The sequence below is a fragment of the Haemaphysalis longicornis genome, unplaced genomic scaffold (genome assembly GCF_048455015.1).
Source record: "Haemaphysalis longicornis isolate Haplotype H1 unplaced genomic scaffold, Haemaphysalis longicornis Haplotype H1 scaffold_8, whole genome shotgun sequence".
NCBI lineage: Eukaryota > Metazoa > Arthropoda > Arachnida > Ixodida > Ixodidae > Haemaphysalis > Haemaphysalis longicornis.
Window position 1 is genome coordinate 148,960,630 of NW_027526445.1, and position 144,179 is coordinate 149,104,808.

Sequence of the window (144,179 nt, forward strand, 5' to 3'; positions counted from 1 at the left end):
CAGCAGAATGGACGGGGCACTTATGCATTTAGCTCGTTCACTTATTATCACCGCTGCCTCAATAATCTCTCGGGTAAGTGCATGGCCATGACGGCTGACAAGACACTCATCAAACAGTGGCGTGCAACCTGCCTTTTCACACGAACGACAATGCCGGCTAGGATTACCCTCCAAACTGCGCCTTATAATCGTGCTCCCGCAACCTGTCATTCAGACAGCGGCCCGTCTGCCCTACGTAATTCTTACCGCACGATGTATGGTTCAGTGGGTTTTGATCTGTTTTGTGCACGTTGCTTGGTTGCAGCTTTATGTGTTTATATATATATATAGAATGTATATTTAGAATGTAGAATGTATATTTATGTGTGCGTTTCCTTTCATTAAATTTCCGTTGGAAGTCAGCGCTTGTTTGTCGTCTTCGTCTCGTCCTTGGTCTTTTTTCGCGCTGTGTTGCTAATGGATTACCAACTAGCCGGAACCCTCACGCTTTTAGGTTATCATTTAGGTTATGATTTAGACGATTTTAAGCGCCTTGAAAAAGGCCTGACTTTTATTCATGAGTTGCCGCATGAGAATGCCATCCAGTTCTTAGACCTGAATATTAAGGTGTTGCAGGGGCATGTGTGTTGGTCCTTTTGACCTCGGTCTCGAAAAGAACTGCTACCGTATGACTCGGCACACTCTAAGTTAGGTAAGCGGGCCATTGCCAGTCTCTGCCTAGAATCTGCCTTGAGGAAATCGTGCGCACACATGATGCAGTCAAGTTTTGAACATGATGATGATGACGGTTTAGGTTTAATGGCACAAGGCCGACATGGGCAAAGAGCGCCAAAAACAAAGTTTATTTGATGAGGAGGGCAACCGAATAAAATCAGTTAATGACTATGAGCAAGGGTGAAGAACGTGAGTGGTTAAAAGATAAATAAGGTGGCTGGTGTATAGGACCAGGGGTAAAACTATGGGTGGTATGACATGAGTTGTAAGAAATGAATTTCTGATAGGAACTTAAAGGTGCGCAGAACAGAAAACATGGCATCGTCTCCTAAGAAGTATGACGGGTGTGGTGGAATATGTCGTGTGTGTAGTTGTGGGAAGTGTGCGTCGAGTAATCTCGAGTGCCTTACATTGTATGAGGATGTGGATCACGATAGGGCCTCTCCGCACCTGCTGCACAGAGGTCATGGAGATCCAGTGAGCAGGTGCGAGTGCGTTGCATGTGTGTGCCCTATCCGTAATCTAGCCAAGGCGACTTCAGTGTATCTGTTACGTGTGTCGGGGGTGTATGGTCCTAAGTGTGGTTTTATTACGTGTAACTTGTTGTCTGTTTGTTCGCTCCAGTGTGTTTGCCATGTTTTGCAAAGTTGTCTGATGTGTGGTTTCACGTCGGTGTAGATTAATGTGGTTATGTTAACTGTATTCAAGAGTGTAGCAGCAGCAGCCATTCGATCCGCTGCTTCATTCCCGGCTATACCACAGTGGCCAGGGACCCAGCAAAGGACGAGTTCAAATTTGTGGACATACACAGACATAATACCTTTGATGATAAGATTTACAACGTGATTTTTTGAATACTTTGTTGACGATAATTCCCGCACAACACTGAGGGAATCTGTATAGATAATGAATTGTGGGATGTGGCTTTGCGTATGTGATTAGCAACGAGAAGTACACCATAAGCCTCTGCCGTAAACATACTTGTATTACTGTTAATAGTTCTCGTGACACTAAGGCCGGGCCCATGCGCCGCTCAGGACACCGAGGTGTAGGTTTTAGAAGCATCCGTATAAAATTCAGAACACTGGTACTTATGCTGCAAATACAAAAAGTGCTGCAGAATTGCACATGTGGGAGCTCGGTTTTTATCTACATGTGTGAAAGATGTGTCGCATAATACAGGGCGGAGATGCCATGGTGCTATAAAATCCGTTAGAGAAGATTAGATTGTATCTACAAAGGAGACAGCAAGCTCTGACGCTTCCTTTCCAACTCTGTAAGAGAAGGGCACAGAGAACGATGGTCGATTTAGAAGGAGTTCAGCCATGGAGGTATCATGAAAAACTAATTTAAAAGGATGGTGAGGCATGGATGAAATTTTAAAAGCATAGAGGAGGTCTGTGTATGCTCGCTGACGTTGTAGGTTCCATTTGTTGCACTCTACATACAGGCTTTCGACTGGACTAGTCCGAAAGGCGCCACAGGACAAGCGGAGCCCTAGATGAAGCACAGGGTCCAGCATTCTGAGGGATGTTTTAGTGGCTTACCCATAGACAACGCTACCATAGTCCAATCGTGAACCTATCAAGCTAGTAAAAACACGTAAAAGAAGTTGTTTGCCCGCACCAAAAGAGATGTGCTAGAGAACTTTCAGGATATTCATTGTTTTTAAGCATTTATGTTTTAGTTGTTTTATGTGTGGGATGAATGGGAGCTTTTCGTCAAACATTATACCTAAAAACTTTTGTTCCTTTTTGACAGGAATCGAAACACCATTGAGTTGAATGTCAGGATCCGGCCGGATGCCAAGCCTGTTGGAAAACAAAGCACAAGTGCACTTCCCTGGAATAAATTTAAAACCGTTGCTATCTGCCCAGCCAGCTACATTGTTAACACCAAGCTGGACTTGGCGCTCGCAGACAGACAGGACAAGACTTAAAGGATAATTGTACGTCGTCTACATAAATTGAGCAGAAAATCGACGGTGGCCATGTCTTCCTAAGGGAATTCATTTTCACAATAAAAAGGGTGGAACTTAAAACTCCACCTTGTGGCACGCCATTTTCCTGCACATAAACCCTAGAAAGTGCAGTTCCAACTCGCACACGAAACGTTCTTTCAGACAGGTAACTGGAAAGAGTGTTCATGTTACCCGACATGCCAAAGGACTTTAAATCGCTGAGGATGCAGTACCGCCAGGCAGTATCGTACGACATTTCAAGATGAAAGAATACTGTCATACAGTACAGCTTGTGCAGGAAAGCATCTTTGATATATGACTCTAACGCAACGAGTTGATCGTTGGAAGATCGCCCCGCCCTAAAACCTGCCTGGCAGCTCTCGAGAAGACCGTTGTACTCTAAGAAGTACACGAATCTCTTGTTTATCATCTTCTCGAAGAGCTTACACAGGCAGCTTGTCAGGACAATGGGACGATAACCGGCGGGAGAGGAAGGGTCCTTCCCTTCCTTTAGGACAGCCACTACTATGGCCTCTCTCCAAGAGCGTGGAATGTGCCCCGAAAGCCATATTTTATTGTATAGGTGTAAGAGTGTTTTAAGAGTGTCTGGGTGTAGGTGTTGTATCATGAAGTATGTAATCTTATCTGCGCCTGGAGATGAAGGTTTGCACGTGCTCAGGGCAGCCCTCAACTCATAGAGAGTGAATTCAGAGTTGTAAGAAGTTTTTGATCTGTCTTTGTCATGTGAGGGCTTTTTTTCTGCAGGTGTTTTGTGTTTCATGAAAGTGTTCGTGTAGTGTGCTGAACTGGACACGTGTTCGAAGTGTTGTACAGGTTTGTTAGCCTGGTCTTCAAGTGTGTCCCCTGTTGTGCTAACCAGGGGAAGGCTGTGTCTGTTGTCCTTTGCGCTTGCGTATACGTGTCCAGACTTTGTGTGTGTCCTTGTATGAATTAATGGATGTCAAGAAGGTGTGCCAACTCTCTCGTTTTGCCTCACGGCGCACACGTTTTCCGAACGCCTTGACCCGTTTGAACAAAATAAGGTTACCCGACGTGGGGTACCGACGAAGGATACCCCACGCATTGTTCTGGGCTTCTAGCGCCCGCCTACAGTCCTCATTCCACCACGGCCTCCTCTGGTTGCACCGGGCACCAGAGGCGCGCGGAATGGACTTTTCGGCGGCGTCGAGGATGTGCGCCGTGAGGAGTTAGGTAGCTCCTTCAACGTGTAGATGTGCTATGTACTTGTGGTGTAGTTTCGATGTCTCTGTAAATCTGTTCCAGTTAGCTCGTGCTTCGTTGAACCGATTATGGGAAAATGAACTGCTTGGGCCTTTACCTAATAGGTTAGTGAAGTGGTGAAGTGGTCACTGCCATATGGCTCCGGGCCCACACCCCACTAAAGACATGGAAAGAGAATTGCCGAACCAATAGCCAAGTCAAGATTTGAGTATGTATTGTGTCCTATGTTATGGTATGTAGGCTGTTTCTTGCTGGAAAGGCATGCTCCAGAGGATGTTAAAAACTTCTCTATCAGGCGACCTCGGGCATCCGTGCGAGAAGAGCCCCAAAGAGAATTGTGTGCATTGAAGTCGCCTGTTAGGATGTATGGTTCAGGGATCTGGTCGACCAGCGCCTCAAAGTCAGAGCTCAGAAGTGCAAGATCAGGAGAGCTGTAGATGGAGCATACCATTATCAACCTATTAAATATTATTGTACGGCCGTCTAGAGCCTCAAGGACGGTGTTCAAGGTGACAGGGTGGCATGCTGAGGATTTGCGGGCGATTATGGCGACACCGCCAGAAGAGTGTGTACAGCCAACCTTTCTGTATACCAGGTAACTATTCAAGAAATTTGTGTGCTTGGAATTCAGATGTGCTTCCTGGATACACATTAAACTTGGCTTATTGGCATGCAGAATCTCATGCACGTCGTCAAGATTATTCAGAAGGCCTCTACAGTTCCATTGAACTATGTTTCCTCTTCCCATTATGATGTGTTAGAGCTACTGGAGTGGGACTATTTACGTAAGGTCTTCCGGGGCTTGCACTCTTGGGAGGGGCTTTTTTACCTTGTCTGGAGGTTTAGATGGAGGGACCCGCTCCTTCCGCTGCAAAGCAGACAGGGAAGGTCCCACATCCACCTCATCATCACATTTGGAAGGGGTACCCGGCGTACCGGACCCCCCGAACTTGGCACCCTTTGCGGTGCCCTTCCTTTTGGCCGTGACCGCCGAGGGCGTCAGGAGCGCCCCGGATGGCACAGGCGGTGCGTCGGAGGTGGGAATTGCTGCGGTTTCCTCCGTCTCCATCTCTTCCGGGCCCTCGCGTGTGCTTCGGGCCGGTGGAGAGGAGGAAACGGTGGGTGCAGCAGCATCCCCACCGGACGTGGATGCCACCACAGCCGCTGCTGGCTCAGCGAGCCGTGCGGAGGCGGGTTGGGATGCAAGAGGCAACCCGGGGGGGGGGGGGGGGGGCGTAGGCGGGACCAAGTCCGACTCTCGGTACTGGGTCCCCACCGAAACAAGACGCCTCTCCGCCCCCCGGCGAGCTGCGTCGGCGTAACTACCCAGGGGAAAGGAAGCGCACCTCTTTCGCGCCTCTGGGAAGGTGATGTTTTCAGTGACTTTTATGTTGATTATTTTCTTTTCTAATTGAAACTTTTCACATTTTCTGGAGTAGGCCGCATGTGGACCCTGGCAGTTTACGCGAAGAAATTGTTGAACGTTACAGTTGTCGGTCGTGTGGTCGTGCTGGGCGCATTTTGCGCAGGTAAGTCGGCCGCGACAGGAGTTTGTGCCGTGCCCGAACCGTTGGCACTTGAAACAGCGCCGCGGGTTCATGATGTATGGCCGGACTGAACATCGGATGTAACCTGCGTTGATGAATTCTGGAAGGGTGGACTTTTCAAAGGTTAGGATGATGTGCTTTGTCGGCATTTGTTTATCATCTCTGCGGATGGTTATGCGCCTGACCGCTGTTACGCCCTGACTACGAAGACTACGAAGGCCCTCAAGCAGGTCAGCTTCAGATTCATTTAGTCGGTCATACTCGGAAATCACGCCCTGTGAGCTGTTTAGGCTGCGGTGGGGTGTGACTCGGATGGGCAGATCGGCGATGCTGGTATGAGCAAGAAGTTTATTGGCCTGATCCTGGCTACTGACCTCGACAAGAATTTCACCGGTTCGGTGTTTTCTGGCCTCATACGACCCTCCAACAATAGCGTCAAGAAACTTTGAAATGAGAAATACTGACTGTGAAGCAAGAGGTTTTGATTGGTCTACAGATTTCATCACGATGAAGCGAGGATAGTTGTTCGGTTTCGGAGGACTCAAATCAGGAAGTGGTGGAAAGGAAACTTCAGTGCGGCCCCTTTTCGGGAGCCGATCACGTTTGGGTTGGGGTTTTGAAAATACCATATAGCATAGTATAGAAGCAGGGGACGGGGGTACTTCCTTCGCTCGGGTTATCCTGATACCGAGAGAGGTCCCGGAGCTCCCTGCCTGGTAAACAGACAGGGAGCCCATCCGCCGGAGCCTGACCTGGGCTCCGACGGCCACCGTTTGAGGTTTCTACCCTTCACCTTAAAGCACATTGCCACGGTTGGATCGAGCTTATGTATGGGGGCTCGGGGTCCGCTGTGTCGCCAACACCGTCACCAAGGTTGCTCAAGGTGCCCCGTGCGGGGACGTTTTGAACATCAGGTGAAGCGACTTTTGTCGGCTGGCTTCCCTCTGTCGGTCGTGAATGCGGTGGCCGAAACCATCCTTCAAAAGGTGAAGGGTTAGTAAGCCAAGGACGAAAGCGCAGCTAAGAAATGACAAGCGGCCTGAAGTGGTTCCGTACCTACACAAGGTGCGGTGCATAAAGTGAGAAAGGTTGCGACGAGGTACGGCGTCCCTGTCGTTTTTTTCTGCTCCGAGTAAGCTCGGCCAACTTTGCTCTCGCATTGCTACTACTAGCAAAAAGAGAGCATGCGAAAAACGACATGACCAGCCGTTTGTAGGGGTGGTTTACGAAATCCACCTCGCCTGTGGAAAGGCCTACATCGGCCAAACTGGGACATGTTTGAACCGCCTGAGGGATCATGCGCAAAATTTCAAATCTAATAATGGCGCACATTTAACAGCGCATTGTGATTACTGCACCAAGTGTGAGCCACGATTTTCTGAGACAAAGATACTGGGAAAGAGCAGATATCAGAAGGCCCGAGAATTGCTCGAGGCGCATCGTATTAGATCGAAGGGAAGTGACTGCGTCGGTGACACTTCGATGGTATTGTACAAAGCCGAGGGGCGGTTTTTAGATAAATTCTTGCGTTGACGCTGTGGGCATCTCTATTGCGCATGTAGGGATGTGTGTATATATGTACGTTACGGTCGTTGCTATTAAACTGTTGGAAGTGTAGCGCCTGTCTGTGTCTGTTTTCTTGTGTGTTGTGTATTTGCGCCAGTATGTTTGTATATTTTGGTAAGCGGAACTGGGCCATCGCGGTTTGTTTTATACCACGATTTATTGTTAGGCCAGCCTGAACACCCCTTACCATTACGTAGCTTTTGTACGAATTTTCAGATTATAATTGGGAAAAATCAGTGCACTTCTTTAGCAACAACAGCAAAGATACACGCCTGTAGACGTACTTCAATACATCTGCGTAAGTAACAAACACAATGGTGCGTGACCACGTTTTTGTGCCATACTCCCACAGAAGGTCCACAGATATCTTAGGCACGACGCGATGCTGCAGAAGAGCGGGATGGCGGGCATTTATGTTCATAAAATCAAGGATGCAAGGTCATTTGTTTTTCTAACACCAAAGTGTTTTATGCCTGGATCCACTAACACTTCACTGACGTCATATCCGTCACGGAAATGACATCACCAGAAAAAGTTCACTTGACACGGCGCCGCCAGGATTCGAGCCGAGATCTCCGTCACCGCAACGGGAGATGCCAGAAGCTTTACCCACTGCGTTATGAGCTGAATCGCAGACAGCCGTATGAACGCACTAGTACCCTTCCTGTAACCTGCTACATATAGATGGTGCTGCCGTCTAAGAGAGGTGAAGCAAAGTAGTGCATCACGATGCTAGTGAGCGCCGGCAGTTGGCGCAAGCTGAGCTGATCGCAACACAACCGTCTGCGATACACCAAACGGAGAAGGAACGCCGTGGTCGCACATTTGCCAAAGCGACGCGCCAGCAGGTAGTCGCTCGCCAAGCACACCCACAAGACAGCAAATCCTGCTCTTTCGCTACAGCGGACCGTGAGTCCGCCAAACGATTCGCTGGCAACGCGTTCGGTTTCGTTCGCATGCTTTGCGAGTGCGTGTTGGTTTAACTCGGGTTTACCCAGTGCTCCGGCGCATTCAGCCAAGTGTCTAATGTTGGTGCGTCTGACGGAGTCATACCGACGAACTATAAATAGCGACGTGCAAGTCAATGCAGAATAAACATTCAACTGATCCTGTGAAGGCACATTTCACTTTCGTGTTTTACCGATTCCTATGAAAGCGGGATCAAGCAGACTTTTTGTTTCTTTACACGGCCACGGAAAGGGTGGCGTCCGTTCGTACAACGCATTCACTGTCTCAAGAAATTCACAAGGTGTACCCGCTCTTCAACCCCCCCCCCTCCTCCCACACCAAAAAATATTAACATGTAGGCAAATAACTGGCAGTAATATAGTTGCACCTACAGAAACGCCGATGGTTGCTGTCGACGAACGGGTACCGATACTTCACTACTACGCTGTGCAACCTTTATTTGAAATATGTGTCTTACCTTCGCCATTTTCCCATAATCCAAACAATGGCCTCAAGCCTCTTCTGTAATTCAATTGGTAAATTTTGTGAGGGCACCTGTTTCCTTCCTGCATGGCGAGGTAGGAAAACGTTTCCGCGAAATGACGACACACCCTTTAGTTAGCGTCTAGATGAACTGCTCAGAGGTGACTCGTGGCTGGACTGGAACTTTTCAGAGGGGGGGGGAGAAGGGGGGCGGAGGAGGGGGCTTAGCTACCAGTTACATGTACTGTCTGGCGGGAGTAGGGAAATGCTCTGTTGGGAAAGTAGTAAGTCCTGGTAGCAAATACGCAAGGCTTAGAAAAGATACCGACACATTAGGATAGGCTGTATTGGCTGTAATGTAAGTAAATAAAAAGGTATACAACTAAATGCTTGAACTACATCTCCCCTAACGTTAAATGGGCTGCGAATTAGGTGTTAGCCCGTCAGGTACCTTGTGCATGCTAACAAACGCACAGACCATGTTAACTACGAAAAGATTGGCAATACAGAAATCTTCAAGAGTAACACTGCACCAAAATACCTTGCAAACCGGCGTGGCGCCATTTCAGTAGCTGGCGTGAAGAACACCGCATCGTTTTCTCAGTTTTCGGGAATATGGTATTAGCCCATCAGGTGGGTTCTGCATGTAACAAATGAACGGATGGTGTTAACTACGATAAGGTTGGAAATACAGAAATCTTCAAGAGCAACACGGCACAAAAATGCCTTGCAAAACTGCGTGACGCAATTTCAGTTGTTGGCGTGGAGAACCCCACATGGCGTTCCCAATCTTCGCGTGGCCCGTTCTCTCCTGCGGCCCGTTACGCGTTAACTAAGGCTCCCGACTCCGATTAAATAGTCCACTGACAGTCACAAGGGTTAACACCCACAATACAGCCAAAAATAGAATTCCACCAGTTCACTTCAGTGTTTCTTTACGGGGCACGGCTTTGCAGTTTAGGGGATTTTCCCACGGGTATGCGGCAAATATATGCGGGCGTAGGTTCGGGGCACTAATACCACGTTTTCGGACGTTGGTATTTCAAGTTGTGCGGATATCAACAAACCATTATTAGCCCCCCCCCTTTCCCCTGGGGCTATCTTACCAGCCATAAAAGTTGTGTAGAAGAGTCCCCTGTTATATACATCCCCACAAAAGACGGTAGAGATTTAACAAAATCATGGTCACGTGAGGGTCGCAACAATTCCATAGGCACCTGAGAGTGAAGGTTTTGTCGCAACACATGCGGGACCATAGCGTCATTCCTGCTCTTTTATTGAAATATGCCGCTCTGTAGGGACAGTGCTTGGTCACGTTCTCTTCGCTAGCATGAGGAGGGGTGCTGGGTAGCAGGCGGTATTTAGTTCCAAGTTGCGTACAAGCGCGGCACTTCCGGTGCGATGCTAAACGCTAATTAAACGTGTTGATGTGCCACGCCCCACCACCATACCCACCTAAAATATACCAAACTATTATTATACATGAAAATATTGCACAGAATGGAGCTACGATACTTTTTAAGAAAAAACGTTCACGCGTCTTGGAAAACATAGTGGCATTTGTGTAGCTCGAACCTAAGACGTTCATTCCAAAAACGACTGCACCCCAAGTTACAGAGGCTGAACAGTGCAGTGCAGTGAGCAGTTGCATAAAATAACAGGAGGAGCGTGGCAACCTGATCGGTATGTGGTGCTGTGTGCGAACAGGAAATGCTGGGCTTGTACCCATAATGAAACGGAATCACGCAGGTAGCTGAAGCGAGCACTTGAAGGTCGCAAAAGCCGTGGTGGTAAGCATGCCCCTCGCCGAGGTCATTCCTTCTAACTTCTTGAGGAGATAAATTAAAAAGCGGATACCGCGTCTTCCACTGTTCGCTAGCCTTAGGAAAGCTGGGGCTGATCATGACGGATTGAGAAGTGCAGTTCAATTTCTTTGCTTTCCGACGAAGTCGAGGAGACGAAATAACGAGGAGTAACCACTTTTGTTGACCTCATTTTGCTGTGGCTCTCTCTCATTTATTAGATACAAGGCAGATCTTACGAGCTCTCCCTTGTGCCACGTTTGCCAAAAAAGTGCCATAAGTGAGAGATTTCTTCCACGGATGGTCCCGGATTGCCATTAGGTTTGCCATAGACTATTTCTATCCCTTTATCTTTCGGGGACACAAAGTTGGGTCATTGCCAAAAAGCATGGGCCATTGTATGCCACACTCAGGGATATTTTGTGCCGCAAGGTTCACTTATTCATTTTGAGTTTGATCTCAGTCGTGCTACAGCTAATCTAGTTTCTTTAAATATTTTCCCTTCTATTTCCGCTCTCCTGTTTTGGCGCTCTGTAATTATACTCAGGAATTGCATTAAGCTATCTTTGGCAAGTTCCCCTTGGCAGGCAAGGGACATTTTCTGTGCACCCTGTAAACATAATCATCAGCAGCAGCAGAACCATCATCCCCACTATCACCACTACCACTACCCCCCGATAACCATACCACCGCGGCGAGATACCGTTCTGTTGTGGATGCAAGACTAACATTCACTTTGCGCCCGCAGCGCCACCTACTGCTTGTTTACAAACTCGGCTTCTACACTTTCACGTCACTTCTCAAAGGTACCTGCTAATCTGATTAGGGGTAGAATTGTGGATTTTGAAACAAATACCCCTGGTTCGAGCTCCCAGCAATGCCAATTATTTTGGCACGACCCGTCATTTTTTGTTGTTAAATGTTCTTTCTCTTAGCTGCCTTTTGCCCTAGTATTTTTGTAAACAAAGGTTATTCTATGTTTAAGGTCGGTGCAGAGGTGACGCGCGGCATGTCAACGCGTTTAATTAGCGCTTTGCGTTGCACCGAAAGTGCGGGGCTTGTACAAACCCTCGAAAGGAATATCGCACTACCTTCACCTTTACCATAATAATAACCATCATCATTTACAGGAAAGCGAAAGATTCCTAATATCAAAGACGCAGCTATTGAGCGGTGCGTGGAAGGTAATGCTTCCCAGCGTGGACTCAAAAGTTCAGCAGGAGCTGATCGCAAGGGCAATCCAACGGACTTCCAGGATAAGGGAATCGACCAGCAGTTTTAGATTCATATAAAGAAAGAGTACTTCTTCATCATCATCCTTGTAAAAGACCCACAAAAGCAACACATGCGGACTCAACTCAAGCTGGGGCGGAAATGTGCATTTTCACAACAGACAGGCAGTTGGGATCGTTTTTTATCTGAAACAATACTGTTACATTAGGGCGCCATCGTATATGACTGAAGAAATATCAGGGTGGAATTCAAGCCAGTAATGTGAGGCAGGCACCTTATATGCTTAGAAATGCCTGTGAGGCAAACAACTTGAACTCTCAAAAACGCCAATGCGTGAAACTGTGCACAGTACAACTGCACACTTTTCATTCTACACTGCAGGGTCCATGGCAGAAAATTGCCTGATTCACCGCTGAATTCCACTCTAGGAAGTTGGGCGAGTTGGTGATGCATCTTGAGAAGCAGCGGGAAAAAGACGTCGACGTAAAAAAAAAAACAAAAAAAAAACACGCCGCCCTGTTTTTGTCACGCAAAGCAGCAGAGGCCATTTGAAGCCATGGACCAAGGATACCACGCCTCCAGACCCCATCGGGAACAGTATCATGTGGCACAGGACCCCGATGGAGTGCCGCCCAACAACTAAAATAATATAAATAAACGTTTTTCATCCTCATTTTTTGTACGTAGTTGTCTTTTCCGCTCTTCTTGTCAGGCTGTATAAATGCTAAACACAATCATAACATAGGGACCCTAGTGCAAGTGTTGCCAGACAAGCAAATTCATTACAGCACAGGGGTTTGGAATGCCGACTGGGGATAAATAAAATTCCCGGACACGCCAGGCGAAGGGTTCGCCACACGACGAACATCCGATAAGGTCAGGTCACACTCTTGGACGCACCGCTGAGTAATCGCAACGGATGGCCAGTTCGACCGAAGAAGAATTATAATAGTCAACCCAGAGGCAACACAACGACTTCACGGAATCGGAAGCAACCATGGTACGAAAACCACCACGCCCACAATTCCACACAAGCGAACTACCCGTTAAAAGTGCAGTCATCGTTAATTTACTGCACGTAAAAGCAGCAATCGCGTCTACATAACGTTTTCACGGTATAGTGTAGATCGAGAACAGGAAGGAAAATTAAGTGTTATGTGGTCACCGTTGCGCCGAAGCGTTGTTAATCCTGAACCGATTTATGGCGACGTATAAACAACCACCACCCCATTCGTTTTGCTGAGGTGCAGCCCCGCGCTACACCTCAGCAAACTCGTGGCAGTTGTGTGTGCCTGGTGCCACGGGCGAAGCTGTCGATCTGCTTTAATTTTCACCTTGACCTTGCTTTCTCTATAAGAAGCGAGTGAACTGTACGATGGCTTGTCTGTGCAAACGTGTTCCGGTACCCATCGACAATGGTGAGATCAGCGGCGCGTACAAGAGTTGGTCCGCCTACAAGAAGTAGTGTGCTTTTTGTTTTACTGACCTTCAGGCGTGAACATTACGCAGAGCCGGCGCTATGTTAACGGCCGAGGCGCCCGTGGTGATATATTTTCCCTTCCGCTGGTGTTTACTTTGTTCACAGCCAACGACTGTGTTCGGAGTTGGCGCTCTTGGGAGTGAGTTAGTTGGCGATGGTGTTGGGGAAGCAGGCGGCCATACATGTTTGGCAAGCTGTGGTATTGGGAAATCGCACCCCCCTCCCCCGCAGCTACACACGTGCTAGAGTCGTGTTTTCACTGCAGCCGCCGGAGCGCATGTGTTAACCTTAACAAGCTGAGCATTTTATTAAAGGCCATATACGCCTGACACCTAGTCAGCCACCCACACTTCGGTATTTCGGAGAAATTCTATCATACGGGAGAATGAAAGGCTCGCGGCCGCATCCGAATACTGAGGCAAAAGGCTCACGCTTACTGATGACGCACGATGTGATTTGATCAGGCATAAAACCGCACAAACGAGTGGGAAGCGATGTTAGGTCCGGGAAAGAGTTCATTGAACGACAGTTGGGCTAGCGGGATCTTGTACATTGTTAAGTGACGCTTAAGACGAGGACAAACGATGAGGAGTCACACGACGGTGCTACACGACACGTCAGCGCCATAGTGTGGGTTCTCATCTTCCGTCCTCGTGTTCAAGCTATATTTAGCGATGCCGGGAAACAGTTGTCTTTTATACTTACTTACTTAAACTTTAAGTGAAAACACCGGTGGCTCCATCACGGCCTTCCCAACGAATGTCTCATGGCTTGGTCATTAAACAGGCCAGGGCAAAAGTACTCGATGTGTTGTCGCCACTTGAAAAAAGAGCTGGTGATGCCACCGTAACTGTCCTCATTCTAGGCGGCTGCAAGTTGACAAAAAGCTGAGGCTACGTTTCAGCTTTCCACATATCAGCGGTTCAGTGATCAGCTCCCCCATATTTCATGAACAGTAGCCATTAGAAATGACGTAAGTGAACAGTCACACATCAGCGGGCTTATTTCCCGCAATAAAGAATCTATGCGGGTGCGTATGATTGCTAACGGTAATAAAAATTCAAGCGTGAATACAGATGAAAATGTTTCGTTGAGTATTTGGGAACAATCTGTTTGAGTTACTGCTTTTCTGTTTTATTAAGTAAGGGCGATGTCAGGCGTATGCTTATGGTTGATGACAGAACAAACGCGCCAAGGGTTAGTACCATCGATTACGGGTCGCATTTGTGAAAATGTCAGCGCGGGGCTGTGAGTAAACCTTCGCAATATTTGTCGCATGCTTTGTACATGTTCCAGGATTCAGGGGATTGGTTTTGTTAGAGTCTTTGAATAATCATTTTTTTGTTATTTCGGCGATGTTGTTCATTCAAAAACCAAAAACTCATGTTATCGAATTTTCTGGTGAGGACTGGTTTGTATTGATCGATTACATTGATGAGTGCGTTTTTAAGTAATGGCAAGTTCTCGACAACTGTTCGCAACAAGTTACCTTTTCGAAATTGCATTGTAAGAAGCACTACTTCTTTGTTATTGTGATTAAATTCAGCCTTGTATATAACATTATTCTGTTTCCTCATAATTTTCCTTTCTGTAGGTGAGGAAAAGAAGTGACGGGTTAAAACGTCATGATTGGATAGGCCAATAATATAAGGTATTGTACGGCCTATATCTGTCTTGTTAATTACGATCAACTCATGAATATTAGGACAATTCCGTCTCGTTTGAAACTAGTTGGGTTAGACAGAAATCAGCGCAACATTGAAGAAACGCACGAGACTTAGCCTGTGCGCACAAGTTTATATGTCGACCACCCCCTGACTGGAAAATTATACTGAACAAGAATGATTGCATTACAATGCAGAAATAGATGTGTAGTTTCTATAGGAACCGGGCGGCCGATGTAGGGCACCACTGTCGCTTCAGCGAACAGCACCGCCGACGGCGAAGCGCTCCTGAGTGGAATGGCGGTGGTGGTCAGCTCAGCGTACTTGTGCATGCTTTCTGTCGTTCTGCTGTGGCGTGGCTTGCAAAGCGCAGATAATCACAAGGATTGTTCTGAGATCGGTAAATCTCAAAAGTAGAGGCGACTTTAACGAGGCCTGCCATGTGTGTGATTTACGCCCATAGTCAGCAATGACAAATAGCAGACGACGCTCAATGCGCCAAGCCTGACTTCCAGCTTGGCGCATTCGTTCCGTCGTGTTCCTTCGAAGTCCGTTCCTTCGTGCACACTTTTCATCCATGACTGCAGTGTGGCGTATCGAGGAATAAATTGCAGCTAAATTATCCTACAAAGCCGGTGCGTGCAGCCAGCCGATGCAGGAATGCTGCGCCGCTGGCTTTAGGCAGTTGATGACGAAACGTCGTCGTACAGAAGCGAAAGACAAATTTGGGGGGTACCTTCTAAGATTTACCCCAAAACATACAGTGTCATAAACGACGCTTTTTAACTTCATTAACCACGGTAGAAACGTGTTTAATTTCACAGAAATACGTTTACTACAGTCATCGGGAATTGTTTACATAAAGATAAGACCGTTATCAACTCTCCTGGAAAATTATTGCCTTAAAAAACTTGAAAGGGTGTCTGGCAAGTTGTTTATTGGTTTTTTCAAAAGACATTTCATATTTAGGTGAAGGATGAGAGACCGGTGCAAAAACCTGCCGTCAGTTTCACAACTGAATGCTGCGGTTGTGTTCTACAAGATGCCACCTACGCTTGAAAATTCATGCTCTCCTCCGTCTAGCGACGATCATTGTTTATCGCAGAGCTTTCTTCTGTGGCTTTCCTTCGTTGCCTTGTGGAGTTGAAAATTGCCTGGTTGAGCTTTGAATTTGACCAGCACGCAGGTTAGTCTTTTGGTTGTTACTCTTTCCTGTTCTACTTCGCATGAAGAAAGCTTCGCGTTCAAACATTGTCGTCGTTAGACGGAGGTCTGTATGACTTTGCTGTTAAACTGTGCACTTCCATGCGCCCACTCCAAATCCTATCTGCTTCCGGCGTGCCGGAAATGCATCCGTGCTGGAGGACCCGGGCTGATGCAACCCGAATATACGCAACTAGTGGCGCGTTTTTGGTTTCTTCAGAAGGCATTACGTGATTTTGAGGCACTCGGCAAAGATACCTAAGCATTAAAAACACAGGCTGACGGCATACCACCACATTTTTTTTATTATCGGGGCCAGCCTTATTCCACGCAGGTGGTAAAATGTGAAGGGGAGAGGGGATGGTTTCTAGCCTTGGCTGTTGGGTGGCTGAACAATTTTGTGTCTTGTTATAATTACCAGTACAACGTGAGAGTTCCGCTTCGGCTCTAAGGGTCCCACTCTGCCCCTCAGGGCCGTAGCCTGTATCTTTTTTTTCGGGGCTTGAACTACTGAGTTTTACCGAAAGGATCAGTAAGTCTCACGTACGCGCTGCCTGGAAAAAAAATTCGGAGGGAGTTTGAGGCACCAGATTCCCCTCTGGCTACGTCCCTGCTGTCACTTACGAAAACTGAAGGCACAATGATCCCCTTTACAGAAAGAAAGTGTAGACTTCTGCGACGTTTCCACGGCCACACGATAATCGGTTTCGTACGTAAGTACATTTCTCTTCAAAGCACACGTATCGAGTTATCCCACCTTTAAGGCTGGCGTAAAAACCGTTATGATTTAAACCAGTGAAGGTAATTTAAAGTGGTAGAAATGAATACTAAAAGTTTTATTCCTACTCACATCATGCGGAGCCAGGCGCAAAGCGCTGCACTAAGCACCTATGTCAATGTAGCCCATTCCGAACCTTAGAAGCCTCCAATAAGTTCCCGTAGCCGTTAGTGCATTTGAGAAGAAATTAATACTTATAAGAGCAGGTTTATTCTGAACTCAGTGTCACAAACTGAAGGCCAGGCCCTCCATTTTCTATATTCGGGCGGCCGACATGACGGCCTCCCGGACGGAGTCGGCCATTTTGCGCCTGGCTGAGGAATTTGGGGTCCCCCTTCGGCTTTGTGCTAACGTTCTTTGTTTCGCCCGGCCAGCTCTGAGGACTATGCGAGCTGCCGCATTCCAGCGTGCAGATGCGGAGGGTGACGTCACGATCGCTAGCTCGGACGCGCGCGTACGATCGTGGCGAGTTGCCGAGAGCCCCGAGAGGGGGGACGGAGGAACAATGGGTAGGACTTCGGGGTGGGTCTACGGGACGGCCGGCGGAGGTTTTTTAAGCGGACGCAAGCGGTCGCTTGGGGCAGTCGGCTGGAGATTTGTGAACGTGCTACGCGGGGAAGGTTCCGGGGGTGACGCGCTTTAGCGGAAGTACATCGGTAGGCTCGCGACGGAACGGTCCCCGCCTCGGCTCAGAGCTCGAGTTCGCCCGTCGCCACGAGTCCAATGGCCGACCAGCTTCTGCACCCCGGAGCCCCGAAACACGTAAGCGGCTGCCCGGCGAGGTCGGCTCCACCTCGTCGTGACTTTCCGTCGGTGAATCGGCGTGTTCTCCTTGCCTCGTAGAAACTTTCTTTTACAACGCCCCTCCTGCCGTATTTTGTTTGTTGCCTCGGATTAAGATATCCGCATCCTTCCGCGTTTTTTTTTTCTAGCGTCACTTGTAGCGAACAAGCTGAGAGTTGACTTTTTGGTGTCTTGTTTGTAGTAGTGTTGTTGGTGAGGGTAATGATTTGAGGACATTTCGAGTTTCGTGTACAGTTTGCAGGGCTGTTAGATGTTTCTTATAGTGAGTGTTGTTGTCGGGGGTTAACGATGTTTGTCCCATAGAGTGTTATGCGGGTTGCGAACTTGTTAGTATTTTTTTTTTGTAGTTGCGTTACTGATGTGTAGCAAGTGTTGCCTCTAGAGTGTTTCGCGTGTCGCGTACCGCTGTCTGAGTTATGTTTTCGAGGTCGAAGGTTAAGGCGTAGGCCATGGTGGATCGAGTGCATCCGTAGTGGACAGCTTGTGTATTTGGTTGTCCTTTGTTGTGTTACTATCTAGTTAGCGCGCGCGCGTGCGCTTAGTGTACGGTCGATTAGTGCCTGCGCGCACAAGGCCGATGGCAGTGTGAAGGCTTCTTTTTTTTGTGTCGGCGTTGCCCTGTAATGTTTTGTTCGTTTAGCAAACTATATAGTAAAAACGCAGTCGAGCATCTCCGTTGTGATTTCATTCACCCCAGCAATCTCGGAACACGTGAAAACGCACGGGCCGGCCACCCTGCTAAAATATAAATAACTGTTGTCTCGCGCCCTTCTTCTTTGGTTTTTGCTAGCGGACGCAATTACGCGGGGGAGGGGTTTGTGACACTCAGATCGGGTGGAGCAAAGCGTAGACCATTGCAAAAAGCGCTCATGCCATTGTAGCCCATACAGCCTGACAAGATTGCGTAGCCGCTCTTGCATCTAAGAACCCTGCACATCTGTCCAGACTTCGTTTCACCGCCAATATCCGCTCCAAACCTCACCAAAAACTTCAAAGCACCGAAGGAAACACCGCAAAAACAACAGAATGCGGCGGAATTCAATGCACCGGCTCATTCCACTAAAGAGGGAAGCTCCGAGTAGTGGCGCCCCCCGTCCAGCTTCCCGGTCCCTATATAAATGCGGCGGAGTTCTTCTGTGAATCCTTGAGTCCTAGCGGATGGTAGATGAAAGACATCAACCATTGCGCTACTTGATGTAAACTTATAATAAGATACTACTCATTTTATTAAAGTGTTAATAATCACTGCTAATGCAAGATACTGCCTGTTTATGAATTTATTAAAGCCAATATTTTTTTGCTTCATTGGTGGTGACCATTAACTGCATAACGCACTGCAAGAAATCCAACTTTCTGTGAGGATGATGATCGCGTATGAAGGGAAAGGGGGTTGAACCTCCTTTGCCGTATACGAAGGGGCGTACATGTTGATGATGATAGATGAAGTGAGAGGGTTGAACCTCCTTTCTCGTTAGACAAAGGGGCCTTGATGGTGATGATACGCGTGGATGAATTCAACCACAATCATGAACGTTCAACCATTTTTCTCTTCAGTGAAGGCTGATTGAACTATTTTTGTCGTGCGACGAAGGGGCGTTGATGATGATGATCATAGGTGAAGTGACCTTTCACTTCTTCTTTCAAGTGATCTTGCACTTCATCCTTCAAGTGATCTTTCAAATTGGGATTAGCCCAATTTTACTAGGTAGATTCAGTTTTAAAACTCTCCCCGTGCACCATGCATCGCCAGCGTCTTGGTTTTTCGGCCTGCTGCCAGAGGGCGGGACCGCCGCATTTTGCTTCACGCCGCCGCCGCTTCTGGCGTGAAAGGACACCTCTCCCAAAGTCTCTTTGGCTTTCACTTTACGTACCGCGCGGTAATAAAGGTTTTTATAAAGATTTCTCGGAGCCCGTCAGGTTCCCCGAATCCAGTCTATTTCTAACTGATACTAGTCCGTAGTAGTGGCTGAGGACCGCTTAATGAGGGCCGTAAAAGTCGTTATTTACAGCTCATCGCTCTTGACAGGTCCCCAGAAGCGTGTTAGTTTGTGCGTGCTACATTTTTTTATTATTATAGCTTCTAATGCGTACTTCGAGATCCTCCTTTGAATACCTAATTTCATCAGACCTATTTAAAAGCAGGGGACTTGGGTATTCTATATACTGTCCTCCACATTTTGTTCTTGTCTTTGGGAGCTTAAAATGCATCGTGCTGGCGAAACATATATGAAGATGTTTCAGCTGCGGCTTCAGTGATATATAGTTTATTTTTGTATATACATTGGTTTTCTTTTATCAAGGAGAATTTTGCATAAAGGAGGCTTGTTGCTGGACGACCCGTATGGTGCCCAATATCCGCAACAGCCTGTTTTGAAATTTTATCAATCTTCCAGAATTTTTATTGGTTGTTACGTGCCATACCAAAATGCAGTAGCCTAATCTTGAATGAAAAGTGAGTAATACAATGAAAGTTATAGCCATAATGAAATTAGCGAACCTAGCCTATGCAGGTAGCCAGCTGACAAAAATGGACCGCCGTGTTTTCTAGGTCTTCCTAAATAGGCCACGCGTTAACCCCAGTATTAAACAGGTCGGCATTGCCTGCCTCAGGCTCGCATACACAGACCTATAACAATGGCCTCATGCTCAGGCATCACGCATACCACACTACAGCGCACAGCCTCCCGACCAAGCAGAAATGTTGGTACCGGTGTTTGAATGTTCCGGCTACCGGGCCGGTTGCCATTGCGGCGCCACACAGCCTTGTTCTGGGGTCAAAACCACAGGGTTATGTTCTGTTTTGAGCTACTGTTAATAAGCTCCACTTGGCAGCTTTCATGGCGTAGTGGTAGAGTCTTAGGTTTTGGCGCTAACACCTTTGGTTCGAGTAAGAGCAGTTATTTGCAAGTGAACGTTTTCTTGTAACCTATTCTCTTAAAGGGCCTAGATAGGGTGGCGAACGCTATGAGGCTTGGATCTTTCGCCCTTTCCTCGCACCTCAAAGAGCTGTGGAGGTACTAACTCGAGCAAAACAACCTAGTACCACTTGTCAGGGCGCTTGCGCTCTGAGGTACACGCCGCCATTGGCTCCTATCAGGGGTTCGTCCTGCTTTTTATTTTTAGCAGCCGGCGCTCATGCATGCTCCGCCTACTACTGGCCGCACTAGCTATGGCACCTCAGTTTTCGCAAAGAAGTCTGCGTATCACTGCCGATATTGGGTCACCGCTTTATGAAACCGTGCCGACTACGATCACCAGCACCCTTTCACCGCACTATCATCCCCTTTAACGAATTTTTAACCTGATTTTCAGCAATGGCACGGATCAGGCTGCTGGCCAGATTCGGGCTACATGAAGCGATCACGCCTGCATGAAGCGAACACGCCTACATGAAGCGAACCCGGCGGAATGAGTTCTACCTGACGTCTGAGGGTCCCCAGGACCAAACCTTACCCACCCATAGCGTTTGCGAGACTTCCTGTTCCTGTTGTAATAAGTTTATCTGCTGCTTTTTATTCTGTTTTTGTTGTGGTGCCGCGCGATTTACCTCGTACTGGGAGAGTGTCTTCGCGGGTTCCCATGAGCCTTTCCCGTGTGTAAATTGGTCGGAGGGACTTAGTGCGCTGCTGGAGGGCGGGGGGGGGGGGGGGGCGACTACACGAATCGCGTCACTTCGTGCTGTTCCGTGTAGTTAACATTTTACCTAAGCGGTATTTTATGCGTGGCACTATCGGCAGCTGCAGTAGTAAGGAATTAGCACGCAAGGGCAGAACGTTAGAACTAGGCTGTGTTGGCGCTGACGCATTTAGGTGAACGGGCAAATCCGAGGAGCGAGTTGGGCTTAACAAGGGTTGAGTGCGAAGGCGGAAGCCGTGAGTAGGCGGTCCTGTGAATGCCATCCTCCTAAGGATATAGCTTTAGGGGTTTTCTTTCATTCCATAGTCGGTTTATTGGAGGCTTAGCAATAGAAGATCTTCGGCGCTCCACACGCGCACTTATTCCACAGTATGGATCAAACCTCCCTGGCGGGCTCACCCGCCGTGAGGAGGTGGCATTACGGAGGATTCTCGTCGGGGCTGCTCTTACACCAGCTGTCACCCGCACTTGGGCCCCGATCGACGGGCTCCGTTTGGCCGGACATGTCCATCTTGCACCACGTCGGCATCGACCGCAGACATTCACCATCTTCTGTGGACTTGCGGTGGCCTCCAACGTTCCCGACAGCAAGTACTACATAGTGTGGGACTCAACCCAGGCCGGCCTCCCGACTACAGACGCTGGCTCTTTGGGCCGTATCACCGGAGCCTTTTATACTTTCTTAGTTAAAACTCCATGTTTACGTACATTTAAACACACTGGCCACCACCGTTTTATGCTGCAGAGCAAACTTTTGCAATAATAAAAAAAATAAAATACATTGACAAATCCAACAAGGCAGAGAAATCATCGGGTATTAGCAGCGATGTCCCTACCTTATAGATCAGAGGTGTTGTAATGCCGGCGATTTAGTCAGATTTCTCGTGCAGCTTTTCAGGTTGTGAGCACTGGGCTCAGGATGTTTGGACCGGCTCACCAACAATATAACATGTTAGTTCTCCTTTCGTGGGTGCAGCAAGAGATATCAATCATGTGAAGGATTGTGCATGTGCGTAGAGGAGACAACGTAGCAAAGTGGGTTCAATATCAATTCAGCTATTCTAACCCAAAAATGAAAGACAACAAAGGCCTATCAACTGCGCTTGAGGCACAACTTGTTTAGCCTTACCTTTTAGCAGTACTGTGGCGGCGGTGGGGCTAGTAAAACATTTGTTACAATAACAGGAGGTTCGCTTTTGAAAACGCGAGAAGCCCTCAGTCCACGGCCCCTGCACCGGCTGCTGTCTTGCGTGTCCGGTGTTACTTTTTGTTCATCGGATGAACAGAAATTGCCCCGAATAAAGAATATACCGAGGCAGGGGCCGACAGAAAGAAAGACAAGGACGACGAGCAACTTCCGGACGCCATGTTTGGAGTATAAGCAATTCACTGTGATGTAAACAGAGATTTTCTTTCCTTTACGGCGGCTTCGGACTCCTTTCTTCCACATCTTATGGTGCCGAGATGTTAAATTTTGTTTGTCGGATGAACACAAATTGTTCAGAGGAAGAGGGTGACGGACCAAGCGGGGTGTTCACAGAAGAAAAGGAAGATGAATGCTCAGCCGCCATGATCATGTTAAACAGGAATTCAGTCTGATGTAAATACAGTTATTCTTTCTTTACGGCGACTTCGGACTCCTTTCGTCATCACCCCGTTACACCAACTATCGCTGTTCCTCAGGGTCCGCGCTGCACAGCCCGCCCTGCCACTGATAGGGAAGGGGGGGGGGGGGGGTTGCGAGCGATGGGGGCTGCTGGCGTGTTCTGGCAAGCCGATGTGGTATGATAGAGTGCTGGATGTTCACTGCAGTGTGGGCATGTTGGTGGAGATATTGTGGTGTGCATAACATGCAGCAAGCTAAGTATGTGTTAGGTTCTAGTTCCCACCAGACTTCTCTCGGGTAAGCTTCTGGTGCGGTGGTGGGTAAGCACATCCGGCATGGCGGTGGTGTTGCAAAAGGGCACGGTACTACTGCTGGATAGGCTCTGGGTCACGGAGCGACTGGAGCGGGGCCCGGAGGGTGCATTCTCGGGCTGCACCGTGTGCTCGCTCGTTTCCGTCGACCACTGCGTGACCTGGCGTCCATATTAGTACAGCAGAGTTTAGGGATCATGTAGTGGAAGAATACTTACAAAGCATTGGTATTCAGGTGAAACTTGGTTTTTAGAACTCGAAGAAAACGCAAACCATTCAAATTTCCAGGCTTCCGCAGTTTTTATCGGTTGTGATTGCAGATCAGCGGGCTAGGGTTCCTTTTTTGCACAATAGTCCGTATTTGTGTGTCCCCCGCACAAACTCCGGTTGTGAATGTAGTTTAGTTTAGTTTAGCATTCTTAGTTTATCAAGCTGTTCATTAAGAATACTCCGTTTGTATAATGAAGAAAGTAATAGGTTAACGTGTAAAGGTGTCGGAAGTGCGGCGCAGGGATTCGCCAGTGTGTGTTCTGAATACCTTGTGTTTATCTTGTCTTCATTTGTGTTTTGCTTCTTTTTTTTTTGAAAAAGTTTGGGGTTTCTTTTTCCACGTTTGCATGCAGCTAGCGTTTGACCTTTAACAATTTTCGGCTTAGGTTGCCTTTTTTGCTGCTTTGCTTGAGCTTTCTTTAACCGCAGGATTCGCTTTCCTTCACTCTTGTTCAGCCTTGACTCCTGCCTGACTAAGCTGGGGATTTTCCTCTCTTTGTCGCGGCTTGGATTCTGTTTCAAGTTATCGCACAGATGAATCGGCCCTCCCGCGTCACTGTCTTTTGCGAGCAAGGGCCGGCTGTCGAAAGAATAGCGCCGACTGTTCACCGCCCAAGGCGGGAAATACCAGCTACTTGTTCACGATGCCTATTCCGAGAGGCTGTGGCGCCATCTTTTGAGTAGTAACGGTATCAGCCGGGGTGCTGTGGCACCCTTTTAAATGCAGAGCATTTCAGTAACTCACAATGTCACCCGCGTTGGCGTCCGTAGTCCGCATCGCTCCCCCTACACTATATAAAAAAATAACACCTTCCGGCGCCAGGATTCGATCCCACGACTCTGCGGGCGGAACGCAAGGTACACGGTGCTCTACCGACTGCTCCACAAATCCGACACGGAATGGAAGGTTACGCACGCGCCTTATATCCTTCACTCATCCAACCGTCGGCCACAGGTGCGCCCTCTCCCCGCGTCCTCCTCGCCTTCTCTCCGCTCGCAACACCCTCTCTCGCCGCTTTCGGTTCGGGCGCCCAACAAGTGGGGACGTGCGCAACACCTCTCTCGCCGCGTTGGGTTCGCATCACGCGTTCGTGTGGTGGCGCGATTTCGGCGCTATAACACTCTCTCGCGAAGGGCATTGGATTGGATTCGATTGGATTGGCTTGGCTTGGCTTGCCTTGCCTTGGCTTGGCTTGGCTTGGCTTGGCGTGGATTTGGATTGGTTTGGATTACAGTGGATTGTGTTGGATTGTGTTGCGTCATAGCCGCGCCATGTTGCGTCATAGCCGCTCCACGTTGCGTAATAGCCGCGGCAGGGGGTTCACGGCACGTTTCACGTTTCACCATCGACTTCATCGACAATGTCTACGCTGGAAGACAACAATTACGACAACAACAACCAATACGTAATCCATAAGACTTGCAGGCGCGCCCCCCGCGGAAATGCTTTGCATTTGATCGTGCCCCTCGCGAGGGGGATGTTTTTTTCGCAAATAATGGTGGTTTGGTATAGTTTCGGTTGGTCTAGGTATCGGACGTTCTTGTTGTTGAGTGCAGTCGTCTGCCATTTCGGGAACGTCGAAGGGTGCTTTTTGAAGGTGGCGTGGTGATTATTTTGACAAGTTTTGTTATCAACCTAGGTTTTTGACTCCCAACGACATTGGACGGACGACATCACGGGACCCTTAAGTGCCCCGCACTTAACTTCTTCATAAACCATTAACAAATTGATAACAAGATCGGGCGAATCCATTTACAATAAACATCCTTTATTGCTCTTTTATTTCCAGAAATATACGAATAAAAATGAGATTCAGAAAACATTTCTCTCGGTACAAAAATATAAACAAGGATTCAACGACAACCCCGTTACGTCGTTTTCTGGAGGACTATTAAAAGGCAAAAAGGAAATTGCAACGGCATTGTATACCGCAAAAAATCAACAAAATACTGTTACGAGGAAGAGACGAAGTGGACAATCACACATCCCGCCTTGAAGGGGAGTTGCTGCTGCTGCCGCCTCAGAGGTCGCTGTCGATGTGCTCCAGGACGGCGGCCACAATCTCGCGCAGCCGCATGAACGAGAAACCACACCGGAAGAGGCGCACCTGGTCCACACCTGGTCCACGTGCTGGCGGACCTCAGCCTCAGAGGGGCCAGGCCGACGTTTCTTCAGCGTCTTGACGATCCGGGCCATGTGGATGGCGCACGGGCAGCTGCATCCACCGGCGCTCGTCTTCAGGGGGCCCCCATTGGTCAGGTCCTTCAGCGGGGAGGCGTTGCGCTGGAATGGCGTCTAGACCCGGGTCCGGACGGTGGGTAAGCGGGTCGGCCCCGGGGGGCGCCGCCTTCTTGGTCTGGGCGGCCTGGCCATGCTCCTCTGGAGCGCTGGCGTACTCCTCCCGTCTTCATCCTCCAGATCTGTCTCATAGGAGCTGGCGCTGCTGCTTCTGCTCGAGCTGCCCCGGCGCTGCTCCTTGGCGCTCTGGGCTTTGATCAGGTCAGGCAGCTCGCTCTCCGGGTCGAGGTAATCCACAATGGCGCGCTCCCAGCCCATCTGATGGTAAAAGTGCGGCTCCCGCGACAGGTTAGTGGCCAGGTTTACGAACACGCTCTGGACCAGGTGCGACCGCCGGGGACCCAGGATCCTGTAGACATCCTGATCCTCTGAGGGGACCTTGGTCCAGATGTATACGCGTGAGAGCCCTATGATGTCAGTCAGATCAGCATCAGTAAGGGGGGACGCATTCACCTCGATGGTGTCAGCCACCGGGCACGCTGCTGCTTCACTGTCAAGGGCGGGGCACGACGCCGCATCCCCACCGCCATTCTGGTGGTGTTCCATTGGTTTCTGCTTCCGCGGGCGCTGGCGCGATGCATGCTTGGCCTCAGTGACACGGCCCCCGTGTCCCTTCTTGTGGTGCACCTGCGGCCACTGCTTCATTTCAAGCTGCCACCCCAGGTAGTCCAGGTCAGCCTCGGTTGGCAAAGGCAAGCGAGTGGGTGTACAGCAGCCACACAGCAAAGAATGGGCGTCTGCCATCTTGGCGCGAGCGCGGCTGTCAAACGATGCGCTTCATCTTCTTCGAAGGTGGGCAAACATGGCGGCATGGGCAATTGTCCACTCCGTCTCTTTCTCGTAACAATATGCATCACTGCACAGGATATTTCCTTGAGATTGTCAATGGCCGTTAAACCACATACGTGCGTGCTCACGTAAGGGACGAGAACTTTTGTGTCAGAAGCTCACCGATATGGTTCATGGCGAGCCGTGTCCGCCAGCACGCGTATTGCTTTGGGCCCGGTTCGTAACAACGGTTTCCAACTTCCATACATTCTCGGACACACGATCATCCACTCACTCATTCGCGTAACCAGCGCTTCACGGGGCATTTGGATTGAACGCTTACCACAGAGGCGTGCATTTCTACTACTACAAACGGAAGTTTGACGCCGCTCTGGCAATTTCAATAACAAAGGCACTTTCTTTTTGTTACTGTCAAGAAAGTTAGATGACTCTCTGACTGACGGGCATTGAATATCCTCTGTCGCAGCGCTGGATCTGGCCAACGCGGGTGTCTGGAACTACTCCCACAATACATGACGTTGCTAAGCTGCCAAAGGCAGCTATACAGCAGTTTAACTATATATTTACGACTTTATGTGCCCAAAGGCACTGAAGCATTTTTCTTAGCTTCGTAACTGTCTGCCAGACAACACAATTCGTGCAAAGATGAAACATTCCAACTACGATTTTTCCCGCCGAAACTACACCTACGTCATTAGGCGTGCCGTATTGTGAAGCAGCTCTATGCATAAATTAAGCAACCTGTGGGCATTTATTACGTCTACTTAAATCACAACAAAGGGCGTTCCGTAATTTTTTTTCCTCTATTAGAAAAATAGCCTTCCGGAACCCACCTGCGATCGGTGTTTTGGGCACTACCTCTTCTCTTGTTAAGAATATTGAACGGCAAGGCAAGGCGGGAATTCGCTCTACGATGTATGCGGGATGAAATTGTCTATACGTGCGAACTGTCAGCGCCGCTTTGAACCCACCGGCGAAGGATATACTGCGGTCCCTGGGTACACTAAGATGATTCAGGTCCCCATCATTCATTTTTATGTTTGTTACACCATTGTGCTTCCATTTGAAAACCAAGAGAAATCAATAGATCTTAGCTGAATAAGGTTATTTCGATTTTGCCCAACTTAGGCCATTTGGCGCTTTACTCTCAAAATCGGACCTTCATATAAGGCCAACGTGAAAGGCCTGCGCCCTCCCCTGCATGCAACACTTGAAATATTTCCCTCCGCACTGTATCAGCAAACTCTTGAACACAACATACACATCTTGTTGGCCACACGCATTCCATAATACAAACAAAATACATCTAAGAAAGTGCACAACAGTCCCACAGTTTGACACACAGCAAATAGGATAGCAGAACAGCCTGCAGTATGTCCTGAGTGGCCAAGCAATGGAGAGGGATACTTGTGTAATACACGACCAGCGCGTAATTCACGAGTATGCAAACCGTCCAGTAACTAATTCACTGTCCGAACATCTTTAGGTTATCCATAAATCCGCAGACCATTCCTTTCAGTTATCGGCAAGATGCTCGTTATGGATGGAATGCAAGTTTACGTAGTCCCTGCAATGCCGGCGCTACGAATACAATGCGGTTTCGGGCAGTTTAACTAAATAGAGGGATGAATGTTTGCGTTAAGTTATGCTCAAATCACTTAACAAGGCTTCTGGGACGCCGCCAGATTGCAAGTTTCCAGGCATCTATTGCAAAAAGAAAAGTTGAACGAAAACAAGCAAAGCTTCCAGATTGCAGAACAAACTAAGGTATATGATATTTACAGACCGATAAAACAGCGTATAAAAGATAGCAATACCAAAATCTAATATCACGCTGCCGGACACTACCATCAGCAAAATTCCACCTAGCCCGGCTATTTCAGTTTAATGTCTCACTTATATGGCATTAACCAGTCCGCAGCTTGTAAACATATTTATAGTTAGTAGCACTGCTGTAATAACGATCAAGACATGCGTAAACGCCTGCTGCCAGGTAATTGTTCGCAGTCCGCCAGAACATATTAAATCGTACTGCGGTCTACCCATTATAACTCGACGCCTTCTGCAAACTGCTGCCTTCCTAAAGACCTGCCCAAAACCAACCCTACAGGCTGACTAGAATGCGCGCACAACGGTTATTACTTTTCAGCACTGCGTGTGACCTCATTGCAAACATCATGGCACATTGGTGAAGCTGCAACGTTTGAAATCATGGGACATATGAAAACTGCACTCCCCCTTACAAGCAGTTACCAGGAGTGTAGAAAATCGTCTGCATCTCTGCGGGGAAGTAAAAGCAGAAGAAAGGATGAGTAGATGACGCACAAGGTCCTGTAACTTCGCATACGCTTTACGCGAAGAAATAGGCTTTGCAGTGACTGCCACTAGCTTAGAAGCAAAGCGACGGGATTCCTGTCACAGCACAGGTTCTTCCACCGGTAAACATGAGTACGAAAAACATTTTCTTGTACATTGGCACATGGCGCACTTTGTGCACAAATAATTCTCCAAATAACATAACTTAATCTATCGTTGGAATAAGTTCCAGGAGAACCAGCTCCAGAAAAACCAGCTTCTGAAGACGAAGAGTTTCTCCGCCGCGGTGTCTTCCATTCTACAACGTGGCCCGAATGTTCGGAAGTGATGTTGGGAATACAACAAGGCACAAATTATTGCAGTGCCACCTGGACCTGAGAAGTTCTTACGACACTTTAGGAGGCAGCGCTTCTATTAACGGCGTTGGAAAAATTGCGTCAGAGCTCAGAGACGACAGGCCAACATTGCGGAGGCCACGGTGTCAGAATTCAGCTCGTAGGAAGGTGAAAGACGTGTACTTGTTGCGGCTTCGCCTGGCCTCTACCATGCTCAAGGCGTCGAAGCGTCGCTGAACTGAAGGCTATCACCGTCGGAATCGAGAATCATACCGACCAGGTCGGAAGGCATCAAAAGAGGGTCATCTCCGAAGTCCAGGCTAGATTCCAATGAATCGATGCTCTGTACCGAATGCACTTCGGACCCGTTTTCTTCTCGGTCGTCGGCTTCCCTCAACACTTGCGTCAACGCAGATATGTAGGTGAGGGCGAGCCTTAGAGTGGTGATTTTTGTAAGCTTGCTCGTGTCGCCAGGTTTCTCGGCCTCGACGACAGTTCCTGGAAGGGCCGGCACGGCCGCCCGCAGTTTTTCGAACGCCTGGTTAATCTCTTGCATGCGGCACCGCTCACGGGCGTTAGCCGTTTTCCTCCGGTACTTCGACAACGGCTGAGGCTTCTGCTTGGGCTTAGGCTCCTTCCTTGAACTCTGATGCTGCTGCTGTTGCCTTTGTCGCTGCTCCGTTTCTATGCGTGCTTGGACGGACCTTGGCCTCAAGTTGTAGTCAGGGTTAAGTCGGCAGGACCGCTGCGGACGGCCGCAAGAAGGCCGCGCGACTTGTGTTGGCTGCGCTTCGGACGTTGCTGTGCTTGATATTGCGGGGACAATGCTCATAGCAGCGGCTTTCGGCGTAGTCTGGAACTGCGGCATCGTGTTGGAATCAAGATGGACATTTGTCTCCTGGGACTGGGTGATTATCGTCGCCTGAAGTGCTGGTTCGGCTGCGCTGAGCGTTGGATAGTCGATGGACGGGGAGACGTTGAGGTCGGAGGGAAAGTTGAGCTCCAGGAAGGACTCGAGCGCCACACTGTCGACGTCCATGACTGGAACTGGCTTGGGGAGGGTCAGCTTGTCCGGAAGGAGCAGGTCTGGATATTCCGGATCTGCGACAGGGTAAAAAAGGGCATCAACGTCATTGTTAAAAAATCTCACTGTTGCTGTATAAAATGGAAGTGCCACATTCTTATCATTGCAAAAAATGTCTTTGCTCCCAAATTTAGCTAAGCGCGGCCAACGGCTATTGTCATGATTGCGGAAAGAGAAGCTCCTGCTGTCTGAAGTTCAAATCAACCTTCTCGTATATTTGGAAGGCTATTGTGCTGTATGACTGCCAAAATTTGCTTATTGCTTTGTCAGATGCAACCCAGGTGCTGGGCCGAAGAGTCCCAGCGGTGAGGAGACCAGTCGTGGACGCTGCCGCTTAAAGCTCAAGCCAGCCACCTCGTCACCGCCTGGAGATGCAATTCCCACCCACCCTGTCCCATCTCCTCACCAGGCCTCTTGCGTGGAAATTTTTTACGACTTAATTCGTATCTCCATGCCAGGTCAGCTGTGTTTCACTTTGGCCACTTCGACCAATGGTGGGGGGTGGGCTGTCTTTGACTTTCTTACTCGCGATGTGCTCCCCTCTTTTAACGACTTCGTGGGGGAGGGAGCGCAAGTACTAGTTGCCCCTCGCCCTTTGAGATCGCGTAATGCGCGTATCCAGCGTTTTCAAACACTAAATTAAATAATGACTTGTCGTTAAGCTTTGGACAGAGTTCAGCTCAAATATTGGCAACTGGATAAAATTATGAAATAAGAACACGATGCAATTATCAGCTAATCTACTGCCATGCCTCGAATTGTTATCAAGCCTGAACTTAACGCTTTTGTATTGTGCAGACCATGCATGCGCCGCACGTATCCGCTTGCCATGACTGACAGAGTTAAGATTACGGCAACGCGTGCCTGTTAATGCCGACGACTATATCTACTCTGTGTGTTCCTGAATAAACGTTCTTTTCGTTCTTGGCTTATGTCCCAACGATACATGGTGTCAGAAAAAGGAATTTTTCAGCAAGTACGGCATCTTGATGCGGTTGCGGCAGGTTGTCGTTGTTTTCAAAGCAACTTCTCGCAATGGAACTAGTCAACCCATCGGAGCACCTGCTACTTTTATGGCGACATCTCCAAAAACTGGCACCTGTTCATCCAGAAGTTCGACTTGTTCCTACAAGCGACAGCACCGACAAAAGAACCAAGTTCAGAAGCTGCCAAGGCTGCACTTCTACTTAGTGTTGCTGGGGACGACGCGCTGGAGGTGTTCAACAACTTTACCATCCTGGAGGCCGAACGCATGCATGATTACGCGACGGTCGTCAGGAAGTTCAAAGAGTGCTGTAAAGAAAAATAAAATAAAGTGTTCGAAAGCTGCATTTTCCGGTCAAGAACCCAGGACGAAGCTGATCCGTTTAAGTATTTCTTGAGCAACCTACGAAAGCTATTCCGAAGCTGCAACTTCGCTGGATTAACCGAGACAATGGTCCGCGACCAGGTCGTGTTTGGTATATACAACCCACAGTTGCGGGAAAATCTCCTCAAACTAAAAGATCTCACGCTTCTCTAGACAGAGGAAATCTGCAAGGCGGCGGAACTGGCCGGTCAGCAGAACGAGGCGTGGGGTCAGGCGGAGAAACAAGTCCCGTCAGTAAACAAGCGTCCGTTTAGGTGCTTAAAGGGCAACCGGTTGTACGAACGAAACAGGTGTCCAGTGTTCGGAAAGACGTGTTTTGTATGTAAAGGCGCCAATCATTTTGCGGCGTGTTGCAAGGAAAGGCCTACAGTAGGCGAAGTGGTCAACGTGCAAGATACTTTCGAAATTTTTGATGTCAAGACCTGCACTAGGGAACGATCGAAGGACTGGATCGTTAGCGCAAAAGTGGCCGGCCAGGACGCCTTCTTTAAAGTGGACACAAGCTCCCAAGCTAACTTGCTGCCTTACTCGATCTACCGAAAGTGCAAGGGGGTGCAACGTCTGAAGACGAGCAGCTCCATTTTGCGGTCTTGCAGCTCCATTTTGCGGTGTTTCAACTTTACGAGTGACTATGAAGGACAAATTGGGCGATTTCGACTTCTTCATAGTGCAAAAAGGCAGCAGTACTCAGACTATGTGCAATTGAGGCGCTCGTACTGGTTGCTAGGTCAGCAGAAGCAGTCAACGACAGCACTTCGGATGGAGTGCTGCAGGAATTTCCTCAACTGTTTCAAGCAACAAGCTGTGTGACCCCTCAGTATCGGATGGTCTTACGCACCGGTTCGGTACCATGTAGTGCAGCCAGCGTGGCGCGTACCCTTGGCACTACAAGAACCACTGCGGGAACAGGTGGACCATAAGGAACGGGGCGGCATCATCACAAGAGTGACCGAACCGACGGATTGGGTGAGCCCGCTTGTCATTGTTCGCAAAAAGGGCGGCACAGTACGTGTATGCATTGATCCTAGACATATCAATGAATGCCTAAAACGTGTGCACTATCAGATGCCTAAGCGTGAAGAGATTGAAGCTGAGCGCGCTGCCGCTAAGTATTTTTTCGCGTTGATGCTAATTCGGATTTCCAGCAAATTCCTTTGGATGAGGCCACGTCTAAAATATGCACGTTTTGCACCCCCCCCCCTCCTTTTGGTCGCTATTGCTTTTTGAAACTGTCCATCGGTATGCCTTCAACTCCGGCAGTATTTCAAAAAACTTTGAGCGAGATATTGGGCAGGGCTTCGGGTGTGCGTGTCTATGTCGACGACGGCCTTGTCTGGGGCAGTACTAAATAAGAACATAACACCCGACTTCGAAATGCACTGCAACTCTCACAAAACGCTGGCTTGACTTTCAACGCAAGCAAATGCAGGTTCGGGCTATCTGAAGTTGATTTTGTGGTGGACATCATCAGCCGAGACGGAATAAGGCAAAATTCCGCACTGAGCATGTCCCTTACTGAAATGTTCCAGCCAGCGGACAAAGCCGCGGTGCACAGAATGTTGGGCGCGGCCAATTACTTTGACAAATACATTCCGAGTCTCGAGGAAAAGACCAAATTTTTGCGCAGCCTAATCAAAAAAGACACAAAGATTGAATGTTCGGCCAACCACGCGAAGGAATGGACAGATATCTGGACATGGCTCAGCAACGCGCCTTTGCTCACTGTCTTTGATGCTATCAAGGAAACTACAATCTGTGCTGATGCTTCCAAGAGTGGACTCAGCGCTGCACTTCTACAGTTCATGGTGACAGCTAGCGGCCTGTTGCGTATGCATCACGGGTGATGAATGAGACTGAGAAAAGGTATTCGCAAATAGAAAAAAAAGCCATGGGCATAACTTTCGGTTGTGGAAAATATCACCACTTTGTATACGGCTGCAAGATAGCCATAAAGACAGACCACCGACCACTGTTAGCTATTGCATCCAAAGGAATTGGTGACATGCCACCGCGTCTTCAGCGTTTCTTCCTGCGCTTGGTGAAGTACGACTATTTGCTTGAATTTGTACCAGGAAAACAACTGCTGCTGGCCGACATGCTCTCAAGGTCGTCACCCATCAACCACCCAGGGGACACAAGTGGCGCGACAGAAGAAATAGAGATTCAAGCAGTTAGTGCAGCCTCGTAGTTGTTAAGCAAAAGAACTCTGGATCTTTTAGTTGGCGCCACTGCAAGTGACCCCGAGTTGCAAAAGTGATAGTCTATATCAACGGCAGTGGCCATCTTGATGGCTGCATGAAACCTCCTGCTGCTGACCTGTCATTAGTAGAGGGAGTGACGCTAAAAGGAACAAAAGTAGTCATTCCAAGGTGTATGAGGGCCGAATGCTTCACCGCATACACGAAGGGCGTTTGGGCATCAACAAATGCAAAGGAAGAGCTCGACCATTGGTGTTTTGGCCCTGACTAAATGTAGATATTGAAAATATGGTCAAGAGTAGCGCGGTATGCCAAAAGTACGCATACAAACAACCAAGCGAGAATTTGATGCTCAGACAAACGCCGACCACGCTTGGTACCGAGTCGGCGCTGATATCTTTCAGCACGGGGGAAGCTCGTACTTGTGCGTGTTCGATGCGCAATCAGACTTTGCTGAAGTGGAAAAGCTGAGAGACACCACGTCAGGCACGGTTATTGCCAAAATGAGTATCATTTTTGCGCGTTATGGAATCCCAGTGGAAATATATACTGACAACGTGCCCCAGTTCACGTCTCACGAGTTTGCCACCTTTGCGTCCAGGTACGAGTTCAAGCACGTAACGTCGAGTCCTGGCTTTCCCCAGTCCAAAGGACTTGCGGAAAAGCTGCTCAGATAGTAAAACGGATCCTGAAAAAAACTCAAGATACTCCCGAGGATTTCTGGCTGGGCTTGCTCAGCTATCGATCTACGCCACCTGAAGACGTTCGTTCCCCGGGCGAGCTTTTTCAAGGAAGGAGGCTATGAACCCGGATCCCAGACTTCACTCCGCAACGCACAAGTTTGGTGCACAAGCATAGACAACTCGACGTCCACTAGGACCTACCAGTGCTCAACGAAGGGGAAGTAGTGAGGACACGAGATAAAGAATGAAATTGCAAGGCACAAGTTGTAGGAATGGCAGCACCGAGATCGTATCGCGTGGTTACTGAAGACAACAAAGTGTTTCGTCGGAACCAGAGAAACCACATGCTAACGCTTGAGCCGTTTCGACGCAACGACCTCGACAGTGATGAGCCGGAAAGCGAGGATGATTAGCCAGAAACAACGACACACACTGTGGCACACACACACCCGACTGAACTAACTAACAACCTCAAAAATTAATCACTGCGGGAGGGAGAGGTGCTGCCGCCATTTACGTGAAAAGCACATTGTTGCTAAGATGACGTGGCCGTGACTTCACAGAACTTGGGACCGACCGTGTCTTTCCGGTTTGCGCGCTCTGTCAAGCGGGTGACTCGACGACCAAGATGGCTACAGTACGAACGCAACTTCAATCAAGGGCATCCTGTAGGTGTGCTTTAGAAACTATTGAACAGAGGAAGACGTGTCGTGTAGACTACGTATACGTCGCACGTATCCGCTTGCCATGACTGACTGAGTTAAGGTTACTGCAACACGTGCCTGTTAATGCCGACGACTATATATAATCTGTGTGTTCGTTGAATACACGTTCGTTTCGTTCCTGGCTTCTGTCCCAACGATACAAAGTTTCCATTTTAACTAGCAAAGGTGTAACTAGCAACCTCAAAAATTAATCACTGCGGGAGGGAGAGGTGCTGCCGCCATTTACGTGAAAAGCACATTGTTGCTGAGATGACATGGCCGTGACTTCACAGAACTTAGGACCGACCTTGTCTTTCCGGTTTACGCGCTCTGTCAAGTCTCAAGCCCAGCACGCTGTAGCGCCCCTAAAAAAAGGCGCGGGAAAGACATCCTTTTCTCCCTCGCCCCTGAGTCATCTGCAGCATCCAGTAATCATCATCATCGCCAACAGCCCATTCAGATCCACTGCAGGACGAAAGCCATTCCCATTGACCTCGAAGCGCTCCAGTCCTGCGCTGCCCCCCATCTGGTTATTGGCCTTCCCTTTCTTCTAGACTGGCGGCTCGGAATTCGCTCTGTTAGCTTAGTGGTTCCCCTGTTGTCGATTCGTCTAACAACGTGAACAGCCCTAGTCCATTTCTTTTTCTTTACTTGCTATATGATTTCGTCTACTCAAGTTTGCTTGCTGACCAAGAAAATTTTTTTGCTGCAGCATGCAGGGCAGGGCCAGCTTTTCAATGTCGTGTTCTTCATGTTACCCCAGGGTGTGCTCAATGGCTGCAAGTAAAGGGGTGAACCTTCTTATCGTCTCTTGTGTACTCTTTTCTTCGTCATTACTTTTCTGTTCCCCTCCTAGGGTGACCCTTTAGAGGTAGGAAATGTCGCTCTTTGTTGTTTTGAGGGCTTCTCAAGCCGTCGCCGTACGTGTTTGAATTCGCAGTACATCGACTGCTCCTAACGCTACATAGGAGCACTTTATACGCGAAAATATGCGTTAAATTGGAACTTTGTTGTTGATGAAGTACCTCACATCGGCTGCTAACGATTTCAACTTTATTTGCTTAAACTATCTCAGTGAATAACTTCTGTTACTTGTAACACCCGAAGAAAACGCGGGGCTGGATGAAATTAACATTGACTTCAGCATTTCTGTACCTTGTTACATTGGTAGACCTGGGCACGGCGGCAGATACCAAAACTTTGAAAGAGTATTTAACGAGTGCATTTCCACCAGTAACTGGTGGCATTAGCAGCACGCCTGAAGACGTCGCCGAGGTACTAGTATCAATACATGCCGGGTAATTCGTGGCTCTTAAATGCGGCTGGGTGTTTTGGGTGGAACGTTAGGCGCACGTAGTGATGCCCACATGAGCCATGTGGTTCAACGTGGCTATACAACAGGGTAATTTTTAGTTATACCCAAGGAGGTTAAAAAAATTGCAATTTTTTTAACCTCCTTGGTTATACCCTACAAGGAGCCGCTGAGACCCGGTGGAGTTTAGCACCAAATTTTCACTATCACTGCTGGAGAGCTAGAGGTAATAACGCTAGTGTATTATAACTAATTTTTTATTTACATTTTCGTGAAGCTACGGGCAATGAAAAGAAGGTAAGCAATTATGACAGCATGAACGCGAACTGGCGACGCATGATATTAATAATTTGATGCGGGATTTAACATAACATATCCTTTAACCTGGCTCAACTAAGTGACAAACTGAGTTCAAGTTCCATTCCTGCGCCGCTCATCGTTCAACGATCCTCTTCTAACGCCACTGAAAGATAATGTTACGAAGCTGACAGGAAGAGCAAGACACCTTGTAAGGTTTCAGTTCCTTAAAACCACAAATAAAATAACAGCATACCTTGATGATGATTATGATGGTGATTTCTATTGGTTTCCCCTTTGTATCGAGGTGATGACATGTCATCTGACCAAAAAGGACTAATATACCTATGTTTTACACTTTTGGTTCAATACTAGCGCTGCTTAGGGCAGGCACAAAAAAGCTTATTAGGCACAAAATACTTTTTTTTTCCTGTTACAGGTGGTAACTGTCCTAGGCAACATTCCCCTGTCTGCTTTTCGTCCACCAGCCTTCTAATCTTCTTTTCGTCCCCTCGACAGCCTTGAAGTTAACTTCCTCTGTGATACCCTTAAATCCTAGGTCTTCTGAAAGCCCAATATTCCCTTCATGTAGATTTGGATGGATACCCCCACATTCTAACACGATGTGCCGCATAGTTTCTGTTTCTTTTCCGCAGACCACGCATACCCCATCATTTTGTGAATACTTCCCCACAAAACTCTTAGTTCGCAGGCAACCTGCTCTAGCCTCAAAAAGCAAAGCACTGCCCTTGGAATTATCGTAGAAATTTTCCTTTCTGATGTTCATCTTCTCAGCCCTGTACATCTCTAACGACGTTTTAGCTTCCATTTTTTCCCTCCATTTATTCGTTTCAATCTGCCTTGCCTCTTTTTTGGTTACCTTGGCTGTTTTGGATTCCCCACTGTTCTTTCCGTATTTCATCGTTAGCCTTCTAGTCTTTCTTAACCACTGCGTGTCCACGCTTTTCAAGTATAGGTAACTAAATTCCTTAGCTGCCCACCTTCGTTGATCCATTGCCCTCAACCTCATCTCAAAGCATATTTTACTCTGACCTTGTAACCGGGTAATAAAATTTTTTTGTCAGTTGGTATCACAATTCCTGAAGTAAAGTTTATAACTCGTCTTAATGTTTCAACCGCATTGATCCTTCGTTCACAGAACGCGACATCAGAAACGTAAAATAGCTGTAACTTAATTTAACCTGTAAGCATTGTTTTCTCTTTGTGAAATAATTGGAGCTTCCCTTCAAATTGTTTCGTTACCTGTAGAAAAGTGGTGGCGTATCTGCTTATTTCGTTGCAAATGTGGACGAAAGACGATAGTCGTCTCGCGCCCTTGTCAAGTAAATGCCTCCGTTTTCTTTCCCGCCCACCTATTATGCGGTTCCTCTCCCGTCTTGCTTTAACCCACGATAAAAACGCTAGATGTTTGTTCAAGTCAATATAAATTTACAGCGTTTCATTAGTCCAGGCCGGGTGCTTCGATGACAGGGCTGCCAGATATGCCGTACGGCGGAGACGCGCGTGAATCGAGGCACTCTACTACATGTTTATAGAACCACGTTGCCCTGTTCCACTTGCGTTCCAAAGCGGAACGGGCAGCCTATCCAGTAGAACCTTTCGTTACTTTTATCGTTTCATTTCTTAACATTCCGCCAGGAGCTATAGGGCGCAAGTGACCGCGGGAGAAGGAGTGATTTTTTTTTTGCAGTGGATGTAATATTGCGCTTGCTATCGCAAAAATCAAGCATCCATGAATTTTTTAATAAACGAACACTGCCTAAATGACGTATGTATCGATTGTTTACCACACATTTGCTCACTGTTTTGCTATTGTTCACAATGTTTGCAAGTATGATAATTGCCACCTGACTTAGGCGTGTATTTTTCGTGGTGGGTATATAAACCTTTTTTGTAGGTTCTGTTGCACTTTGGCGGGTCAGCTGAATCGAGTAACAGACAGACAGACAGACGGACATTTTGGCGTGCAGGTAGCCCAAGAAAGACTTCTTTAATAGCTGCTATAACTATAACCGTATGAGCTCCGATACAATGCGAAAATTCCAATGTTGTTGTCCCAGAATGCGGTAAAAATACCCATCTTTATCGAAAAAAAGATACTTTTTTTTCATTCAATCATACATCAGAGTCAATAGCTTAATAACCGTAAAAACATTCCTGACAAAACCACGGAAATTGAATCTCGAGGGATCGCCTTGACAGCCCTCTCCGGGATCAAGGCACAGACAGGCCCCGCACAACCTCATATGCCTATATACATGCCATCATCGAATCTCCTGCCAGCGCAGGGACTGCAAAATATACACTAAAAGACAGTTCATCCCCATTTTTTTTTGTTCGCGCTGCGGAAATGTGCTATTTGTAGCACTGGGGTCGGTCACAAGCCTTTTATGTGTATACTGTTGCCGGTTCCACGCCGCGGCCATATACGCACGCGTATCTGCAGGCGTAACTCTCAAGGCCACGCAAAGCTTGTCTGTCACAAGGCGAACAATCCGCGGAAGACAACAAAACGCTTTGCCAAAATTGTACAGCGTCCGGACGAGGTATCCGTAGAGGCGGCGTGTCACGCATTAGCGGCACGTCGTAGACGGCACTACCGCGTCTACGGCAGCGTTTACAAAGCGAAAGCACGGCCTGTAACGAGGCGCCGCCAGACTCTCGTCCGATAATTGCAATAAAAAAAATTCACAGCATATCCACGGGGTGATTGATGATGAGTGGGCGAAGCTCCTGAGGGGAAATCATCGGTAAAACCGTGACTCTTCAGTGAAAGTTCGCCCACTACATCTGTGTCCGAACGTAACGTCTAGAAAGTCTCGCTTAAACCGCGCGTCGGCACCTTGGGGCTGAGCTCGTCTGATGCGTTTTGCAGACGCCTCACGAGCTCTCACTGCATCGGGGTCTGCCTGCCGATACGCGCGCTTTCTCGCCGCTTCCCGTTCTCTGACGTTTTGGAGATCCTCTTCGCGCCGCAGCCGTGCCGCTTCGCGTACGGCAGGGTCCTCGCGCCGTTGCCGTGACGCTTGGGCCTCTCGTTCTCGAACGCTGGGATCTTGGCGGCGTCGTCGCGCAGCCAGACGACACGCTTCGGCCTCCCGCTCTCGTACGGCAGGATCTTGGCGGCGGCGTCGCGCAGCTTCACGGAGCGCTTCTGCCTCGCGGGCTCGCACATCTGCAGCCTTATCCATCGGGCGACTCCGAGCGCGCGCCAACAGCGAACGGATTTTACTACAACGCTCCCCGCCATCTAGTAAACAATCCAAGAACTAAACTAGAGGTAGCCACGCCATCTAGTAAACAATCCAAGAACTAAACTAGAGGTAGCCACGCCATCTAGTAAACAATCCAAGAACTAAACTAGAGGTGGCTACATACATACGTCGAGGATGGACAGACCCACGCCTTAAGGAGCTTCGCCCCTAAAAACACACGTCGAGCGAATTGCAAAGCGGTATATTGTCGCTCTGGGCGATTGCTGAACGAACTCAGAAGGAGACGCGGAAAAAAAGAGAGTAAAACATGCCACTTCCACGCGAGGTGTCACGTCGATCGCTAACTGCAATCCACGTTAACGAGTCGTGCCGAAGCGACAGAGGTGTCAAGCACGCTTGCTGCGTAAGCGGAGCCCATGTTCAGTGTTACAAAGCCGGCATGCTAGCATCTTCTTGGGTTGTCAACTGATGCGTGTTGGCCTCCTTATTTTATTTCTTTAATTGAAACGAGATGGTGGGGGTATTCGCCAAACGTAAATGCATTTTCTCTTGTAATTGTTGTGGTTGGGAACCTTGTACGTATTTCGTTAGGTACAGGATGACGTTCCTTTTTTGAAATCCCCGTCTCACAATGCCCGCCGATATCGAGGTGCTGGGTTAGCACATCGACATCGGCGCGCAACCCTTTTACGGGCTGTGACTAATCCCCACGATGGACGTCGCTCCCCGCTCTGTGTTTCGCGCGGCGTCAGATATTTTTACATCTCTCGTTCTGTCCCAATATGGGGCCGATTGGGTTACTTGTTAATCAGACCCGGTGTCTATAGATTGGCAGACAAGGTTTGTCTATCGGAGAACCGCTTCCACTCGCTGTTGTAAATGAACTGCGAGCTGAGCCGCCTAGGACTAGGAGTTTGTTTTTGCAGGCTTTCGAGTATCTGCGAAACATATCTGCTCTGATGGGGCATTGGTAGTATGGTGAACGGGAAGAGAAAGAAAATACATAATCTTCTTGTTCTTTGGTCTTGGCAAGTTCCTTTGCGCTTAAAAGCCATGCGTGGCTGCCATATTTTTCATCTTTTTTGTCTGATTGGCTACCGTAACCTCTGCTGCTGGTAATGGGCCTCAGAGACACTGTTACTGACTACACTTCGGCCGTATAACGTTTAGCGAAACCAAACTGAAAAAGAGCTCACGTTACGACACTTTACCAACATTTGTGGATGTTCACTCGTGAGTCGTCAAACCGCCTTGAAATGAGTTGTCTTAGCAGACAATCTGAAGGCTTCCGTGGGCTTAAACTTCGTTCAATATATTTTGCTGCTCTTTTTGCGCATTTCACTGAAGATTTATCAGGGAATTTATTCATCTGTAAATATTTAACAACACGTGAACATACCGTCCCTCCCTTTCTTGAACTTGAGACTCGGGCCATTGATCACGCCTTGCTCCGGGTTCGACAGTACGCAAAGCAGCGTTCTTCGCACCCTCCACGTACACAGTGCCATGCGCGCTCAGCGCTCCAGCTGTCTCAGTGGTCACATTTGCGCACTTTAGCAGCGACATTGGCAGACTTCCGCTTCGTTTGTAGTCCGCCAGTATACGGATGGCGTCGCCGTCATTCCAATTCCTTCCTCTTTTGCTGCCTGCACGGGCTGCACGCTCGGTTGTACAGCGCGTCAGTGCGCAACACCCTTGTCTATAACACTGAGTTCAACTAGTTACCTCTCAAAACTGCGAACTCAAACTATTCACTAAAATGCTGAGGTCAAAATATATCTTTAAGGCTTCGGAATGGCACAGTAGTTTTCTTCAAATGCTTTTCGGCAGAGGCAAGATAAGCTTATATGTACGATACCTGTGTTATAGACAAGTGTGTTGCCCTCTGTACAACCGGCTGCGGGAGTCTCGATACGCGCCGAGGCACAAGTAGCTGGCGAGCCGCGGTCCGACTTGTCGACTCCATGGCAACGTGGCCTCTTCTCCTTGCGGTGTCTCCACCCTGTTGTCCTGTGCTGTTCTCTAACTGGGTATATGACGGAGGGACACAAAAATGAACACAGCGCAAAAAAAATTCCTCCTTGCTACATCGCCATAATGCAGGCTTCTCCTAGTCACGCATAGTATAAAAGAAAAGAGAAAGAACCAAGGGGAGGGCGGGGGGAAAGTTAAGTTCGTTGGTGTAGCATCGCTTCACAGGAAAGTACACACAGCTGAGCCAAGCTCATTGCGAATTTTATGCTGCGCCGCACGACCGCTAAACGGCTGCTGCCCGTCTTGCCCGCGAACACGTCTGCTGGCGTTAGACCGTTTACGGCCTCGCGGTGTATGTGCGCCCATCTTACGACCATGTAGCTCCCCGCTTTAATGGTTCGTGTGTTTTGTGAACGACGCAGAAAAAGGGTGATAAATGGAAAGAACGCGGAGGTCGTCCCCTCCATGTCCTGTTCACATGTATGGGCCCCGTAGCTAAAATCCCGAGCCAAGCGCATACGTACGGTAAAGCACGCACGTTTTTCAAGTGGCCAGATTCTTGAGCAAACAAGGGAGGGGCGCTTAGTAAGAGGAAGCGGATACGCAGCTTGTTCGCTGACGGATAAGCAGGATCTCGGAAGAAAGCTGGCAAGGCTGCTTCTTCGGTTATGGGCGCTCAGCGAATGACGTCTGAGTCGCCTTCCATGCTCCACATTTGGCCTTGATTATAATTCCTGAATGTGGCCGCTATAACGTTTTGCCATGGCTTTCCTGTTCCGATCGCAGTACTCGAGAAGGTCCCGCGCTCGCAAGGCTAAAGTAACATTTATTAAGCCACGCACGATGCGGCTTACCGTGGCAACATAATTTTTCTACGTATTTCGTAAGTATACGAGTCTTGAGGTTATGGAGAGTACCGATAATCAACAATCAGCTGCAAGCCAAGGATGTAACCACACCCTGCTTGCATCCGTGTTTTTTTCGCGCTGTAGACGTGATAGTGTTCAGGGAATTTGCCCAAGTTGCAGCCATACCAAAATGAGAACCAAAATGAGAAAATGAACACTTTGTAACTTAGTGAATTTGAAGGAAAGTTGCGCCTACTTTCGTGGGCAGCAAAAACTACAAAAAGTAAGTTTCTACAACACTTGTTTTATTTAAAGGTGAAGCCGATGTATACCAAGGCGCAAATAAGACTAATTTTCATTGTCTGACTGTTGCTTGCTATGTCGACGCTATTAAGGGAAACAAGTAACCTTTCTTAGCCAGAGAAGACGACGCTGAGTATTGGGTTCTTCCCAAAAAAAAGTAACCGGGAATTTTTACAAGGGCTTACAACAAACCTTCGGATACGCCTTAGCAGGACATAGAAGGAGTTAGATCTGAGGCGTTCCATAGCACGGGTTTCAGCGCATTATATAGCGAATTACGCTCTATACAAGCGCCGTGGTTGCTCTCTGGGATTTTGCAAAAATCATCGCCGCGGTAAGTATAGTCTAGGAAGTATAAGGTAGCCATAAACTGTCATTGTGATAATGTCTGTTTTTGTGAATGAACGTAAATGTGGATAGGGACATTGAACCCGTTAGTGCGCGCCTCTGCGAGTACAAGGACGACGACGACGACGAAGATCCGATCGCTTGGTCTGCCTGAACCGTCTCAGAATTTTATCTCTCCGCACATGCTGCATCAAACCTACGGCCACGACTGCGTGTTCCGTCATCGTTAGAAGCACCTGGTCACCACCTGCACAAGTGTCAACACTCGGAGAGCCCGTGTTTCTTCACCATGAAGGTGGGTCACAGTGCTTGCCGGCGCTAGGCCTAACACTGCCCCTGCACCGGCTTTGCCCGCTCGCCGCCGATCCTCCGATGACAATGCCTACCCCGGATGATACCGAGCGTTGGAGAACGGTGTATCGATCTCGTCGACGCAGCGCAGAACTACAGACTGTTGTGTTCAGACCATCCAATCTATCTCTGAAAGCATGCAAACCAATCGCAATAAGCCAGGCCATCGCAGCGGCCGCCCACCTAACACCTAGCGAGCTTCAAGATACCCTTCTGCAACCACAACCGGACAAAAACATCATATCTGTCTCCACATTTAGAATGTCAGCGCTCACCAAGCTTCGTGGACTCCAATCCCTACGCATTCAAGACACCGACATTCCCCTCCGCGCGTACCTTGCTGCTCCCACAGACTCTTGCCGCGGAGTGATCCATGGCGAGCAAGCTAACACCCCGCCTGAAGAACTCGCAGCCAACCTCATCAGCACGGGTGCTTCCATCATCTCAGCACGCATGATGGGCCGCACTGAAACTGCCCTAATTACATTCGCGGGCTCCACCATCCCACGATACGTGATTTACCATCACACTGAATTCAGGTGCTACCCCCAAAAAAATAAAAGCCCAGTTCTGCTCCCGCTGCCACAACATCGGCCACCGAGTGGACGTCTGTCCCTTGCCTCCATCAACCGTGCTGTGCCCAACCTGCTCCCGGGATATCACCGGCCTGGCAGCGGATCAGGAACACGACTGCGTTCCAAAGTGCCACCTCTGCCAGGGAGCTCACGCCAGCACTTCGCCCAAGTGTCCTACACGCATGGATGCCGACGCACAATCGGCACGTCGCGCCTACCAACGTCGCTTGGCTAACCGCCGCTCCCAGAGACCTGCCCTCGACATGACCAGCTCAGATCCTCAAGACCGGCGTCACCGATCTTCGTCCCGAAGACGACAACGCTCCCAATCCCGACATCGACAACGGCCCCAGTATCAGCAGCGACACGCCTTCCGGTTCCACCGCCAAAACCGGTCTCCATCATCTCATCGCCGCGTCACCACATCCCAACATGTTCGACTTCGCCTGCCAAGCCATACTCAAGTACAACAGGGGGAGGTGAGCCAGCAGCCTTCCGTCGGGGCACCTACCGACCCTGCACATCCTCCTGCCACGCAAATAACGTCATCCCTCACCTATCGTAACGCTCTCGCCCCGCCTGGTCCTTCCACCTCTCCTACCCTACCGCTCCCACCCACCGCTCCCCAGACAATCCCTGAGCTTTGTGCCCTCATGGTCAATCTTTTCTCGCATTTAGATCGCCGCCTCGCCACCATCGAGGAGGCCCTTGACCAACGGCCCCGTCGAAAACGCGCCCCACCCAGCAAGAACAGCCCCCCTCCACCATGCTCCCGAGACGTTAGCTTCACCTCGGACACCGAAGATCAATTATAATGCTGTCTCATCCACCAATTATATGGCAATGGAACTGTCGAGGTCTCCGTCGCAAACTCTCCTCTCTCAAAACTCTCCTTTCATCACAAACGCCTCAGCCGGACTTGATTCTTCTTCAAGAAGCTTTCTGCCTCCCCCAAATTCCTGGCTACGATACCTATCACACAGGTGTTGCTGACAATCCCACCACCCTTATTACAAAACGCCTCATCTACACCCCCGTAGACCTCACTTCCTACACTACCCCACATTTCTATGCCCATGGCATCCTCATTAAACCAGATCCAAATTCGGCTCTTACCATCAAAATAATCAACGTCTATCATCGCCCAAACAAACCGCTACCCTCTCTTTCACCCTATTTTGCCCGCTCCCCTCCCAAGGATCAGGTTACGCTGGTGTTGGGGGACTTCAATTGCCCACACCCCCTTTGGGGGTACACTAAGGCCAGCCCAATGGGCCGAACTTTGGCCACTGCAATCAATCAGGGCCGTTTTTGTCTTCTGAACGATCCCGCCTTCCCAACCCGCCTCGGCAACTCAGTCGAACGCGACACCTCCCCAGACTTGTCGTTCTTCCAGGGCACAGGCAGCCCTTCGTGGTCACACCTACACGAAAGCCTCGGAAGCGACCATTCCATTATTGAAATCTGTTTACCGTTTATGCGAACCCAACCTCGTCCGGGATCACGCGTGGCTCTCACCGACTGGCATTGTTTCCGCCTGTCGGATCTCCCCACCATTGACCCATCTAATCCCGACGCTTGGCTTTGTGCTCTCATGCGCAATCATGATCGGCACACGAAATATGTTGCCCCGACAGCCGATGCCCCTTTTATAGACCCACATCTCGTGCACCTTTGGGACGCGCGCCGCTCACTCATTCGCCGCTGGCGCCGGAACAAAGCCAACCGTCGCCTGCGCCGTCGAATTAACATCCTCACACAAGAAGCCCAGACCTACGCGGATCAATTAGCTCGCTCGAACTGGTGGAATTTCTGTGACTCTCTCAATCCAGCAATGAACACCAAACGGGCTTGGTCCCTCCTCCGCTCGCTCATTCAACCTTCCTCACCGGTCCACCCTGTTCCCCGCATCCTCCTCTCGACAAAGCAACATCCTAACACACTAGCAGAGGACCTTCGCTTACTCATGTACCCTACTAGTACACACATTCCTGCTTCTGCGCTTTCACGCCGAGACTTCCCGCCGTCCCCCCTTGACCAGCCTTTTACAGTAACAGAACTGCACCGGGCGCTCAACACCCTTCGCCGCAACACGACGCCAGGGGAAGATCGAATAACTTATAAACTACTCCGCAACCTTCCCGACAGCGCACTTTCAGAACTCCTGTCTCTCTTTAACCACATCTGGCTATGTGGCGAACTGCCGTCGTCTTGGAAACATTCCAAAATTATTTTGATCCCGAAACCAGGCAAACCACACACTCTTCCAAATCTTCGCCCTATCTCGCTTACGTCGTGTGTTGGTAAATTGCTTGAGCGTATGGCATTGACGCGCCTTGAATGGCATCTTTCTCACAACTCTGCCCTCCCTTTCACCCAAACTGGATTCCGCCACTACATATCCACTCAGGATACCCTCCTCCGTATTTCCCATGACGTCTACGGCTTTCGTAGCTCCTCTCAGCTCCGTGGCATCCTTGCTCTCGACATTCATAAGGCCTTCGATAATGTGCAGCACACTGCCATTCTCGCTAACTTAGCCAAAACTAACTGCGGATCTCGCATGTATACCTACATCCGTTCGTTCCTCTCTAACCGTACCGCTTCTTTCTCTATCCCGGGCTCTACCTCCCCCCCGTTCTATCTATCAGCTGGTACCCCCCAAGGCTCCATCCTGTCACCCACCCTTTTTAACATCGCTTTAGCTTCGCTTCTTCCACTATTAGATGCCATCCCCCTTCTCTCCTACTCTATATACGCGGATGACATCACGCTCTGGTCAACCAAGGGCAGTCCCGGCCAACTGGAGGACACTCTTCAGCAAGCGTGTGACGTCATCCAAGGCTATGTCACGTCTGTCGGCCTCTCTATTTCGCCTTCAAAATCCGCTCTACTCGTAGTCAGTAACAAGCGTGGAGTAGCCCCGGACCGCTTTCTTCCTCAGGTACAAATTTTTGGCAGCCTTATACCGCATGTTGACACCCTTCGGATCCTCGGTCTCACCTTACATTATGCTGGCAGCTCTGTACCGACTCTGCGCACACTTCACAATCAGATCACTCAGCTATCCCATCTCCTCCGCCGGGTCGCCAACCGAAGAGCTGGACTGCACGAGCATCACCTGCTCCGCATCATCGATGCTTTTGTTATGTCCCGTATACTATATACAATTCCGTATTTGCAACCCTCGCCATCTCAGCTCTCGTCCCTCGAGGCCTCCCTCCGCACACTTTACCGTATCGCTGTGGGAGTACCCCCCTACGCCCCCAGCGCCACCCTTCTGGAACTAGGGATATATAATACTCTTGAAGAACGCATTGCGTGCCATCGCCAGGCCCAATTCGAACGCCTGCAGACTTCTGCCCAAGGTCGTGCTATTCTCAATACACTTAACTACCTCACTTCGCAACTACCCCCCATACCACCGGAGCACCCTCCTTGGGCGACTTTCACTAATTTACGGGTTGAGCCTTTGCCCCGCAACATGAATCCTGATCGACACCCTGCTCGTCGTGCACTGCGCGTTCAGGCCCTCTCCAGACGAATTAATTTTCTACTCTCCCATGGTTCCATCGTTTACTTTACTGACGCCAGCGACATCCCCTCAAACTCAACGGGCACGGCTTCATTTCTCCAACTCCCTTCTTTAGACACTGCCATGCTTTCCTTTCTTTCCCCACCGGGTTCGACCTCTCTCGAAGAATACGCCATTGCCCTTGCAATAGAGCACGCTACTCTCACTGTTCCTACCAGCACGCCAGTATATATCTTCTCCGACTGTCAGTCAGCCCTTCGTAATTTCGCTCACCATGAGACTCACCCACACACTACTGAATTCGTCACTCCGATACTTGCATCGAATCCTCGGCCCCGCTTCACACTGGTTTTGGTTCCTGGCCACGCTGGCATGCGCGGAAACGCCTTAGCAAACGCGCTCACCCGAGTACCTTTCCCGGGTCCGCCCATGTCCTGGCCAACCTTGTACCACCCGCCGACTGTTCGTATTCAACACCGCGCTTCCCGCCGTTACCAATTACACGCCCAACGCCTATCACGTACCCTGCACCCACCCCCCAGTTCCCGTCTATCTCGTGAGGCTGCGTGCCTCATTCGGCAAGCTCAAACCTCTTCACTCCCCTCCCATCACATTCTTCACCGCATCTATCGGCGCCCTGGTCATCCTTCCTGTCCCACCTGTTCTTCCTACCCATCCATCCCTCATTCTTATTGGGACTGCACCCCGCCATCACTTGACCCATCCCTCGCCTCCATCACCTCCTGGGAGCTCTGGTTGTCTCCCCCGACGACAGTAAACATCCAGGCTGCCCAGGAAGCTCTCTACAAACACGTGCACCGGATCCGCACGGACATTCTGGAGTACTACGTGGATCCGGTGAATTGAACTTTGAAATTAGGACCTGGACTTAGGTCCTGCGGAAATAGTTTGTTCTCTCTCTCTCTCTGCGAGTACAGTCCGTACTGCGTGATGGTCCGCAATCTTTTTTTCTGCGGCGCTGTATTGGGATTTCTCGCTATGCGATTTTCCATGTCCTCACTTGAAAACTCACGAAGCTCCACGTGTCTTTAAAGGGACCCTGCAACACTTTTTTCAACATTTTCAAAATTTTAAGTGGCTGCAGAACCTAGTCAACCAACACATCCAGTCCATAGATTAGGGGGTCGAAAAGTATCTCATCCAAAATTTGCTGCTCTATGCCCATCAGGTAACTTGGAAAGTTTCTCAAAAGATTAGTCTCTATTTTCCGGTCTTGGCGTACTTCCACCGCTGGAATTACGTCAATACAGCGGTGTAGCAGCTATTCGCCGGATTTCCATCGGTTGCAGCAATAAACGCATTCGATAGCTACTTGAAAAAGAAAGCCGCAAAGGCAAAGCAGAAACGATAGGTGTATCTGCTGCGACGAGCAAATCACGCACTGCTGGTCCTTGCTGGCGAAAGCAATAGTTTTCTCGGTGCTTCCGGACGCGAAGCAAAGAGTGAAAACGTTTATTAGAAGTGATGCACGATCTCTTTAAAGCACGAAGCATTCCATAGCACGAAGCGTTCCATAGCAGACGATTTTGCTCTACAGTAGCGAAAGGGAAGAAGCAACGGTGCAACGCGTAGGAGAGAGACGCAAGCCACTCGAACGCGTATGGCGGAAGGGGAAGGGGATCCAGAGTGAAATGGCTCAAGATTTTTTTTTGTTTTATCCCGATGGTGTTTAGTACAATTACTTTAGAGGCCTTTTCCGAGCTTGCAGTGCCAGTATGCCACCTTTTACACGCACGCAGGAATTTTTAGCTCTCGTGTACGCACTGCGGAAAACGGTGTTAACAAAGTCCACGGCCTAGAAGCTGGAATTAAGTTTGAAGAGCTTATTTCCTCCTCCTAGGTACCTGGCTCACTAAAAGAAAGGCAGAGGCCACAACGCCGAGAATGCCTACATTCACGCAGAGAGGACTGATTGGAGTCGAAAGGCAGAACTCCGTTTTTCATTCAGACCTCGCGTACGTTTAACGACAAATCTAAAGTGCCCTTTCCACAGGGCGCAACGGGCTCTGGGCAGCTTCATACATATCGTAATTCAGCTTCTTCCAACCTTGCCCTGAAAATTCTTTATTACAAAACCAAAATAAAGACAGAGACAGACTCAGAGCTCTTGTGCCTCACTGCGTGCTGCGAATACCAATAGTTAGGGGAAAACCAGTTTGCAAGAACTCCATAAGATGAGAGGGTCGAACCACGGTAGTAGTATTTACAGAGGCGAAACAGTGCCGACACTTTTTTGGTGCGCGCTGCGCGTTCGTGACTCATCGTATAAATTATGTTGGCTGTGCAGCCCTGCATGGCTCACCGATGGGGTTTTGAGTCACCTAGTGCAATTGCAACAAGTGTGGTACAAGGAGCAGAAGTCACACTTTTTGCTCCAGAAGACAGTGCAATGCCACAAAATATATGGCCATTGCAATTTCTTTTAATTAAGGGCATGGCTACGTAAGTGATCACTAAACAAAATCCCCTTGCTAAATAGAAATGTAAGTTATTAGGAAGATCCGGGCTGCTTTCAAGAGTTCGTAACTGCAAAAGAGCAGGATGAAACATCATTGAACGGTCTCCTTGCGATTACGTCTCATTCTGGTGGAGAGGACGTAGGAAAACGATCACGCAAGTGACTTGGCGGTGCACAGATGAACTTGCTGCCGACTTAGAGTCATTGTGGAGCAACACGCAGTACGGTCTCTTTAATCGTTTGCACAAACAAACACATTTCGTCTTCTGCAGGTTACTGTCATTCCGATAGCGCGTATCTGTGCAATTGTTTCTCACCACCTGTTTCTCATAGCCCGGCATGCCTGTTCCGTGCAGCCGTAGGGTCTAACATCAACAAATATCGACAAATCTCCATAATTTTCCGCTGCTTCTCCTGCATGCAATATACTGTCACTGCAGGCTTAATTCAGAGTGAAATGGTTTCGTGACATGCAACTTCTACGAGCCAGCAATATAGCCCATAAAACCATTGTCAGCGTTACAAAGCAATGCGCTTCTGTTGAGCATGTATTGTGCTCTGGTTTGACTTCAGACCCACAATGTCAGTCACAAGTACTTCACCACTGATGGCTGAAGTCTTGGTCTGACAGAGCTACACTTGTCAGGTGCTCAAAAGAGAGAGGGCATTAAAATGGCTAGAATAGCAGAAAAAGAAGGTCATTGGGGTTGAAAGATAATGCAACCTCTACTAATCTAGTTCAACATCTCACAGACATTGTCGCGAAAGTGAAATGCCACCATGTTGAGAAACCGGCAACTATGCCATCCTAAACAACGAGCCACTGTTTTGCAGCTGCGAATGGCACGTGTTTTTTTTAATGTATGTATAAATCAGATTGGCCTTGAGGTCACTGGTATTTACGACCTCGGCGGCGATGCCACTGTCTCATACACCTCGTCGAAAGTTCAGGGGCGTAACTCGGCGAGACAACCGGTGCTGGCGGTGAACCCGCTGCTTGCGCTGCATTCGCGCTAACACCGAGGTTGTTGATCATTCCCCGAACCTATTCGTGTATCTATACGATGTCTCAGTGCGCGCGTGCCTTGTTTTTACGCGATCGAAACGAGCTCTCTGTTAGCGACTCCACCCTGAAATCTCTACGTAGGTCGGCCCACGGCCTCTTCACGTGGTCGTCGTAAGGCGACGGATGCGGCCGCGTTCCCCGCCGTTTGCACGTCGGAAGCGCGGTCGGTGAAAGTGTAGAAAAGGGCGTTGGTCGCAGTCGAGTGCTGATAATGGAGGGGGTATGGCCAACCAGAACCGTCGTAATGGCGCCCGATGTTTCGTGGTTTGAGTCCCGAAACTGCGGGAGGGGCTGACACCCATGGACGTAAGGTGCAGGTTGAATTTGAGGAGCCGTGATTCATCTGTTTTACCAAAACAACAACGCACCGCTTCCTCTGTGGATGTTGTAGCTCTACGAATGAAAGTGCTCTGGCGCGCGGAATCCTTACTTTTCGCTTTAATTCTGTTTGGACGAACAGAAACTCGGTGGTTTCTATTTTCAACACCCACCCGTTCAAATCGGCGAGTAGAATTTGTTGTACCGACGGTGTCATAATAAATAAGACGGCCGTAAGACGGGGGTTGTTTGAGACTTCCGTTTGATGAGGTTTAATTTCCAGTTTGTACACCACCGCGAACACGCAATGACAGGCGAAAGAAAACGACTAATTCCGTGAACACCCCCCGCCATTATACGGAGACAGGAGAAGCTTTTGCTCGAAACTGTAAACCATAAATATGGGACTTTGCAATTGTTGAAGGTTCCCGTCCAAAGGTCGCGTAACCGGCTTCCGATTCTGAAAAGGCATCTCTGCCTTCTTGACCAACTGAGAACGATTCAGAACGATTCAGAAAGAACGAGACAATACGCTACATTCATTTCTTCGTTAACCAGCTTAATTCTGACTTCCGCCTCTACAACTCTGACAAAACTTTCTTCTTTTTAATACGTAATGGCTCAGTAAATTTACCAGACCTCTTCACCCAACGCACGAGGTTACCGTGCACCGCCTTCTTTGTCCACATATCTCATGCAAAGATCTTAGGTTTAAAGGTCTTGTTCATGATAATTACCGGATCAGAGTTAATCACGTTATTCCGGGAGCGGCACCTTTACGGAACACAGGACGCATGTGAAAGAGCAAACCAGACTGCACGTCTTAAGGCGGCACTGAGCACAAGCGGTAAAGGTCGCAGCAGCGGACAAAGCTGCAGCACACACATATACTCTCAAACTCACGACCACACCGCTGTAATGTGAACATTTTGGGAAACCAATTAACCTCGACGCTCATAAAGTTGTAGAGGTCAAGCCTTGAAGGCAAGGTGAACCTGGGGGTCTGGGAGGGGAAGACTATACTGGTCTACGAGCACAGAAAAAGGAAGGAAAGAAAGGGTGAGAGACGCGAATATTCGTGGCATCGGAATTCCACGAAGGACGATGCGGCTGATCGAACTGCGAGCGCTGGAAGCAGCGACTGCACCCCCAGCGTTTACGAGGGTGTCCTGTTCGTGTCCAGCGGCGCGGGATGTACAATTTTCCCGTTGCGAACACTAATTTATGCGTCGTTAACAAGCTCGTTCGGCTAATATCTCATCTCGCAGTTGGTCTTTTACGACCTCCGCGGCATGCGCAGTACTCCCAGGCCGCGCTCATGGTAGCCAGACTGAACACACCACCGTTGAGAGGTAAACAATGGCAGCCGTTGTCTCGCCTCCTTTGCCGGCTGCGCCCGGAGGCCACCAGGGTTATTAAAATAGCGCGCCTCTACACTGCCGGAACCGGAGAAAAAATAAGCCGTGTAGTTCAGCTATTGTATGTACGCGCGTTGTCTCCTGCGAACGCTACGTGCAGACTCCTCTCGTGTACAGCTCGTGCGGAGTTCCAACAGAAGTACGACGCTGTCTACCACGCTGTCGTACACGTGGACAGTGCATGTGCTGAAGCCAACGAGATGCGCTCGCTGGCTGGGGTTTGCTTTCTCATTGCACGGCCGAGGCAATTTGAAAAGGTAATGAAGCGGCGGATGAGAGGCTGACCTCCAGGCGATATTCATTTCGGCGCGACGGCCCAGAGAGAAGTCGCCGCGGTACCGTATGAGCTGATTTACGGTCCTGCTTATGTAGTGGTGGCGGCGCTCCTTTCGTTTCCTTTTTCTTTCTTTTTATCTGTCACAATTGCGGTGGTTGGAAAATTTTTGATTTCGCCGTGGCCCTTGTTTCGTACTGAGATTTGCAGTTCCCCGCTCCATCCGTCTATCGTTCGTTTCGAAAGTGGCTTCCTGAACAGGTGGAAACGAAAGCTGCCGCTCTCAGTGGGTTTCTAAAGTACAAGTATCCTCGGCATAGGGGGCCGCATGTAAAGTCGTCGTTCCGCAATAATGGCTCAGCATTACTGCTTCTAACTCGAAGTCCCAGGTTTGATTACTAACGTCATGAATTGCCGTATATCTCTGGGAGCTGACAGCGCTAACGAGAGTGCATCCGGGTGGAATGTGTATTTACATACCCGTGCCGCGAGTACGAGAAGAAATGTGAGCGAATTCGGCACGACCAGCAAAGCTAATGGAGCTCGAACTAGCAAGTGTCTTCTATCATGTGCAACTATATACAAAATATCTACGTTTTATTCCAAAAACACAGTGGTCTAAAGGTAGCCATATTGCATCGCTCCTGGGATACGGATTCATTTAAACAACCGTGACGGCTGGTCTCTGGAGGAAAAGCCAACGCATCCCGCTTTAAAGGTAAGCCAATATGGAACCGACTAAAGGTACTTATCAGGACAAAAAAATAGGGATCGGGTAATCCCATAAAAAAACCGTATCGATAAGCGTCGTTTTCATGCATTAGAGGCAATATCACCGCCCAATACAATTTCGCGCAGTATTACTTGCGTATTCAGATAACGATTGATTGGTGAAATGGGATTGGTGTGGTTGTGAAACCACAAGCTCCACTGGTGGAACCGACCTGTACGAGAAAGTTTCAGGTCATAGTAAAGGGATAAACGCGGATACACAGCGCGAGCGGGCATCGCAGCACCGAAAACCTCCATCTTGAAGCCTAGGAGACTCGGTAGACGGCTTCTCTGCCTGGTTTCTGCTTGCCGTCATTGTCCCCCGGGGGAGCTTATGGTTGCAGTGTGCCGCTGAATTGGCGTTTACAACATATCAGACCTGTTTGCAGCGGACTGATACAGTCACTGTTCAAGAACAGTCACAAAAAAATGCAAAAGAAGAGAGTACGTCCCAACAATAAAAGGGACTTGATTTCGTTCGTTTCGGTTTCCTTCAAGTACATTTTGTTGCAGATAATTCCACGGTGAAGGTGAAATCGACGGAAGGCGACTGCACCCTTTCGGACCTCGAGGCTCACTTTTACAGAAGGATAAGGTGGACCGAATCGAAGGCGGCTACTCAAGACCGGCCGTTCAACTTAATTCAACGCAATATTACATCTCCAGATCTTGCAGCTGCACTCGAGGTCTATCCTCGGTACGTCATGGCTAAAAGGAATTCACCGCAGTCATCAATGCATAACGAATAATACATTATACGTACGTGACATAATTGGAACACGGAGTATTTCCCAAGAAAATCGATCGTCACATCACGAATGAACATTGGAACGGTGAGGCGGACGACAAGAAATACGTTGGGTATATTCATTTCCGTATGCAATGTTACCTGCGCTCAATAGTATGAAGCGACATCCTTGCCAATCAGTACTTATAGCACAAATGAAGTAACATCTGTGTTGGAGCGCCAATTAAAGGAACCATCCTAAACTCATGCCTCGCTCCGTTCGTCGGAGGCTCCCAGGTAATTTCGCCATGGCACTCAAAAAAGCTGTAGCTGGAGCTATAGCTTCTTGAAGGCAAAAATAACGGTCATTCGGTTACAAACGTTGTTGTTTCATTCCTTCATCTTGGCTAAATTTCCCTATTGGTCAGTAGGTGAGTTAGGGCGTTCTGGTCCGGAAAGGAACCAAATACTTTGCAGGATCATGGGTTGAAATCTACTGCGCCGCAAGAGAATACACATTAGGCGAATTCGCACGTTATTGTGAAGAGAAGCCCTCGCTGTGAAATCAAACTGAAACCAAGAGAGATAGAAAGAGAGAGAAAGAGAGAGAGAAACTGTAACGAAGACCAACGAGGTTAGCCAGGCCGTCGCGCTGGCTTGCAACGCTAGATGATAGAAGAAAAAGGGAAAGATAGCAAAAAACAAAAACAGAAAGAAAACAAAAAAACTATAACAATGAAAAGATGTCATTTGATGCGCCCAAAATTTTCAACCAGCAAACTCTGCCCAGCTCTGTGCTCCGAAGAAACTCCAAGAGAGGTTTAATTGCAGGTGCAGCCTCACTGAGACCCGACCAAGGTCCCAAAACCGCCCTCAGTTCACGTCCCTCACCAAGCTTCTTGCACAAAGATAATATTAGTTTCGGTCTGTGAACAGTGCACTTTGTGCACAGGCATGTAACATGATGAATGTCTTCTTGTAAGCAACATTTGGAAAAAGCAGGTGAAGATGCTTGCCGGATTTTGTATAGGTTAGCAGGGCGTAATATGCAGTATGTCAAATCCGCATCGCCTGCTCTGCTCAACGTACCCCGCCGGCCTTACACATCGCGTTTCCACTCCGTTCGCGCTGTTATTACTCCAACCCGCGCGGTGCATTCATGCAAAGTGCCACGCCTTCCTGTCTCATTTTTTCGCTCTCCGCAACCACACTCCAAAAGTCGCAACGCATCGGTGCCCCAAAACGATTAAATGCGGTATTTGTTTGCGCCGTCCACCGCGGCCGCGGTGTGTTATTGAGCGCGAAAAGCGGTATACGACGACGATCGGAAGGTAAATCCCAAGTTTTGTTTCCGCGCACATTCTTTCTGCACCAAGCTAGACCTAGCAAACCCGGCCCCGTCGGCCTCGCTAAGCCGAAATCTAGGCATCGCCGCTGAGCACGCGCGAACGCTTGGCCGAATTGGCATGACGGCGGCTTCCGAAGGCTTTGGGCTGAAACGACCACAGACGGGGAGATTTATGGAACACCTAACCCACTTGCCTTCACTTGACGTTCTTTTTCATTTCGTTCTCGCGTTCGCTCAGTTGGACAGGGGTCGTCGGGCAAGTTCCTACGGCGTGCGTAATAGAAGAGAAGAAATGATTGACTACCAGTCGCGCACACATCGCCGCGCCGCGTTACTCGGCCCGAGACGACTGCGAAGGACGACATACTTCTTCCGAGATATAGCTGTGCAGTCTTGGCACGCATCGGTTGCACAGGCTCCATCTTCCAGCGCACGAACTCCGCGATAACATCATGAGCACCTTAGGCTGCCTGCGCCGCGCTTTGCACGGCCATACATGCTACCCGTACCTGCCTGCTCCTCCGCTCGAAACGATGAATATCGTGTTGCAGAGTACGTACTACGTAGCGTATGCTTGCAGCTGGGCGAGTAGGAAGCCGCTGCCGTGCGGTTAGCCCATTCTCGCTTCTGCTTGATTGAGCGACACTCGTTATTTACTGGCCGTGTGAAGGCCGATGGCTGGACGAAAGGTTGGCTTGAGCACTCGAGTGTGGCATTAAGAACCCACATCGTTGAACGGGCAAAGACGACAGACGTGGCTCAACATATGTTCTGTTGCTGGAAGGTCGATACAAACGGGTAGAAAAATGGTTGCCAAGCGGGTGATTCCTACTGACTTAAAAAAAGAACAAACTTCCCGAGGACGCTTATGTCGACTCACGTGTTTGAATACGAAAGCATAGTAGCACTTCGAGGTGTTCGGAAGGTTTGTTTGCTGTTTTATTACCCGAATTTGGTGGTAGCAGCAGCCACAGCCGCAATGGACGTCAAAAGAGGAGCATGAACGCGTAATCATGTCCACATAGCCTGAGTGCGACGCTCGACGCGGCGAGTGAAGAATCATCCTAACGTACCGTCTACACCTAACGTCAGGCCGACACACACCCCAACCTCCCGCTTCACCGCCCGCAGTTCGGCTGGCCAATGTGCAACTTTGACGCTATTGCCAGCAATTTTCTCTCAGTTTTATTTATTTTTTTAGGCACGGCGCTTGCATCAAGCCACGTGAGGCCTTGCACCGGACGGGATTTTTTCTCACCAGCGGACGCCGCCGCATTTGATCGCCCTAAGCCACCTGATATTTCGCATACAGTCCGTCAGCTCAGCTGGGACAATGCTTGTATGCGAAACAAGCCTTTGCGGACAGGTCGTGGGACTATAAATTAGCAAGGGCTTTGACCTGCTACTAAACGTCGAAGGAAGGCGTTTTATATTTGGCCGGAACAAAGTCGTTATAGCAACCATGGTGGCTCAGTTGCTCAAGCGATGTGCTTCCGCGCCGAAGAACGTGGTTTAGATCTTGAGGCGAAAAAGGCCAACCTACGGGTGAAGACATTTAGGCGCATGTTGAAAATCATAGCCCGAGAGCACCTTCGCATGTTAAACCACAACTTCAAGATAAAACACATTGTTGTAAAAATTATCAAAAAAGGTGGGCTATCCTGCGCGGTGTGAACTACATGATAATAAAATAAAACGAAAGAACAAGTTCTGAACTCACATTGGCAAGCACGCGCTTTATACGTTAGGGCATTGAAAAACATTAAAAGTGACATATAGCGGAAATTTTGTTTCATTAACAGAAATATGCTCTCTTGCCTTCGGAGGGCGGCCGCAATGTAAGTATTTGCTGGGCATTAACCAAAGTAAAGGCTCCAGCGGTCATGAAGAGGAGCACGTGTTATTTTTTAGGATGTCCCCTTTCACGCCCCCTATTGCGACGGAAACGTCGCGATTTTGTTGTAAAGAATTCCAGGAGGAGTAATACCTGGTCTTATCTACGGCTGCGCAAGTACAGGCTAATAGAATGCGTTGGTTGTGCATGTACGGATCTATATCTAGCTGGCTAGATATTAGGCACCGATGATGCGCACCGTCGTGAACAACTGCTATAGTGTGGCCGTTCCAGCTTTCGACACGCGTCTAAATCGATTTTGTCTTAATGGCACACCATTATCGTTCAACAACACCATGGAAATAGAACCAGAATGTCTGGATGGTTTAGCAATATTACCGCGATTGAGCAGCTAAACAACATAAAAACTTCCCAAGCTGCAAACCAAGAGCTGTACATAGTTTCGGTTTCCTTGCATCTACTGAATACAATCCCCTTAGAGGTGGCAAGACTTTAGATATGTCTTAGGTCGTGCAAATTTGTTTTTCTGCCCCTTGATGCACTTCAGACATGTGATCACCAAAGATTTAGTGCGAAACCAAACGATAACGCGGCGCACGTAAGTCCTCCACGTTATTTGAAATATTTTTACTCTATCCTTGGTTGCCCCAACCGATATCGAGTACTTAATTTACGCCCGTCTTGGGAGCCAACGTGCAAAATCAAAGTGACTGCATATTGCTTGCACAGCCTCTTATTGCTGAAAGCACAGTTCCCTCTTATCGTGTGGTTGAACAATGCAGGTCGATATCATCAATGCGACGGATGAGCCCAACCAAATCCGTAGAAGGTATACGCAGTGTCATTATCTCATTTCCTCTGTACACTTGGCGGGAGATACGCCTTGTGTTGTGGCTACTACGACGGCTCCCCGCTGGTGCACGGATTCACTTCGTTTCAACTGACCTTGCAATTCTTCTCTCCGCATCAGGGCATAAAACGAGGTTTTGAATAAAGTTACCGAGCGCCAATTAAGCCTATACATCTCGGCAACGTGTTAGTGAGTTGTAACACTCTATCGGATACGCGCTATCACGCAAGGCATACCTGGGTTCCCACATGTAAACGCACGCACATTACCGTTGAAAGGCATCTGTGCCAATGTGCATGGTAAGTAATGCACTTTTGTGAACGAGGCGGAACACATAAAGCGGAAGCATTGCATTCGTCCAATGTGTATGCGAAGCAATGCTAGTTTTGTAAACGAGGCGTTACCCCAAAATCGACAATATGGTAGCTGTGGCAATGTGCACGCTAAGCAGTGCTACTTTTGTGAACGGGGCAGTACATATAAAGCGATAAACTGGCATCTTTGCCAATGTGCATGCTAAGCAGTTTCAATTTCGTGAACGAGGCAACACACTTAAACCGGAAATATGGCATCTGTGCCAACGTGCATGCTAAGCAGTGCTACTTTTTAATGGGCAGTACACATAAAGCGAAAATATGGCATCTGGTCTACGTGCATGCTAAGCAGTATTAGTTTTGAGCACGAGGCAGCACATATTAGACGAAAATATGGCATCTGTGCCAATGTGCAGGCTTATCAGCGCTACTTTTGTTTACCAGGCAGTATACATAAAGCAAAAATGCGGCATCTTTGGCTGGCAATGTGCATGTTAACCAGTGCAACGTTTGTGAACAAGGCAGTATATATAAAGCAAAAATATGGTATCTGTGCTATTGTGCATGCAAAACAGTGCTAAATTTGTGACCGAGGCATTACTAAGGAAGCGATGTGCATGCCAAGCAGTGCTAGTTTTTTGAACTAAGCAGGACACATCAAGCGATGATAAGCACTAAAGCTTCTTCTTGAAGCAGAATGCCTAGTAAGCCCAATGACAGGCTGCCGCTTTGACTGAAGTAAGCATTGCCAATGTATAAAATGTTACATTTGAACATGCAATTCAAACACACGCTATATGAGTCGTCTCTATTATCACGCACGGAATATATGGCGTGCTGAAATGTCTCGTTACTTTAGCTTGTAAGCCTTTTTCATTCTTTAAACCTTGGCGCGATTAAAATGCGGACTGTGTTCCGCATACGGCGTTGTATAATCCTGCCGACTGCGCCAATGTTAAAAAATATGAGCAGGCAGAACAAGAAATTTGCATACGCACAGATAGTCAATAACAATAAAAATACAGACAAAGGGGCACATTGTCAGACCCAAAAATATTTCGACCTTTTCTTTTCTATTCCATATAAATACACACAAATGCCCCATTCCCGAAGGAACTTCCGGACGATGAAAACGGGGTATACGATCAAGACGTGGTGTCACCTTTTTTTATTTTCCCGCAAAAGAAATACACAGAAACACAAAGTCTACATCGGTTGGCACATGGCAGACGATTTGTTGCATGCCAGGAGATAATTACTGCCGAGTTTATATATTGTTTCAACTACTCCTTATACTTCATTCGGGCTCAAGAATTTCAATAGATCTTCGAAGAAACGTATAGCCGGGTCGAGAACATTGCCGGACTTTATACTGGTCTTCCGATGCTTGCCGTGGACAAAATTACACATACACACACACATTCTCAATTCTACGCACAAACGCTATTACAGTTGTCTAAGGGCGATAAGCAACAAGGCGCACGTGTTGCAACTTCGCACGGTGCGGCCAACTGCCTCCAATGAGTTCAAGGGGAATCAAGTCGGTCATCAAGCGCTTTAACAACCTAATAATTCGTGTTATGGGTATTTAAGGAGGTCTTCGTTGCATAACTTTGAATTCCTCTTTAGCAGCGCGCGTGCTGACCAAATTATACACAGCAGAAGAAAGCGCAAGCGCTGGCGTCCAGTGCCCTGTTTAGCAACCATAAAATGCCAACTATACGCTGCTTGTTCAGGTGATTAGGTAATCAGGGCTTTTGGAATGGCTATTATGTTATTTAAATGCAAAAAAAAAATGTTGGCATGCTTGTGGGAGAAGTATCGCGTTACACCCATCAGAAAGAGTTGTCTGGTTTAACATTCGCGGATCATTAACAATAACATCTGCGATTGCGTATAGCGGTCGGCGGCACTCGGAAGTCGATCAGAGAAAGCCCGACCGACGGACGTTACATACATTCAAAGGGATCGCAAAAACTTCTACCCTCACCAGGGCCCGCTTGCTCGAAGCCAAATAAGACAGTCTTGCTCGAAGCCAAATAAGACAGTCTTATTCGCAGTCTAATCTTATTGGCAGTCTTATTCGGTGTCTTATCTTCCCTAGGCTATAAGACGCTTTCTGAAAACTTATAAGACAGCGAATAAGACTCTAAATAAGAACGCAATAAGATTGTGAATAAGTCTGCTCCGAGCAGTCTTATTCACAGTCTTATGCTGACGTGGTCGGTCATTTCATCATAAAGATCGACCTCCATACCGTGAAAAACGAGTGCAGTAGCCGTAGAAGTGGAGAACGATACCGAGCGGCGACGGCCGTTAGACCGTCTGCTTGGAACAAATAAATGCCTGTTCCGAGAAGATCGACGCCGTTGGAAACGCCGTCGGGAGAGAGGGTGGAAAGGGGGAGACAACGCCGGCGCCAGAAGCCGCGAGGCCTACCTACTTTGATGTGGCACCGATGGCTGCAGCCAACCACCGTTTTCAACTTTCGCTGTGCGCTATGGGCGTGTGCTTGTTTTTCCCGGGTAGCGCAGCTTTTTTTCTTCCTCACGTGGACAGGAATAATAGTCTGCGCACCGATATTAGTCCCGAGCAGGCATCGGGCAGCCAAGCGCGCGGTGTGAATGTGTGATCGTCTGCTACGTCGGCTGTCGCCGCAGTAGCTACGAAAAGGCGGCACGGAAAGGACGGAACAAATGTATTTTTCTATAAAATCATACCCATTAACTCACAAACAACAAATAGACGTTCACAATAAAACTGCAATGTGACAACAAAATTACACACAGGAGCAAAACGCTAGCCGCCAGTAGTACTTCTGCCCGTGAGCGTCAAATAAAATCGCGTTTTCAACGAGAAGCTGCGCAGACTTCGCGTCTTTCCATCCTTCTCTTCCAAAGTAGCGGTTACGAAGCTTGATTGTTTGGGTTTGTACTTCGATTGCGCATTCTGCTTGAGCAATTAGGATCCGGAGGCGGCACGTAAAAGCAGCATGCATAATATCAACATTCGGCTATATTCTACAGCGCGATTGTTCACAGCTGCAGCCCTCGCTAGGCGTGCTGCCGGCTAGGCAGCGGGTTGTTGCGATCGTATCGCCGTTTCAGGCGGCGTGAGGCGCTGGAGTGCTCGTTGCATCCGAGTCTACGACGATCAATCCGAAGTCAATTCGGAACTTTCTAATTTACAGTGAGATGAAAAGCACGACTCGTGTTGCGACAACGTGAGACAACGTCGTTGCTTTTTGCGTCAACCCAGTGGGTTTCTCGGGCCCACGCTTCGAGCAGACGATCTTTGTTTGTGACTTCGTTTCGCGGCCGGGCGACCGAGGCCCGGCCGCGTGAGTTGGCCTACCAAGGATGGCGGATCATTGTAACGTATCTGTCACAAGGCCCAAATACGCCGTCTGATGGTCAGCATTTCTTGAATTTATCCAATAATGGTTCAAAATAAACGCTTGCTCAACGCCGGCGGCGGCAGCACGCAGTTTTGCTGCGTATTTCCCGCTTTTCCCTAGGGGCGTCTCTCGTGCTCATCTAGGTACCCGCAGTCCCTATTGTCTGCAATAAGACAGCTCTGTAGCCTGGCCCGAGTGCTTTCGAGCAAGCGCACTAGTCCGAATCTTATTCGCGGTCTTATTGAAGTCCGTGAATAAGACTAGACTGCGAATAAGACTGCCAATAAGAACGTGTGTTCGTGCAAGCGGGCCCAGGATTTCGTTGGGAGCAGGCGTCCGTTTCTTTTCTTTTTGCACTACATTATTTAAGAGCCTCAGTTTGTTTTCAATCCCATTTTTTACCAAGTCAGTCAACTGGGACCAATGCGAAGCAGACCGGCTTTCCCCACAGTTACATTCAAAGATGTGACCCTTTGTTGGATCGGTCGCCGATGTTAATGATGAAAGAGATGGTCAGCTGGCTGGCTCGTTCACCGACGGCACGTGGCAAACGATGAGCTACTTCAAGCAAACGCAAAATGTACTATATGTACACTTTATTTACACTATGTATGTACACCCGCCCAATTTTTTACCAATGTCACAGGAGCGTCGACCGTTCCCTCGATCAGCGCCGTATGATGGAGCGATACGACAAATTCGGCGAAAGCAATCGCATGCGCATTAAGCAAAGGCCGCTGCTATCGTCTTCTGCTGGGCTGTTTCAAGAGCAGACAACCACCCCCGATTTTTTTATTCGCTCATCACACTGCCCTCCAACCCGCCGTTAACGGGGCGAAGAGGTCAAGTGAAAGCGAGTGGTAACAGCAGTATGGTGTGGCTGTCGGCTCTTGGAACAGCCTAGCAGACGAGGGCAGCAGCGGCCTTTGCTTAGTGCGCATGCGGTTACTCTCGCCGAGATTGTCGTATCACCCCATCATACGGCGATGATCGACAGAACGGTCGATGCTCCCGTGATATTGGTAAAAAATTGGGCGGGTGTACAACTCTTTAGGCTCAGGACCGTATACAAGAGGTCCGACAAGGCCCACGTCGAGCGGGGCTCTCCACTTTCTTCTCTCTCCTCATCCTCTCAATGTCCCTCTCAAAACATCAAACTCCTAGGTTTTACCACCAAAACCCCGCCCACAAAAGGAACGTCACCATTTGAGTGAGGACGGCTCATTGATTAGCCCACTAGGCCACTGATTGGCCCCCGTAACAAACAATGTGTGGTTTCAAAATAGTTACGTGACCCACGTCTCTCACTCTCATACAGAAACCATAGAGTATTCAGCAAAACACAAATATAACAGATGAAAATCACCCAACTAAAAGCAAACCTGGCGCTGGCCATCGGTTGTCGGGCGGCTCGTCTTAAATAAAGTACTGTCCATACCGTGCGCGCCTACAGCTGTGCTCCACGCAGCGAAAATTCCTTTCCTTTGTAAACACGTGGAGCGCCCAACAAAGCCCGGTCGCCTAATCATTGCCGCATCCCAGCTGCGGAGTCGTCAGGGTCAGACGTGTGACGAACGGAAACCTCACCCAGTAGCTTTCAACAGTGCAACCGCCGTAGACAGAACGTCTTGTGCCCTCTTCCTATACCTTCGACCCCTTGACTGACCTCCAGCTCCTGTTCATTTCGGCAATTCTCGTGGCGGTAATCACGGCCATTTAAAATATCAACGGCCCCCCTCCGCCGGTCTCCCAAATGAACGCAAAGAAATCCCCCTTCGCAAGCTAACATGGCTGTCAACTATTATGCGATGACCGAAGAGTTTGTATACGCGTCGTCTCCGCGCCCGCTCATCGGGTGAAAACAATAGCGCGGCGAACAAGAAATGACTGCGGCTTAACTCAGCTAACCTTGGATATGCAAAGCGAAAGCTTGGCTTAGTCTGGTTGAGTCTTCGTTTCGCTTTGTTAAACCTTTTAGCTGTATTGCCGACCACGGCTCAAACCCGTTTGGTTCCGTGCAACGCTCACAGAAGGAGACCGGGCGGCGGCGTTCATTCATGGCGAACGCACCGTTCCTCTTCGTCGGGCGCGAGACGAGCCCCGTTGCCCGTAACGACCCAGCGCCGCATGCATGAGAGGTGGTTGGCTGCCTCGGCCGCAGCGGCGGTTTTCCCGCTGTGGGCGCCCGCAGGCGCTAACAGCGGGCCCGGCGAATCAGGCGGTGCGCTTCTAGGGGTGTGTCGCAGGGGGTGTGTCTCAGGTCGAAAGGTCATTTGCGCACCCTCCACGAAATCGCTGGACGAAAGTAGTAAAGCTGTGCTTTAAAAAGAAGCTTAAAAAGTTTCTCCCCACGCTCCTCGCGCCCAAGTCAGCTCGGCGGGCGTCAAAAGAAACACCATACAGGTAAACAAGCTAACCCAGCGAAAGATATGCCCAGCCAGGCAGTTTTAATTAATAAGTGACGGTTTTAATTAATACGTGAGGGGCCCGAACTTAACACCCACTTTTCTCCTCCGGGTGGGATGATCCAAGAACGATGGTAATAAGCGCGTTCATGCCAGCGGCGAATGATGCACACACACACTTTGCCCGACAGCGAACAGCCGCAGGCTGTGGCAAAAATGTAGCCAACATTCTTTCATTTGTTTTAGTTAGGCAATAATATAACGCCATACACTTTAAAAGACATCAAAAAGAGAAATTGTGCTATGCAATCGGTTTAACACTTTCAGGCACCCCGTAGAGCCAATGTTGTTTGTGGTTGCAACTAACTGCTCTTGGCCTACGAAAAGTACAGCCCCGCATTCACACAGCTAAGAAAAACACCAGAGTCAAATAGTGCCATGCATCTTATTTAAAACAAGAGATTTACGAAGGGTCATCTCTGCATATACATTGATTTGAACTAAAAGAAATGTACTTTTGCTATTCTTCTATAACCTACGCGTTAATCGAACAGCATTTCGCTGTTAAAATTTCCGCCATTTATATTTTGTTCAAATATTAAGTGAGCATTCAAGACACACGATGTAATACCAGTAGATGCCAATGTAAGAAAGACCCGTATATTTTTATTCAAACCATAATAACCTATGCGGTAAAACGTCAAAATAACAGCTAACAATAAGTGAGCGGTGTCTGTCGGACGTGTTTCTATTATTTCGACGGGCACCGTAATTATTTTTCTAACTGCGGGAGTAGCCTGTTTTAACTTTAAACATTTTTACCTCCAAAAATCAACCGTGCACTTACCAGCCACCCAGCTGTTGTACTGCCACAACGGCGGAGGCTGACGAGCGCCTCCGCCGTCCCCAGTTGCCCCAAATTCCTGCTTTATACCAGGCCGCCAAGTCCTTCTTCACCGCTTGACACAGCAGCCTCCTCCAGCACATCCACCAAAACCACCGTGACTTGTATTTTTTATCTTCTAAGCGGCAAAGTCTTCCTGTTCACAACTCCTTGACGTGCGCCGATTATATCCGTACGAAGGCGCTGTTGGAGGAAGCAGCCAGTCTGTGCAGCGACTCCGCGCGTGGGCTTCAAACGAGCGTTTCCGCGTTTGGGACGTCCGAAGAAGCGAAGCCAGCGCTCGGCCACGCTCGTAGTGGCGGTGTGGCGTAACGACACGCGCACACAGCCCTTCTGAGGCAACCACGCGGCGGCGACCGCAACACGTCTGCGCGGCGGAAGGCCGTGTCGCCTGCCTCGCTTCTTTTAAAGGGCGGGCGCGAGCCAATGGACGCCCGCCGTACCACCCACGTCATCAGAAGGGGCGGGGCGGCTGAAGGGGGGACGGAAGAAGGGGGGGGGGCTGAACCAAGGGAAGGGGGGACGATGATCGAAGATAAAGGCAAAACAAGGAAAGAAGAATACGGGGCGCTTTTAGGTTTGTTGCTTGTCTTTCGCGATCGTTTTCTTTCTCAGCTTTTCAATATCTTCCCTTTCCTTATTGACCCTGCCGCCGCCGTCGGCTTCGCAAACGATGACAGGTTGGGAGCTGTAATTTCTTTTTGTTTCCCTTGTCACCCTGGTTCTCTTCGCGTCTTGCCCTTTCCAGGGAGGCTAGCGTAACGTCCAGGTGAGTTCAGTCGAGTGGCGCGCTCCGCTTTGGACGGATGCCGCGTGCGGACACACGGACGTAGGATCATAAGACGGTTGCTGCGCGAGGTGGAGGTCGAATTGACGCTGCTGAATTATACTGCGAAAGTTTTAGTTCGGGTAACGGCACTTCTTTTACAGCAGAGGTGCATCGGCTAGGACGGTATGATTTTTTTTTTTTTGTCGGCGAACAAAAAACTTCTCGTGTACGAAATATCCCGTTTGAATTGTACTAATGCTGAGGGAAGGTCACACAGGTTATTAGGAGTCCCGAACGAATTGGCACCTATGAGACCGACGAAGGGAACACAGAAGGTAATCTGATCGACAGGACACTGCGCGGAAGCGACCAGAAAAAGGAGCAGACGGTGTAACACACTCCACAGAGAAGCGTCAGTGACTGCAGTGCGGATACATGCTAGCCAAACAAGAAGTGGTTTATCCAAATTGCTTTGAAGAGTTCGAACTACCGTACGATGATTCGTATCAACCAACCACTGTGCATAGGTCATTATAGACTTGATTTTCCAAAACAACTCCCTGAAACATTGTAATATCGTAGTAAATGATGTTGATCTGCGTTGGTGCCTGATGGTGGCGGCACTTGACGACACGACGACGATGGTTGATGGAGGGTTTTTCAAAAACTGTATATTTACACAGAAGATATATACAGAATACTGACAAACTGAAGATAGAGTTAACAAAGTAAGAAATAAAATGGGGTTCTAGGTCAGCTACAACTTTGTGCACGCGGCACCCCCGTCAGCGACGGACCCTGACCTAAGACTTCTTAACCCAAGTGGTGAGATCCTCCCTAGCCTGACCTGGCTAGCCCGGCAATACGCCGGCCGTGCATAGCACATTAAAACCTTGAGGATTCGACCCCGAGACCTCGTGTCTCGTGGTTTTAATGGGTTACTTAGGCTCCACCCCCGATACACGGGCCAATCAGTATCTCCTGGACACCTGATAGGATGGATTAGTAAATCCGGGCCTAAACCACGGTGGGCAACGCCCCCCGCAACCCTCCAACGCTGGTCACTCTCTCCCACCAGAAAAACAAGGAAGAGATCAAAAGTAAACCAAACAAACACAACCACTCAAAAACCCGAGGAAACACGTGCATGCGCCCGGGGCAAGCTTTTACGCACGCGGCTTGCATCGCCCGTTCCCACGAGACCGGAGAGCTCTGAAGCCAGCTGAAGCCCATAACGCCCATCTTAACAAAAGGCGGCGAGCCTCCAAGATTGCCCGCTTTGGCAGACGATGCCCCGTTAATTGGACCGCGCGGCCAGAACCAACGCGTAGGAAACACGGGATGCGGCGGCGACCGCCGCAGGCGTCGCGATTCCCCCGCATTCTCCTTGGGCCGCCGCGCGAACCTCCTCGCACGCTCTCATTCCGCGCGCTCACGGGCAACAAAGGGAAAGCTATCGCCATAAATCGGCCACTGTCTAACTACAGTTGACAGCTCCAAGCTCCCCGTCTCCGGTGGCGCGACGGACCATGGTTTTACAACCCGCTAAACGAAAAACGCAGCGGACCCCAGAGCTAGCTGCCGCCAGCCCCCGGAATGCCATTTGAGCCGCCAGGCTTCCAATGTTCCCCCGCAGCTGCACCCTGCGCGCCGACCAAAACAGACCGACGACGTGGCTGCGGTCCGAGACAGTAAGTCCTCACGCGAGCGGCGCGACCCAGAGGCCGCCTGCCCTTAACAGGCTGGCTGCCATAAAGTCATTAATTCCCACTTCCCGGGCCTGCCGCTCCCTCCGCGTTCGACAGATTCCGCGTCGCTGACGCCTGGATCCCTTACAATCGTCATCTTCAAACCAGAGGAGAATTTCTATACTCGCTTTATACAGAGACACGATAATCATTCACAGCCACCAACTACTGCGCAAATACGTCTGGTACGATCCAAAAAAAAAAACTATGTAACCTGGGTTCGAATGTCCAAAACGACACTTGGATGTCTGTGCCGTACAAACTTAAGACCCGGTATGTCTCCAGGCACACCGAAATGTGATATGCCAATGTTCATACCCATTTACTTTGCATAGATAAACCGTTCGCGCGACTTCCGCAAAAATGGTTTACTCTGTTCGGGCTAGAAGAGTTTGTTATGAACTGCCACACAGGTATAAGTCACTCAACTACTAAACCATGGTCGTGTATAGATCTAACTTTGTCCATGCTTCTGTTAAATGTCGTAACCAAATCAATTAGTGTATATCACAGTGATCACAAACGCATCGGCAGTACAATTACCAAATGATTTCAATTAATGCATGTGCTCTAGGTTACCCTTGTGCGGTACGCTAGAGTTTCGCTCACCATTCGCCTTATCATACTAAAATGTTTCGTGTTTTGTTTATAATATTCTTGTTTTACGACCCTCAGCAACGAAAGAGCCCTAACTGAAAGAGCTCTCATGTTTCTCCTCTTTCATGGTTCCCTTACTACGTCGCTACCATGCCATCAAAGCTGTAGTGCCGACAGTTCCAACAATCCGCACTGCTAAGTTTTCCTGCGTTAGGTTTGTTGAATGCGCAGTTGGCGATTCTTCAATGTGCAAAACGAATCGTGACTAGAGAGCTCAACACAGACAAGGACAACAAAAGCCATAGGCGCAGCTCTGGAGGGGACAGTGGGAACAATTAGTTGCTGGAGTCTCCCAATACGATGAAATTTTTTAGTGTTGCCCTTCCCAAATCTCTGGTGGGTCGCATCCCAACCTTCCCAATGCCTGTAACGTTATTAACCTATGTTCTGTCGAACCCAATGCTGAGGGTTGATTCCAAGTCTGCTAGAAAAGAGAAAAGTGGGAGCAAATACCTGGAGCACAAGGCCTTCTACCTGGAGCGAATTTCTTGTACTTGGCGTTGCATTTTAAAGCCAGCTGCGTTAAACCAACTAGGCTCGAGAACACAGCGAAGCTTTTGTGCTGAGGTCTCGAGCATGGTTTGGTGGTTCGAGGCCGCAGAAGCACACAGTGTTTCCGGCGAGCTTCAAACCCTTGTTTCGACCGGTATACACCTTCTTCTGGCTTGCTTCCTCGGGCCATCACATAAACAAACGCTTCTGAAAGGCTGACACCGAACTCGCGAAGTTGAAATCGAACAGCGTCTGATGCATGTGAATGGGTATCCGTTAGCTTTAGCGTGATGCATCAAACAATATAGCGGGTGCATACCTCGGCTCACCGCGGTATACCACCAGCGTGCGGTATGCCAAGGAACGTGACTCGAATACCTTCTTAGCCAAAAAAACAAGAATGTAATTTTGAACGTATGCTTCAGTTGTCGCAGTTGCGGCACGTGCACCGTGGGTATATAGGCTCCGTTTCGCCGGGGCACGCGGAGGCTTGTAGTTGGCTATCAATTTGACGGCTGCCCGTTATCAGGAAACTTCGTGCCAACTTATCTTACGGGTTCAATGAGTCCGCTCTGCCATTTTGTCGCTGAGTGAACGACGGGCGAACGGGAAGAGGTAAGCAGGGGCAAAGAATATTCGATCTGAGCCCTACTGCGAGCACTTGCTTCATACATGGGCGTATTTCTTCGCCGCGAGTTACGAAAGTCACCGAAATTGACCGCCTGCCGTGGTACGAATACGTTTCTAATATATCATGCTCAATCGCTTAACTGCCTCGCGGTATTTCGCCACGCCGTGTAGGCTTGCCGGTGTAATAAAATTCCCGCTGTGAAGATGGAGGGGAGGGTGTGCTTGCGTTCGGGAAAGTCTTGTACACGCCCATTTCCTGAGTGCGCAGTGCTCGAACATTATGCATGCGCCTATACTAGCTTCTGGAACGCAGGTCTCAGTGGCATTCAGTGGCAGTGGCATTCAGTGGCATTCAGTGGCAGTATGAGCACTGTGACGCAGGGATAAATTATTTCATCTCATTTCATTTATAGACCACTGTTTTCGTAGCACATGTTCGAGACAGGGAATTATAGTCCCAATCATGAGCTGTACGAGAGAAGAAAGACTGAAAACAGATCTTACTTTATGTCCGTGATCAATGCGCGCAAAAACATATGAAGGATCGGAAATCAAGAGGGCGCGCAATCTGGCATTGTGGTAACACATTTTATGAAGCTAACAGAAACGGAAATTGTCGATGGGCAAAGAAGGGCACGCAAAATGTATTTTTCATGATTGTTAGACTGGAGACTCAGCGGGTAATTGTCTCTAATAAATCGTGTAAAGTTGTTCTGAACAAGCCCGAGAACTTTAAGTACAATTTCAGCACCTCGATCCCATATTAAAGCGAAGCTTGCTATGTCTCACTGAGGGCGGCCCGCACACGGCAGAACACTGTACAGGAAATCCAGCTTTACGCAGGCTTCTTCGTGTTATTGCGTTATCTAAAATCTACTGCATTGTTTCTTTAACCCCTCTCTGCAACACTCCAGATAAACCCTTTCACGCTTTTCTTCGCGTCTTAAAACACTGCAAAAGCTATAGTTATCGCTAGCATTGAGCGGCACTGAGTGATTTCCTCGTCACAGAAGATACGCCTTCCGTTCCCGCTTTGCTTTTGTGGCTCTCTTTTTAAAGTGGCTATCGAATGCGTTCGTTGCTGTATCTGAAGGAAAGACGGCCAATAGCCGCTGTGCACCACTGTAAAGATGTAATTCCAGTGGTGGAAGAAGACTATGACCTTAAAAAACAGAAAATATTTTGAGAAAGTTTGAAAGTTGTGTGATGGACATACAGGGGTCATTTTTGGCTGAGGTACTTTGCGACCCCCTAATCTAAGTACTCGATGTGCTGGTTGACTACGTTCTGGAAGCCTTTAAGATTTAGGAAAAGCTTGAAAGAAGGGCTGGAGCGTCCCTTTTGGGCCAATCTGCTGTGCAGGAGATTTAGCCACCGGACGTTCTAATCAATCCTTCGAATTTCCCTCTCCCATCCGCCAGGATGGTTCGGCCACTTGCGCAATGTTCTACGTGCAGGCTTCTCATCCGAGAACTGAGGTGATGAGCTTTTCTGCACAAACTTCAGTTCTAACGTCCAACTCTGGACCATGCATAAGATGATGGCATGAGGGGTTGCATGGAGTTCAGCAATGCCAGCTCCGCCCGTGATGCAGGGTCAAGGTCACCTCCACTACAACCCTTGCCGAAATTCGAGCGATGCAGAAAGCATAGCGCGCTCGATAGCCAATAGCAGCTTGACAGTGAAGGCTGCGGGACTTGATTGGTATTTTCAAATACGATAGTTTTTCTTGGAGTATTAAAGTTGAAAATTTTATTCTGTCTGCCTGTCACACGATTCAAAAACATGGCGGCCGACCGAAAAGCAGTTGCGAGAATGCCTAAACACGATGTTATATAGGTAAGGGTGCTCCAAACAACTAATACTGCCTCCATGGACTATTCAAGAAAAACAAAGAAACACTTCGGGCACAAATGAGGCAGCATTTAAGAATATGTAACCGACCGTATTGGGGTTCTTTTAAATAAAGATAAACATGACATTGCTTTTCACTATAACTAATGAAAAGCAATGCGTTGAAAAGGCGGTCGAAGTGAGGCAAGACAAATGAAACACCAAAACATAAGATATCGCATTGAAATGCTGCAAGCACGACAGAAACAAACGGTAAAAAAATGAAGCGCGCCCTTCCATAAGATGGCGCGCGATCCTTGGGAACGCGGGATGATTGAATTGAATTAAAAAAATACTCCGTTGCATTAATCATAGGAAGATCCCGAGGGGAGTTGAAGAGCGTGAGGAGTTACAGTGCAAGACGAGAGAGCAGGTTACATGGCAGGAAGGGTAGCAGAGCGTCGCCTATCCACGACATTTTCAGCGAAGCGAGCAAATGCGCTGTAAACATTTTGGGTGGGGTTATTCTAAAGCTCGCGAACCACACTACGTGGCCTTTATAACCGCCTTGTAGGCCTTTCGGAACGCTGGAAAGGTCCCGCTCTTCCCGTATTCGGGGTGAGGTTATGCGCGATCAAGCAAGGGAGCTTTGGACGCTACACGCGCTCATTCTAGAGCGCACGCCTACGTTACAGAGGCCAGTGCGGATGCTCTGCTTTCGGCGGGCGAAGTACACGGCGATTGTCTTGGAAGAGCTCGTGCCAGCCCTCCCAAGAGCGGGTTTGCCGCCAACCGGTTTGAACTACGTTACCGGCGTGTCTCGAAGATGGCGCTGAGCTCCCGACCTCGATGCTTGGAAGGGCGTTGCCCGCATCTACGCAAGGCGTAAGCTCAATGGCGTGTTTATTTCACTAAGGTGAAAACCGTACGTGCCACACTCCGGTAAAAGCCATAGGCATTGTTGTTGTTGTTGTTGTTGTTGTTGCTACTGTTGCTTTTGTTGTTGTTGTTGTTGTTTTTGTTCTTGTCGTCATTCGATCAATAAAATGGATGCCCATGTAAAGTATTAACGAATTGAAAACACGTGTGATCCCGTCGGATTTGAACCCCGGTCTTCGCATGTAGCAACCCAATGCGCTATCAACCTGCATCGGCACGTTGGACGCGGAGGAACAAAAGTGTTTATCGTTGTTCCTTTCCTCGTTACTGGTACCCACTAGGGGGATTCAATGGATGATTGAATGAATGGATGAAGGTTGATTTTCACGGACAAGTTCATGGAGGACAATAGGGAAAAGATGAAATCATGCGGCATGACGGGCCCTACAATACAGTACAGTTTGAGAGAGCAGCGCAAAGCAGTATACACTTCCATACAAAAAGAGACACAGAAATAATGTTGAAAAAAATTATCTAGTAGAATACCCAGTCACTTAGACAGGGTATCACAGAAAAAAAAACGCTGCAAAAATTAATTGTCTACTAATTCAATTGCTTATGCGGCTTTTCTTGAGTGTGAGTTTTTATAGTCAATGTTTTTGGTTTTTGGCAATCCTGCCCGACCAATTATCTCCATTTACGCTATTATAACGATTCGAAGCGCAACATTTGTGAAATCTGCATTTTTGTGCAAATACAGGGTGTTATACGGATGGCCATTTTCCGTAACTGCTCAATATTTTCCCGATTTTTCAGTTTTTCAAAATTTCGTTCCACCGGAGACCCGGGTCTCCATCCACGCTGCTAAAGCGACAATATTTGGAACTTTCGGGAAATCTTCATAATAGTGAAAATGCAGGGCTGTGCCCGGGTAGCCATTTCCGGTAACTTTTTTAAATATAATATTTATATTTTTGCAGTGCTACAAACGTTTGTTGTACCAACTCTCTAATTTACGCTAATATAAAGATTATGGGTGGAACTTCCGAAAAATCTGCATTATTGTTTAAATTCAGGTCGTTGTACGGTTTCCCATTTTCCGTATTTTACCGTATTTTTGTAATTCATTATTTTTTCAAAATTTCTTTGGACCAATTCTTCTCCCGACAAAATTTCTTTCGACCGTTTACGCTCTTATAACGACTGTAGTTGGAACTTTCTCGAATGTGCATTATTGCGGAGATGCAGGGCGTTACGCGGTCCGCCATTTTCCGGAATTTTGCGTAAAATTTATTTCTACTAATAACATTCATTTACGCTTTTATAACAATTAGAGGTGGAACTTTCGCGATATCTGCAGTACTGTGAAAGTGCCATGCGTTATACACTTTGCTATTTTCCGTCATTTTTCAATATTTTTCTTATTTTTTAATTTTTTCAAAATGTCGTTCAGCCAAATATCTTCATTTACGTTATTATAACGATTGCATTTGGAACCTTTCGGAGATCTGCATTATTGTGGAAATGCCGGGCGTTACACGGTTGGCCACTTTTCGTAATGGTTAAATATTTTTCATATTGTTTTATTTTTTCAAACTTACGTTCGATCAATTATCTTCATTTACGCCTTTATAACGATTACAGATAGAACTCTCGCGAAATCTGCAACATTGCGGAAATGCCGGGCATTGCACGTTTCGCCAGTTTGCGTATTTTTCTTGTATGTTTCTTATTTTTGAGTTTTTCAAAATTTCGTGCGATCAGTTATCTCTATTCACGCCATTATAGCGATTACAAATGGAACATCCACAATATCTGCATTTTCGTGGAAATGTACGGCGTTGCGTGGTCCTTCCTGTATGAGTACTCGGCAAAGAATGATACGCATTAAAATGAGAGGGGTGGTGCTGCAGAGGTGAAGAACAGAAAGTAATGCACTACACCTTCATATGTATTCGTTTAAAAAGCAATCCGGAAACATCATATACTGGCATTCAAAGCTAACAACAACGAATACAAGATGGAAAACAAGGAAAGAAAAATAACACACGAGTTTACATGTGGCGGCATAACACAGAATGGCAAAACGGCGGGATAGGTGCGTATGGCTAGGTGCTTTATTACGCTAGCAACTGAATACAATGTTAAATCAATTTCATTAACTAACAGGCTGTTCAGTAATTGGGAAGGTTGTAAGAAAGCATTTACATGACATAATTAGTGCGCGTGTTCGGGACATAACAATGTTGTGGTTTTCGGGTCGTCTGGCTTCGAATATTTCTTTTTAGGTTTGCTAGACTAACAATTAAAACATTCATGATCATATTTCCTGGCGGTAAATCAACGCAAGGCGGCTGGCAAAGTGGTGCTGCCCTTGGAGTACACCGAAATCACTGAACAGGGGTGCAGTGGCGGCACCATACGGGGCGTTGCAATAGAGCGAATTATTTGTTTTTTGAGGCAAGACAGGCGGATATTTGACACAGTGGTATATACCTCTAACAAGACCTCAGTAGTTAAGGAAGCTGATAAAAAAGAATTTTAAATTACTAGTTTGTGTTGACGAGGGGGATACCTAAGTAAATATAATTGTCCTGCAACCTGTGGAAGTTTACCTGTTAAAAAAGCTATGTTCGCATTCCATGATATAGCTTGGTCAAAGCAGACACCGAGGGTTTTTGCAGAAACTACCATTTATATTTGCGATGAGTTTATTTGGAGATCAAAATGGGCATTCATATATCTCCCTTTTGCTCTGAATATAATTGATTTCGTTTTGTTGCCGTTGATCTAGCCATTTTTCATGGACCGTACTTGCGTTTTATTTTTCACGAAGTTTGTAATCATGATTAAGTGTTCGGGATTGTCGGCTTTAAACAGTAATGTGGTGTTATACGTCATATAATATATTTCCGTATCATCGTCAATGTCAACAAGATCGTTTATACGCAATAGGAAGCGGGTTGCCTCCTCTGCCTTGCCACTGAGCTTGGCCAGGGTTTTGCCGTCGCAGCTCTTACTGTATAACCTATAGATATTATGAACATAGAAGGACCTAAAATACTGCCTTTGGGAAGCCAACATTTATCCGTTTGAGTTTAAAATAATTTTAGTTTATTTGGGTGAGCTGATTTCTCTGACCTAAATAATTTAATGAGCTCTTCGCTGACTCCGCAAATGCCATACTATGTCTTTTGTTAGCTAGTAATGGGTGACTGATGCTTTCAAAGGCTTTGCTGTAATATACAAAGACCCCAAGAGTAGGCAGACGTTTTTCAAAAGATTTTAGAATAAATTCTTTTTCTCCAGCAACGCGAGCCCGACAGACTTGAGTTTCCTAAAACCATATTGACTTGTTTATAATAACTCCGTATATTCAAGGAAACAATATATACCCTCAAAAAAAGCCTTTTCAAGACCTTTGAAAAATATTGTTGATATAGCAATCAGGCGATAAAGCAAAAGGCAGCTTCAGCAGGTGTGTTAAACTTGACAATTCACAGTAAACCCTTGATACCACGAGAGAGATAAGAAAGAAAGAGAGAAGGCTCTTTATTGGAAAAGCAGAGAGGTTTGCCGGCATTTACAGTCGCCTACACGCTTCTCTGCTGTGTGTTGGGGATGGGGAAGAAAAGGCCGAAGGAAGAGCTGAGCAGGAAAGAAAAAAAAAATTCGTGGACTTGGCGCGGTAACGGACTTACAACGAAATCGCCTTATTCGCATTGTCGCTTTACTCACATTTTATCATGGTCCCCACGAACATGCATAGAAAACGACTGATTTACGCTTTTAGCGAATTTCCGCTTATAACAAAGTCAGATTCTTGACTCGAGGACTTCGATACAGGGGGTTTAATATGCGCACAAGAGTGTCGTGCTTGTTATGGGCCTACTAGGAAGAGTTTTTGTTCTCTCCTGTCTATCCTCAGTGGTTAAGGTACACTGCATGTGTATCTTAACCACTGTGAGGTGTATAAAGTCATCATTAACTTCGCCATTTTTTCTGTCAAGTAGCCTTTAAAGTTTATTTTTCGCCACGCCTGGAAACGAATCTCTTGCTGTGCTTTGTGACACATGCTGGCCCTATTTAGGTACCGGGATAAACTCGCAGCCAGATGCTCCTTTATGATGTTGCGATGAAGTGGTCTACTCCACACCTTTATCGTGCGTTAAAAGATACTTCGTGTATAGACGGGCCTGTGTCTCAACGAAGGCTAAGGGAGCATGACTACAATGGGTCCAAAATTGTCAAGGATCAGTTAGGTACGCACTGTCGAGACTGCGGATGCTCGCCATGCTTTCATCAGAGCTCGATTATCTCCAGAAATGGTAATCAAACCGCAACGCAAAATCATTGGCGCGTCGGAAATAGCGTGTTTGCGAAAAATGTGTGTAGGCTAGATGTCTGTTTCACTGTCAGGTAAATAACACGAATTCTCAGAGGCGTGGTCGCGAAGAAGCAACCCCACCCATACGTGACGTGTTCTGGCGTGGCGTGTCTCTACAGCGTTTGTAACCATGAAGTTTGTGTTTTGTGTTTTATTGCTATTGTTATTGCATACTTTTCGTGTTTTCTTAGTTTTTGGCAACGGGAGACGAATACTGTGCGTAAAAAAATAAACTTTCATTTGTGCGTCTGTGTCTTTCTTCCTCTTGTGTATTATTCTGTTCGCGATGTTTTTCCAGTTATGGCATAACAACTCGGGCAAGATTCCACTCTTACTAGTTTCATAAAGGTCACATTCTCACTGCCAGAAAAAGAATGCACGAGAGGGCAGCAGAAAACTGACCCTGCGGCATATAGGGCAGTGGAGACGTGTAATGATATAACGGTTGGTCGTTGACACTGACGTAACCAGACCACCCGCGTAGATCACTTTCCAAAAACACAAAAATATCACAGTTTGTTCTTAACCGGGAGCATCTAGTATTTAGTAAGGCGTGACAGACGACATCCATTGCCTTGCTCAGGTATCATTACAGATGATCGAGCTGGTTCCTACAGCGCACTCGGATGGTCGTTGCGCAAAGTATAGTACACTGGTAGTTAGAGAACGGCCGCACAGAAACCGATTTTGTTAGAAAAGCAGGGCACCCAGAAGCTATATACCAAAAACAATAACGATAACAACCATAATATTTATAATGACAATTAGTACCAGTGACACAAGCGCCATCATGATCCGATTATGCTGGAGCTTTGTAATGGCAGCGAACTTTCGATCCTTGATCTACCACTGTTTTTGAATTGTGTCAGCATTCGCGGTCAGTTTCTTTAACCTGAACTTGTCGCACTTTGCGTGCCTACTCTTTCTGACGACAATGTGCTCATCCAAATGCCACTAATTTCCTCTCTTTTTACCTTTACATTATTCAATAATTGATTGATTGATTGATTGATTGATTGATTGATTGTGGGGTTTAACGCGCCGACGCAACGCAGGCGATGAGGCGCACCGTAGTGGAGGGCTCCGGATTAATTTTGACCACCTGGGGATCTTTATCGTGCGCCGAAATCTCGTACACACGGGCGTTTTTGCTTTTCGCCACCATCAGAAAAGCGGCCGCCGCTGCCGGGAATCGAACCCGCGACCTCGTGCTCAGCAGCGCAACGCCTTAGCCACTGAGCCACCGCGGCGGGTTACATTATTCAATAGTTGTGTTTCCTCTCTAATGCATCTGACCGGGCACCTAACCTCGTCTGCGTTTTTTGTCCTCTCCCTTCATTTTCAGATATTTACCAAACCGACGCGTCAAGAGCAGAACTGTGCACCATAGCGGCACCGGAAGGGTGTGGGGATATACTCAACCCACCGCAGTGTTCACTGTAGATTCAACCACTGCATTCTCACTACTTAGCCCAAACCACCCATTCAATGCCGATATGCCTGTTACCGGTTCAAATGAGTAAATTGCATGGGCAAGATGTACAAAGGACGCATGCGATATCACTACAAGCACGCATCTATACTCGCAAGGACAAAAAACTGACGTCCCCTGCGGACCTAAAGGACCCATTAAAACAAAACACAAGTTCGTGTTATTCCAAAAAACTGGTGTTTTAAAGGGCCCTCAGCGCTTGTTTGGCAGCAAACGATGCTTTATTCACTGATAAATTAAACAAATAAAGCCAAAATTTCAATTTACCCGTTGAATCGTGTTTCATGACATCGACAATGACACATAAGGGGCAGCCTTAAATAAAACACAAGTTAGTTGGTTGACTAAAGCTGGCGCCCACTTCAAAAAAAAAAAAAACATTTTTATTAGCCTGGTTACCATCTGCCGTAATAGATGGCGTAACCACCCCATTGAAGAACCACTGTTCGCCGACAGTTTTTTCTTTTGACCGGACTAGTACCTGGCTTACTGTTACAGTTGCTATATTCGTTTCGAAAAAAAAAATTAGCCGCGTATCTGCTCCTTTAGTCGCAAATGTCGACAAAAGACGATAGTCTTTGCCGACATTTGCCAAGTAAAGGCCTCCCTTCGCTTTACCGCTCACCTATGATGTTGTCCCTCTTGCGTAGCGCTCCTCCCAAGGTAAACGCGCTAAAGGTTTGCTCAAGTCAATTCGAATTTACCGCGTTCCACTGCTCCAGGCCGGGAGCCTCGATGCCAGCGCTGCCGTACGGCGGAGACACGCGTGAATGGAGGCGCCCTACTTCAACGTTTATAGAACCGCGTTGCCCTAGTCCGCGTGCGTTCCAAGCAGAACGTGGAACCTATCTTGTAACACTTTTCCAAACTGTTGCCGCTTGAATTCTTAAAATGTCCCCAGAAGCTATAGTGGCGCGGCTGACAGCAGGTGACAGTGTTAATTGTTTTTTTCTATACGGTAGATGTAGTAATTCATTTCGCAAAAACCAAGCATCCATGAATTTTTTAATAAAGTAACACTGCAAATACCACTTATTTATTGATGTCCTGTCTTATATTTACGTAATGTCTTGCTCTTCATCAACAATGTTGACAAGTATGAACATGTAAACCAGACTTAGGCGTTTATATTTTGCGTTGAGTAGATAAGACTACTGCGCAGACTTCGTTTCACTTTGGCCGGGTGGCTGAATCGAGTCACAGACAGACAGACAGACAGACCAAAATTTCTGGGTTTAAGTAGCCCAAGAAAGATTATCGTCTTTAATGCGGTGTGTGTATCGACAGGAACGGTAACGTAAGTGGCAGTGTTGGTTAACCAGTTGTCCTGTTTCGCGCCAGGCAAGCCCAAAGCTCTCGACGGCTGTACAGCGTCGACCGGCATAGTGCGCGCCGTAGGCACTACTGCTTATTTATGTGTGTGCGTTCGAAAATTAAATTGCTTATCCCGACATTCTTACTGCTATAAAAAGAATTCGAACTAAATGTAAGCGCCAAGAGCTTGTTCTGCAAGGTTAAAATTCCCGTTTTACCTGTTTAATTTGCATTGTATTTTTGTCGGCCTCAGCCGTCTGCAGCCAACGGCCCATAATCCGTCAGAGGTTCAGTGCGGAAAAGTAGCCAGCGCGTCGTATGGGTATTCTCTGTTTTCCACATTACATAGCTTATTTGAATGAAGTTTGTGTTAAAATGGTGCCAGTGTTGTTTTAACGAGGCAATCTTTCCAATGAACCACACTTGCATTTGTTCTGCAAGTTTTTGTCTACCTCAGCCATTTGCAGCAAATTGCACATAATACGTCATAGGTTCAGTGCGAAGGAGTAGCTAGGGTGTCGCATGGGTGTTCTCTTTTTTGCTCATTATAGAGCTTACTTTAGTGAAGTTTTCTTTAAAGTAGTGTCAGTGTAATTCTAACGAGGCAATCTTTGGACTGAACCAAACTTGTATTTGGTCTTCAAATTCTATTATCTATTTAAGGGAAATAACTGCAAGTCCTGACCTCTCCTGTACTCTCTGCCACAATGGCCTTGGTGCGCGCTACCAATCCCCACTCAAACACACTGCTATGCTTGCAAGCATTTGCAAGCACAGCGCTTGCAAGCATTTATGCGCCATCTCACCCACTCACGTCTTCTTACCGCTAGTGGCTCACACAGACTCATCAGTCAAACCTCGATATATCGAACACGGGTGTATCGAATTATTGCCTGTATCGAACACTTTCTATATCACGCGGAAAATCACATGCATTTTTAATTTTCTATTTCGAACTGGGACGGACATGAAATGGGTATATCGAACTCCGCCACCCCGTACTGCCCAGACCGCTCGCGCTCTTTTGACAGGCGGCGAGGCGAGTTATCCCGCAGTACCCTCGAGGGTAGCGGTGGCGCGATGGGCGTTCCCGACTGCTGCGCATCGGTTGCACCGAAGCAGAATTGGACGGTGCAAAAGAAGAATGCGAGCTTGAAGAAACCTGGGGCCAGCTGGAGCGCTTTGTTGGGGCTGAGCCACGAAGCATGTGCATTGATGGCTTTGTTGGCGCTTGGCGGTCACGACAGCACCGGAACGACGGCGGAGTTGACGGATGTGGAGATCCTAGCGGAGGTTACTACTGAGCGCACAAACGAAGACGCAGCCGAGGTTGTACCCGCAAGCGCTGCTAGTGCCCCGCTCCCGACTTCGACCGAGGTTTCAGCGGTTTTGGCCCTACCGCACCGCTACTGCAGCGCTATAGAAGGCACCGGCGTTTTGTTTTGGAACGTTTGGACAACGTTGAGGAAGTCGTGTATAACACGCCAGGCTACCCTGCTGCTGTACTTTAAGCCAAATGAATAAATACTTTGAAGCACCAAGTGAGTATTTACGGCAAAATTCGTTCATTTATTGATTTGTACCAGTTTATGACTCGTTTTCTACGTGATTTTATATATCGAATTATGGTTATATCGAACTATTTCGCGGGCACCACGCTGTTCGATATATCGAGGTTTCACTGTATTTACAGTGACGGATGCGTAATGGCACAAGTGACGATGGCTAACTTGCGGCTCACTCACCGCTCTCAACAAGTCGGCCACGCCGTCAACGAGGCTGTGAGTGCATTCAGAATTTCGGGATTTTATGCGCCGAAGCCATACGCGGTCTATGAGGCGCGCCATATAGAGGAGGGCGCTGGATTAGATTTCACCCTCTGGGGATCTTTAGCGTGCAGCGAAATCTCGTCACACAGACGTTTTTGCTTTCCGCCTCCACCCGAAAATTATGTGAGTACATTCATTTGTTACCTGGCCAACCTACGATATGAAAAATAAAAAGAAAAGCTGAGTAATCGTACATCCTCCCTACTTTCCATCAGAAATGTTTTCTTTGATTCCACGGTTTCCGGGACTAGTTTATTTCATCACAAGTTCCAAGTCGGTCGTCAACCACTGCAACGGGTACTTATCGACCTTCACACGGGGTCATGTTACACGCAAGTATAATGCGTTCCAAAGGACGATATGTTTTTAAAACTGAGATAGGAAGTATGGTAGGCCGTTTGTACGCATCCTCTTCAATAAAACGCCTGGGCGACCACCCATGGCACATGACTGGCCCTACTGCAAAATAACGCGTAAATATCTAACACCGAAAGCGTAAACTGATGAGACACCTTTTCGTTTGTTCGCAAATTACAGCCGTTCAATTACCCGCATTTAGAGACTTCCCAGCCACCCCTCTGGCAAAATGTATGCCCCATCGCCGTCAGGCCCCAACGCGTACGTGTTGAGAATTCCAATATGCCTTCTCGACCACCTACGGTGTTCAAGAGACTGCGGCCGTCGAAACTAAATCCGTGCAGTACAGTGCGACCTGAAACTGCACCCGCTGAATGACTCGAACGCATTAGCACATCCTGACAATGTATCCCTCCGCGTCTGTAGCTACCGAATAGCAGCGAGGAATGGGACATACGGGGCTCGAACTGAAACGAAAAAGAGCAGTTGAAGAAGTTATTCACGCAGATGTGCGTTTGGCCATGTCGTGTAGGTACGAGCAATATTTGAAACAGCTTCAGCACCCGCACACGTGAGCTGCGGAAATACTACAAAAAATGGAGAGCATAAAGTGAATAGAAAGCTTGTAAAACATCGACTTACCCTAGTACTCACTGTAGATATTTATAAAGGAATTAATCATGCTGATACTTTGTTGGGGCGCGAAAAAAAAAACAATTATATTAATCCTGCTGACCGTCGATTCCTTAAAGCAGGAGCTCTGTAAGGACATCGCAATTTAAAAAAAAGCGAAAGAGCTACACGCCCTTCAGAATGCAATGACCGTGTACACGCACGTGTTGGTTGTTGAAATTTTACCCTGCAGTCACAAAATTCCAAAATAAAATTATGTTTTTTGCTCATCGAAGCTGCCCGTGTGTTTTACGGGGCGCAGTAGCAGGAACTAATGGATTAATTAACAACACCAGGAAATATACAACATGTTCCCCGATATTACAACACAAGTGTGTTTTTCCCCTCTACTGAGAATAATTTCCGTAGCGCCGGGAGTCGAACCCGCGACCTGGCACTCACTAGCCCAACTCCATCATCACTACTCTACCACGGGTGATGAGTCACATCAGCCATGTCTTCGTTTTAATACTTCTTTGTATGGTCTAATCTGTGCACTCCCGAAAACTCCCGAAACAAGTATGAGCATTAGCACCAAACTTCGACGTTTAGATTTAGCTGTGGGTATATAAGACTATTGCGCAGCTCTCGTTTCACTTTGGCCGGGTGGCTAAATCGAGTCTCAGACAGGCAGACAGACAGACATAAATATAGACCAAAATTCTTGCCTTTAAGTAGCCCAAGAAAGGCTATCGTCTTTAAAAACCCCGGGCATTCATGTACGCCTCGCGCTAGAAGACATCGTGCTTTAAAGACACGATACTATCACAGCAAAGCTGTATACCCCTACCCCCCCACTGTTTCATCTCCGTTGGCAAAAACGCCAAGGCGCCAAGAATACGCGTATACACTGCATGCTTCGTCCCTCCCCAGGTTTCACGTTAGTGGAGATGGCCTGGGAATTTCTGAGTTATGTATGATTCCGCGCTGATATTATACATGGGCCCAGCAAATTTACCCTTCCATCACTTAGCCTCTTCTAGTTGCTTAACAGAGAGAGAGAGAGAGAGAGAGAGAGAGAGAGAGAGAGAGAGACAGGAAACTGTATCGTGTAGTTACTGGCCTGCAGGTTCCCCCCAATTAAAATGGGACCCATGAGGTGACCTATGTTCTTGCGTTCGATATGAGCGCACTCACTCTTTCGCATGCCCCTCGATTATGGCATTACTGCCTGACTGTTCGCCCCTTCTTAAGTTAACTTACTCACTTGATTGGTTACTTGCTTGCTTTCTTTCTCACCTGCCTTCTTCCGTGCTTAATTGAGTAATGAATTGGCAGTTGCTTCTTTTGCACGCGGTGTGTTGTTGTTTAGTCGGTGCTGGCGCGAGGCAGTTGCGCACCGGAAACCGTCATACGCTGTCACGTCGTATGCCACTCTCCACGAATGAATAACGCGAGTCCATTTCACATCGCATTTTCTGCCATGTGATGAGGTTCTGAAGCTTAATCAGTGGTTCTTCTTTTATGCGCGGGAGTTTTGTGAAGTTAAACGCAACTTAAAGTGGAAATATCGGTCGCAGACGGCCACCACCGCAAAAACTCTCCAAGCCCAAAAGTTCCTCGGGGCAGCTAGGCCTTTGAAAACAAAACATCGCGGGTACATCAACTCCTACATCTTCTTTGCCCCTTTTCCTTCGTTTCTGTTTCTGCTTTTTAAGCGCGAGTTACTTCCACGGGCACAGTGGAGACATTTCATCTCACAGCTTCCCCAGAATTAAAGTTCTCTGCAGCTAGCGTCCACCTGTGCTACTCCTGGGTCGTCACTCTCACCTGTCACGTAATGTGGCGTCAGCGCTGCACGCAATAGGCGAGCCCCTGTTTCACCCCTAACAACTTGCAGAGGCAGCGTGGTTTTGGCGAATGTCTCTGCACTTCGGAGTTCATGGTTCGATTCCCATACGAACCTAAATGTGTTTTTTTTTTACCCTTTCCAGTGGAGACCATTTTCGGTACCGGACGACAATAACAACGCTGGTTTTTCATGCGATAAGCATTCAAGACTTTCGCTTTAAAACGATGAATTGCCAACGTGGCCGCTGCTTCGACCTGGTCTCAAGATCTTTCCCCCGGTACCGAACAGGCGGGCGATCGGCGTATGCCTTGTACTTGGCGAAGCGTGGCCGGCCGTTCTGGCGCCGCGTGCAAGATCGTGTAAACTGCTCCGCTCGCGTTCGCCAGACAATTGCTTTGGCGCACTTTCGTGAGTGCGGGCGATTGAGAAGAACGGGCTTCTGCTGCGTTATGAGATGACCCGCATTTTGTGGGGGAGGCCCCTGCAGTCATTCGCTATAAAAGGGAGCACTTAGGGCTCGCTCTTCTCCGACCGCATGCCCGCGAGGCATAAATCTATATCCGGGCTATAGAGTCAGACTCCATTGCTCTTTTCTCGCCACCACCAGGCGGGGCTTTGTAGGTCTTTCTTAGGCCTAATATCGGCTCGTACAGGGTGCGCGCATAATTTACGGCAGTGAGACATACGAGGGTTGTTCACGTGAGGAACTTCGCATTAACGCCGGATGCTGGTGTGCGCGCAGAACCGCAGTGAAAGGGCATAGACTGAAGTGGTGGTGTCATCCCTGTTCGTTCGAATGCAGCTGGGACGGGTTAGTAAATGCACACGGTGTTATCGGTTGATCGAACTAACACGCTTGGCACGATGGATATGAAGTGCCATGTTTCGCGATATCTTAATCGTCAGAGGCGCGCGTCGTTCGACTTCTGCAGACCATCACCTCAATGGAGTTGCGGGTAGCGCATTTCCGTAGAAAAAGAAATGGCTGCGCTGGCAGGTAAATTTACAGGATCAGAGAGTCAATTTGCTTAGTCTAGTTTCACCATGAGTTGCATTGCGAGTAGGCTGCGAGGAGCGTTCGTGTGTGAAGGGAGACGCTTTAACGCGCGACCGTCGGCAGTCCAAGACTATGTCCAGAGTCTATGGCTTACGTTTCTAGAAGTAAGGTGAGCTTGCGATTATGCAGACAAAGAATTGCTGGGATATGTTCTTGAGCAAGGGAATATAGCATCTGCATAGGTTGGAACAAGGGTGCCTTCTCTCAGCGTTTTTTGTTCACGCTTTATATTAAGAGAATGAAAAGACGATTTAAAGCAGAACACTTTTATGGCTGGGACTAATCTTACCGAAGAAATAAAACTCATGCACCCCGCGGTCCAACGACGCGGATGGTTGCACGCGAAGCGTTCTGGTGGCGGCCCCAAGCAGTCCCAAGTTGTCCCCAAGCAGTCCCAAGCAGTCCCCAAGCAGTCCCAAGTACGCGGGGTTTCCCCAAAGTAATGGTTGACACGTTTCGCTTCTTACAGGCTCGGTTTCACCTTGAGTACATAATTACTAAATTTTTTGCGCGACTCTATTTCCGATGCCCTGGTTTCTGGGCTTTTTCTCTCGCCTCTATGTCCTGTTCAGTACCTCCAGTGACCGTACCAGGATGTCCGCGGTAGAGTGCGTAAAATGAGTATCCGCCAGGTTTTAAAACATTTTTCTTTAAATTACACACTGGCACGCCCCTGTTTAAACTCGGAAGACCTGTGTCTATTTATAGGTTGATCGACACACTGTCGGCTCTGTTCTCGACCAGAGACAAATTATTACTATTCTGTAGATTGCACTGATGCTGTCTTTTTCTGGGACATTTCGCAGCGAACGCTCAGAAAAGGCATGGATATTGCGCCTTTCTCTATCCGATTTCTGCCATTCCGCTGTCCTGAGGAGCCCCCCTCTGACATGTTTGCGGTGATTGGTTCATACAGCCTGCGGCGATGTTGCTTATGTTATGGCACGCTGAGCCACCAAGATCAAAATTTTTATATTTCGGATAAACTGTGGCATTTGTACATTGTGTGTACAATTGGCTTAACCAGCCACCTGACAGGTACCTTCTTGTAAACGCTTGTTCGTGTTGGCCTGAATTTTGATGTATTTGAGTGTATTCTTTTTGTTTGCTTGACTATGTAGTCCTCGTACTGTCATGTTTCAGCGTATTCTCCCGTGTAATAAAGAAAAAAGAATGAGGAATTGGGCTTCATAAACTAAGTGAACCAGGTTCCATTCCGGCCACCGCAATTGTTTTATTTATTTATTTTTATTTATTTATTTATTTATTTATTTATTTATTTATTTATTTATTTATTTATTTATTTATTTATTTATTTATTTATTTATTTATTTATTTATTTATTTATTTAGTTATACAACACTGCAGGCTTTGGGGCCAAAGCAGGAGTGGGGTGTATACATCAATGAGATAAAGCAGTTATAAACCATAAAAGGGAAGAATAAAAAAGAAATAAAATTGAAATCCAGAAGAATTAAGCAATGAACAATCGAAGGAAAAACAAGAGATTAATAATGGGCGTATCAGTCCATATTTTGTATACATTGCTAATAAGGATGTAGGGAACAGCGCAGCAAAATAAAAAAGACATGCAGTAACACAAATACGCAGTAACACAAATCTTACACAGCTGCCTATACAAAACCGAGCATGGGATGTTGGAAGAGTTATACTTTATTGGACGAGTTGGTTAATAACTTGAGGGATATAATTTGCTAAGAAGGCTTCAGCTGGCAAGGCGTTCCAATCTAATCATTTATAGTACGAGGGAAGAAAGAATGTTGGAATTTGTTTGTGCGTGCAGAAATCGAGCTAAATTTCAGAGGGTGATAGTTCCTCATGGGTCTGTTGGGTAAAAGGTGAGATAAGGTGCGGCGTTAAGTGCTAGTCTACGGTTTGAGAGTTGATAAAGAAAATTTAGACTTGTTATTTTTCGGCGTCTCCGTAACATCGTGATGTTGTTTTTTTCCATTAAGCTGGTTTGCGAGTCATGTCGGCGACAATGATTATTTATGAACCGAACGGCCAGCCTCTGAATTCGTTCAAGTTTGTTAAGGTCGTTTTTAGTATGGGGATGCCAAACAATACACGCTTATCTAGACGAGCCCTGATTAGCGTATTATACGCAATAACTTTAAAATGACAGGGTTTTTTTTTAATATGTGTCGTAAGAGGCCGAGTTTTCGCCGTGTTGATGCACAGATTTTCTCGATGCGCATTCACCAGGTTAGGTTATTTGTAAAAGTTAAGCCGAGATATTTAAAGCTATTGGTGTGAGGAATTTCTGCTCCCTTTACTGAGTAACTCAACATAACGGTGCATCTTTTATTAGCTATGCGCATGTACACTGTTTTGGTTTCGTAAAGGTTTATTCCCCAAATGTCACACCATTCATATTTGGAACTTAGACTGTCATGGAGGGTAATTTGGTCATCAGTTGATTCAACAGCTCTGCACAAAAGACAATTGTCTGGAAATAAACGAATGCCAATGCTTTCATGGACGCAAGAATTTGTGTCTTCTATGTAAACCAGAAATAATAGAGGCCCCAGGGCGCTTCCTTGAGGCACCCTGGAGTTAACGGACCCAAGAACTAAAACGTGACCACCTTAAATCAACAAATTGCTTTCATGTTCAAGATATGAGGGAATCCACTTTATTCGGAGAGTGACATTGCGTTTATAATGCTTGTAGAGAAGACCTGATATAATACGCTGTCGAATGCTTTCCTCCTATCTAAAAGTATAGCGTTTACTTGGCCGGAGTGTCAGGACGTGAAGAAAAGGTATGCACAATAGAGACAAGTTGAGCGGTTGTAGAAAAGCCCTTACGGAAACCGTGCTGGAAAGGTTTAAAGATATTGCGGGAATTTAAAAATTCAACCAAATAGTTGGAAATATTGCGCTACAGGCGTGTGCTGCATGAGTTGAGAAGCGAAATTGCGCAATAGTAAGTAACCATGGTTCGATCGCCAGCTTTAAAGATGGGCACTATTCGTGCAATACACCAGTTAGCGGCGACAACACCTTCAGAAAAGGACAGACGAAATATAACAACCAGGAATTTAGCTATGCATTCAGCTATCTTTCAATTCACCCCCGATCATGCATCATCATCGCCAGAGGAAGTTGGACTTCCTGTAGGGCGTTCTCGCGTTACAAACGCAGCACTGAGAGCACAAAGCTTCGCTTTAAATATGGTGGTAAAACGGATACCACGACTCAACGCCGACAACGTACTCCTAGCAAGTAATGCAGAAGGGTTGCAGAAACTGTCAGATATGGGTGGCAACACGTGTTAGCCTAAATTACAGCGCACTGAATTTAGGGCTCATGGTATTTAACGATGAGCTAGTACAGTGCCCGTAAATATTTAAGAAGTCATACCATTTGCAAAGCGGTTAAATACTTGGAAATGTGGCTGAATAAAAAAAATTACACCATCTTCCCATTGGGGAACCATGAGTAGGATGCGAAGCAGCATGGGGGTTCACTCAATTTCCCCTTTGTGGGTGCTTTGGTTCAGGGCTGTTGGTTCCATCCGAACTCATCCTACAGCACTGGAGCAGAACTGGCGCAAGCGGTGCCTCGGAGCTGACTGAACGCCGCGCAGCGCGCGCACCTGCTTTTATACTGCTGGGGAGAGGAGAATTGAAGGAAGGCGCGCATGAGCAGTGTTATGCAGCTGGAGGAAAGGAGAATGGAGGAGAGACGTGCGTGCGCAGTGGAGTGCGGACGGCGCAAGCGGGACATAGCCCCGACCAAGGGATGCTTCGCATCTAAAACAAATTATATGACAACTTAGTAGCCGTTAAGGACATGTTAAAATGAAGTGGGAGGGGGGGGGGGGGCATTTGGATAGCACATGATAAGAGCGGTTGGTGGTCTGTTGGACAGGGATCATGAAATTAAAGCGACTCTGCAACACTGCCGATAAACAATTTCACGCTTTCACTGTTTCATCGGGAAGAACTGCGAAAGCTATAGTTATCGCCAGCACGGAGTGGCACTGCGTGATTTGCTCGTGGCAGCAGATACACCTATCGCCTCTGCTTTGCTTTCGCGACTTTCTTTTTCAAGTAGCTATCGAATACATCCATTGCTGCAACTGAAGGAAAGATGGTCAAGAGAGAAAACATTTTTGAGTAAGTTTCTGAGTTACCTGATGGGCTCAGAGCAGTGATTTTTGGCTGGGGTACTTTGCAACCCCCTAATCTAAGTGCAGGATGTGCTCGTTGACTACGTTCTCAAGCATTTAAGATGTCGAGAAAAGTCGAAGTGTTGCATTGCAGGGTCCTTTTATATAGCCGGCTGCTGCTGCGTATGATGATTTTAAGGATTATGATTTGAAGGCGAGAACAGCTGTCGATTTGATTGCGCATCTGCAGACCTTTGAGATGCGTGGTTTCTTTTAGCTGACTCCCTTAGGGTGACCATGCTATGTGGCCCCTACTCCACAGTCGCGGAAAGCACCGGAATTATCGCTACACAGTCAATCTCGGAATTGGTGTGGCACTGAAACAGAGAAGAGAGCCCAGAACAAGAGCGACGACTGAAATACGCTGTAGAGAAGTTCAAAGGCGAAGACGATAGGATCTACACTATAGAGGTGTACGCATGGTGGGCGCGGTTTGCCTTTCGTTATTCCGGCCTGGACGCCCGAACAAGCCGGCGGCACGCTGCCGTCCCTCCTGAAGTGGCGATGTCAGTGACCCGGGCTGAACTGCCCCGCGATTGAGATGCGCCTCTTGACGCCTCATTGCCTTCCTTGTGGCCTGCTGCTGGCAATAGTGGTGCCTGATCCAGATTTTGTTTGTGTTTTTGGAACGTGTACTTTTACGTTTGCTGCCTTCTGCCTCTTCACTGAAGCGCGGGAGACGAAAGTGGAGGCGAGCCGCATATTCGTATAAGCTCTCACGCGTGCGCGCATTCATTCCCTGCTCAGATTTTATATGCGGTGCTTCGAGAGCCGTGTCCGGATTGGCACTGCGCGTGTAATACGCGAGTGCATGCCCCATCGTATACCCCCCGACGTGGCGGCTTCTCCTTTGATGCTGGAGCAGCGAACCGCATGGGTTATACACAACGAAGGAGCCCGGAGTTCATGTGAAGAAAACGCTGGAACTTTGTTTAACTCTTTCGCTACCGCGCCTATCAAAATCGATCAATTTGATCGATACTTTTGGGAGCGCCTTTTCATAGCGTTCCAGGCGTTTCTCGAACAAGTAAAGCTGTTCGGAGTTAGATCAGAAAATGGCCTTTCAAAATCAGTTTTGTTTTCATTTTTGCAACGGAAACGTGATTTTTGACACGCTTTTGAATCACCTGGTTGTGGAAAAGGGGCGTGGTCATCGCGCCTCAAGGCTACCAACGAAGAATGCGTGCAACTCGTAATTACTCTGCACCAGCGCTTGTTTTTTGCTATCAGGGCGTGAATGGGGAACTAGCAAACAATTTTCAATCGTCAGGTTCACGCTCTGACAGTAATAATCCCAGAAATCGGCTGAAAATGTCAAGCAGTGCCTGGTTGCAAAGCTACTTTATGATTTTAGGCAGTTTTATTGCCTTTGCGCAAGTTGTCCTATGTACTCTGGTAGTTCTACTTACCCCAGGACCATTCCCAAACAGGTTACAACAGTTTCGGTTTCGTTTCTGCATCGCGAAATTCATATTTAGCGCAACCAGCGCAACTACGCAGTTACCCAACTTCAAGGCTAACTGCCATGGCGCCTGAAGCGTCCGCGACTGATCCTCGAACAAAGCACGCCGCTCCTCATTTCCCCCCACCCTAACCCGATTTATGCGATAAGAACTTCAGATGCAAGTCAAAAGGTCACACCCAGTCGCCAGATATCTGTTCCGCCGAGGACAGCGCTTCAAACCGGCCTTACACTGCCAGCTGTTCGCCTTCCAGTTTCGTTTTCATGCGAGGGTATATCCGGGTGTCTAATGTTGCTGCTTAGTTGAACTGTCTATTCGGACGGAGTCTCTGATAAGTTTTTGTACTGTTTCATTTGAAAAATGTTAGAGGAGGCTCGTTGTGCTGATCTTTTTTAGCGCGCGACTGCTACTCGGCCAAAGATCGCAGGGGACGATTCTAGCTCATCGTACCTCATTTTTGCCAGCAAGGCTACAATTGCGAGTAAGAAGATGATAATAAAGCTCAGCTTTATGTTTTGAGAGATAACTGACCGTGAACGACCACAAACATCAGCCACGGCGTTCCGTTTTCAACTTCATGCATGTTTTTTTCTGCATCGCGTGCTTGTCCCAAATATTGTGCTCGCTGTAAATGCAAAGTCAGCCATTGACAAGATGTTTTTACGTTATGTGGGGGCAAATTGGTGCCTCTGATAACGTCAAACCGCCAGATTTATTCCAAGGAACCACCCAAAATTGCACAGTTTGAATTAGAGGTTGGGCTTCACCGCATGACACGAGCACCGTGCGTGCTAACATTTTTTTTTATATCTAAAAAACTGTACCGCGCAAGTCGACATTTTTTTTAGGGTGTGTTTTTGAAATGTTTCCCTGCAAAATGCATATTCTAATTTTTTTCTACTACCGGTGGTTTGATATACACAACTCCTTTTTTATCATTTTTTTCGACAACTTGACAAAACTTTTGATTTTGATATTTTTTTTCACAACTATGATATATGAAAACCTTTAAAAAACTGGTGTTATTGGAAAGGCTGTTAAATAATCTGCATTTTGTGCTCCTGCAATTAGTGCCTAAATAATTTTTTAGCAGAAAAAAAAATGTTTTCTTGGACCCCCCAAAATTGGTCAATTTTCTGCGGTAGCGAAAGAGCATATTGTAACGTAGTATTTTGGTTCATACTGCCGCTATTGTAGCATGAAGATCGGAAGGAAAAAGTCGAGACGTCGAAGAGGTTTTAAAGGTTAACTTGTTTACTTTACTGATGACATTGATAACATTTAGCACATATGAATTAGAATGAATACACTTGTTACATAGATTAGAAAGACAGTCAAAGATTCAGAGTACTTAGCGGGACATAGTTGGCGGGCGAATGGCTCCCGGCGGGAGGGCACGACGACGAGCGGCAGAGTGCGGCTCTCCTGGTGTTGCTCTCCCTCTCCCCTCAATCGCCAGAGGGGCCGCGTTATATTTGCTTTGGGGGGACGCATTGGGGGAAAAAGCGCATCCTAGCGTGTGCGGACCGGGTGGGAAAAGGCTAAGGCCCACCCGCAGCCAATCAGGAGGACGCTTCTTAGCTCCAATCAGACATGTCCCCGCCAACGTGAAAATGACCAAAAACACAGACACAAGGTTTCGACTCGAAAGCGCGCACTCGGAGAATTACGGGCGTAGAGCAAGTAGTTAGACAAAACACACTAAAGTAAACAGGGGAAAAGGGAAGGTCGTCTGAAGAACACGGAGCCCGAAGGCGAGCAGCGCACACGCCACAGGGGGAATGGAACGCCGCGGCCGCGGTAATACAAGCCGAGGCGAGGGTTCGCTTCCCCCAACAGACGTCGTCTCCCGGTCGGCCGACGGGCAGACACACTCGGCAACACGTTTCTTAGAAAAGCGGGGCCTCGGTGGCCGAGCCGCGTACGAAGCGCCTTCACACAAACACTTGGGAGGAAGAGCCCCGGCGGCCGCACAGAACTTAAAAAACAACCAGAAAACATCAAGAGATCTCCGCTTCGCGACACCTTCCCCGACGGAAAAAAGAGTGCCCTCACTCTTGCACAAAGTCTAAACCATAAAAACACATTTTCACAAACTGACGGTGATACTCAAATGACATGGCATACGAACTCAAGAAGAAGAAACACAGACTCAAACACAGGAGTCGACAAACTGTCTCCGCTGAATCAGTCAATGCACAACGGTCACTTAGTGGAGTTCCGTTCTTCATTTCACGCGCGCACAGTGTTGTCCAGCACCCGCGAAAACATTTCACTTACACGTAACAACAAGAAAATAACAACACGGACACCATGAATAACATAGGAAAATCATACACACTGTAAAGGTTACATCTTCTAGAAATCGTAAGACAGCTACACTATTCAGGCCATATGCCGAGTTCTGAACAGTACGACGCGAAATAAAATAGCCTACCCTTCGAAACAGATCGCATAAAACACAAGATAAAGTAACCTCCTAGCCAACTCAAAATAATCTGCAAATCAAAACCCAAGTGCAGTCTGAGCAATCGCCGCTCGAGCAACAACGGCCCTTGCACATAGATTACCACAAACGGCTTGAACGAAGGCTCTACAAGACAGAAATAAAATTATATACAAGAGCTCACTCTATTGGAGTTATATCTCACGAACAAGTGGAAACCTACGGGCACTAGCAATTGTTGGTCACTTAACCCGCCACATTTTTACACTCACCCCTACCTGTTCTAAAGCCATCCTTCCCGTCTATTATGACAAGAATACCCAAAGTAGACCGCAGCGCTTCTTAAAACATCGGCAAACAACTCAAAGGAACGGCTAAGAAAACGAGCTACTTGAAAAACTGCAAGACATCGAAACATAAAAGCTACAAAATGCATAACTTGGCGGTCGCACACATGATACAAGAATGTTGGCGCCTGGAGAGGCTTGTAAGCACATTTCAGACGCTCTTCGTCAGTCAATACTCAGAAATAAACAATAAAACCGAACAAATCTCTACACATACTTATCATGAGCGCGAGCGTTAGAAATGATAAAGGTAAGACATGATAAAATAACAACAAAAAGACGTTAAAGCTACATAACAGTTACCGTTCATGCTTACGGAAGAAGAAAAGATTGTCACATCTCAGCAGCGGTGAGAAACTTCCGCCAACCCGACGCATTCGCAAAACTGCACGCCCGCTAGCTCTCCCCGTCCGCGGCATCCCGGGCACCCCTGTTGGTGTTTTTGTCTGTACTTAGAGTAGCGGCGTGCAGCGTAAACACATCTCTTCTCAACTCCTCGTTTCCCTCAGACCCCCAACCCCGAAGTGGCTGCCGTATTTGCTTCAAGACAAAACCTAACTTCGGTGGAAAGGAGCCGAGGAAACGGATATCAGCAGTCTCTAATATAGCGAGATCTGCGAAAAAATCAGCCTTTTCATAGGCGCGCGGGGGTCTTCTTCGGGGCTCCTTCGCCGGGAGAGCCGAACGCTTGTGCCGTTAAGATTCTGACTACAAAGCTGTCCAACTCCCGCGCGAAGAGCCCACATACCCCACGAAAAAACTGCTGCACGCTCATAAATTGTTGCTTCAGCATCCACAGCGGCTAGTTACATAAGCAGGCTGGTGCTGGCAAAGAAAATGAACCAAAGACAACCAGTCAGCGGGCGCCCCGGACTAGCGGAGAAGAAAAGCCTACCGGCCTACAGCAATGCGGTGCGCCGAGAGGCAAAAATCTCTCACCTTACTGCGTGGGCGGGAAGCTCGCCGCCCCGATGGAGGGTGGCGGTCGCGGCGGCGCTCGGTCCGCGTCGGGGCCGGGGGCTCTTCCTCGCGGGAGCCGCTGGCGAGCATGACGGGCCCGGCTTGCCTCGGGATGGTAGCGCGGTGACGGCCGTGGAGTTATACAGTCTTTTGCGCTGTCGCACATGTCGCTTGCACTTGCAGGCCACGGTGTGCGGACGGATGGCGCGAACTCAGATGAGGCCTGCTCGGCAGACTCGATGGAGAGGCCGACGACGAGCAGCAGGAAGATGAGCGAGGAGAGGGGGGAGCCCATGATGGCAGAGGGGGTGTTCGCTACCCCGCACCTGTCACCACTTTTGTAACGTAGTATTTATGTCACATACTGCCGCTACTGTAGCATGAAGATCGGAAGGAAAAAGTCGAGACGTCGAAGAGGTTTTAAAGGTTAACTTGTTTACTTTACTGATGACATTGATAACATTTAGCACATATGAATTAGAATGAATACACTTGTTACATAGATTAGAAAGACAGTCAAAGATTCAGAGTACTTAGCGGGACATAGTTGGCGGGCGAATGGCTCCCGGCGGGAGGGCACGACGACGAGCGGCAGAGTGCGGCTCTCCTGGTGTTGCTCTCCCTCTCCCCTCAATCGCCAGAGGGGCCGCGTTATATTTGCTTTGGGGGGACGCATTGGGGGAAAAAGCGCATCCTAGCGTGTGCGGACCGGGTGGGAAAAGGCTAAGGCCCACCCGCAGCCAATCAGGAGGACGCTTCTTAGCTCCAATCAGACATGTCCCCGCCAACGTGAAAATGACCAAAAACACAGACACAAGGTTTCGACTCGAAAGCGCGCACTCGGAGAATTACGGGCGTAGAGCAAGTAGTTAGACAAAACACACTAAAGTAAACAGGGGAAAAGGGAAGGTCGTCTGAAGAACACGGAGCCCGAAGGCGAGCAGCGCACACGCCACAGGGGGAATGGAACGCCGCGGCCGCGGTAATACAAGCCGAGGCGAGGGTTCGCTTCCCCCAACAGACGTCGTCTCCCGATCGGCCGACGGGCAGACACACTCGGCAACACGTTTCTTAGAAAAGCGGGGCCTCGGTGGCCGAGCCGCGTCCGAAGCGCCTTCACACAAACACTTGGGAGGAAGAGCCCCGGCGGCCGCACAGAACTTAAAAAACAACCAGAAAACATCAAGAGATCTCCGCTTCGCGACAATATAATCATAGCCGCGATGGGGAACAGAACCCGACGGGATCAGATTGATGGCGCGCAGTAGACGCCGACTGCGAACAAAGTGGTCGCGCCTGCTAAGATGCTTTCAGCGGCCTCTTAGGCATCAATGAGCATATGGTAGTCACTTGCGTGTGAACATGAGAAAGAGAAAGAAAACAGGAGGTTTAAAGAAATAAGAGGGTAGAAAGCAGAAAAGAGTTTAAAGAAGCTAACCAAATACCTGGATGAAGACTATCGGAGCTGCACACGGGCACTGAAATGTAACAATCCCGACGTATGCATAGGGAAACAGAGAGAGAGAGCGAGGAACATGAAACTACAGAGAGGATAGAAACTGCTCCAGGTTGTGACCTGAATAGTTCGAAATTTTTCATAAGTACTAGTTTCTATTCTTCCATTTTTCTATTTTTCTTTTCTTATATTCTTCCATTCTTCTATTTTCCAGGAGTCGCTTGTTCATGGTGTCCTACCTGCTCAGCGTGGTTCCTCTGTACAAATCCGATAACACACACTTATTCGGTAGTGTGCCCTAATTCAGTAACTAGTATTCTGTCCACACTAATTGAACATATACTGCTCTCTAATCTAGTTGAATTTCCGGAATCCAACTCTTGTTTTTCTATATCACAGCATGGCTTCAGAAAAACGTATTCATGTGAAACGCAGCTTGCATTATTCACTCATAAACTGCAGACGTTTCTTCACCAGGGCTCTTTTACTGATTGCATTTTGCTTGAATTTCCCAAATCAAGAAAGTTTTCTTGTTTAAAATGGATCAGCTTAACCTTGATTCCAAACTTGTATCATGGCTTCAGTTGTTTCCCTACCAACCATTCTCAATTCGTCTCCGCTAATAATTTTAACTCTGATCTGACACGTTCCCACTGCGATGTGCCGCAAGGCTCAGTCCCTGGTCTTCTTCTGTTCCTTATACATATTAATGATTTCCCAGCATGCGTTTCTTCTAATATTCACTTTCTCACTGACGACTGTGTCGTGTACCGGGAAATAACTTGTGACCATGACATAAGGTCATTGCAATGCGGTCTTAACGCTTTTTCTTCCTGGTGGAAAACTTGGCTCATGGAACTCAACGCTAACAAATCAAAGAATTTACAGTTCACGACAACAGCACCCAAGTTATTTACTTACTTTATCGATAACTCTCCTTTAGATGATGTGTCATCTTATAACTAGCTGTTATAGCTGTCATCTTATAATCTCGCATGCACCACTCACACCGAATATGTCATTGCCAATGCTAACCGCACGTTAGGACATCTGTCACTAAACATTTTGAAAGCCTCTTCATCATTTAAATTAATAATGTACAAAAAAATTCCCCGCATTTCTCCGAGGGGAAGAATGTGGAAGTGCGAATGCACGAGTTGAATTTGCGCGGTTCGGTAATGTTCGCGAAAGAGAGATCACACACACACACACACAACTACAAAGAAAGAAAGATGCATTTATTCACAGACACGTATTTGTGTTGTCGTTGTACTTGATTGCTAGAGCGGATCTCAGCTTTGAAATTTCGTGTCAGTACTTCTTTAAGCGGGTGCATTAGCCCTTCTCAGGCCCGATTCTTGGCCAATCCCCCACGTGGGTATGCGCCATGTCAGCGGCCAGGCAGCGCGCGCCCATCTCCCCCCGTTGCCAAGGAAGACGAGGAGCGCGCGCACCCGCAGCTGTTGCTATGCGGACGGCGGCGGACGCTTCAGGCTCGCTTAAGAAGTGCATTCGCACTTAATATTAGTTCGTTCCAAGCTCGAGCATGCCGCATCAGTGTGGGATCCAAGTTACGATACTCTAACACAATCACTAGAAATGGGACAAAATTTTGTTTCATTCTTTCTAACTTCAATCGCACTGAGAGCATAACTTCGACGAAATGTAGCCTTAAACTGCCTCCATCATCTTGTCGCCGCAAAATTTTCTCTCTCTGTACGTTCCGTAAAATATTTTATCACCCACAATGACGTCGTCAGCTTATTTTGCCTCCCCATTTTACTCGGGTCACTGTAATCATGCCAATAAAGTTGGAATACCATTGTCAAGAAGAAATGCATTTTTTTTCTGTCTTTTATACCCTAGGCTTCAATTGACTGGAGCCGCGTTCCTGCATCAACCACTGCCATTATTGATTATGAGTGATTCAATAGCACCATAGGCAACATTGTGTGATAGTAGGGCATTTCTCGCCTTCCTTTCACATTGTTATGCATTAGGTAATGTTGCATTTTGGCTGCTATAGGCCAGATTGTCATCTCCCTACTTGCCATTTTTATGTTTAGAAGCCATTTTGGTAACCTTTTCTTTTACGGATTTTGTCATTACTTTATTGTATCTAACCACTCCCCCGCCCAATGCCTTATGGCCGTGATAAATAAAAATAAATAAATGAAAAGTAAATAAATGAAAAGTAAATAAATAAAAACTACATAAGTATAAATAAATAAGAAACATTGACAGGCAGGAGCGAGAGAAACAGAATTCGGGGAAATATAAAAAGTAAACATCATCTTTGTCTAAACAAAAACGATGGGGGGAACGCGACGCTTTTCAAAATCAAGTCCAAGACCAAACGAACAAACCCAGCAGCGAGCGGTCCGACATCAAACTGCCTTACCGTACACATCAGGGATTTCTTACCGGGACGGTTCTCTGCACTGCGATTGTGCTCTCTTGCACTGCACTGATATGACAATCCCATGGATTTCGCTATCGTTCACCTATATATAGTCGTGGTTAGACCTAGGGGTGCATATTCTGTCTAATTTTGTAGGTCTATGCACCCTTCTTCGAATCCAAACTGCTTCGACCATGCCGGAATGGCGCACTCGGATAGACCTCGGCCTAATAACGCGAGGGACCAGGCCTCATTTCCGACCATGGAAAGCGTTTTAATTTTGCTTCACTTCAGACACGACCATCATCATCGTCGGCGAAAGTTAGCTTTCCTGCAGCGCGTGTTGGGTGGAGCGCACACGACATCAGTGAGAGGGTAAAAGCTGCTCTTTAGAAATTAAGCAACGATCATCGCGCGACATGAACAGAAATGTTTGCGCAGCTATGATGACGTCTAGGCGAAAGCGGGATGAAACAAATGATTGTTTAAGCAAATGACTAGAGTGAAACCTTTGCCAGGCATATGTAACATGTAGTTCGCCACGCGCCTTTTATAACCGCCCACTGTGTCAAATATCACGACCATTGTGTAACCTCCAGTCGGACTTAACGCCTACGTTCGCTCTGTAATGATCGATTTCGGAAGCAGAACATTTCCACTTGACTGTTCGTTAAGGTTAATGCCAGCTCGTTCACGCTCATGAAACAGGTAAAAAATACGGGCCCGTGAAACGGCGTTATTTTGTAATCCTGGCCCGACATAATTAACCTTCCGGCTTAGTAACTCACACCACCAGTACCCCTCACAGTTGCTTTGGAAGACGAAGCCACTCCCCGCGCATTCTAGCCGTTCGTCCTTTGCTAAATTAATTAAATGACAGCTCTATCCGGAATGTGCGTTGCAAATGGCCGGTGGCCTTTATAGCCACTCCAGGATAGGAGCTCAATGTAATGGCAGACACAAAAACCATTTTTTATGCTTGCTGCGTTGCTCGTAACTGTTTCTGGAACGCAGCCGAAGGAGTTCGGTGCGTTGATTTAATTCACGGACATGCGAGGTGTGGTCTACGACGCTGAACTCGCTGAACCGGAGCTGTTGCGGAGAACGAGATCAGACACTCGCGTGCGACGATTGCGGCGCGCACGCATTAAAGCACACGCCCTTAAGAGCGGCCTTGTAGTGGCACCTCTGTGCGGGCTGCTCGTAGATTAAAGAGGTACCGAGCAGTGCCTTCGCCCCTACGCAATTAAAAGGCCTAGCACTATTCCTAACACAGCAGCTTTTAGACGGCTTTGTGGACAACCATTTCAAAATTAGCCGACTTAAAAGCAGTCAAAAAGAGAATTGCCGTCTGGTTACGCACTGCTGTTCGCCAAACTCGAAGTATTTAATCGCGAGGAACTGTGAAATGCACCGCCACTACCGAGGATGCAGTGCAGAGGCCTTCGGTCTTAAGGGGGTGTTTTTGGGCAGAGGCCGATGAGGTTGTAAGTGAGCCCTGCGCACTGATCAAAACTGCCATGGATAAATTTAATTAAGGCGCCGTCTCCTTTGCGCCCCGGCGCTGGCGTACTGCGTTTGCCTTTGTCTACGAAGCAGCGGCGCGGCCAAACCCGGAGTTTAGAGAAGAGGGACGTCCTCTGAGGGCGTACACGCACCCTCGTTGCGCTCACTCTTAGAGGTGTTTCGTTTTGTTTGTTTGTTTTTTACAGAACGCATGTTGCTAGAGCGGCTTCAACGTGTACAAGTGTCTGAGGGGGACAGGCTTGTGCTTGGGCAGCCTCGGCGTTACTTGGTCTCGTGGTGGGTCCCGTTGCCCGTGCGGAGAAAACTAAGGCTTTGAATACCGAACCTCACCGCCGTCCTGTTCTCTTAGTTGCTGTTGTTCTTCAATTTGTTTCCCGAGTTCCGGTGTACGCTTTTTTACGCTTAACTGGACCATATATAGAGGTAGTATCCTTGAGGAGTGGTCTCCATGGTCTGCCGGTTGCTTTAACTCGGCACTGCTGATAGTTATGTCATTTATACAGAGTCCAAATTACCTGCGGTTTACCCGCCTTGGTGCCTTAGTGTCTAAGGTTTGCTCCTGAGAGAAAGGACGCCGACTCGATCCCGGCTTGGGTGGCAGCTTTTCTGATGGAGGAAAAAAGCGAAAACGACCGTGTGTTGATATTTCGGCGGCCGTTAACGGTCCCCAGGTGGTTAACTATTATCCAATTCTTCCAATTCTTTTTCCATGTTCCCCCCCTCCCAAAAATAAAAAGAATAACCTGGGGAACAACACCCGCTCCAGCAACGCTATGGCAGGTTTGCAGCCAATCAAAAATAAATGAACAGGGGTTATAACCCAAACATACTTTTTGTAGTAAAAGCCACAAAAAGTATGTTTGGGTTATAACCCCTGTTCATTTATTTTTGATTGGCTGCAAACCTGCCATAGCGTTGCTGCCATAGCAGGTGGTTAACTATTATCCAGAGCTTTCCACTGCGGTGCGTCGCATACTCCTGGAGTACGCGTTAAACCACACAATCAATCATATTTCCTGCAGTTTCATGCGAGGCCAAGTCCGCCTCCACAAACAACACTTTACTATACAACAACTACTACTAATGCTACTACTGTTACTACTACTACTACTACTACTACTACTACTACTATTACTACTACTACTACTACTACTACTACTACTGCTGCTGCTGCTGCCCAAGGCACGGAGAAATCGGGCTCAATGGCACCTGTGGGAGGATTTGGTCATCCCATTTATGTTCATAAAATAAGTAAAACGTCTGGTACACGCTGGAACTTCATTTTTTCAGCGTGCATCGAATGCTTTACTCATTCTGTTCTACTTCTTCGGGCTGACTGCGAGTTGGCTTTATTTTCTTATCTAAAACCCCTTGGGCAGAAAATCGCTGCCACGAATAAACGTTTTGGTGCAGCTGTTTTCAAAGCTCTAGCTCTTATAAACCGTCGATGTATTTGAATGGGAAAGGGACGGAGCACACCCCCTTTTTTTGAAACCACAGCTCTCAGCAGTGTTCGGTAGCAATACCTTGCGGTAATATTTTAGGGCCGAATATGCGTGAAGAAATACTGTATTTGGCATAGTTATATTGCTGTTCAAAGAGGGGCGACGCAGTATATGTCCGCTGATTTTGAAACGTGAGCGAAAAGAATGCACTATGAGATGCCTGTGGTCTCTCCACGGGGAAAAATAGCTATTCTTTGGAGTAAAAGGCGATGGCCTTATCCAAAATCGTTAACTTCCGTTACCAAAATACATAAAAGGGCAGATACCGCAACTACGCACAGGTTGTGAAAAGAGTCGCAACTGTAAAACAACAGCCCGCATGCAAGCAAAGACTACACGACGGTGTGTAGCGGGGGGAGGGGGGAAGAAATATGACGGTGCGTGCACAAGCAAAGACTTGAACGTGACGATTGGTGTAACTTGGTGTAACTGCATGACCCGTTCGGCGCCAGGCTCAAGGACCCAAGCCATCGCACCGCTGCTGAGACACTTCTCCAAGCACTAGATTTGTTGACTTTTTTTCCCACTGCATATGCTCCTCTCACGTTCTTGTTCACGTGGTAAGCCAGAGAACGCCGGGAGAATCTCCGTGGGAAACTCACTGGCTGAGGAATGCAACGGTTAGCTGTCTTTGATTGTAGAGAGCTGCGTCCTCAAAGCCACAACCTGAAGGGACTTCAGAAGAAGACTTGCGGACCGCGTGCAAAGTTCTGTACGTTGGAAACACAGGCTGGGCCTGCTGCTAAGTTACGTCAGCAACGCTCCGCCCCAACTATGTTTACGTCCTGTGTTGCTTCCCGCCACAGAAAAAAAAACAAGTTTTTATTGTGTACTTTATTTATTAAACGCATTTAAAGTGTGCTCTGTTTTTATCAATAAATATCATCATGAATTCGCATTTCTGTGCATATGGGCACATTCTAAGCTTTTACTATAGAATAGAGCTGAAAATAAAGTTATTAGTTTATCTGTCCAAAGTATGCTGCCAGGATGCAAAAATCATTGGTTTTGCATCCTGCAGCACAAATAAGAGAGATTTTGGAAGGCTTCGCCATTATGAAGACAGATCATTGTATAATCACGCCGTTCGTGACCTTCCCATATCGCGAGGTTGATATGCTCACGCACGCTCAGAGGAGCTGAGAGGATAAGGGCTTGGATCGGACTGCACCTTCGTGTAATCACATTCATGTCATTGAGATTTCCTTCCAGAGATGGTTTCTGGATATTGGTCCTTGCCGTGAATAAATAAATCAGTTGTTCCTGGGCGCGTCATCCTCCTTGCGCGTTGCTCTTTTTTTTTGTTTTTGGGTGGGTTCTAAATCAGCGGGATTCAGCAGCATTTACAACTTGGCCAAGTTTTATCCTTGCTCATACTTATGCTGCTGGCGTGGGGCTTAGGTTCATTTATCTTGGTGTAACTTTCTGTCGATCCTGTTGTGACAATTATTGAGGCTGAGTAATCAACGCGAAGCTATGCACTTACTTCAAAACAATACGCAAAACATCGTACAATCTGTAGGTGCTTGGGACTGTGGAGCTTCACTTTTGAGAGACAGTGCAGCAGATGGCAGCACACATATGTGGCTGTTAATCGTGCTTGAGCAGATACAGACGCGATTTCAAGAACCCTGTACCGTTCCACGACGCAGTTGCCTTGGCAAGTGGTGGATCGTGGTAATCTCTCAGTGTCAGGTCGATGGTAATACGATGGCGATGATTGACTTCGCTGTCATAAATGACAGGATTTAAGCCAGTAGTTGCGCATGCGAGCTGTGGTTAAGATCAACCTGAAGGCACCGCTGTTCATTCAGTTTTCTCTCCGCGGTTTTGGTACCTTCTTGAGTTTGCACCTTGACTATGTACCTTCTTGTAATCAAATTCATATTTCGATTTGGTTCCAGAGACGTTTTCTGCATATCACTGTTTCTTGCGAGGAATTTAATCAGTTGTTTCTTCGCACTTTGTACTGTCGGCGTGTTCCTCCTTTATTGTTTTTTTGCTGATCTCCTAAATGAACGCGATTCAGAAGCAAAAGAATTATTGGACTTCAAATATATATGCTTAAAAAGGAAAAATAAGTGCAATCAAACAATAACTGTGTTGATGGATAAACATGAGGAATCTTTTTAACGAGGTTCATCCACCGCTGGCTGCACAGACGAAGCGTTACGATTTGTAGTCGATAAAGTAGTAACATAAAAGCTGGTCACGGGCGACGGCGATACAAATGAACAAGTATAAAATATTTTGCCTAGCGTCACAAGGTTTCAGCCAAGTAGTATTTCTGTTTTCACGACAGTGGTCATGAAAGCAGTATCGACGACTGCAAAGGACTATAAAATGCTAGAAGTATGGTTGTTGAAGTGGAGCGCCCGAAGTGCTATCCATCTTGCGTTCCTTGGGTGGAGGTTCGTATTTAGACGACGACGCTACGTGCAACCGCAGTATGAGTGGAGTTTTGCTGCTAGTACTAACTACGCCGCTAGCCCCACCGTCTCCTCGTAGTAGGCCTCGCAGAGTGCGCCGTATAGACAGCCGGCTAGGAGACGTCACTCTTTCGTATGCATACACGAGGAATACGCGGGGTATCGAGTGTTTGCTCTCGAACGGCCATTTTCACGTCTACTGCACAAGAGGACGCTTCTGCGGCAGACGCCGAAGGGCAAACACGTTGTGGCGCCGGGCTCAGAGTATACGGAGGACCGCGACTCACACAGAATTCCTTTGACCAGGTAGCGTTTCGCACCAAGCCGCAATGCGCTAAGCCTGTCCTCCTTATTCTTTCGCCATCATTGTTCGTTATGGCATCTTGGAGTGTGCAGTTGATGACTGCCTCCATTCGTTTTGTAGGAACATTGAAAGCAGACTTTCGAAGCTTCATGAGGCCCGTACAATTGTGTTTAAACAGATTCTGGGGTCGAGATAATTACGGAGCCCGCTTCAAGGAGTTTATCTCGTCGAGTCTGTCGGCAATTACACGCCAAGGCTGTTGCTCGCCACTACCTACCATGATTACTAGCGTGCCTGCTGCCCAGCTTTCCGTTACTAGCTTGCTGGCCGGCTATCTGGCCGCCTGGGAAGCTTGACGAAAAGATGCTGGGGTTGCGCGATCCGGCGAGCATGAAAGGGACGGTGACCGAGTAAAGAGAAGCGCCCCGCCCCCGCCCCTCCCCCTTCAAAGAAAAAGAAAAAACAGGATAGGCAATCCGCACTGAGAGGCGAAGGTACCGACGGCGGCGAACAGGATGGTTCTGGCGATGGCTACCTACAGGAACAAGCTTAGGAGGGCGCTGTTCAGGGGCCCGGTGAAATGGTCGCAGGCGCGGCCGCGAAGTTCAACAGACGGTTCTAGAGCCGATCAACAGAAGGCGAAACTAGGCTTTCACCTTCGCATTCTAAGAAAGTTCCGAGCATTGCGCATTTTTTTAAGTGCGAATGCACTTTATAAGCGACCCCAAACCATCCACCGCCGGCGGCGGCGGCGGCGTCGGCGTCTGCAGTGCTCCTCTATATTTAAAAAAGAAACAGCATCCGGCGCCAGGTTTCGATCCGAGGACATTGCGGCCGCAGCGCGACGCTCTACCGACCAAGCCACGGACGCGACGGTGATATCAGTGTTAGTGACGCGCCTTATATCTTTAACGCATTCAAACTACGTCGTCAGCGGCGTGCGTTGGCGACTCAGCGGCGTTATAGTGGCTTGATAACTGCGTGGTGTACACGTGATACTACAAACCCGATGGAAGAGATGGAAGAGAAGGCGGCGAGGCGGTGGGCTGCGGGGGCCGAGCGCAAGCGCCGCAAGCGGGCCGACAACCGTGCATTCGCACTTTCACATTCTCCCCCTCGGGGAAATGCAGGGGAATTTTTTTTCGTTTACCTAGTTGCGCAGCTCTCTAAGTGCGTGGAGGCACGATGGCTCAAAGATTGGTTAGCGTCGTGATATTTATAACCATAGTGTAAATCATGCAGGCCTACCGGCCTCCGTTACAACGGAATCCTTTTTGTTCGAAGATTTTTTGTGGCTCCCATGCAGTCCTATGCACGTGGAGAGGAAACCATACCCCGTTTCAACGAATTACCTCTTCTAACGAATTCAGACTTCTTTTACGGAGGATTTAGTTATAGCAAGCCCGTACTGTATAAGCGGAACCGCACTTTGAAGCCACGTCCTAAACTCCTGGGACCCGCCGCGGTGGCTCAGTGGCTATGGCGTTGTGCTGCTGAGCACAAGGACTTCAGTTCGATTCCCGGCCACGGCGGCCACTTTTCTGATGGAGGTGAGAGAGAGAGAGAGAGACAAACATTTATTATACTGGTGAGCAGAAGGATGTTCGTAGGGCCTCCACCCAGTGAGAGGCATCCTCATTCCAAGATGCCTTGGAGCTGGCTGGCCGTCCGGGCCCGTTCCACCAGGCGGCGCTGGTCCGAGAGCTCGTAGCTGGTCAGCTGCTCCACCCACTGCTCATAGGTAGGGTTGGGAGTTGGGGTTAGAGTGGGGGTCCGTTGGCACTCCCATACCACGTGGTATAGGGTACCAGAAAAGCAAAAAACTCCATGCGTTCGAGATTTCGGTGCACTTTAAAGATCCCCAGGTGGTGAACATTGATCCAGAGCCCGCCACTACAGCGCCTCTCATCGCCTGGGCAGCGTCATACCATACAATCAACGAAATCTGAACTATTGGGGAAGTCGTATATTCAGAAGTGACCAAATTTTACACCTGTAAAACGGCACGATTTTTTATCGCCTGCTTTAAGCCCACGACGAAGCTTTCGTAAGCGCTTAGTATGCGTGAAATAACTCCGCCGTAACCATGAGAACACCCAAAAAGCTCGGTTAGAAATTTGGGCGCATTTCTGCTCGCTTCGCTGCAATTGTCGTCGAAAGCCGATAGCCTTCCACCACCCCTGCCATGTGAATGCCCATCTTCTCTCGCAGGCCTACCTCTCAAACTGTTCCCCTCCCTTTCGACCCTCTCAAGATAAACACATTCAAGGTTTGGTCAAGCCAATTCTAGTTTCCGGCGTTCAATTGCTGACGCCACTTACTGGAACCTTTTGCGACGTTTGTCCTTGAAACACAGCCTCGAGGTCTCGGCTCGTGCCAGCTCTTTTTGTATTTTTGGGTGAGAATATTGGTTTCAACGCTTATTTTTTACTGGGTATCGCATATATGAGCTCCGCATGTACTTTCAATTAAAATAACACTGCGCCTGCAATTTGTACATTGATGTTTGGCCTCGAATGTGCCTAATGTTCTTTTTTTTTGCGTAGCAATGTTGAAGTACGCCTCCGGATTTATTGGTTCGGAATGCTCTTGTCGATATAAGCTTCTCGTTCAAGAATTCCTTTAACTTTCGGTCGGGTGGCTGAGTCGAGTGACAGACAGACAGACAGACAGACAGACAGACAGACAGACAGACAGACAGACAGACAGACAGACAGACAGACAGACAGACAGACAGACAGACAGACCAAACTTTGCTGGTTAAAAAGCTCAAGAAAGACTTCAATAGTCGCTGCGGGGAAAAGCCGTTGCCTCAGATTACGACCTGAGGTCCACGAGTGCCCTCATGGCAAGGGGAACAAGCAAGGGGAACATGGCAAGGGGAACAAGAATTCGCGCCTTGGAAGGGTTTGGGGTGGAACATCGTTGACGCCCATATTTACTTCACGATTGTCAAAATAAAGTATGTATTTTTCCTGTATGACACGTAAGGTTTCAAGCAATCATAGCAGATGAGCGGTTGTTGGCAAAACATCTAAACTCAAGTAGTTGTGAACAGTTATTGCGAAGATCATTCGCAATATAGAGTTTGTTTCTTTCCCTTTTACGAATTAGATACCATGACTAGGAGCAAGCATTTTTTTGAGGTGATAGTTACAGCACACAAAACATCCGATTTATTTGACCAGCACTTTTGAAGCCTTGCTTAGAATCCATGGCGTGGCTTTCCCCTGTGGAGGTGAAATTTATGGGCGAACCCTGAGTAGTAGTTAATATGAAGTTTGAGAGTTTTACGTGTGAAGCTACACCCAGGCTAGGATTCGTGCTCTAAATGGTATAATATTGATCATCTCGGAACCTTTAACGCGCGCTGAAATCTGGACAAATGGACGTTTACTTTTTTCGCCTTCATCTGAACAGCGCCCACCGCACATGGGATCCAGGCCGCTTCGTCGGGCCCAGCAGCACAACGCCTCAGCCACTGAGCCAACAAGTCGCTGGGTCCAAGGGGCGTTTCTGCCCAAGCGTTTTTTTTTTTCCAGAAACGCCCTGCTAGTTACAAAGAACGCTCATAATATTAGATTACGACGATTACATGAACTAGAGGCATGTTGGAGATTTAAAACTGTTGCCTTCGCAAACATTCGTGATGCGGAACAAATTTGCGCAAATCCACCCTATGAAGATGGTTGGAAAGCTAAGCTGTAAACGACACCAGAAACGACTACCCAGCAACGTCACTTGAATTCACACACGTGGCTCTAGAAAGAGTGAAACCAGAGACAAGTGAAATACACTAAACCACACCCTTTATTACCTCAAAGAGACATTCTTTACTAAGGTTAAATGATTGCATGAACCCCGAATGGTGGTTGATTGAGCTGTATTTGTGAAGCACACTACTTGAAACTCTTTTTTTTATAAAATTAAAGGAAGCGCAAACCCTGTGTTAGACGAACTCACTTCTCCCCCGTCTCTGCCGCCGCCGACGGAGGCGACAAGATCGGCGGCAGAGACGGAGGAGAAGTGAGCTGCCATTCATTGGTGTTAGCGTCCTTTAATTTTTACTAACTCGTAGCTCATGCGCAAAGCGCGCATACTTCCGGTTGACCTGCCGTGGGCAGAGGGCACAGCGCCGCGAGAGGTTGCGTGACGCTATGACGTGGAATTCAGTGATGACGCAAGGGGTAACCCCGCAGATGTGCTCGGTGAGTGCTCAGTCTGTCGTCGCCGTCGTCTCAGTGTGGGCTCGTAGCTCAATCGGTAAGACAAAGGGGCTTTTGCCCCGTTTCTCGGTTCGTTTCAGGTTCGATTCCTGGCTGTGGCAGTAGCTTCTTTTATTTGTTCGCGGAAGTTTTCTATTGTCACCAACAGTTACGACAGAACCCTTGAAGGGTAGAGGTAAAAATATCCACTTTAAAAGCCCAGTGGTAAGGTGTTGCGGACAATTTTACTCTCACACTGAAAAATTCCGCAAAATATATTTCTTAACAATTGCGTTTTATTACTTGATGGAAACATCTTGAAATCGGGAATGTAGCAGAGGTTGGTCACACCTTAGAAAATATTGTTTGATAGAATGTCCAAAGTGACAGTATTCTCCCTCCTTCCCTCCCTCCCTCCCTCCCTCACCCACGCACGCACGCACGCACGCACGCGCACACGCACGCACGAAACGGCGAATGAGCGAGGACGGGGCAGTCAATATCTCGGGCTCTGAAATGGCCAAGCCAGACATTGGTATGAGGCTCTACGAAAAGCCGTATTGTTCGGCCTTTGAGAGATGGCTAATTAAAAGGCTATTATACCTTCATCTAAAATAACTCCCATGGTCGAGAAAACATAGGTGGCCGCGTTACAGTAGAAAGAAAAAGAAGACCAATGCCTCAGATTCACCCACTTTTTTCGCCACGTGTGAAATACTCACACCTCTGTTGAGATTGCAAAATTTGCTCGCCCCCACTCATCAGTGAATTAACCGCCCGATGAACTTGCCGATAGCGAGGCCATTATTGCTATAAAGAGCCCCAACCTCACGGTGCTCCGAGTTCCGGCTTGAAACGGCTGCGTCTTCAGGCCCAGTGAAGGGTGCTTACGGAGCTCGATGCTCGAAAATTTTCCCGCAGCTCGCCGCATTGTTCCGGAGAACCAAAACAACAGGCCTCCCCAACTTCGCACCCGAGAATACATCCCCTTCTCCATCACGCCATCCTGACTTATAGCTAGCGGCATTGCCTTTGATTTTAGAATGCACCGTGGAAACGACTTTTAGCCCAACGTGGTTATTAACATACCTCCGAAAAATAATGAAGGCAATGTGTGGGGGGTGGGACATATGAATGGCGGTGACTTCTAGGATCAATGGGCTTCTTCAGAACGATCCCGTGTGATAATAGTGGCTGTGTGAATGATTTACATCATTCTTAAATAGCAGGCAAATGCCGGAAGATTGTAGGCGGCGTCGAATTGCCCAATCATTCACGTAGCGAACTGATTTTAGCCAAGCATTTTAATTTCGGTTGTTAGGTGTGATTCAACATCTTTTAGTAATTAGAGAGGCTGTGGTGTACCGTTTGCTTTTATTTTGCCCACTTGCGTTTTTCTTGCCTTCACAGTAACGTCCTGTAAGTTAATGTTCAATGACCATAGGTAGACATAATGTTCTTCGAAGTTCTCGTAGAGCTAGAAGTTATCAGGAGCGACCTTGGTTGTGACTAATGACACAAAAGAGAGACATTTTTTTCTCAAGTCCTTTCGCTGAGTTGGTTACCAAGGTAGTATCGTTGGGAAGGCAAATATTGCCTGCATAAAATGGTTCAACGGTGCGCACGTTGGTTGAAAACGCTGATGATGCAAGTACGATATTAATAAATCAAAGATTGAGATATTTAGGGATTCCGAGGAAGAAAAATAGGGTGTAAATAACTTCGATCTAACTTTGTGTTCCTCAGCTATCCCTGCAGAACTGCGGAATTGCACGTCTCCAATTTAGCCCAAGTTCCGCACATGCCCGCTATAACGAAGTTCCAGGGACAGAAAACTAGATTTGGTGTAAACGATATTTCATTAATAAGGTAGACCATTCGCGACCCATGCACTGCAATTAAGACAAAAACACGTCGAATAAAGCGAAATTTTCAATGACCCGTTTTCGCAATAACGGGTTTATTGTATATACTGATTGACTTTGCCAGGTGGTGGAATATTCAATTGTTCAAAAACTGCCTGCAGAAGTCAGTTCTCGCGGAACTCCCGCAATAACAAAACTCCGCCATAACAAAACAACTGCGTCGCCACTTCTCCGTATGCGCCGCCGCGCACCTGAACGGGTACGGAAGTGTGCAGTGGATGGATAGGGCGCCTAAACTACGCGCGCGCGCGAAAACAAAAGACGGCGCCGCTTGCGGATAACAACAGCTCACCGCACCATCACCGAGGCACGAAATGGACTGATCATCGACGCGGCATTAGGGTCGGGCAACAGACGAGCAGGTAAGGCTTCTAAAGTCTTCCTGCTCCTCTTATTCTGCCTTGCCCGTGACCTCCTCGCCACGAAACCACCCGTAATTTGATTGACCCTCAGACGTGCCCGCAGACACCCGCGCCGCCCGACACACCCTTCGTGCGGCGTCATCGTCTGAGTACCTTTGTTTAGCGAAGTCTCGCGCGCACGAAACTACGGCAAGGAAAAAGAGCCCCTCAAACGCCCCGGGAACACGCGGCCACGCACACGAAGCGTTGGGCGCTAAGTCGGCTTGCGGTAACTGGAGCGGCCGTGTTTCCGGCAGGTTGTTCTGCAGAGCCGTATGGGATGAGATTCGATGGCTTAATTTTGAAGTGCATTTTAGGAGATGCCAGTGGCAGGATTACGCTAAGGGAAAGAGGTCGATGGTTTTTTTGTCCCAACGTCAAGGGTTGAGTTTGAGGCTGGGTGGGGTTTAGGAAACTGGGATTTAATATGAACTCGCAGATTTTTCGCGCTGCATCTTGCCTTTTTGTAACGATTTCGTTTGTGTATCACCATTATGACCACCTCTCCCTCGTCTACTGTCACTCTTCATCACAACAGTTGTTATGACGAGGAGTTGCAGTGGACAAGGAGTTACGTTCACGACGCGTCTAGAGTCGTTGTTAACCAGTGGATAAAGGTATCGGTAAGTTACACTGTGGACCGTGCAAGGACCTGCATGAGCGCTTAAGGCCTCAAGCGGGTTTTGCGACGCTCAGAGGCAGCGTTCGTGTATTGAGGGCACGTCAAATTCTTTGGTGCGGTGTGGCTTTCAGTATAGTTGCTTCCCATAGAAAACCAGCTCTGGATAGCGATCTGTGCGCTGTCCGCGCTTCGGTGCATGCGCACAATTCCTGAAATGTTTTTTCTTACATGCTACAACGCATGCGCAGTGCAGCACCGACCACATACACGACAGCGTATCGCGACGTCTTACCTGACCGCTGTAATTGTTTTGTCACCAGGTGTGGTTCTAACCAGTGCTTCTTGGCTCTTATCCTGCTGCTCGTTTTCAGATATTGAAGAAGGCAGGCAATATTTTCTTGGTAAGATGAACATGTTTGCTGCCATAAATTTTACATCTACATATACGTTCACCATTGAAAGTGTTGTATAGAAAACATTCTGTGTAGAAGCATATTCATGAGCGGAGTATAGACAACTTGGTTAAATTAGGTTGGTATTAAAATTATTTGCATAACTCGCCCGGCAGGTTGCGTTGAAGCTGCCTAATGCCGTTGAGATTGCGTTTCTAATCAAATGTTCGGTATTATAATTCAGTGCACAAAAGTGGGCCACTTGTAGCGGGGAAACACTATAAACGGCCTTGTAGCTATTTCAAATCTGGTCGAATAGAAACTTGGCAACATATACCCCTTGTTAGTGGAGGTCAAGGAGGTACACTAGCTATCGCTACGTGGAGTATATGCAACATTCGCGAAATATTTGTTAGGAAAGGTTGTGGGCGCTCGTGGAAGTGAGGGAAGTGTGCCAGTATTCCCTAATGAGTGGCGTCTTGATATCTCTGTGCATCGTATTTTCGTAAAGTGGAAGTTGCACGATATTCAGGGTTGGTGGAGTTCAAGAAGTGGGGCAATCCTAAGCCACGGTATGAGTAGCCTATTTTCGTGTGGGGACTGTCATGTCCAGAGACTGTGCAGGCCATTTGTGAAACCCAAACAGGAGAGCACTGCCGTGTTATTTATGGCATCAAAGCAAGCAGAAATGCCAATAGTAATTCATAAAAGCAAGAAAACACAAGCAACATGCAAAATTTCCTGTTCAGCGGTAAACGCAAACACTGAAAACGTCGCCCCACATGGCAGTAGTTTTAGTAGTTTAGAACGGTCTTGCCTATTAGACCCCGCGTTTAAGTGTTCTTTCCCCAGTACTTTGGTCCGGAGGTTGGCTCGAGTGACAGACAGACAGACAGACAGACAGACAGACAGACAGACAGACAGACAGACAGACAGACAGACAGACAGACAGACAGACAGACAGACAGACAGACACAGCAAAATTTTTCACTTAGGCAGATCAGGAAAGACCATCATCGTTACGATATTTTCAATTATAGAAGTAGTGCTTCCGAGTCTATGGATACAAGTAAAAAAAAGAGCGTTGCCTAGGTATGTTAGCAATGTAAACGACAGTAATCAAGTGAAAGGGCCCGATCCCAGCTGTTCTTGATGGCTCCACTGAAACACCTCGCAGCAGTAAAAAAAAGCAGGAACTGTTAGAACAGCAGGAAGACGCAATACCGCGAGTTCACATCGATTACGGGCTTCAAACACACTGTGCCGGCTCTTAGCGGCGACGGCTCTCGATTGGGGCGCGGGAGGGAAGCGTCCGGGTACACCGGCGCACCTTTCACTGACCCGAACGCTTGCAGTGACCTTTCAGCCTGCTCGGCACGACTCATTCTCGGCTGATAACCGGCATTCTGGCCGAGCCCAGGTCGTTCCTTCTTCCATTACCGCCCCGTGAGCCAACAAACGTCTCACCGGGGAAATGGGGTGTTAATCATGGTCCCTTTTTCTTCGACCTGCTTCACGGAGGTCGCGTCGCTTAGTGGTAAGCCGCTATTTCTTCAGAGTTAAAGGGCCGCACGGCTGGTCGAAACTTTTCAAAGGTCGGTGAACCTGCATTACCTTAAATGATCGGCAACAAACGTGCTTGCCACCAGTTTCAGTGGTTCTGTAACTAAGGCGTTGTCGAGCTGATCCCAACGACACGGGTTCGATACCGGTCGCGGCGGCTTGTTGTCTAGTTCAGGCGACAAGCGATAACGTCTGTGTGTAGATATATTGGGGCAAATTGAAGATTCCTGGTTTGTTAAAATTAATCCGGAGCCCTTTACTCCGGCACGCCTCATCGCAGGTGTAGTTAGATCGAACTAATAGAACAAATTTTAGCTTTTTTGGGAGCATGGTTGCAGTAAAGAGAGCTAAGGGAGCGAAAGGACAGGGAGGGCCGAAGGTTATATTCGTATTTGAAAGGTGTGGACATCGGTAGTGTTAGCTGGAGTCTAAGCCATTAAGCTGCCAAGCACTCGTGTTCAGCTTCACGTTTCCAGCCCAAGAAATCCTGGTGAAGGACTTAGCTTGACGTTTCCCTGATATCCTGGTGAACGACTCTCTTAGGTAAGCTTTCGAAACAATTTATGCTACTTATGCTGTGCGATATGAGTCTGACACTTGTACAACACATTTAAACGCGAGCCCAACAATGTTATTTCGCCTTGCTGACTTTTGCCGTACATTACAGCGGGAGGGTACGCGGAAGTGCTAATCAACCGGCGACAGTCTTTACGAATAGTTTAGCTGCTACGATTCCGTTTTTCTGTAACGCTTCCGCGCAGTAAAATCATAGGGGTCTTTTAAACTGCAGGGAAAATATCAGGCGTATTACGGGTTTACTATGCCTCACTTAAAAAAACCCACTGTTTGTGCGGTATTGCTGATCAGCAGAGACGTGTCGTTGCAGGAATACCCTTTGTTGGGAAAATGGATCTTTGTTCCGTGAATTGAAAGAATCAAAATGAACAAACCCTTCCAAACAAAAATTTTCCGTTTTTTTTTGTATTTTCTCTCCTTGTCTGTAGCTTTTACAAACATAGGGTAGAGCGAGCTAACATATTTTTTTTCAAAATATTCAGTTTTCTGCGGCAAATGGCCGTGTGCATCGTTCAGCCTTCGTGCCTCGAACTCGTCACAAGGAGTTTCGCAGTGGTTCAGTGGCTGCGTCGTCGTCTTGGTGAGGCCAGGAACGCGGATTCTATTCCGGCCACAGCGATCGTTTTTATTTTTGCAGATGGAGGCGAAAAACGAAAAGGCCAGCGTGTAAGAGCTTTTGGGTCATTTAAAAGATTTCCAGGCGTTTGAAATTAATTCAGTGGTGGTCCACTTCGACGTGAATGAAAGCCTAGTAGTAACTCCTGCGCGGAAACCTAGAAAAATCGAAAAAAATGTTCAATTAAACAGGTCCTGAATCGCCACCACGATTTTGTTTCATTTCAAAGTACTTTTCAATTCTGTGGCAGCGGGCTCAGTTCCCGGATTTTTTGCGAGTGGCCTCGTTTAGGCGGCAATGTTCAAAGAGCGCATGGCGTCATGGCTATCCTTGAAGGATTTTTGGAGTAGCCCTACAGTCCGTGAGTGCTAACTGTGAAAACGAGCGATATACAAAACAGTCTGTGCTGCATGATCTTGTTTTTGGATTGTTCGCTACTAGCGCCGAGTTAATTGGCTCCCAAGGTTTGAAGAGAGTTTACATCAGCTGGTAAGCATATTCCGTGGTTTTGGACATTCGAAAAACCAAGCTGGTGTGTAGCAACATGTGATGGAGCAGTCAGTTTCGTTTAAACAAACTGGAAATGAAAGCCGTTCCGCGTACTTTTTTGAAAGAGGTCCCATTTCTCAAACGCGCGCTGTGGTATTGAAAGATGTCTCGCTTCAAGTCCTGCAGTTTCTGAAGGAAGCAAATTAATTTTATCCTCGGTGATTTCATCCGCGTAGCCATAAAACGGCGCTGCTCGAGCACAGCAACTGAGGGTACACCTTGCAAGGCTACGACCCCCTGTTTCCGGACGAAACTCACTCACTCACTCACTCACTCACTCACTCACTCACTCACTCACTCACTCACTCACTCACTCACTCACTCACTCACTCACTCACTCACTCACTCACTCACTCACTCACTCACTAACTCACTCACTCACTCACTCACTCACTCACTCACTCACTCACTCACTCACTCACTCACTCACTCACTCACTCACTGCAATGTCATAGACATACGAGAAATAAATTAGCCCAGCTCCACTTGCTTACCGTCGCGAACACTGATGTTAACAGGGAAGCCGCCTGGCGTTGTCCAATGGTAAGGCTAAGCTTAATAGAACTTATAAGTGGCATGAGATCGATTTTCTGTTCGCGCCAATTCAAGTTTGCTGTGTTCGTTTGCACGCGCCATCTACTGGAACCCTTTGTAATTTTGAACTTGGATCATCGCCAAGAGGGGCTGCCGCAAGCGCTTTTTGTTTGTTAATGGCGTATTTTTATTTCATATCACAAAATTCAAGCATCCATGCATTTTTGGTGAAAAGAACAATTCAGATGTCACTTACCAACTGACATCTTGCCTCAAATGTGCTAAATGCTTTTTTTTGCTCAATAAAGTTCACAAGTGTGAAAACTGCCACCAGGTTTAGTAGCTTAGAAATGGTTTGCCTGTATAATTGTCTCGTTAAAAAAATTCTTGCGCCTTGCTGCACGTGTGCTTGGCTCTTGCACTCCCCCTCGCTAGGCTATACCGTCTCCGCTGCACCCTCGTTACTACAAATCGCCCCATGAAAGCTTCGACCCAGCGCCACTTCGCTATTAAAACATGATTTCAAAACTACTCTAGGGGCGCAAAACAATGTGGCACCCGCATCCCCTCAAGAGAACTGAACCTCGCAAGACGATGTAATTCCTTGCTTTCGCGTGCAACGAGCAGCTCCGTTTCCTCGCATGTGCCCTCCACAGAACACGCGCAGTTCTGGTTATAGAAGAAACTGCTCGTTTCGGTGATAGGCCGGAAACGGCTGACGCTGCCAACAGTAGAACGGGCGGAGTGTGCTTGGCCACACCACCCGTTCCTTGTTTTGCTGCTGCCTGTGCTGTTACTTGTATTTTTTTTCTGCCGGATGTCCAATCCCTGCGGCGTGTGCCTTGTGTGTGGTACACGTAGACCGGTGCGTACAAAGTGGTGAGCTTCGCATCCTCCACCCCAGGATGCGTAAGATTCCTTACAGAGGCCTCCATGCACTGGCTGGCAAGGGTGAAGATTTGCTGGGTTCAGGTCGCGGCCGACGGAAGTACCGTGGGGCGGCGCAGCTCTTAAAGTAAAATGTCTCATTGTACCTCCTTCTAAAAGTACGTTTATTGAAGGGGTGTGAGGACAAATAGAAGGTTAACCCATTAAAATGACCGGTTTGTCCAAATAACTATGATACCAATTGTGTAGCAAAGTCGCCGATAGACACTTATAACTGAGTGTTATCATTCCTCCTCTTGCGTCACTGCTAGCAGCATGTGGCGGGAAATTTCAAATTTTTTTCATTATTCCTTACCTTTTTTAGTTAAAAAAACGTTTTTTCGTGACGTACGGCAAAGGAGTGAATTGCCTAAGCCTAGTTCTTTCAAAGGTAACAGTTGTATTTTGTCTCCACAGCCCATGGAAAGCTGCGTTAAGAAAAAACGCATGCACTGTTACTTGCCAAAATGGACCACACCGGCATAAAAGCGATGCGTCATTTAATTGTGACGTGCAAGAGCAGCTCACAGACTAGCACCACAACACCTCATCCACTAAGGCTCCACGACAAATCTTCGCGGGATTTGCCTAAAATATGCACATCATAATCAATTGAAATTGCGAGATCCTAGTTTTCTTTGGAAGAAATGGAAGACTGCGCTACGAGCAAGCAGAGGTTCACTCGACTGTTTCTAATGAAGTCTGCCGCCATGTTTTCTCTCTTTATTGGTAGCTCGCTATCATAGCTTTGCAGTATTAAAAGGCGAGTTGTCAGAAATGTAATACAATGCCTGTGGCTAAAACGTGTTCTAATAAAGATGCGCCGACAAAAACAGCAAACTCTGTACCCCTTTTAAAATTACCCCACGAAATATACGCAAGATCTTTCTGGTAATCGATTCCCCTTAGGGAACCATCCCTTACTCTCAGAACCGTTTACAGCGCCATGGCACTAAAAATAATGAACATAAAAATAAACTTCACCAGTCCTGCATTCAATTTTCTTTGTGTCTTAGAGTCACGTTCCTAGATTCCATAAATGTAGATACAGCGGCCGGCAGCACACTCTGAAAGCGTTTCTGAAAGCAATACCTTGTTGCGGATTGTATGCAACGCCACTAAACCAGAGAATCAGCGATGGGAAATCCTGATAAACGTCCATCTTTTTTCAGAAGTGGCTGGCAGACAACGGGGTTGATTGCTTCCGTGGCAGATAAAAAAAGAAATGCAGACGTATAGGACAGTTCAGCGAGTTTGTGATAGCATTGCACTTGTGCTGGGAAAACATTTATTGTCTTTTTGAGAGGTTGTATGACACTCCACCGGGGTCTTGTGCCACGTTTTACAGTTCCCGATAGCGTCAGCAGGGTTGGTACCTTTGGTCCACGGCTCCAATGGCCTCTGCTGCGTTGCGTGACCACTGAATCAGACCGATCTGGTCTGCACAGCAGTCGCTGGTCAGCAGTGCCTCCCTTTGATCCGCATACGGTTTCTGCTTTCGCATTCCCATGTGGTGTGGTACATGGTGGGTTTTTTTTATTGCCCATTGGAAATGCATCTGCATATCGAGTGGGATAAATTTTGCTCGGCACATTTCAAATTAAGAACGTGCCTGTCTGAACCTGTGTCCAGTCGGCGCCTTCGACCCTCGTCGTGCATTATTGTGGCGGAGGGTATTCCGAGAAAACTTGCGTGGGTTCGTCGTGGTCACAATCGTAGGATGTTAAGTTTGTTGTATAGCCCCGAGCTACCCTGTCCGCATCTATTTTTTCCTCTATTCCCAAGTGTATAGTTTCATTCCTTCTTCTTGTGTATTTGTTAACCGCCTTACCACGATGTTAGATCGAAGAAGCTCGGCCTGCCTGGATGGCTCGGGGATAAATGACGCAGGTTCAATCCAGCGCGACTAACAGTCTGATCTCCTTATTCCTGATTATCTACACAATCCCGGCTGCCTTGTATAATAACAAACGATCTTCACTCTTTACCAACCTTCTTTAACCTTGGGATCTTCAGGAGATGCCCCCATTCACGCCAAACTTGCGCGTCCAAACGAAACAACGACGCAGCTTGTTTCTGCAGCACTGCGCTCTGTCGAGGCTTTTAGCGCTCCACAAACTCGTTCCTTGCATGGTTAAACACGCAATGGGAACGTGACTGTGTCTTTCTTATCTCCTACAGATGATTCATGAACAATAATGGCCCGTGCTGTGGACGACTTGGGCCGTTCGTGTTATTTTGCCACGGTACTTTTAAACAGATACGGTTACGACAAGTTGCCGGAACCTCACTGATGTACGTTTTGCTTTGCATGGAGTCACTTTCACTCGATTCAGTTGCGACATTAATAAGAATTTTCTTCGGATATTATGTCGGTTTCATACCGAGTTATTGGTTGATTTAAACGGAATGGACGCAGAAAGGAAACTGTTGTTAGACATCTCTACCCTGATGGATATGCGGAACAGCCGCTTTTTCCGTGCTGGTCAGATGTCGTCTGCGTAAAGCCGATACAGTATGAGATAAGCCTAACGACAGGTTATATTTGCGATACAGTTCTTTTGCGTCCATTTTGTCTCGGTCTCGTCTACTTCTTGAGTGAACTTTTCCTCCATTAGAAAAAACCTAAATTTGGGTAAGAATCAAAAAGAGTGCTTCTCACCGCCTTTCTGACCTAGTCCGGAACACGCTCGAATCAAACGGAGGTTTAACCATTCGGAAGGTGCATACGAACAGTACGAGCGCCGGTCCATCTAGTGAAGTCGAGCCACGGGCGTTGCAGGCGCGCAGAGCTGAGCGAAAGAGCCCTGCCCGTTCCCGCGTATATAAGAGCGTCGTTATCAGCAAGAGCACACAATAAACACGCTCCAAGTGCTCTGCGTGGGTGGCTTCTTCAGACTTGAGCGATATGCGCGGGCGGACCGTGACGAAACGCGAGCTCTCTTTTTTTTATTCTCCACCGTTCTCCCTAGAGACCCAGCTTAGGGCTGCGTGATGCGCGTGTACAACACTCCCCGGAACAAAAGGTAGAGCAGGCGTTGATGAAGTAGAGTGGACGTACGGAACGCCGAAACAAGGCGCTCGGTCGTTTCTTTGTCTGGGTGGTCGGCATCACCATGCATACATGAGCCCCATTAATAAACGCCCGTCGCTCACAGAAGCCACTTATACGCGAGGCGTCTGCGAGAGTAAAGAATAGAGATGTTGCAGGAACGTCATCATTGAAGGGCCGACCCCGCAACTGCGTAGCTGGAAAACAAGCTGATTTTATTTCTAGCGAGTTGTTTGTCGCGTTGTTTTGTGGGGCTGCAACCAGCTTTCTGTTTTTTCTTCGCCTGGGAGATCCGGGAAAAGGCCAATAAACAATGACAAAGGAGCAGTAAAAGTATGGGCACCAAAAGGCGGCAAACCAAAGCAACGAAAAGCAGACCAAAGGCGGAATTTTGTGTGTCCATCCGTCTCAAAAGCGTCCATATGGAGCAATTCCATAAGGGTGTGAGGCTTTCCATTACAGGATGCATGGTGGTGCCCCCATTTCTGCCATGAATGTCGGTTCCAGTCAACGCAGGATTATATTCGTGAGACCATCTGGAAATGGGCGATTGTGAAACTGTCGCACAATGAAAATTGCGCCACAAATGAAGCAGGAAAAGCGAACAGGGATCAGTGAACACTCATTAGTTGCGCCCTTGTTTAGTGAAATACTTTTCGCTTGTGGTACGGCCATTCAGGGTTTCTCTCTTTTTCGGTCTGGGCATTGTTGCTGGGCTTGCCTGACGCAGGCAGTTAAATGTTTTTTCGGATGCATGAAAGAGTGTGTATGCTGCAATGTTACTTACGACTGTATGTGGAACAAGGCATAAGTAGAACTATACGAACGTAGTGAATACAAATATTTTTGACGTAAGCGGAGCTGTAACTCGAACATCGCCTTCCACTCTTGGCTGTGTTCTGTATAACAACGACAAAAAAATTTATGCCTCCACGAAATATCCTTCAGGATCGAGACACACTATTTGAATTGCCGCACCGACGGAATTTACGTAAAACCAGATTACCAGCGTAATTCCCCCCTTTTTTTTTGAGTTGCGACAGTGATGGCATTCCATGGCCACTTTACAAAACAAAGTAAAAGCAACACACGTAGTATAAAATGTATTTGCTGCAACAAGAAAATCACGAAGTGTCGCAGTGATGGCGGTAACTGTAGCCTTAGAATGGCTTCCAAGGAGAAAAGGCATATTATAGCATGTATTGGCAACGTGGCGGGAGACCTTTGCGAGAAATATGCATGAGAGATAAACGCAACAGAAACAAATATCGTCCACTTAAAGGAAGTCATACGGCTAGGATTCATCCGTGTAACCGTACGTATTTTCGCCCACGTCTCTGCCTCCTCGTTCGCTAAATTTGTGAAGTGTCTGCTAAACAGGTAGACAATGATGCAGGGCTGGCGCCGCAGATTATAAAGTGTTCATTTGCAATAACAAGTTTGTCAAAAATCTGCATAGCAATTTTGCGCAGCTGAATTGCTGAATTCTGAAGAATGACAACTTTTTTGGATGTGAGATAAAGTATGAAGATTTATAAAAGCAATACACTGCTGCGTTGCAGACGAACTGCTTATGCTTGCAGTGGCTCACTGTCAGCCAAAGTCGAAAGGCAGAAGGGAGCGTTTATTGCCTAGTCGTAGTAGTAGTAGTAGTAGTAGTAGTAAACATTTATTTACATGGGGTGGAGAGTAGGGGGGTGCGTTGAGCCTTCCCGGTACATGACGCGAGCCTGCGTTGCTTCCCTGGCTCCAAACACGACGGTTCTCTGTTTCTGAGACGGTGATTGAGTCAGTACACTATCGTAACTTACTTTGTTAGAGCATAGTCAGGCAACCTTGGCAGCCATGTCCGAATTCATATGAGCTGCAACATATAGGTGTGTGTGGACGATTTGGTTGTGGTTGTCTGGTGTTGGGTTCTAAAGCAAAGGGACAGCTTGGCAGAAGTTCGTGTGCGCGTACATGCGTGCGTGCAGAAAAGAGACCCAGCCGTCAAAACTGCCAAGCAAGGCGTAAGGGGAGCAGTTAATTGATTTTTATAGTTCAAGTGCGTTATATCTTGAAAGGCACTAAAGAAATTGATGATTTGATTGTGGGGTTTCACGCGTCGACGCAACGCAGGCGATGAGGCGCGCCGTAGTGGAGGGCTCCGGATTAATTTTGACCACCTGGGGATCTTTAACGTGCCCCGAAATCTCGTACACACAGGCATTTTTGCTTTTCGCCTACATCAGAAAAGCGGCCGCCGCGGCCGGGAATCGAACCCGCGACCTCGTGCTCAGCAGCGCAACGCCTTAGCCACTGAGCTACCGCGGCAGGTCACTAAAGAAATCGGAGGAAGGCATGCTCTGGTTAAGGGGTGCCTCCAAGACTCCCGGGTATTCCTTTTCGGCTGGCTACCTCGTAATATAACTCTCCGCGAGGAGTTGAGCGCCCTTCCACAGAAAGAAGACCGTGTAAGTATATCGTTCCGGCAACCTTCGACGCTCCCCTTCAAGTGTAGCTCCCTCGGCAATCGGGCCTATGCTCCATTAAGATCATTTCTGATCACGCCGGGGCTGTACTCGAACACGGGTACAGACACTCGAGACAAGCTCAAAAGCAGAGGTTTCCCGAAGCCCCACCCTAATCTCGCCGAAGAGGACAAATGCGCACAGCGCAACTGCCAGACAGCCGCCGTGAGGCCGCTTTATAAAAACCAGAGGGCGCAGCAGCGCAGTTCCCTGGTCGCGTCGTATCACTATGACACCTCCGGACATATCGTCCATTTCCCGATGACAAGAGCAGATTTAGGATCCACATCGTGCACTTATGTTGTCGTTCGCGACGCTGTTCAATTCAGGGCACATCTTCCGTGGCGGGCGTCTGATCCACTTCGCCCTCTCTCCTCTCGCGGGGTGCCTCAGTCCCCTTGCGTCCCTTCCAAGCCTCTAACGGAGAGGGGGGAGGCTGCTTCACTTCGGGGCAAAGCGACTGGCTTGACTTCGGATCCGATCGCTTCGGCGCCACTTACTCCGCTCCGTGAACAAGTCCCATAGGTCACCGCGGAGTTCCGTGCTGGCCGCGGACGGTCGACAGGACCACTCTGTCGCGACGCGGTGGTTCACTCTTTAGATAAAGCGGCCCTTCCAGCGCTATCAGAGAGGGATAGCGCGTTGGTGGCTTGCATTTGCTGTGCGTCTGTGTTTCTCGGTCTTTTGTGCCGTGTTACAGCGTAGAGGAGCGCCGCTTCGACAGTGTGGGAAACTTAGCAACCACGTCAACAGGGGTGGAGGCGCTGTAAATGCACCCATGGCACCATAATGCGACGCAGACTCGCGCATCTGGGCCAACACAGAACTACGCGCTTCTGTCCTATTTCCCGCTCGACGCGATGGAGAACGATGCCGTCAGCTAGCTCCGACGATTCGCAGAATATCAGCACGCCCAGAAACGAAAACGGACGAGCACAAAACATTTAGGCACTCGACACCACCGAAGCTGCCGCCTGAAGACTCACAGAAAAACGCAGTTTATTTACTGCGACGACCACGCCGAGAAGCCCGGAGCCCCTCGGGAGAACGACGCGCCAGAGACTTTGGTGTTTTTTTCCTGAGAACATGAGGTGACACCAGATGCAACGCGAGTGTTTAGGTTACATTTCACTCTCAAGCGCACGTACCTTCCCACAGGGAGTGGCCCCACACCCGCAAATTACCTCAGACATTCTATCAAATGCTCCCTGCCTTGATCTACGTAACCTCTGTAGCCTGTTTTTCAAAATATTTAAACATTTTAAATTTTCCCCTACCAAGTCTCATTCGAGCCACGACCTTGCTGACAACACTGTCCCCGCAAGGGATTATACAGCTTTCAGTATCCTACAGAAAGTTCGTATGCGGCTAAGGCTCCGTGCACTTTTGATGTCCGCGAGCAATTCTAATTGGGACAAAACCATCTTTATCGTGTATGCCCAGCAGAAAAACGGCTATAACTATTGTTTCGTAAATTCTTCTTCAGAAACAAGTTCATGAAAATTGTGTGCCAAGGTTGGTGTTAGTTCTTTTCATAGTACGTCTACAGTGAAGTTGTAGACGTTGCCGCATTCTACACTTATTTATACGGTATGGGTACAGAAAATGGCTCGGATGTTTTTTTGTTTTTTTTTTGTCAAAATGCTTCCAGCAGAACTTGCATGCCATTTAGCCGCTAAGGCAACTGTACGACTTAAGAATTTCATTTACACGTCATAATTAGTTACTTCAAAATGACTGAGTTCGTACCTTTGTCCAAAATAAAGTGTCACCTCTGGGTCGTGGTCTATACAGGTGCGCTTGTTACCCACCTGCAGGGATAGAAATGCCTCATGCTTTTTTCTCTTCTAGAGTCAAAGAGTTGTCAAGGAAACTTTCCCCCAGTGGAATAAACCTGGAAATTTTTTCCGTCAAAAAATGCAAAATTAAGGCTGGTTGTTGGAAAGATGCAAAGGATCACGGAAATTCCACGCTAGCCCTTAGCATGTCATGCGTTTTCTTTCCATTGCGTTAGCAATTAGGATGAGATGTCTTGTATTCAAGCCCCCAGGGCTGGCGACTCGCCACCTTAGGCGATTTTGGAATTTCGTTGAACGCCCAACAAGTGTTGCCACCGTACTACTTTACAGAAACATTGGTCATACGAAGGGTTTAGATAGGAGGTGTAAGAGAGGGTTCAAATCCGCCCAGTCGTCGTCCTCAGTGAGCCCGCCGCAACTTGCACAGCATTACAAAAAACGTGGCAGTTAAAGCGCAATAAACAAGGCTGCTTTGGTAACCGATCACTCCTTTAACACTTATAAATTTGCCAAAATTATAGTGCGAAGTTTTTACTGAACTAGGGCGTTATGGACCGTAAGTCCTCAACAGCTTCGGTGGTGGCTGCTTCAAGGCCCATATTGAAAAATGGTTCGTTGCTAGTGGATCGGTACTTCATCTTAAAGCAATACACTGACCCGGTGCTCCCTAGATGCATAAATGAATAACGGAACCAGCCGATACACACAAGCCGAAGATTGCGACCACCAGTTCCAGATATTTTACAGGTACGTAAGCGTGGACACGGAGTGCTTACGTAAGCAAGTGAGCCCTCACTAACGGGTTGAATATTGTTGTTCGGCACGGCGTTCTCGATGTTGGGTCTCTGTGTCCGTTGACGGTCCCCGTTTTCCCTTGTTAGCCTATGCCGCTCCCTGCAGCGCACGCGTCATTTGGTGCCACCCGCCCTCCCCTCCCCCAACTTCGCGCCAATGCTGTTGCACATGGCGAGCTTCTCCTCCTCTTCTCATGCCCGGGATCCGGCGACCCGCTGCTGACGTCATGCTCCCTCACGGCAAAGGCGCACTTCCTAGGCTTCACCATTCACGAGGGACGTTTACGGCCGGTTTGATCCCTCGGTGCCTTCGCATTAAACATGAGGCTCCGTTGAGATCGCTTGTGACAGGCAATGCGTTAGCGTTGGAGTCTGTTTGTATAGTTAGTTACGTAGTCGTGCAGTCCGCGTCTCACTGAACTCACACTGTCTCGCTTTTCAGATCTTTCGCTCCATTGGCAAAGTTCAATGTTATCCCCCCATCCCGACCATAAACCTCCGACATAACCTTGATCGCTTCCAAATGGACGCTAAGTACCCATTTAAAGGGTCACGATTCCAATGCAATGCGTTATTACTGAGTAGCCACTGCACAGTGTTCATAGCCTCAGTTCCACGTCTACTAGAGCCGCTGCGTGGGGCTGCCCCAGTTTACATAGTTGCTATGGCAACGCATTGTGCCGTCACGTGGTCCTCGCGTCACCCTTGAACATGGTATACGTATGATATGTCGTTCCGTAAAATCTTGGACTACTGAGTTGTATATATGCTCGGGAGTTGCGGCGGCGTTTTAGCGTGGAATTTCCTTTTTTCGCCTCAACCGGGGCAGCGGTGGCGAAAACGCATCTTGGTCTGCACAGAACGGTCGCCTCTAGGCCCTTCGCTCTACAAATGATGCAAAAAAAAAAAAAATCAGGTGGTAGGAAAACAAGAAGGTGGGAGTTTGCCATCAGTGGTCCAGCCACCATGTCATCACAAAACGTCTGGACGTTAGTCTGTTTCGCATTTCCGCCTAGTTTGCCCGGTCATGCGGTCCAAAGACCCCAGACCTGCTTAGGAAAGAGCAACGCGGCTGAGTTTTCAAATGTGGCCGCTGAAGTCTGGACAGGTGTACGACGTCAGATAAAACAAACACGCCGCCGACGAGACACCTTAAAAGCATCCCTCGCCGGAATATTCTTGGTGCAGGATAGGAGCTGTTCATTTGCACGTACACAGGAAGAGAAAAAAAGGTCAATCTCTTCGAATATGATACTGAGGCGCCTATGCGTTTTCAAACAAACGCATCTAATTGCCCGAAGTTGTCAAACCATCACTTCCGGCCTCGCGGGTCTTAAGTCCAATCTCTGCAGCATAGCTATAGTAATACTGACGGGCGATTTGTGTGACAGCTCACGGAGCGTTTCGGGTAGTGCTGAAATACTAATAAAATACGGCGAAGCTTTCCAACACCATTGGGAAAAACAAGTTTTAAGGCCGACAACGGAATAGGTAGTAAAGAAGAATCACAGCAGAAAAAATAACTGATGCGTTTGCTAAAGGTTGCTTTTCCCGGAATTAATACCCCTTGTTAGCCATTTATGTATAGGCGGGTGGCCACGCATACGTACGGAAGAAAACTACTGGCCCGATTTCCTGGCTGATAGCGGTGTTGTTTAAAAAAACAGTTTCAAAAAATTTCCCTGCATTTCCCAGAGGGGAAGAATGTGAAAGTGCGAATGCACGAGTTGAATTTGCGTGGTTCGGTAATGTTCGCGAAAGAGAGATCACACACACACACACAACTACAAAGAAAGAAAGATGCATTTATTCACAGACACCTATTTGTGTTGTCGTTGTACTTGATTGCTAGAGCGGATCTCAGCTTTGAAATTTCGTGTCAGTACTCCTTTAAGCGGGTGCATTAGCCCTTCTCACGCCCGATTCCTGGCCAATCCCCCACGTGGGTATGTGCCATGCACAGACACCTATTTGTGTTGTCGTTGTACTTGATTGCTAGAGCGGATCTCAGCTTTGAAATTTCGTGTCAGTACTCCTTTAAGCGGGTGCATTAGCCCTTCTCACGCCCGATTCCTGGCCAATCCCCCACGTGGGTATGTGCATGTCAGCGGCCAGGCAGCGCGCGCCCATCTCCCCCCGTTGCCAAGGAAGACGAGGAGATTCCTGGCCAATCCCCCACGTGGGTATGTGCCATGTCAGCGGCCAGGCAGCGCGCGCCCATCTCCCCCCGTTGCCAAGGAAGACGAGGAGCGCGCGCACCCGCAGCTGTTGCTATGTGGACGGACGGCGGTCGCCGGAATTCAGGGTCGCTTATAAAGTGCATTCGCACTTAAAACTGCGTAGCAGTAGCAACAAAATTGTATTGGAAAGCCATCAAATAGATTGGAAATAACCTCCGGTCAAAGGCATTGCGTTTTCAACTTTATTGTTGATACGCAATACGAGAGGAGGTCCCGAAGTTGCAAGAACTGTCCGGTGGATCCTCCATGAAAAAAAAAAAATCGGACACCGCGAGAGTGATACATTACTGGAAGAAATGAATGCAATTACTAACGAGAAATATTTTGTTGAGATAAGGATTTAAAAACCTTCTTCGTAAAATTGAACGTAAAAAGTAAAATTGCACTGCACTACAGTGCAAATGTGGGAGAACTGACGGACCATGGGGCGGCAAATGAAAAAAAAAGGGGGACTCGGAGGATACGAGGACCCGATGGAGAAACAAAATGCGAAAAGTGGAGGGCAAATGATAGAGTCGAAAATCTCGAGACAAGACTGAATGGAAATCTCAGGAGATTTTTTCGTTGTGGAGTTCACAAAGATAGGCCATGATGATGATACTGTATTTAAATTAGTACAAAAAGTTGAAGTAGGTTCGAGACGGAGAATTCATGTTTGAAAAAACCCTTCGTCAGTGGGGAGCACTACATCGGCACGCCCTGAGTGCTAAAACAGGGCGAGATGATGGCTTCTTTATTGTTGATATACAGTATTCAATTGACAGTCTTGTCTGTTTCACGAGCACGTGCACAAGTAATAATTTATGCGACCACAACCATGTGGTATGCTTCTATCTCCTGCAAAGGAATACAGCAGCCGCTGCACTCAAGCCGCATAACGGTGGCACCCTCTTTATTTTTAATTTTCGCCGAAAACTTCGAACTAGTAATGACTAAGACTTCGTTCTGTGGAAGGCATATTTCTCAGTCCAGCATCAAGCTAGTTTAATACGGCCGTCAATACACTTGTGTTCCGTACAGGGCGTTGTATTTGGGAAGTAGGCGTGTATCTTATAATTGGTGTGGAAATGTGCTGTTTCAAAAGTCAACATTAAGCAGATGCGTCAAATGTCGGCTCAGTTGCACCCCTATCTACCATCAGGGCGCTTTGAGCTGGCTTGAATGCGAGCAGGGATGACGCCTTTTGGCTGAGTGGCTCGCTGACCTTGTTGCTTATCCGCTCACTCACCGACTCGCTTCCCCGTTTGTTTACTCCATTGTCAAATTTTATGCATAAGGCGACTTTATTTCTAAAGAAGAGGGCAGCGTTCAGGAAAATTCTCTGTTATGTTCTTCCAACAGCGAACACAGGTTGTGCAGCCTATCTCCAACCCTGCACGGACCCTACGTTCCAGCTTGATCTTGTGAAAAAGCCCCGAGCAGTCGCCCAGAGGCATAGGGACCCAAACACTAGGGATTCCCTCCTCTGGGAAGGTGCCCTAATAACGACATTTGTTGTTCATTAAAGTTTTCATTCATTCATTCGTTGATTCTTCAATGTATCTACGAACGGAAGCTCGTACAAGCGGAACTTCAGTTTGGAGATGACCTCCTGAAAAACTGTGAACACTAAAAAATCAATCTGAGACTCGCGGACAGGGTCCTGTGAAGAACATTGTATGAGCAGTCTGAAGCAAGCTTCAGGTTCGAATCGACTGGAACCACTCGAAGCCTGTTTACATGCTGCTGGTTATCACAGCCACTATCTGGAAGAAACAAAAAAAACGGAAAAAGGAAGAATGAGGGAGACGGGACAGCCCTTTCGACAAAACGAGTAACTTGCGCGCTCAAGGGTGTAGAGTGCGGCTGAGAGACAGGCCTCGTGTGTACGCGCCAAGCCCACCCACGGCTTCGTTTCCGGCCACCTCCGCACACTGTGTCTTCCTGTCTCTATGGGGTGCACCGACTTCGCACAGAGCACGTGCCGAGCGAAAGCGAAGCGAAAGCTCATCGCTTGTTCACCGCGTCGCACCAGGGCCCACGCGGGCAGAACCACGTGCTGTGGCAGAGAGAAACACCACCCAGATAAGCAGTAAGCCTCTGCCCCACCTCCCGCCTTCTCTATATCTTACAACCTGACAGTAGGGTTTAAAATCACAGGTTTAGTTTGTTTTCAAACCTCGGAGATGAAACATGTTGATGCGCATTATAATATAGGCCGATAGTGAAGGGTTATTCAGGCTTATTTTTTATCTAGGAAAAGTTGTTCGAGCGTGCTCGTGCTTTCATTTAGCGGGAGCGGCCGTCACGGGCTACGCCGCTGAATGGAGCCGTGCGGCTTAATTGGCCCTCGTGAATTCGAGCGCATTTGTGAGTCGAGTACACGCTCAGCCCACGTTTGTCCCGCAAGCGTCGCTGGCTTTGCGCTTGAATGGACGAATTGTACAGGCGCGTGACGACTACACATCCGTGTTGAGATAGCTCCTTCTGGCATCGTCATGGTGAAAGCGGTACCAGTTGGTTCCCACTGCGTGTAGTTGCAGATATCATGAAAACGAGGTTGGAGGGAAGTTACGTTATACAAAATAAATCACCATAAAATGTCCCTCTCAGTAATAGAAGGTTTGCAAAGCTTAATTCTGCTGAAGTGCGTAGAGCACAAGCAGTGGGAAATCGTTACCTTTGCGTCATTTCAATTACAATGTCTTTCAAGGGTAGCAGTTGTGGCACTGTAATACTGACCGCCTCCCTTGCGTCATTTTTCTGCGTAAGTATGTGCAGTGATTGTTGGCGTCTCCGGTAAATATTGTCGCAAAGCCACCTTTCAGTTTGTTTTGCCTATTTTTGTAGCATCCCTCTTCGGTCGCCTAGCCCTGTTTTTTCTACGATTCACATGCGGAGTGTGTCTTTGCGCGCTGACCGACCGGGCGACGCGGCTGCTGACGGGGACCATCGTACCAGCTTGGGTTTCAGCGCGGCCGCGGCGTTCCGTACCCCCCGTGGCGTTTGCGCTGGTCGTTTTCGGGCTCCGGGTCCTCAGTGTACTTCAGACGACCTTTCTGTATTTTTAACTGTTTACTTTAGTGTGTTTTGTCTGAACTACTTTCTTTACACCCATAATACTCCAAGCGCGCTTTGTCGGGTTCAAACCTTGTGTCTCAGTTTGATTGGTCATTTTCACTTTGGCGGGAATACGGCTGGTTGGTGTTTACAAGCGTCTCCCCGATTGGCTGCAGAAAGTGCCTTTCTCCCCGCGGTCCGCGAGCTCCAGAATACACTTTTTCTCCCAATACGTTCCCCACCGGACCGCTTGGGGCGGCCTGCACCAGGACTCACTTCAGAAATTCTGCCGCCCGTCGTCGTGCCCTTTCGCCGGGAGAACGCGATCCAGTCAGCCATGTCCCGTTAAGTACTCTTAATCTTTTGACTACCTTTCTCGTTTATGTAAAAAGTGTATTCTTTCAAGTTCGTACGTGCTAAATGTCATCAATGTTACTAGTAAAGTAAACCAGTTAGCCTTAAAGGAGCCATGAAGAGAAAACACAAGTTTGGTTTATTCAAAAGATTGTGTCGTTAGAATCATACTGACACCACTTTTAACGTAAACTTCGCTCAAATAAGCTACATAATTAGGAAAAACGGGAATGGCCATGCGACCCACCAGCTCATTTCCCGCAACAGAACCTGTGATGTCACATGGGCTAAGCTCTGCGATTGGCGGAGGCTGGCAGAAGCAGACGCAAATTAGGTAGAGCTTACAAACTAGACGAACGAGCGATTTGCGCTTAAATTTAGGGCACATTCTTTACAAAGCAATAAGAATGATGGGACAAACAGTGGAAGTTACGAAAGCACATGTAAACATAGAAGAACTGATGCGTTCTGCTGTTCGTACTGCGCACAGCATGCTTTGGTTTAGCTGCACAGCACTACGGGGCTTGGGGTTGTCTCAGACAACACTGGCCGATTGACGCAAGCAACGGTGTCTTACGTGACTCCATTTGTCGAGCGAGCACTGTTTCAGGGAACGAATATTTTCTCCCAGAACAAAAACAAGCCAGGTTTAAATGCGGGCAAAAAGAAACCAAACGCTTGCCACGGTATGGTGGCGCCATCTAGGTTGCGGAACGTAAAGAAACGCGGGAACAAATCAACACCGCTGTACAGGGTGGAGACAACCTTTGAACGGTCCCGTGCCGCCGCAATTGGGCCAACGGGCTCAACGCGTTATTCTTTTCATTTCCCACGAGACCTAGCAACGCGAAACAGACAATATGATTCAAACTTCTTCAGTAAACCGCGTTGCGGCGATAATTTTAGCGCGGTTTTGACACAATGACTTGCTTCGGCGGCGAGCTAGCAACTGAACATGGCGGCGCCAGCGTTACGTGTCTCTACCCTGTACGGCGGATGCATAAATGAAGGTACTCTAGGCTGCAGAGCGGTCGGTTCCCGTGATGTCACTTGGGACCACGAAAACGCACGATTGAGCGGGAAAATCAAAATTTTAACCTAAATTGTTTAATTTCTCAGGGAATGAAGCACCGTTTGTATCCGGACAAGCGCTGGGGGCACTATAAAACACGAAATCTTTCGAATAAAACCAACTTGCATTTTCTCTTCATGGCTCCTTTAAAACTTCTTTAACGTCTCGACTTCTTCACTGCGATCATCATGGTACCGTAGCGGCAGATATTTCACCAAATTTCGTAATTACAATATAACTGTAGCGTGCATATAAAAAAATTAAAACTAGATTTGTCTTCATTTAGAAAAAAAATCGTATCTGCAGGCATGTACAGGTGTTGATAGTACTGCTGTAGTAATACATATGGCAATACACACTCCTACAACAATGCAAACCACTTGCGTGGCCTGGGATAGAACATAGTGTTCTTCAAATAAGTAAAGTGTTTAAATGTAATAACATTTTGCATGCTTGAGGAGTACTTTTGGTGGCAATACGCAACCTAACATTTGTTCGGGAAGCTTCACCAGACAGCGCGTTACGATGTTTCACTGCGACCATACGGTCCATCACTTCCAGTTTTAAATCCCCAAGGTTGTGTTCGATTGCACCGCCATTTCTACGTAGGCGGCTATCTGGCGCTACTCCTTCCCCTTCGCACGTAGGTGGACGTAGGCGGCTTGCTATCTTGCCCGTTTGCATTTAAAAAGTTGCAACTTAGAGGAGAGCAGCACGTCATTCATTTTCAAACTTAAGGCTCTGCTTCGATTCTGGGTGAGGGTGCGAACTAAAAAGTTATGCTGACAACTTAATTAAATTGTGATTGAAACAGGGCGATCCACATTAGGCATGAGAGAACGATTCATTTGTCAAATGATATAGGGCAATGACGGTCCTCCCGTTCCTAACCAATGCGAAGAAGGACCCACGACCAAAAGCTGATCGGACTCCTGAAAAAGCTGATCTGATAGGAACGCAAAATAGTATGCACATCGTACACCCTATGACAAAAAGACTCCCAAACTAGCTGCTTAAGATGGCCAATGTCGTGTCGCTCCTCAATACCGAATCCAACTCCCGTGAACAGTACATTTAGGGGAGGAGGGGAGATGCACACTCGTGGGCAGGTTTCGACTGCGCAGGCACAGCGTGAAAGTATCATGGCACGACCTTAGTCGCCGCAGCACGCCATCCTACAGCGCCCCTAGTGAAGTTGTATCTTCACTCTGGACATGGCCGTTCCTTGCCTCAGCCCGGACCGTTTGATTTCCGTGGAGCGGCCGTGCCGCAGTGCTACAACTCCGACAATCCGTATCAGTGCTGCGCCCACGTGCTACTTTAGTGGCGTCCCCATTCTAGCTGGCCCAGAGAATTATTCAAGAGCGTGAGATCCTGCTGTAGAACACCCCAGAAAAAAAAAACCAAGGTTTATAAGAGTTGTGTGGTGCGACCTACGACGACGGTCTCGAAAGATTGCGGTTAACGGTGTCCTTGCAAAAATGCCTTCTTGTTCGTCGCTTCCCTGCGGTGCTGCAGAAAAATGTAGATACAGGTACCCCTATATATAAGAACCTGCCTCAAACTGTAAAAAATCGCGTTAAAATAAATCAAACTTTCTAAATTTTTTAACGACCAGCACAATCACGCTAAAGAAAATTATGTTAACCCCGTTATTCACATAACGGAAGAGATGTGCCAGCTGAGGGGCGCGAATACGGCGTCATCATAAGCCTTGCATATAAATTGCCGTCGGGCTGTATGCAGACGACTTCGTAAATTGGAAGAATTTTGTTTTTTGGATACGCGTGCAAATTTCGAGCCATTCCACTCCATGAAAGTGGATAAGCAGCGAAACTTTCTAGGAAATGACATAGAGGTTATAGAATTTAGGGGAAAGTTACAGCAGCAAATTTTCGTAATATTGGAGCCTATTGATAATTACTCAAAATGCTTATACATGTGATTAGACGCATAAGAGCGAGGTCTGCATCATGTTTTATTCTGGAAAATGCAGAATGTAATCTTGAAAATATAATCAATACCAAATAAAGTAGCGGCAAAACAGCGGTTCCTTGAGGCACTCCGTGATAATGCGGGAAATAAGCTAACGCCAGTGACACGCATTGACAGGGGTCAGTGGGTAATGAAGGTACGGATGGACAGACCTCCTAAGTGACTAATATCTGATGTTGAAAGATGTCCAGCATTAATAGGTGGGTACATTATCAAGGCTACTCGTGGCAAGCAACATCCGCACCAGTCGTGATCGACCGGTAAAACCATTGGCCACAGTTTCTCAAGCGCGTCCTCAGTGTTCACATGACATCTGAAGCCCATTTCTAGTGTCAGACACCCGATCACTGGTGTCAAGCCAGGTCCTGTGGACAGTATCCGCTCCAGGTGTTTGCACTGCGCGAAGGTCAGAACAATTCTGCAAAAATTGTAGGTGGGCGGTTCACATATTCTTCATCTTGTTTCGTTTCCACATTGCCGAGCGGGAAATATAAATGTCCACGCCAGTACACGTTCTAGTTCGAATTTCCTGCGCATACAGTTGGAGGAACAAGCAAACATAAAATAGAGGTCGGAGCCTTGAGCACCCATCACCGGCACACACACCTTGTCGTATTACACCCCCGACCACGACGCCTTGAAAACGTCTTCCGTTCCCGTCAGCGTTCGCGGCCTTCCTAATTGCTGGCTGGAGCGTCGCCGCGTTTTTTCGAGCGCCCACACACATACGCTTGAGTGAGCCCGCCACAAGGCATCGTTTTTGAAAGGGAAAACGAAAAGGATTAACAGCTCAATGAAGCGTATTTCAAAGGAGGGCCGCTGATTGGGCAAATCGATGAGTGGGTTTGTCCGTGATCAAAAAACGCCATCCGTTTCTTACAAGACCAGTGTATCTGAAGAGACGCAAGCAGGTAAGAAAATTGCAGACTCGAAGTGGATTCACCGGGGCTCGAAGAAAAGAACCTTTGTACACCCCAAAATTGAATGACAATTTTGGAGAAATGTGAAACCAACGACTTAACCTCCGCCCGCATATTTACGAGGCCCTTCAAGCCCCACTATACAACAAGGATGTTTAACTGACGCCCACTGCCGAGTTATTGTTGCAAGGCGATTTACTATACACTCTAATGCATCCGACTCTGCATGCGTGCTGTCGTGTGCCTTCTAGCATTTCTGCATTTTCTGACGACTACGTATATTTATCAGGGTGACCTCCAATGATTGCGTTGTACCACGCCACACATCGTATCTGACCATTGTCACTAATTTGACGTGATTCTGAGCAAAGCAAACGGAAGCGCAATCGGGTTGCGATTTGGCTGAACTTGAATTCAGGCAAGTTGGCCTCGTCAAGACTTTACCGATAGTAATGCAGAAGCCAGGGCTTCGTATAATCAGGCAAGGAGCAAGGGCCTTTACCGACCTTGTATTTGTTTTTGCCTTGAGTGCTAAATAAGAAGGAATAAAAGGGCCCTCTGGCTGCCTCAACGAGACCGGCGTGAGTGTGGGCAGAGTTTGTGAGTGGATGCCAGGAAAAGGAGGGCAGGGCGACGGAAGGAGAAAGGGAAGAAGGCGGCACGGGGCATAGTGAGTTCGACCTCGAGAAGAAATGAAAAAAAAAAAAAAACATAATGAAGAACAAAATAGCAAACACTTCGGCAACATATCCACCCCGATACGAAGAAAGAAGAGTTACACAAAAGAACGTGATTTGTTTTGAGGTCATTCAGGAGAAGGCAGAGACGGCGTCTTCGGCCGATTGCCCAGTGCTCTTCCTCCTCTCAGAAACACGTGCCTTCGCGTTCCGTCACCCTTTCCTCATCACAAGAAGGATAAGGGGGAGTGCGTATGAATGAATGAGCGTAGCGGTGGAAATAATAAACAAACAAAAATAAGGCCCGCATGAAACCGCCGGCTGGACGGAGAAGCGTAGGTGCTGTGATTAAGTACTACGGAGGTGCTGAGTCGGCGCGCTGCCAGCCGGCGCTGAGGATTCGAAGGACCCATTGCTACGTGAAAGAACTAAAGAGACAAAATAAACGGGCATTTGCTGAATGAAACTACGGCGACAGAGCCGAGGCGCCTCGCTTGGGGGAAGAAAAAGCGAACAAATAAGTGTCCGCTGTGCGCAAGAGACGCCGGAGGACGATAGGAGTCCTGAAACCAGGCGCCCTTTCCGGCACTAACTAATGACGAATTCTCGTTTCCGTTTGGTAATTTCTTGGTTTCATATCCGTCCCTGCATCAGCTGTGTGTGGTCTACATCGCACGCGTGAGTGACCACGTGGCGACGCCCTTGGACACGAAAGGCTAAAATTCATACGGCATCGAGCGAGGCTAAGCAGCGTTTGAGTTCTCGCCTGCGTGGGAGCGAAATTAACTGATCGGATTGGAGCGCACCGTCAATGTTCGTAATCTTAGCACCGACGCTGCGTAAAAGTAAAAAAAACAACTTGGTCGTAGCACTTTCGTCTGCTTACGTGCTTTCAAGGCGAGAGCCTTATGGTTTCCTTTTGGGTATATTTATCAAAAGATTTTTTGAGGTGCTACGTACGTGTTTGTGTCTCTTTGTTCGCTTTCGTTTCTTTGTCGTTCGGGGCGAATAACTTCGACAATCAACTGGTGACAATTTTTTCTGAATCATAGTTCTCCGTGGCTGGCATGCACCTGTTTTACTCACGTGCTGTTCCCGTTCACGCGATATGACGTCAGCGCCGATTAAGCTAACGCAGTCGGTTCCTACTCCGGACTCGGGTTCGATTCCCGTTAAAACTGTAATGTGGTCTTGATTTAGTATTTACAGCAGTGGTCATTTAATTTGCCTCGAAACGACAACGACTACACCGAATTTTGCAGCGAAGCTGTCTAACGCTAGGATCCCGCAGATCGCCTCCGACAACAGGCCGAGTGTAGACTAACAATTTTCAAGATATGAAAAAAAAAATACTGCAGAATAAAAAAGACTGTCCTACGGCCTCTATATTTTGATACAAGACGGTTTATATTGCCCCTGTCTTCCCAGCAGTGTCCTTATGTGTAGAGGTGAATCCGACTTTAAAAGAATCGGTGTATGCTTGGTATTGGTATTGTGCTCTCCCACGTTTTGTGTAGCCGAGTGAAGCATGGCCGTTTACCGATGGATTATGGTCAAAGCTGCACTTTACACTCCTCTTCAAAGCTGCCATTTATTTGCAGAGTGGTGCATTCCTCGCACGGCGCCTTCCCACCCCCTGCCATTGCGTAATGCCACGTGCTCTTCGGCGCCCGCCTGTACGACGAACCAGGGACGTCGCTGTCTCTACCCACCCATCGTTGGTGTCATTTTTCTGTGATGTAGAGATCACGCCACAGCCCTTATAAATCAACATTGCAAGCACCCACTATACCAAAACTCCATCATAGCAATTCCCACAAAAGCACCAGCTTTGCTGGATTTCCCTCTTCACAGGGTGGACGGGTTCGGATTTCGGACAACGGGGCGCTGAAAGGTCTTCATTTTAGATATAAAAAACAGCACCCAATGGTAGTTTCTCTTGCAAACATTTTCCCGGAGACCGGGGAGGGGCATTCCTTGAGGGCCTTTGTAGTTATAAACTAAAATTCCGCCTAGGCCACATTTACACAAACGAGGTTACAGAAGCAAAAGTGGTTGTAAAGTGAAGTCTACTCGTAGAGAAAAAATAGCGGTCGCGGCTGAAGGAAACCACCGACGACGATGGAGCCGAGGACGACAAGCGTAATTGCGATGCCAGCTGGAACTCCCAATACCACGAGGCAGAAAAGGCGAAACGCTGGCGGGGCTAAAATCCCGCTGAATGCTTCCCCGTACGATTGCACGACAGCGCTGTTTGAGCGAGAACTTGTGGTCAACCATTTATTAGTGGCTGTTGTGATGGGGAAAAAGGAAATAATGGAGTCCCTAATTGTCTGGCGTAAAGCTAACAACTTAACAGGCGGAAACAATCCGGCGTTGCTTGCGCGATGTGTGATTGTTTGTGTTTCCCCGGAGAACCCAGTCCTGTTACCATGGTAACCCACAAAGAGATTCACCGTTAAACAACAGACAGCCCAGTTCTTTGTAGATGAACAAACCAAAGAAGAAAAAGCAGGGCCGGAAACACACGTACCATACGAAATTACAGAGAGGCGCACTTGTCTGACTTGCATACAATCCGGACACAAGAAGAATATATGCACCGCATAGAGCACGGCGTTGTGGTCACCGCTGAAAAAGTCTAGAAGGGCTACACAAATTAACCAGCATTCATGTTTCTTAAACCTACTTGTCGCAGGTCGGGGTCACCATTAAACCTTTTGCCAGGCTACTATAGAAATGTCAACGGAAACATGAACGTACAGTACCAGTGCAGGATTTGAAAACGGTTGATAAAATTTGCTTGAAACAGTATTCCGGGTTTGCTCAAGCGTGAAGGTACGTGGGTGATTGGCAGGCCTCCATGACCCTAGTAAAATAAGAACGCAAAAGCCAATGTTCACCGCCACAACCAGCACGACGTATACATGTCATAGCAAATTTTCTGAACCTGTTGCAATAATTTCAAAACTCGACATATCTTTACACAATAATACATCGTTAACTGCAGCTTGCACATCTCGAACAATCGCCTAACTCGAAACTTTCCCCAGCGCCGAACCATTTTCTATACGTGCCATGTATATTTGTTGCCATTTATTTCGAAGAATTTTTGGGCGAAACTGCGGCTATCGCGAAATCTTGACTGAGAGTGGAACGAAATTTTGTTGCCGCGGACCATTTTACAAGATCCGCGTGATGCTGCCGCGTCTAAGTCCCTCGATTTTTTCTGGTTTAGCCACGCATACCACAAAGCCGATGTTTTCCCCGAACGTAAAGTCTGAGCGTAGAGAGAGAGGGGGAGAGAGAATAAGCGTTTATTTTAATCAACAGGGTGGATTGTACTGAAGCTTGAAGGAGGCGTCCTCAGTCCAGGAAGCCTTGAGCACGGGCAGCATTGACAGCCCTTTGAGCCAGCCGAAGCTGGTCGTCCAGGCCGGTGCTCGCCAAGCCGCTCTCCCATAGCTCGACAGTAGAAAGTTGCAGGTTCGGGGGAATCAGTGGGATTACCCACAACCTCCGACCATACGGCGTAGCTTGCCGGGTTCTCCGCAAAATCGGCAAAGCGGGAAGTTCTGGCGGTTGAAGAGCTGAAGAGGCATATCAAATTCGTCAAGCAACCCTGTGGCACGTTATGTAACAGTAGAGACATGCGCAGAGGTACAGCACGATGTGCTTATGACAGGAGAATGTACGGACGCCGAAATCGTTGATATGACCACAAAGGGAGGGGACGGCGAAGACGGGGGCGACGACGACGGACCTCCTTTAGAGGTGCCGACATCTGCCGAAACTAAGAATTTTCTGCGCTTACTGAGAAATAAGGTTGAGTGCAGAGGTGGGCAAGATCGGCTCATGCAATGCGTCAAGCAGCTGGAGGACTCCTTACTGAGCCCGAGTTCGACCGCAAAGCAAACCACCATTACACAGTTCTTTTCTGCTAAGTAAAACTGCAGTGCCACGTAACCCAGCCGGTGAACGTCTCTAGTATGTTTTTTTTCTCTTTCAAACCTTTATGAAAAGCTAGATTGCAAGCTGCTGCTCAAGAGCTGGTAAGAAGTAGCGGCTTCTTGTGGAGAACTCGACATTTCATGACAATTCGCGCAACTTCACTTATCTCGAAAATCCGCTTATCTCAAATATTTACCGGTTTTTACTACTTCAAGCTAACCGGGTAATACTGCATAATGTTCGATCTAACTAGTTTTAAATAAGCGCCCCTTTCTGTACCCCTTTATGCCAGATACTAGTCATCTGCACGGACCTGCCTGTGGCCTTCTGGTCAGTAAACCGCTATTTCTGCAGCGTTAACCTTGTACGAACACCAGAGGTTTGGTCGGGATTTTGGATTCTTATCTGCTTTAATTTTATGAGGTGCGCTGATTGGGCACCGGAGAAGCGCCAGTGGGAGGAGCAATGACGTGCTTCCAGAGGTGGTGGCGCCCTCTTTTGCCTTGAACCGTATTTAAGCAATTTCCACGCTCCATGAGCCCGAGTTTAGGGTAGTGGCAGTGGTCAACGCGAGCGCAGTGCGATGCCTGCGCCTCACTCATGGGGCTAGTCCTGGGTGATCAACGATGCCCCGGAACCAGGTGAGAATCGCTGTTCTTGCTTTGACCGACCACCCCACCCGATCAGACCTAGCGTCGAGAGAAGGTGGGTATTTGCCTTTAACACTAATTATAACCCGTCTATTAACAGCTTCTGCTAGTGCTTGACGACACCTGAAGCGAACAGGGAGCGTTCCAGAAATCCTTAAATCATACTAGTTTATTTTGAACCAGTTTTATTCATTATACAGATTTCCTTGAGTGCGCGTTATGTTCTAGCGAGAGACATTGGAAAACGAGTGTCCCTCGGTTTTAGTACCGCGACTACATGAGTCGACCACAGGAGACACCGATAGTCCCAGCCCCCGGGATGCTTCGCTTCTAAAAGAAAACATTGATTCCGTAGTTTCATGCTGCCAGTCACTGTGTGCTGCTTCAGTCCCAGTGCTGTTACCATACCGTTCACCAATGTGGCTCCAATCTTGCCACACAGGTCATGGCGCGACTGCGTATATTCGGACTATCCGGGTGAGGCATGAATGAACGACCCGCACGAAGGACAAAGATAGCAGGCGTAAGTTAAAAAGAATAACTGGGTCACAAACTACGGCGTGTTTCTCGCGCGTGGCACAACTCACGATTGCATCTGTCACAAATAGGGGGAGCTGCTTATACAAGGGACAATCTACGCGCCGAAGTCTTGCACGACCTTCGTCGACCAAGGGGTGAATGGAATCGAATCGGAGGAGGCGAATGAAATGGAGCAAGTAGTTTCTAGCGTAGGTCGAAATCGAGTTCACGTTTTCGTGGAGAAAACGGGAACAAAGAGTTCCCGGCGTTGCGCTATTCGTATACGCCTATCTTTAATCACTGGTCCGAGGGCTCCCACGATGTTTTACGCTTATACCCTACACCTTACGCCTTCGGGTGTATCGGCAGATATGCGCTTGAGGCTCGCAGGTGCCGTGGCTGTCATGAATGAATGCGTTTGACCCGAGAGAGGTGATTTATCGCTTGAACAGACTTCTTCTCTGGCTTTTTTTTTACCATCCCGTGGATGATTCCCGTCGTGGATAAATCCGGAATATCTGAGAAGGTTCTATTGGAAGAAAGCGGGAAGTTTGTAGCGCGATGGGGGACTAGGAGAAAGCAATGAAGTGTGTTTTAAATTTTCACGAATATTAAAATTGGATCTCTAGGAGAATTGGTTGACATGTATGGTTGATAACCTTTCAGTAAAAATCCCTTTCTCTTGAGCGACCTTGAGCGGTGATAGGTACGGAAATGGCACAACATGGTTTTGTCTCTTCAGAGCGGAATATAGCGTGTATTTTATTTCACAGAGTGGTGCAAAATCTCATTAGTGTCACGTAAGCGATCACGTTCCAACCTCTCGGGGAAAATTAGGAAGGCGATGGCTAGAAGTGGAGCAGAAAGTAAAAATATGGATGTTTTAATTGTGGCTTGATCGTATAGCAGCGGGGGGTTTGGTCTTTGGCCATGCGTTCTTGGCTACGTCATTAATGAGAATTAGGATCTTTGAGGAACGGAAATCAGCTAAATGAGCGTTTTGACCAAGTTAGGGATATTTCACGAGGTGATCAGGATGTCTCCCGACTGCACTGAAAGTTCCAGATGTGTCGGGCAGTACAGATTTGGGGTTAATGTACGGCACATTCACTGAAGTAAGCGCGCGAAATTTAAAATGCGCGAATTGGTTACAAATTTTGGTAAACAAATTGACTGGTAGAAGCATTGTAAATCGTCATATGCGTGTTTCACGGAGCTCGTTGATTGTTTGAGCGGTATTGTAAAAGATTCGATGCGGAGGGAAGTTTCAATTTTCTGGGGATAGTGGATTCATGCTGTGGATGATCAACACGAAATACTTCGAGATCGGAAGAGGATTGTCACAATGGCGGATTTGCGCGAAATCTGGTTGCGACCCGCGAGGCTGCACAAGAATAATGTGATCATTTTTTTCAGTTCTGGATAATTCAATCACCCGTAAAATATAATCCTTAAGGAAGTAGTGGTCAAGAAAGCGGTTTTAACACCTGTAAGAAGGCTATAAACTCTTGCCCATTGCTTATAAGTTATGCCTGTGAAATATTCGGTAGCACTCCTATTAACCACGAAGGGTCTCTTCCTATAAATTCCTTAACCAAAGCTCGACACTTCAGTGGAAGCATCACCGCCAAATGGACTAACAAACCCTGCTCTCAAGCCTGAAACATTCGTGTTTTCTCTACTGACGTTCGAAGTTTCGTAAAACCTCCTAAGGACTTTCCTAGAAACAGAGGAATTTAGTGTAGTGCAGATGAAACAAGGGAAAAATACCGTTGCTATTTGTCGACAAGGGCTGAACAGAATATCACTTGGACAACCACAGAAGATTTGCAACAATAATTAAAGGCACAGTAGCGTGGCTCCGAAAGTTTCTTAGGTTAGCTTTAATTACGTCAGAAGGCCAGTTTAGTTGTGCTTTTTAAGGTCCAACAGGGTGGGTCTAATATGCGCACCTTTGGTCCTTTGCTACATACGCGGTTCACTGCAATCGGCATACAAAATTCAAACCATTACAATACGCTTCCTTTACGCTTGACTAAAAAAACTGTTTTCGATCCGGCGCACTCATTACCGCATATTACTGAATATGCCTCGCTGCAGTCGAGCCTTCACATTTCGAGGTTGTGAAGCCGTGGGCACTCATCAGTGCGTGTACTCTTCCCCGAATTTTACTCCTGTAAGAGAAAGAAATGAGGGCATTTGAAGGTCAACCGGGAGGAACATTTACATACTCTTCGTTTATGGCTCAATACTAGTACCCGCACGCCATCTTCCTGACTCGCCTGAAGTGAGCGCCAAGCTGCACGCTCACTGGTCGGACCACTTAGAGCGATATAATAAATTCCTGCATTTAAGGACGCCCAGAAACACGGGAGGTGCGCCTGCCCGTTAGTCACGACTACGCGCGAATGACTACACTCTTTTTGCTAGAACTTTATGTTTCTCATTCAAGCTCTGAAAAGGACGCGCACCTCCGCTGCTTTTATCATAGAAAAAGTGGCCACCCCCTCCCCCTCTGACGAAAGCTTTGGCATACACGTCTTTAGGGCACGCCTGGGCGAGTTAAACGGCTCGTCGTACGATGCGTTGAATCACCCAGTTCGCGTGAGACGTGAGGGGAAAAAGAACTAATTGGAGGGTTGGAGATGGAGGCGCTCCAAACGCGAGCGACTTGCAAAGATGAACTGGCTGGGAACACGTGTGTAGACAAAAGGTGGAGGTTAAAGATTTGCAGAAAGAAAATGATTATTGTGTAGCCGAGCAATTAGGCTACATCGCTATGAATTCGAGACCTGGGCGGAAGCCGCCAGGATGACGGGTGGAAACCAAGCTGTAGGCAAGTAATGCATGTGTACAGATCTAGTCCTTGCCAAAAGATTTTAAGCAATGTTAAAAGTTCGGAACCCACGGGTAATTCGAAGTATATGTTTACCTCTCTAGTGGGACTGAAATGATTTATTTCACTAAGCTGGCAAAAACACATTTGTTTCTTACTCTCATGTGATAAATCAGTCACAATTCAACGGTAAGCTATTGCCTTGGAATCTTCGTGACTTTGAAACGTTTGATGTGGCCTAGAAGATTTTGAAAAAGGATGTACGTGTTCGAAGTATAGATGGTACAGCATGCTCAGTGTACAACCTCCCTAGCTGGTTATCAGAAAACAATTTCACCAAAAGTTCAAGCTAGATTTCCATGGCAGTATTAAATTTTATTCGTTTTGAACGATATACAGTAAAACCCCGCTCCTACGTTCCTGAGTGCTGCGTTTTCCCGGCTACTACGTTGTTTTTGTCTAATCCCGGTACAGCTCACATACAGTAACATGTATTCAAATCATCACTGTTACGTCGGGGCTCACAGTAGGTTGCCGGATCATTCACCGCGATCTGAAACTCCGAACCCGCCGGGGCAACATGGGC

General features: G+C 47.8%; 2 protein-coding genes across 2 annotated transcripts; both read right to left on the minus strand.

Annotated features, from left to right (window-relative positions):
* Positions 1 to 25,030: 25,030 nt before the first annotated feature.
* LOC144149115 (uncharacterized) lies at positions 25,031 to 28,224 on the minus strand. Its single transcript, XM_077680655.1, has one exon. It carries the CDS (start codon positions 26,288 to 26,290, stop codon positions 25,544 to 25,546), a length of 747 nt encoding a protein of 248 aa, XP_077536781.1. The 5' UTR covers positions 26,291 to 28,224; the 3' UTR covers positions 25,031 to 25,543.
* A 66-nt stretch (positions 28,225 to 28,290) lies between these two features.
* Positions 28,291 to 66,290, minus strand: LOC144149114 (uncharacterized). The gene is made up of 2 exons (XM_077680654.1): positions 65,873 to 66,290; positions 28,291 to 30,087 (listed from the first exon to the last, which is right to left on the minus strand). The coding sequence occupies exon 2, from the start codon at positions 30,023 to 30,025 to the stop codon at positions 29,201 to 29,203; it is 825 nt and encodes a 274-aa protein (XP_077536780.1). The 5' UTR covers positions 30,026 to 30,087; positions 65,873 to 66,290; the 3' UTR covers positions 28,291 to 29,200.
* Positions 66,291 to 144,179: the final 77,889 nt, after the last annotated feature.

Excerpts from the sequence above, each read along its gene's own strand:
- LOC144149114 (XM_077680654.1), bottom strand. The coding sequence starts at position 30,025 with ATGGACGTCGACAGTGTGGCGCTCGAGTCCTTCCTGGAGCTCAACTTT.
- LOC144149115 (XM_077680655.1), bottom strand. The coding sequence starts at position 26,290 with ATGGCAGACGCCCATTCTTTGCTGTGTGGCTGCTGTACACCCACTCGC.